We start from the raw sequence: 121,896 nt of genomic DNA on the forward strand, positions 1-121,896 counted from the left end.
CAAGTCTCACTGTTGCCACATGGCGCGCATAATTGGGCGCCGGAGAAGCGCCGGTGGGAGGAAAAATCGCACACTTGCTGAGGCGGTGGCGCCCTCTCTTGTGTTTAACTGAATTTAAAGACTGGCTGTAAATTGTCATCGTGTCACACGAGGCAGCATTCTAAGCAGTATGCTTTACAGAAAAAATACCTGGCATTTAAAACCAATTTTGAGACGGAATTTACCAAATTTCTGTTATTATTTCAAATAAATCCTGATTATTCTTGTATTTTAAATTATTTTAAGCTATGTTGATTCATTGTGAACCGGTTTTATTCATCATGAACTTGTTTTTGACTACCCTTTGACAACTTTATTTACCGTGACGACATGAGACAACGACAGGAGACGCGGACAACCCGAGCCCCCACGGTGCTTCGCCCCTAGAACCATCACAGTGCAAAATTACGCGTCGAGTTTATTAACTCCTGTCCAACTGAAGCGGTACGATGAGCCCGTAGTTTGCATGCTTTGTTCCACATTTCTGGGTTCACCAGGAGGATAAAGTGACGAGCGCCAGAAATTTCGATGCGGAAAATGTCGGCGGTCTTGAATTGCTTCACTATGGTTCTTTTAAAGCAAAGCTCTGCTACTTTCGTCCAGCGGTTTCGCGGAGGATTCAAGTTAACCTTTTGACGGGAGACACCCCCCCGGCGACACACCCCTCAAAGCGCATCGCGTGATTCGTAGCGCCGATCCGCTGATCGGCAGCCGACCATCCCCGCAGCCTCCCATGCATGCGGCGCTCGGTCGCCTAGATCTACGTGACTCGCTTCGTCGCGCCCGGCGGAGGGCAGTGGCGCGTTTGCCATGAATGAACGCCGCGTTCGCCAGGGCCTTCTTCTGTGAGTGTTGCACGGGACCGAACGGATTTGAGCCGTGGTCGTCAATACAGCTAGATCAAAGTTTAACCATGCGAAGGCAAGACTCAACCAGACTAAGTTTAGATTTTGCTTTGGACATCCAGGGTTAGCTGAGCAGAGCCGCAGCCATTTTTAAGTATTTTTATTGTGTTACCATTAACATAGATCGGAGGCATGGATGTTTTGATCAATCCCTCCCAAGGGGGTATGAGCCTCGGACAACAGTAAGACGACCGGCTATAAGAGTGCGCAGACAAATCAAAGAGAATCATAAATCGCCTGGACGTAATACCCCGACCATTGGGATTCTGTAACGCTGAATAAAGGAGGAATATAAAGGCTGGTCAGTGGAGCCAGGGGACCTCAGATAAAGGGAGCCAGGAGACATTAGTCGCGGGCACCCGAGGAGGAGCGAGCCAGGGAGGAACAGCGAGGTTCCCCGAATCGGAGACGCCACGCAGCACAGCCGGAAGAGCTCCGGCTGTGCTGCTCTTCGACGCACTGCCGACTGTGATTTTGGCAGCCGCAACAGCGGATTCTTCCGTCCTCGGCACAGCCTTCAGCGCTCGCAGCAACTACCGGGCCAGCTGCCACCGCTCCCGCTGCAAAGGGTCATCTACACCCGTTTGTGTTCGGGTGCATTGAACGTCAGCTTCACTGGAAATAAATAATTAGAGGTGGCATTCATCTCTCGTTTCCTCCCTCCAGTTTTTAACAAGTGTGGAGCATGCTACCTGATTTAGTGGTTTGGAAATGTTTCGACTCAATAAACGTCTTGTTCAAGAACTATATTATTGTTGGCAAGGCACCTGAATCGAGGGACAGACGGACAGACAGACATACATTTTGACCTTAAGTAGCCCAAGCAAGACTATTATAACCTTTAAAACACAAAGAAATTAAGTACAAGGCACCTGACCCCCTTGACTACGAGGAGAAGCCCACGTGGCAGGATGCGAGGGAGCGCCAGATGTAGTAGGAAGGGTAACCCTGCAGGATGTGCACGTGGGAAGAGTGCTTTGCGCCGAAGGGCATGTCGTGAGCTGCCTCCGGCATGCGCATTCCACTCCAGGGATATAAACTCTCGCATCCCCACGCATTAGTAGTATTCAGTGCACCTGCCGGATTTTCTAATGGTCTTATTGCAAGTTCCAGCCGTATTCAACTGTACTGCGTGCCCACGACTCTGTTTTAATTGGTGGTTTCTTTCGTTGGCCTCAGGCAGTTTCATCAAATTTGACCTCACGGCATAACAAGGGAAGTGCAAGAAACCAACGGGTGAGTTGCCACGTTTTCTTTTGTTTTTGTTTTGTTATGTAGCTTAATGAACTGCAGTGTGCGCTGAAATTGACCTGGTTGTCATGTCGTTGCGGCGATCTGTCGAATTAGGCGAAGGTAGATGTCGCTTTTGTACCTTGAATACACGAAATACCGACGAGGACAACAGAAAGAAGACGACGAAAGCATTTGTTGTTCCTTCTGTTGTTCTCGTCGGTAGTTCGTGCTTTCAAGCAGCAAATTGTACTACCAACCCCCTCAAGTAACAACCCATGAAACTTTCATATGTTGGTTGCACGGGTTATTTTACCCCTCACAGCTTATAACCGCCAGCGGACTGCAGCACACAAAAAAACACACCTATGCACACAAATTTCATGAGCATCAAAGTACTGGGTAACTGCCGCAGAAGACAACACTACTAAAAACAAATTCGGGCAGGCATAAAGAGCGCACGGGTGCATTACAGCAAAAATGTCAGTTTCAGACCAGTTTAGAAATGGGCATCGATACAAAACCGAATCAATATTTTTGTTGGAACTGAACCCGAACCGTGCTTATTTAAGCATGCCGTATTGGAACTAAACGGATAAAATTAAGGCAGTGTCTATTGTACTGGCAGTAAGGCGAATTTATAATAAGATTCTTCTACCGTGTAAACTTCGCCTGCCCTTAACCTGCCCTCACTCTCCGAGCACAAATCATCACGCTATCAAGACAACACATCAGGACTATATTGACGAGCTTCCGCACACTCAATAGTGCTACCGCTGCGGCCGATACCCCAGCAATGAACACACACTCTGGACATTTCAATCCCTGCCACAGAGTTCCCTTCTATTTGGGATGTATTGGTCGCCCCCTAAGGAGCTTGTAGAGCTCCATTGGATTACATTAGTGAATCACACCAAAACACGCCAAGATTAGACGAGTCCCTGTGACCCCACCAGCGGTCCTTTCGGTGCAGGCTCCAAATAAGCGCTCTCACTTGCTGTGCAGAAATCTTAAATAAAATTCCAAGGCATCAACTTCCTAACTACTACTAACTGGGACATGATTATTTCAGAGATTTCAAAGATTTTATTTCCTCACAAGCACGGGGAGGCAGGCTGAGACTGAAGGCTACAAAAGCCTGACAGAGGCCCTAGTCCCTTTCGGTACTGTGCAATGAATAAGCAGAATTTAAAAGGTGGAAAATCTAATGTTTCAGTAATCAAAAATGTAAGCACCACATAGAGCCCCAGACAATAAAGAACAATAAGGTTGAGTAACAATAAAGTGCATTAAAGTATATAAGAATAAACTAAAGTAAAGTACAATAAGACAATTAGAGTGGTACTACCACGATTGCGTTTTAAATATAGACACTAAGACGTTCTACCGGCGGTTCGGGTTCGGCTACCGCAATTAATTTCTCCTCGTCAAGGGAGCCGATAGGAGGCGACTGACGGAAAAAATCCGAATGCGTAGCATTCTTTGCCGAGTAACTCACAACTAGGCCTATGTAACGCCCTGTCTTCGAACTATAATGTAGAATTGGCGGAAGTAATACATTTAATCGTTACAAATGGAGATGGCTGATCGAACAGAATTTTGAGAAATGAAATAAGACAAATAAAGTGTAAAAATTCTGCGACAATTATCTCACGCGATCGCAAGGATGCACGTTATACATCTCCTCCAAAAGACGAAGAATAAACAAGAAAAGCCCAGAAAAGAACATTGAAAATACGAATTAAAAATAGCGAAAATGAACAAACCCTGTAATGCACTGAATTTACGAAAAAATGCATAATTGGAGGAAGTAACACATTAATTGTTATAATTGCGTAAATACAGATAATTGGTCGAATGAAAACCAAAAAAACAAGAAAGAAAATTTTTAGAAACATGATATGACGAAATCAACAAAAGCAACTTGCTTTTTCATTTTTCTTTGAAGCTGTCAAAAAGGTTCACCACGAGAGCTGCTAGTCTTCCCGCGGTATACATGCAGCGGCAACTTTCGCGTCCCTCAGTAGGAAATTGAAGTTTTTTTTCTTGCAAATGTCTGTGCTGGGAAATGTGATTCTGCGTTTCCACGATTTTCAATTGTTGCTCCCCATCGAACCCGAACTGAAAGTTTTATGGTGGTTTGGGAAGCTGGAAGAAATAAAATAGGGGATAAGGAGGCATGTTAACCAGGCTAGGGACGTTTACCAGGGACGTTAACCAGGCTAGCGACGTGTATCTAGGAAAAGGAGAGCAGGAATTAACCAGGCAAGAGACGTTTGCAGAAAGCTCGTATAGTTCCCCTCATTTTCATGCAACCCGGCTTTATAGCTGTGCATAGGTTGCTAATGTTCAAAAGGGCGTGTGTTTGAATATATGCAGGTACATTGAAATTGTTTGTGCAAAATTAACACAAGAAACAACTATTAAAACATTATTTTATGCCTCCAATGTTTTCCAATCTAGAGACACGTCGCCGACGTTCTGGATCACCTCCATAAAACGAAGAAATTTATCAGTGCTGTTTTGAGTACGGTTCTAGTACGTCGAATGTTTGTAAGGTGACGGCTCTTAAGGCAGGCATGCACATTTTAAAAAATATGTCCCCGAACTGATTTTTTTCTTCAAAATTCCCTAAATAACAGGAAATATCAATGGTCCCCCACCGCCATTTCTTACCTTGCTCCAACATATTATGACTACCAAGTAGCAGACAGGTCAGGTAAAAGAACGGATAAACTGGCTTCACTCGAAGATCTTCGAGCGCTGGGCCCGTCCGGACAGAGATAATCTTAGCACTTTCTGCTGTAATGTTTGCCTTCCCGTGCCTTGAGTACAGCCGCTGGGGACGGAAGGCGTGGCTCAGTAGTGTGGGTCAAATTTCATTCGGGGGGCATCTGAAAAATGTGCTCAACCAGGGTTGCCAAATCCATGGCTGGTGAAGAAATGCTGTTTGAGTCCCATGAAGTTTCACCAGTATGAATGCGCCTCTCTAGCATAGCCACCCTTGGTATCCGGTGATCTAATGACCAAACTATGCAGCAATTCAGACCTGGTAATGTAATGGAGCGCGGTACCTGAGCAACGCTCGAAGATATTCAGAATGCGTAACACCCTTCATAGATTCACACAGTTTCTGACATCTAGAAAACATCCCTTTCTGCAACTGAGCTTGCATATCTGGAGCGATCTCCGTAAGTCTTTGTATTGTCGACTCAAAGAGCATGTGTTCACTTCACGGAGAATTTCGTGCCTACAAATACCCCTGCAGGTGTATGGCGTGACCATGGCATGCACATTTGCCCGCTTCATCGGCCTACTAAAAATGGCCTAAATCAAGTGGCCTTTGAGTGGGGCAGACACGTGTAGGGATTCAGCTCCATCCGCCAACTGGTTTATTTTCCTTCCCATTCTTCACCTTTCCCCGCATGGGGCTTTATACCTAATGTATTCCTTCATTCATTTATTCTTTTTCCACGGCTTCGTTAGTTCGTTTCAATACTCCCTACCTTAGGACGTGTGGATCATTTTCATTTTTGTGTGCGGATTTTTTATGTAGTTACGCAAAAACAACGTGCTCTTGTCTGCGTGATCGCGGTTTCAACTGGAGCTATGCTGTGAGGGCGCTGCTCTCAGTGTCCACATTTACAAAGCAATGCAACTGCATGTTCCTCGATCGCTAGCACCCCATTATGGGATAACTGAAAACTCTGCTCTTCCCTGGCCCAGTTAACTTCCACCGGTAGTTGTGCTTTTTATGTAGAAGCTTTTAAAGACGACCTTCGTTATTGAGATATTTAAAGGCAAAAATTTTGGTCGGTCTGCCTGTCTCCGTTTCTCGATTTTGCGTTCCCGCCGAAAGATAGAATTCTTCGAAGAGACGTTTATATACACAAAACGTTTCCAAACTATAAACTTGTATACTTGCTTCATACTTGTCTACATTGTTTAGCCAAAGAAGACATTTCGTATATTTGATGAAACACATAAACACATAATTGCAGTACTACCACTGTTCTTTTATTTACAAACAGACGGTGCTGCATTGGAGAAGGCGTCCCCTACCGGGCTGTGTCGCCTCCGTCAAGTAGTGGTTGCGTGGTGGACGAGCGGCCAGCAGAAGTGCTGCTTTGGTGTTGACAACAACAGCCATCCTAATGAAGCTGATGCTGCGACCGAGCTTGGTGCTTCTGTGCTGCGTGTGCGTGGCACCCGCAGCGACAGGTCCATGCCGCTCGGCCTGGGCATCCGTGAAACCTGGAAGCCAGGAGATAATCATCACCGAGGGCGAACCACCCCATTCGGCGACTCGTGCTCATTCAGTTGGAAAAGCCGCCGTCGCCTGGGGTCATTTTCAAGACACCATTGAAGAAACTGGGTCAGTTCTCATTTGACGCTGTTATCTTCAGGAAGTGTTTATTTTTTTTCAGGCCCTGCACACTGCCGTGTTGTGAACAACGGGAACATTTGACTGTGTCCACAGTGCATTTTTGACAGCAGGCTCAACGAAACATGCATGTGAAAACTCCCGTCACCGCTATTGCTGTCCGGTCGGGTGCCGGAGTGCTGTGGGAGGTATCCCTCCTACGATATCGTTTGGCGCCTAGTCTTGTTGTCGGTATTTTAAAACATCTCAACGAAGATGTCTAGGCAAAAAGTTACTTGGTTTCAACCAACAAGCCCATCTATTGTGTAGAGTGCGCAAGAAAGCGACAAAAAATGAGATACTCAGGAGGTATATGCCTTAGTATGTTCCGTAACGTTCCCAGAGAAACTCACATGAAAATCAATCAGATAGTCCTAAACGTCGCCATTGTGTGTCAACTTATGGATGTGATAAATTCTAGAAAAAAGAGAGACATGATATTTACGAGGGTTTTAACGCTGCCGGTAGCTTGATATGGGAAATAAATGGGAGAGTGCTTCCACAATTCTTTTTTTTTATAAAAAGGCAAGCCTTCAGGGCTCCATTCTTCAAAAAGTCATCGTCCTCGTTGTTATTGTTGTTGTCCGGACAAAAAAATTGTCGGTGCTTTTAAGAGTAAATAAAAAAATCCCGGGACATCTCCACGAACGTGAGGAGAAGGAGCAGGAATCACTTTATTAAGCCTTAGGCTCGGACCTCTGGGTCCGAGCTGCCCAGCGCTCCCTTCCACTGCTCTTCATTAACTATTGGTGGAAAAGCCCCTTTAGGACAGGGCGACTCCTGCAGACGCACTCATTTGCCTGCCGAGCACTTCTGCACCGAATTCACCCTTCGCAATGCCCTCTCGACAAATTTCCCCTCTTGGGGGACCTAGCCACACTGGTCCACTCTATGCGGGCCTGTCCTCAAGATCCACTGACGTGAAACCTGGGGAGGGGCGAAGCATGTAGTGTATCAGTGTTTTCTTGGCGCCTTGACGTTTTAGGCCACGGAGATGAAACCGTTGGGGGGTTGAGGTGCACAGCTTTGCTGTAAAAGTCTTGTGTATTTAAAACACAAAGCATTCTATAGCGTGAGGCGTTGGAAAACGAGTGTCCCAATGTGTTCTTTTAGTGCACGCTACATTTTAGCGCGTGGCGTTAGAAAACGAGAGTCCCGATGTTTTAATACCATTGACACATCACATGACGATGACATGAGACGACGACAGCATGACACGCCGACCGCCCCAGCCCAGAAGGTGCTTCGCCCCTAAAACACAAGTGTAATTCGACAGAATCTGAACCTGGGTCGCCACAACAGCATCCCAATGGGCTATTATGCTACCTCTTATCAGCACAAAACAGGACACCTGAAGACAGATATCCTCGATCCATATATTTTTCTGCACCACGATGGCGTCAACTGAAAACAAGGGGGTGTCAGTTGACGCCATCACGCAAAAGGTCCTCTAGCGGAGAGAGAACGAAACCAAAACTGCTAGTTCTCTGGAAACTTGTTATTCGATGATGCCTGTTGCGATAACGCCACCGTTTAGGCGCTTTAGCGGGGATGCGCGGTACAAAGAAGAACCTTAGGTGAAGACAAAATTCCGACATTGAGGTTAAACAAACGGCGGTCCTAATTTTATTCCCAAGCTTGTAAATCTAAAAATTTCGTGCAATACGAATCTCATTTTTGTTTGTACGATTATGGGGTCGTATTGTATTTTATTGTATATTGTACGGGGTCGTATTGTATTATGGCGCCGGATCGAAAACATGCCAAAAAGACGTTCCTGCTCAATCTGAAATGTTTAAATGCCCGTTATCCTAAATAATTGCGTCATTAATAAATCAATTATTCCCTGCACTTCCATCTCTATTTCATTTTATGGCGACCTAAAATTAAGAAAATACACAGAAAACATTGTTTTGCCTGGTATAAGAAAATCAGAACTGAAAGGGTTAAAGTGATGTTTTATATGGCTTACCAATTCGTCTGTGAGCCCCCGAAACGCGCTGCAGGATAATCAACTGGTTCATAATGATGAAAAATCAAAACGTCTGGAGAAAATGATTCGCGTCCGCTCAGTTTTCCTTTACAGGGTCCATAATATAAAGCCCTTTTCTTAAAAACGTGGTTGAAAGCGCTGTTCTCTCCCATACAAACTGGATAAAAGTCGAAGCCAATGACCACGCAACGAACCCAAGAAATGCTGAGCAATGTTTTGGTTCTATTAGGTGATTTCATTGGGGTTTGAGAGGATTTGGTGGGAGAAAGGTTAACTTTCAACTACCTTTTTTGCAGAATGGGCTTCGATTTTCTTGTGCGGTCGCTTTGCAGTATACTGTCTACCCCCCTTTCCTCCATCCCAATTCTCTGCCGACATATCTGGGTGACGTTTAGTCAAGAAGACCAGACATATGCCTGTTTAGTCTGGCGGAGCCCATTTCCAGCGCTTCATTGCTGTCTGCCGTAATATGCTTCGACCACAAATGTACCCGAAGCACAACTTGGCCCGCAAAATTCTTTGGCTAGTATGAAAAAAGTGAAGTGAGAACCTTTCTCATGAGTTTAGGAAGAGCGTCCCCGCGACACCGCAGATATTACCGCATTCACAAACCCCGGTCGCAGACAGCTACTGTGCCCTTTTAATGCGTTCATTGATATATCATTGCAAACTTCCAATTGCGCTATACTGGTGTTTGCCGACAAAAATATTATTGAGACGTTTTTGTGGAGTTATGTGAAAGCGTTTTTGTTGTTTGTCTACTGCATGCGTGTGCCTATTGTAGGCGATACGACGCTGGCGGTGCACAAACCCGATTAGTGTTCTTTTCGTATGCTTGGCGGTAACGCTGAACTTTGTCCTTTGAAAGTCTTTATAACGATGCTTGTTTTTCTGGTGACAAAAATTATCAACAATACTATTGAATGCGTTTCTTTCTCTTTTTTTTTTTGCTGTCAAAAATTTCGTTTTACAGCCGCAAGAAAATACGGAATAAAGTTCATGAACAAAATTGCAACCCCGACAACTTCCGTGCTAACTGCGGAGACGCTTTTAATAAACTCGCCTTATGCGGCATTTCAATATTTCTTCCCAGCTAATGGCAGGGTAATCGACGTCTAGTCCAGAGTGGGTGTCCCATCACGAAACAGCTGATCGGGATGCCGCATGATTGAGCCGCCAATAACGCTTGAGTAACTAGCAAATATATCGGTTTCCCCATAGATGCGTCAACAAAAACGGAGTGTCCCACTTTGCTACGGTTCGCGAGTGCACCTTGAGTCTGCTGTTGTTCTTTCCTGTTCTCAGATGGGCGTTCCTTCAAGTCGGGTCAAATTCGAGAATAAAGGACGAGATACAAGCTTACGCTGCTGGCGCCATCGAGGGCTACCTGAGCCGTGAGCTGATGAACTACCACTGGGAGAATATGTTTGCCCACTACTGCGACGACCAAGTGGAATACTGCGCCATGCTTGACACTTTTATACAAATGAACCTAAAATATTCCCTCACCCAAGCAGAAAAATTGAAAAATACTGATCCTTACTGGCACATGGTAAGCCCTCAGCTCATAAATGGCATGGTTGTTACTTTGTTCGTGTTTATCTCAGTCTTAGTGGGTAAGACGCAAGTCTGAGCTATTTCCAAGAAGCCCATTCGCCTTCCCGTCTATAGTCTAGCTAGACATGGCAGGTAGGACCATGGCATGGTAATTGCGGGAGTGTGGATGGCTGATACTATAAATTATCTAAAAAACACAAAAAGTATGTTTTCAATAATTGGAATTCCAAGCATTACTGACAAATTTGCCTCCATCTTAAGAAGTTTCTAGCCATTTTTTCGAGAACACAAAACAAGGAGCATTGAGGTTCTCTCTGCCAATTGGACTACAGGAGCGACTTAATTCCCCTGCATTTTTGTTTTGTTTTAAGGGCAGTGTAAGTGTTTACAGCGTTGGGGGGGGCAGGGAGGGGACGGGAAGGGGGGGGGGATAGCCATAGCCGCTTCGGCAATTTCGGTGTTCAGTTCAGAATCAAACGAAGGACGATCCCTTCGCTCTTCGGGTTCGGTTCCCACCCGGTGAGCAAATGTGTCTTCATTTTATGCCTTATGTAGCATTCATAAGTTTCTGCTTTGACGCTGCCCTCAGTGGCGTTCTTCATTGTTGACGTAAGAGATCAGAGGCCTGTTGAACGAATATCGGAAGGAAACCCAGAAAGGGAAGCTCACTATAAAAGCACAGGGCGAGGAGTCTGTTTTTTTTTTTTCGAATTATAAGAACTGTTGTTTCAAAAGCTAGAAACAAAAGTGCAAACATGCACGTAGAAAGTGGAGATCAGACCTCACGGTTTTGTCCCAACCTTCTGATACAAGTGATACAGACATGAAACTAGATACGAACATGAAATACGAAACAAAAAGCGTTTTGGAGTTTAGCCTGCCCCTTCATCTCGATTTCTGTCAGGTGTGGTTTTTAATTTTCCCCTCTGCTTCCTTGCAGGTAAATCTTCAAATGGGGCAGCTGGCTGGCTTAAGTGACATTTTCGACGGAAACGAGCTAAATTATACGAGACGGGTGACGACATTCACTAAGGCATTGTAAGCCCCACAAACTGTTTTTTTTTCATGGTTGAACTAGCTGGTAGAAACCCCTTGACGATGTCTCACATTTTGATTCAGCCTTGATTTCATAACTTCTAATGTTTATCGGTCAGTTGCCAAAAGGTGTTCCCTGTACTTTTAGAAAAAATAAAGTTCAAATATTAAAATGTCCACTTCAACTTCCAAACAAAAAAACTTTCATCGTAATTATAGCCTCGTACGACTACGTGTAAGACGGCAAGGGGGGCGCTTCATTTTGCAAAAAAACTATGCCAATCCCCCCTTTAACAGATGAAAACCTTAACATTCATGCAGTATTCTTCGTATTTCCTATTAATACAATTTTTTGGCGAGTGTGCGCTCAGTTTCATCTTGTTGCAGCGTACGACTTAAAGCCCTCTGCAGTCACACGTGACATGCTTGTTGCGATAACATGCATATTTGCAATTTTACTAACCTAGCAGAAAAATGATAGGCCCCGGTATTTTCGACATTAGGTGCATGACGGCTAGCTGCGACTGGTCTTCATTATTAAAACGCAGATATTGGCCAGATACTAGAGCAACGCCTCGTCAAGCCAAGATTTGAGCTAATTTAGCAGATATATCTGTGAGATTCCCGCAGATGTCGGTGACTGGAGTCATCTTCAGGCTTATTTACAAACACGTCGCCTAACGAATAAACCATCCTGTATGTGTCTATTGCATGCCCCGATCGGCAGAGTTGTTAAACCACAAAATAAGGGTGCGGAAAGTTCAACTGAGAAGGTAATACTTTAAAGTTGATACGTATACGAGAATGTACTAATAATACTGTACAGTGAAATCAAGCATCCCTCAGCCTTATTTTTAGATAAAATGACTGGAACCATCCCAATAACCAGCTGTATATCTGCATATTTTACATTTCTTGGAAGTGCTGTCATAGTCTTCTGTGTTAACCATCGGGAAAAAACAAGTCCTGCACTTACCTCCCAGTGGCAAGAGTTTGATCTTTGATGCCCAGTTCTTATTACCTGTTATACCTCGGTGGAACGGGAAGGGTTTCAGTTCATGAGCCCGTTTAATAAAGTTCTTGCGTGTCACATCGCCGAAATGAGCTTACTTGATTAACTATTCAAAAGTGATTGTGCGTTTGGCGAAGTGCCTTTGAGAACTTAGGATTAAAAGACAATTTGCGGTGTGAACAACATCACGTCAAACACCTGTGTACATCATGTTTTAGAGCTGTGGAAGCCATCCAATGTAACATGTGGTGTGGTATGTTTTGACGAAGGGTACCCTTAAAATCTCCAGGGCTCTCAGGGGCTTTCGAACTGTGGTACTATGTCACATATAAGATGCAAAATGCGTGCAATCCCGTTTGGTAAGCGTGTCTGATATATATAACGCTGAAGTATCACTCTTTGTGCAAACATTCTGTGTACGAGACCGTCTAGTCTGCTATATACCGGAACAATTGTGCTTTCTTAAAATGTGCCCACTACCTTCGTTTATGGTGAAATTCAGACAATACCTGGAAAACTGTCATAACAGCACCGAGCCTCTCGTTGGCCGGTACATGTCATTGAGGCTAGTAAAATCGAAAGCCCTGATCACTTTAAGCCGAAACTGCTGTACCTTATTTTTTAAATAATTTCCCGCACTTCTAAGCTTTACCGGTGCTGTATGAGTCAAATTGCTACATTTTCTAACAGTAAAATCATATGGTTAACAAACCAAAACGACTCAATTTTATTTGTTGGTGTTTTACGTTTTATTTTGCTGTACCACTAAGCCTACATGATACTATTCTCCAAGGCATTTCAGCATCGTTGGAGATCTCATTGATTTAGAAGACGCTTTCACTCGAATATTCAATCACTATTCACTGAATCAAGTGCCGCCCTGCTCAGCATTTGTCAAGGTCATCGGAAAGTCAAAGGACATTTATATGAGTCACAATACGTGGTCTTTGTACGCGTCAATGCTTCGAATTAAGAAGACGTACGCTTTCCCGTGGCACTACAGGCCATCAGCGACTGGACAGCGTGAGTTTCTTTTTTATCCTGACATTCTATTCCCCTTGCGCAAGATTCGACTTGCTGGTGGATGCCCCAAGCATTTAGTGCCCGGTTAGCCGAACTCGAAACGTATGTTTGTAAAGTAATTAGCCTATTATCATTTCTGTCGAATGAAGTGTAGGGGTAGTAGACATGATCAGAGACAAGAGGAAGCCAGTCAAGAAAATAAAAACGCCTTTATTTCAATAGCCTTGTGGCAAATATGCTTCATTTCACCGAAAATAGCATGGTGAATCCCTTTGAATTAAGTGTTGTAATACCTTTGATTTTCAGAAGAGAACAGAACAGAACAAAGTAGTTTATTTCATAGAAAAACATCACAAAACATTTTGATAAGGCACCTGGATCCATAGCCTGTACGGCTAGTATTGGATCCATTACAGAAATATTTTCAAAAATACAATCCTGGGCAAAAATGGTTGATTGTTGCACACAAGTAAAATAATTGGCAGCAAGTTACATTGTTTAGTGTTCGTACAGTTTTATTTTTTACATTCAAGTTAACGATTCTGATTTATTGTACTTGAATTCTGAAGTAATGTTTTAGGGACGGCAACATATTTGGTATTGTTTTGATGTAGTTTGGTATACTATTCCATATTTTTACTCCCATGAAGGACAAGAGGCGCTGACCATATACATTATGTACTATTGGTAGGTTAAGATTTTTGTTATCAGCGTGCCTTGTATCTCGCTTGGGTATAATTAGCGTTGACGAGTGGTACGGATTGTTTGTGGTAAGCATTTTGTGGATAATAACAGCAGTATTATAGTCCCTGACTCTATCAAACGGTAATATGTTAAACTCGGCGAAGAGCGTAGCTGATGGCTGATTCCTCGGCTCTCCGGCCAATATTCTAATGGCTCTTTTTTGAATTACACACAGTGATTTGCAGTACGATGCGTACGTGAACCCCCATGACTCTATGCGATACGTCATATGGCTGTGAAACACGGCAAAGTAAATGAGGCGTAAAACGTGCGGAGAAAAATGTTTGCGTGCCGTAACCAGTGTGAAACAGCCAAATGCTAATTTCTTTGTTAGTTGTTCTATATGAGGGGCCCAGTGCAAAGCAACGCCTAAAAATATTCAAACCAAAATGAAGATACACGAAGGTTGGTTGATTGATTGGTTGGACTCTTAATTCATGCCGCATACCCACGCGCGGGATTGGCTATGAAGCTGCCTGTAATGATTAGGCTGTGACCCGGTTTATTTTAGAGAGAGAGAGAGAGAGAGAGAGAGAGAGAGAGAGAGAGAGAGAGAGAGAGAGAGAGGACTAGCGCTGTCTCGTTTCTTTTGTGTCTTTTTCTTCGCTGGTTTGAGATACAAAGCTGAACCAACACGGCCAACTACCCCTAATTTTGTTCTGGCCGACATTTACACAGTAAAACAACCATTAGTTGAAGTCTCCTTGCTCAGGAAGCCTCTAGGTTAAGATACTGTCTCTTATTCATTCCAGGAATGGTCATTCCTGGGCACACTATAACCATGTCCTCTTATCCAGGAAACTTGGACTCATGGGACCATTTCATCCTCACTTCGGCCGGCTTGGTTAGAAAAACGTTAAAACGCAGTGAATGGCGCCTAGAATTAAATATCGCCAATACTGAGCTTTTGATGATACGGTGTTTAATACTGCTCCATAATGGGAACCGAACCAGGCAGCACTCGAGATTTGGTTATGGTGTTGGTCGGCGATACCGTTTGTCACACCAGGGCTCCTTCTTTTATGTAGGCTTGCGATTCGGAAGTGACGTGAGGTAGGCCCGAAAATCGCCAAAAGGCATAAAAGGAAGGAAAAGAGCTAAAGCGGTTGCGTTTTCTAAGCTAATTAGCACCCCGTTTCAGCGCGAAGAAAGAAGTGGTTTCTCCACAAAAATTCTAGCATTATTACGACAGTATGGCATCACATTCACATTGTATCTGGAACTGTAGCTTCGAGCATGCGCAAAGGATGCTATGTTACCATTGCATTTGCCACATCAGGATGGTGCAGGGGTGCAATTTGAATTTTACTACCGGTCAAAAAATTTCCTTTATTTTGTAATATTCAGTTTACTATAGATTTTCGGAAGATCATCGTTATTATGGATTATGTATTTGTTTACGTACGATGCAAAGAGTATAATAATAATATATTATTATTAATATTATTATTTGTTGGGTATTTGCTCTGTATAAAAAGTTTGAACACGCGTTACTAATTTGTGTGTTCCCTAATATGCCCAGGTTTTGACGGACACATCGCTTCCAAATGACAACATAGCCCTCTGGTCTCAAGTGAACCCTGAGAACGCGCCACTCACTTGGGTGCGGTCAAATGTCGCAAACCGCCTCGCTACCAGCGCTTCAGAGTGGGCAAATGTGTTTTCCACTCGTAATAGTGGCACGTGAGTCTTGATTTTCCCTCAGTGCGTTGCTTGCGCAGACTTTTGCTTTATTTAGGGTGCGAGCGTCATTACAATAAATAAACTTAATACTGTACAGTCCACCTATATGCCTGCGAAAAATATTTCAACTGTAGCTTTGCCTTACTTCGGTGCGATGGCATTTGTATATCCCACTCCATGGATTGCTCTTTAAAGGTACACTAAGGAGTAAGAGCAAGTTGGCCTATATCCGTACGTTATTTTGTCGTGAAGAGAAATATACCCCGCTCAGCCCCAGCAGCAGTTGCTTATTAACGCAGAAAATTTCAGAAGCTTACAGAGAGTTATCGACTCCCTATACACTTTCTTGCACTACACTTTATGACATCGAAAATCGCGAATGAATGGGGAAACCACATTAGTGGAACTTGTCTAAACGTTTTTCTGAAACGAACCCTGAGGACCTAATGAGTCTTATTGGGAAGGAAAAAAGCGGGTTTCGGCGAATGAATGAAATTGGGTTGGTGCAAATATCTTAGTTTCAGAACTTACCTCTTTGAAGTGGAACTGTTTACGTAGTTTAAAATGTAAATGTTTAGTTTATTCATATCATCTGACGGAAATCTTGCCGAGCTATTTATGTCGGTGACCTCTATGTAACTTCTTGAACAAACGCTACTTCCTCCCCTTAGTGGTGCTATTTGCGACGTGCACAGCAACCCTGAAAATTCTCAGGGAATCGGAAATAGCTGAACATAGTTTTCTGTGATTGGCTGGCGACATACAAGAAAGCCAGCAACAATTCTTTTTGCAATGCCAGCTTCCTTCATGTGGCGGAACTGGAAGGCTTGTGGTGAAAGGACCCTAATATTGACTAATTAGGATGACCTCGAGCGGAGCATTCGCCGGCATATCCATCCAGGCTAACACCGCCTGATAGCACACAACAACCACCAGCACCCCCACCAATGTCATCGATCGTCCTGGATTGTTTTGTCATGTCGAAAATAACCCTCTAGAAGGTGCAAATACCGTATATGAATTTTGCAACCGAAATAGAAACCCGCTTTCCGCAGTAATTAAAAACCACACCGCCGCGTTTTTTTTTTTTTTTTGGCCAGGTACAACAACCAGTGGTTAATAGTGGATACGAAGCTCTTTAATCCTGGGCGGCCCATCGTGAACGACACCCTTTGGATTCTTGAACAAATGCCGTAAGCAGGAATTCTCTATTGTTAAATGTTATATTGTGCCTAATTTAGAGGGACCCTGCAGCCCTTTTTGCAACTTTTCTTGAAGTCTTAAATGCTTGCAGAACGTAGCCACCCAAGACACCCAGTACTTAGATTCGGGGGTCGCAAAGTAGCTCAGCCAAAAATTACTGCTCTATGCCCCTCAGATAACTGGTAAACTCGCTCAAAAGATTTTTCTTCCTTTACCGGTCTTGACGTTCTTCGACAGCTCGAATTACGTCACTGAGGCCATGTAGCGGCTGTCGGCCGGTTTTCCTTCACTTGCAGCAATGAACGATTTTCGATAGCAACATAAAAAAAAGCCACAAAAACAAAGCAGAAATGGAAGGCGTGTCTGGTGTGACGAGCAAATCACGCAGTGCCCCTCTGTGCTGGCGATAACTGTAGCTTACGCAGTGGTTCCAGATGCGAAGGAAACAGTAAAAGCGCTAATCAAAAGTGTTGCAGGGTCCCTTTAGGGTCGTTTTTACTGCCTACTTCAAGGTGTGTTTCTTCAAAACTACGACAGGGGCATCATCAGGTCTGAAGACATTAGTCACTTGCTGCGTGAAAATGAGTACTGGGCTGGTTTCAACGCCGCGTAAGTAGACACACATGCTTAAACTTACTCCAGCATAATGACGTAACCGTGCAGTTTCACATGTCGTTTACTTACGAGAAGAATGCCATAACTTCTGTTACAGGTTTTTTTTTTTTTTTTAATTTCTGCCACTACCCAAACGTTAGAGAAAGTTTTACATGAGTCGCATAGGCGATGAAAGACATTTATAGCAATACGAAATTGAACGTGTCTGTAAGACATAAAAAACTAAAAAAAAACAATGTAAAGAATAAAAAAATAAAGAGTAGTCAAGTGTTTGTATTTAAAATGATATGCAACAACATTTCTGCATCCAAATTTCCCGCGGTATTTTTCTGTGTTTAATGAACCACGGGAACTATCAACACAAATGACGACGTTCTATGAAGCGTAAGAAAATTTATAATTAGCGCAGCATTTATACTAGGTCCAACGGGTTTATTCTGTTCCAGCTCCACAGTGAGAGTTAACGCGAATCGGAGAGAAGGATACCTTCAATGTTTTTTTTTTTCGTCGTGGTTTGGCGCCCTGTTTGGTTTGGCGCCCTGTTTGGGGTTTTTAAATTTGTGTGCAAGTTTTTCGCCAAGATTTTCTGTTCTCTGTGGGAGACCTTTAGCTACAGTGAAAGCGAGCTTAATAAATCATAAAATTTCCACGCCAATTCTTGGATGCAGGTATTTCGTCTCTCATACTTCGTGAATATTATGTCTATTTAGACTTCTGTTAGTTTTAAATTATTTACCAACTTTTAAATTTTTGTTCCACAGCACAGAAGCTTGATTATCGCAAGAGACAGAACATTAAATTCCATACCACAAAGAATACTAACATTGCGGGCGCACATGTGCAATAGTTTTGTAACTTCGCGTGGAAGGGTTTTGTTAAAACGTTAAGTGACCACTAAAGCAGCCAGTTCTGAAAATTGTACGTCCAGTTGGTTAAATGCCACAGTTATACTTAAAATTCTATTTAAAAAGAGGCCGTTTGTGTCCTTTTTTGAAAATCTGAAAATCATTTAATTTGTTCTACTTCAAGATACAACAAAGACATCTTCAAGATCTCTGGCCAGCCTGCCATTGTAGAGAAGTATGGCGATTACTTCACATATGAGCGTAGTCCTCGAGCACGAATATTTCGTAGGGACCAGGGTAATGTTACGGACATGGAATCCTTGATGCATCTCATGAGGTACGTATGACATTCATTTAATCTCATGGAAAAATAAACGTCGAAAAAGCAGCACCATTCTGCATCATATAATGTAAGAAACGCTCTGTTACTGCTCTCTAATACACTGCAAGCTTTACCATCATTGCAAAAAGAGCGGCCCACATATAACCTTACAATATCAGATATGAATGAATCACTCAAAAGGAAACAGGACAGTTCTGTGGCCATATATGCTTGCCATATATCCCTAGAGAAGGCACGCGTGGCAGGGGGCGGCAGCACGTTAAATGGGCTGATGAAATCAAGACGTTTGCGGAGATAAATTGGTCGCAGTTAGCACAGGACCGGGATAAATGGAGATCCATGGGAGGGGCCTTTGCCCTGCAGTGTGCGTAAATAGGCTGATGATAATGATGAAGATGCTTGCTGTAAATTTTGAATGGACCTTAGCGCCTTTTTTTTCTGCGTATTTCTGGCTGAATCCGAGGACAGAGGCTTGGGGATGACGGAAAGTATGGTTGTCGCTGCATTTTTTCTCATGACTGAACGAATTACTCGTTTGTGTCGTTCTGTTCAACGGAAGTAAAAGCACTACAGAGCTAATAATGTACGTTTTAAGCACATCCGTCAAACTTCACCACAAAGACAATTATATCACAGGTGAGTGAGTGAGTATGAGAGGGAAAGAGGTTCCCAGCCTCCACCACATATGTATCGCAGGGAAAGAAAAGGAAGGGGAGGTGGTAGAAATATGGGTTGAGGTAGTGGTAGAAAGGTGGTTGGGGCAGGAAAAGGATGGGGCAATGGGGAAGAGAAGATAGATTTACCATCAGCGACCACCGCCCAGGAACGGGCAAAACTATCAGCGGGCTTTTTTTTTTCCAAGAAAAATTTTGTTGTTCGAAACGAAAAATCAGAAAACTCTACAAGTATTAAAAGAAAAATAACAAACACTAAACGTTAACAACACTTTTGTACTCAATTGAGCTATTTGAATTGCTGTTATGTAATGTTCAGTTTCTTGACTTCATGAAACGTAGATAAGGTTGAAAGAACTCGAGGTTGAAAGTGGGCCAATATAATTAATGACGGCGGGTAACACTCAGGGTCAGCTTATAAAACCGCCTATTTTTATTCCCGAGGCTTTACTGGGAGGACGTACGCAGCTTTTTTGATTCACCCTCACTTTTTGGAATTTCGGGACGCTAACAGCACTTCCGGCTCCCATATGGTCCACAAGCCTTCCTCAACCAGGGTCTAGGACCACTTCACGCTAATTCAGTCCCGCATTACTAATAGGCACTCTAACACTCTAACAAGCCTTTCCTTGCAACAGTCTCTGAAACGGAGGGTTTCTAGCGCATTCGGCAGATAATGCGGGCTGGCGTTGACGTGCTTCCTTTCACACGGGAAAACAATTACGTCACTTTTTATTGCTGCACGGTACCGGGATTGGTAGAACCGACAAGAGTCATGAAAAACTGTTCAGAGAATTTTTCTCTTTGGGAGCGGATTGCAACGCAGTGAACGCACTTTCCAGGTACAACGACTACGAAAACGACCCGCTCTCCCGGTGCAACGGCACGGCATCCCAGAACCCAGTCTGTACCATCGCTGCGCGCTACGACCTGCTGGACCCAGAAGGACATTACGGGATCCCGGATATCTTCTACCGGCCAGTCGGTGCCATAGACGTGAAGGTGAAAATTGAGCCTTTCAGCGAGTGTGCCTCGCTGTACCACCTAAGGGACTCTCACCCGTATCCTGGTTGTATCCCAACCACCTCCTTCCTAAGTCATACATCCTGATGCCATGATATTCGTGTCTCAGCGACGACGACAATAGCCACGGGTGCATTAGGTGTTCAAAAGCCGCTGAATGTTCATATGGGCCTGTTAATCTTGGCACCATCAGCTCGTGGGTGTTGGAATAGCGATCACTCTACGGGCTTCCGGATGTGGCCGTGGATAGTATACGGTGGCCAAGGGCTGGAATTCTCGAGTCTGAAACTATACGCTTCGATCAATATCCCTTACATGCTTCTGAAATGGCGTTCGGGGAGGGGAGGGGCGATTTGACGCATTGAGTCCTTCTGTGCACCGAAGCTGTGTTTCTTATCAGCTTGAATGCAAAATAAAGACGTGTCCACCAGACGTCAAGGTGCAATAAAGAAGGCCTAGTCAACAATATTGAGTCCGCTGTCATCCGCTACCATTCGCAAAATTACACCTCGTAGCGAAAGTGTGGAACGCTGAACTCGGGGTTGGATTTAATCTCTCCCTTGTAGTGCGAGTAGTCTAATACTCACAAAATCATAGTTCGTGTGCAGTGGTCCAAATGTCCAGCAGCTGCACGACAACCCGTTAAAATGCCGAATCGCAACGTTTATTGCACTTAGTTTTTCGTAACGTGCCACACTGCGTTCTAATCTCAAGAGATTCGGAGGAGGGGGAGAGGAATAACCTTATTGATCTACCAGTAAATCCAGGTTAGGCAACAAGTCCTTCTTTCACGTCTCCCCTAGCCGTTGGCTTGAACCCCTTAGGACCTCGTAGCAGCCAGAACTTGACTGCTCATGACTCTTTGGCTCTTGAGGTCCGGTTTGCGCAGCGAGACTACCCAGCATTCTATAATATTCTGCTTTCATACAAAGCAGAACATGTGTGCGCCATCTACACGATAGTTGTTAAATTTGAATCGGCTTGTCGTCCCAATGCGCAATGACGTTTCGCACCATGTACCTGCGAAATCATTCTTATAATAAATTGTAGAATCCTTCTACCGCCGACATCGAGATCTTCTAAACTGCTGGGAGGAAGAGTAGATACTCACAATGCGTTCTTTTCCCTGTTTCTGCAGTTTACAAATGCGAAGTTGACATCATCTATGGAGTTTATCGCCGTCAGCGGGCCCACCAACGACCAACAGCCTGTCTTCAAGTGGAGCACAAGCGGCTTTAATAATAGCCATCTCGGACAACCCGACACATTTAATTTCGGACCAATCCATGGCTGGGGCGCATGCCCAGACTTGTAGTGGAGATAAACTCCCTTTCCTAATCCAACGAACGGTGCGCTGGAACGGATTTCAATTTTTACCGCTGTATAATGGGACGTGCAGAGCCTGTTGAAGCCAGTAGCCACACATACGTATTTACATTTTACAGGCCAAACAAGAAATTACATTTACAGCATAAGGTTTTGACTCACCAGAGGTGCTCGTGATATTATGACTGTAGAACGCTGCCTCTGGTGGGCCAATTTACACTATAGAAAATATCTGCTATCTGCACGTGTGCTTATCAGGGCGTCATAAGTAGTTGTATAGAATCCTGCAACACGACATAGTAAGCTTAAAGAATTTACACCTTGACAAGTCGGGGGCTATCAGCAGCATATCTGCTACTTTCGTTGCAAATGTCGACGAAAGACGATAGTCGACTAGCGCTCCTGTCATGTAAACGCCTCCCTTCTTTTTACCGCTCAGCTTCCATGCTGTTCCTCTCCAGTCTCGTTCCTCCCAAGATAACACGCTAGAGGTTTGCTCAAATCTATCTTAATTTACCGCGTCCTACTGCTCCACCGGGTGTCCCGATGCCACTCTGCGGTACGGCGGAGACGCGCGTGATTCGAGGCACCCTATACTACAAGGGCGGGCCTTCAGCCCGTTGCCTGCCACCGCCATTAGGACTTCGATTCTACTCGAGACACTTCAACACAATATGGTTCCTCTCTCTCTCTCTCTCTCTCTCTCTCTACGAGGAGCACGCTCCCATTCGCGCGGCATTTTTTCCTGATATACTCTTTTCGAGCTCCTCACGTGGCGCAATCCCCCACGCAAGCATAGGTAGCGCCTGCGCTCCTCACGAGGCGCAAGCCCACGTGCGCTCAGCTGGGCTCAGTTTTCAAGTAACGGTCGACGGCGGAACCGCTAAAACCGCGCTGCCATTGAAATACTGCTGGTATACATGTTGAGCGCTGTTGAGGGAGCTCTACTACCCATTAAGGCAGACGGTTTATAGAGTATTCAACGGATATTGTGCTTAATGCGCTTAATGTTTAGGGCCAGAGCACCTTAGGGGCTCGTTCTTTCGGTGCCTCCTGTTGTCGTCTCGTGTAATCACGGTACAAAACAGCGGGTCACTCGTTTTCCAACGCCTCACGCTTGAATGTAATGCAGACTAAAACAACACACCGGGACACTAATTTTCCAACTCTTCGGGCCAGAACGTTTCATCTCCTTGGGCAAGAACGCATACTGAAAGAACCCACCGGACACTCGTTTTCCAACGCCTCGCGCTAGAACGCTTCGTGCTTCAAAGGCACGAGTCTTTTACAGCAAAGCTGTATACCCCTATCTGAACTCGGCACGATCTACGACTTGGTAGCGCAGGAACGTCATCAACACCAGGGGCATTAGGACGAGGAAGAATAGCCCAAGAAAAACATTATGCATATTGACTGGGATTAGATGCGCTATTGCTGATTGTATATAATAAATGAAGATATGCCAAAATCGTATTCTGCCAATCATTGCCCAATGGTAGCGATTTTGCTGTTGGAAACGCAGGCGCGCACTGCATGCTTTGCCACTCCTTACGTTCCACGTCAGTGGAGATGGTCCTGGATTTTTAAATCTGTTTCCTCGTTTGTTCACGCCAGCGAATCCGCAATAACTGATGTTTGCGACTTCTTTCGTGACTGCTTCGTGATTTTAGCATTGGCGCCATCCCGGTTTATTCCACAATGGCCGCAACAGAAGCGTTTAGCTGGGAAATGTCATCGGCAAATGAAAGCCCTAGCAATACGTGCACTGTTAACAAATATTATAGTTATATATCAGTCGTTTCGCGGGAAAGCAGTGGCTTAATGCACAATTACAATAACTAGAAACTACCGTTCAGGAATAAGACTAAGCACTCTGGCCTTAGGCCTCATTGGAAACTTAAGCTCGAACTTTAGCCTCGAGGCACCTGAAAGTCGCTCGCTGAGATTGAAGTCGACATCTCCAAATACACCTACTACGTCGAAGCCTATGCCCTCACCTTAACTTCCCCTCCGATAAGGTGAATTCCAGGTTGAGGAGGAGCTCCGTAGGTGCAAACTTCAAGAGATCGCCCAACACTGCATCGTTCAACTTACAGTCTGGCCTATGCATGTTTCAGCCGTGAAAACTCGACATGAACCTCCGTGCATCACTTCTTTTGTCCTCATGCTCTGCATTACTCCTAGAATGACTAAAAAGGTGTTATCGGTGAACTGAACAGGCGGACAGCGAAAATGAGCAGTGGTTATGCAGCCGGACAAAACCAAAAGGTAATAGACGGAGGAAACCGTGTTTTTTTATTTATCTTGTAGTAAAGTTTTAAGTGCTGAGCACTCTAGGGGCCTGGAAATCGTCAGTTCAATGTCGTGGGTGTAACGCTGGACAAATGACCTGTAACCACTTAGAATGACTGGCCAAGGAGAATTTGTTTTAGTTATGAAAAGCAATTAGGTACGACAAAATATGGCAGCTGGAGAAGACATTTAGTCGGTAAGTTCAAGAGAGACAAAAAAGAAGAGGAGTGGGAAAGCAAACAAAATGACAAAAGCCGTTTCACTCAATGTGAAAGCTGTCGGGCAGTGATTCGCCATAATGGGCTGCAGCGTTGCTATTTGCTCCCTGCTACCACCCCATGCAATTCCAAATTTCCCGCGTTCGCAGTGCTCGCGCGGTCCCTGCCTGACGCTACGCCAGCGGGAGTACTGTTCTTTGTGTGCTTGGTTTAATTTCGCGTGCTGGAGCTGTTCTGCGTCATTTCGAACACGTAATTTTTTATCCGTGGCTGGCGTCTTTCTGCGTCATTTCGAACGCCCCATTTTTTTCTTGGCCGGCTTGAGTCTTACTGGGGCATTCGGAACGCGCCTTTTTCTTCTTGCGCGTGGAGAGCCTTTCTGCGTCATTTCGAACGCGCCATTTTTTCCTTGCGAGGCCGCTTTTTTTGCTTGCTACCGTAAAAGCCAACCCGACGAGCGTTCCTATTTAAATGAACGCGGGCGCTGTTTCTTAATTACGTATATTTGTCCTCAATTGCACTTATAGTTTTTTTTGCGCTAAACAACGGGGAGACGTAGGACAAGCGCCAGCGGTTCACGAGTTTCGAACGCTTATGACTATATAAACCACTTGGCTTTAGAAGCCTATGGGGTACGACGCCACGACGACAGCCGCAACGACGGAACGCCGTGTGCCACCATTTGCGTCCAGCGAGCGAGCTACGACGACAAGACGAGGCCCTAAAGTGCTTTGCACTTAAATTTAAGGCTGTTCCACTCAACGTGAAACCTGTAAAGTGCGGAGCAGTGATTCCATAAAGGGGCAGCGAAGGCCTCTCCTGACTAGTTTTAGTATCAGCCTTGCATTGAGGCAAAAAGCAGTCAAAGGAGGGCATCGCAGCCCCTAACATGACCTATATAGGGCCACTGGAATGCGTTTTCCTTAATTTGTGGTAATTAAAGCGATAAATCATGATTTTTGTTATTTTGTATTATTGGGTACGTAGTTGCGGCCTAGCAACGGCAGCCTCCGTGCCAAGGCGCAGTGCAAATATAAGTCGCAACAATTTGCATTTGAGTATATATACGGTGCCTGCCTGTTGCAACGGGCTTGACATCGGATTTGTAACGCGAGGGATCCAGGGGCGGTATTCTCGTAACTGTCCCTTTTGAAAACGTCCATTTTGCGTCCCTTTCATCGTGACGTAACTTCCGGTTAAAAGGTGGACGTTGGCAGCATGGAGGAAGGCTGGCAGTAGGTTTGCCGCGCTTGCGTTACGTCACTTCCGGTTGTTGGCTTTTAGCCAATAAGGACTCGCCAAAGGGGATACTTTTGAAAGGGACGCAAAAGGGACAAAACTCGCGAATACCGCCCCAGGTTCAATCCCGGCCAGAGGGAGCGGTGACTTTTCGAAGCCTTTGTTTGGTTGCGTCACACCACGTTACTGTAACGAGGGCAAGATACCGCGACTCCAGACGAGCTACGACGACAACCGGGCCCCTGATCCAAAGTTGAGCTGATCGGAATAATCCTAGCAAAGCAGAGGACCCTCTCTGCAACAGATGAGTGGACGGCGCCACACATATCGCCATGGAAATGGCCCAGCGTCTTTGTGCCCCGGAAAATCAAAACCGTTAAAAACAATGGAAGTTTTAGGCGTCTCAGACGAGTCACCAGCGGCCTTCTCTGATTATTGTTGCTGCACCTCGCTTCCTGGCGGATAACCGTGTGCGATACTAGCGAGAAATTGGTCAATTTAAGTGGCGATTGCATCCAAGTTCATTAAAACAGATTAAGAAAACAGAAAAAAAGCAACATACACAAAACGAAAAGCAAAACACAGAAAAAGAAAGCAAAAGTACACGCAAAAAAATGCAAGGTACTCACTCCAGACACTGCTGAATTATTGCTGTGCATTTCCGACAACTTGCACATTGAGTATATATAGAACTGCATCCATTTGTTTTTATTTTGTATAATCCGGTCATGAAACCGGTGGATTCGTGCAGCAAGTGCGGTCTGCATTCTTTGGAACACATGACTGTGTTATTATTTCCTGCTATGCTATCGTTGCTGAGTTTATGACACATCCGCATCTTTCAGCCAAAACTTCGTCGTTTCAACTCATGCTGTTACTGCCTGCACATATCACTAGGATTACCAATTACTAGGTATTACTGGGAACAAGACAGTGCAAGGCTTTATTTTACTTGTAGAATCGTGCTGTTCATAGTTCACCACAGTTCTGTTCGGCAGAACAATTAATTCTGCGTCTCAATTGGCTGACCTCAAATTTCCCGCTTCCCCCATTCCAAAACAAGGTATTAAAAGAAAACTGACGTATGGGTGAGCTGCGGAAAGGGATACTCAGTACCTGAAGTATTCACCGACAGCAAGCTACCAATGAAATTTATATAGTCAATGGTGGCACAGCCAATAACCGTGTAATAGAACAGCCCTCCATTCCACATTTGCATAGAATGATAAAGCCGCTGGAATGGATACCTTGAGCCCACCTGACCTCTCCCCGCTGCTCTGAGAAAACAGTGGCCATTATTTGTAGGTTTTTCTTTCTTTGAAATGCTGTTGCAGAGTTACCGGGCTTACTTAGAAATGGCATAGGACTGCGGGTGCAGCCTCCTTTCATTGGGGCGCCATGAATACTTCCAGCATGTTTTGAATTGTGTCCTTTTTAAGGCTAAAGCCCTAAGCGTCCCGTTACGAGGAAAGGCAGCGTCGGCGTTGTTGTCGTATCTGTGCCCGATAGATGGTCGTAAAAAATACGTTATCGAGCAGGCGCCACGACTCAGAAATAAAACACATAGGAGCGCGCTTCTTCGTTTCAAGAAAATGCCTCGGCTAGAGCAGAGCCATGTGAAGGAGACGGCCGGCAAAGCTCGCCTGTTGAGCGAAAGTATTCTCAAATGAAAACCGTATGGGCCTCCAGAAATGAAACGCAAAGAACAAAAGTAGTGCAACGCACCTTATCTCTTCCCTCCTGGAAGAAGGCCACGTGGCAGGGTGCGAAGGAGCGCCAGATGTCGTGTGAGAGGGAGCGTTGCAGGCTTTGCATGCGTGCAGGAACGGTGCTCCGCGCTGGAAATGGTGTTCCACGCCAACGGACATGTGACGCGCTCGCTCCGGCATATGCACCTCAGGCGCCGGTGATACGCTCTCGCATTATAACAAGTACCCAGAATCCAGTCTCTCTGCCAAACTTCTTCATTGCATTATTTTAAATTCTAGCTGTAACGAGCTGTACTGCATGCACACAGATATGTTTTTATCCGTGAGTTCTTCCACTGGCCTCAGCCAATTCGGTCAAATTTGATCTCGCGGCATAACAGGGGAAGTGCACGAAACAAGCTCGCGAATTGTTGTGCTTTCTTTTGTTTTTTGTTTTATTATATAGTTTAATGAACTGCAAGTTGTGTCGGAAACGATATGATTGCCATGTCGGTCTGGCAGTCACCCGAGTGAGGCAAAGTTATATGTCATTGGAGCGGTTTAATTGACCCTGTCAGCTTATTAAAGCCGGCGTACTGAAGTAAATAGAAGAAAAAAAACACGACACACAAAAATGGAACCATTTTTTAAAGCGTTACAATGCACTGTAAATGCCGCAAAAAAATGCTAAGGTGTAAGGAGTAGCGCGGTTAAGCAGGAAGAACATTTCGCTTCCTATCCGATTTAAAAACAATAATACAAAACTAGAACCCACCCAGTATTTTCTCCCAGAAGGGAACCAAAACGGTCATTATGTAAAAACGCCGAGCCGGAACTAAACGGATAAAGTAAGTATTGGTTATCTCTTCACGAAGGAATGGTATGGGCATAGGTTGCTGAAGAAGCGCGGTCAGTGTGATTAGGCGGTTTTATAATTCACTTGCCGGCTTCACATAACTGCACACATCCTCCTTCCTGCCTCACTCATCGCCAGGATATAAACACTCAGTTCTCGGTTCCACCACGAGGAAAGGGACCCTGCTGTGCGTGTTGCAAGGCTGCACAAAAGAAACGACCCACTCCTTCGACCCTGCAGGCAGTACGAAATAATGCGCGAGTTTTAACGCGTTCAGCTTCGCAAGCAAGGAAATAGCCGGAGTTTTTTTTAATCATTAATTTTTTTTGTTCTACAGCACTGCCCCCGTTGAAACAAGGGCTTAGGCAGGAGTGGGCAGAACAGCAAGGTGATAATACATGTACGTGTGACGTGTGACAGGAAAACACAGGGCACATCTGGGCCCTAAAAAATCTTGGCTACAACTTGACTGCACCAAAACGAACGAAGTAAAACAGTAAAAAAAACCGTGGGACAGTCGCGTTGCACAAACGAAAACACACTGTTTGAAAGTACACAGGTAGCAAAAAAGAAGAAAAGCAATGCTACCAACTGTACCAGGCAATCGCACGCTATATACGGAAAATACTGTACCAGTCATATATAAACGTGTAGTTGCCCTACGCGTAAAAGGCCGCTCGCAACAACACAAAAAAAGCCAAACAACAGTATATGGTGCCCATGAACCCTGTCCACAAATGCGCCCCATATATGAGAAAGAAAACTAAAGCGTGCAGGCATGCCGAAGTTTCCTGCGCATAAAGGATGCAGTGGTAGGGCAGACTGTCAAACTGGCTGGTAATCGATTCCACTCGCTTATAGTCCGCGGAAAGGATGAATTTCGAGAGTCGTTAGTTTGACAACACATCTCAGCGATTTGTTTAGTGCGGAAAGCTCGGGTTGACCGTTTATTGACACGTTTTAAACATGTGTTGTTAGAAAGACACAGGCTGTTATAGTAGAGTAGATTTAAGTGTTTCAGGCGATCGCGGTAACGTCTTATTTGCAAGGTTTCAAGCTGGGTCAGATTTAGTAGCGCTGTAGGGGAAATATGCCAACCGTAAGACAGAACTGATCTATTTGTTTTTTGGACGGCTTTGAGCTTTGATGTATATTCTGGTCAGTATACGGGCCTCACGTGCTAAAAGCATATTCTAAAAGTGGTTTTATGAAACTTTTATATGACAGGAGTTTAATATCGTGGGGACAACATTGCAGTGATCGTCGAAGGTAACTGGGCTTGCGAATAGCTTTATTTGTGATATATAAAACATGTGCTTTCCACATAAGATCTGCTTAAATTGTAACCCCTAAATATTTACCCGCCGCGGTGGCTCAGTGGCTGAGGCGTTGCGCTGCTGAGCACGAGGACGCGGTTTCGTTTCCCTGCCGCGGCGGCCGCTCTTCTGATAGAGGCGACAAGCAAAAACGCCCGTGTGTACGAGATTTCGCCGCACGTTAAAGATCCCCAGGTGGTAAAAACTAATCCGGAGCCCTCCACTACGGCGCGCCTCATCGTCTGCGTTGCATTGACGCGTTAAACCCGACAATCAATCAACCTCTATAGATTTAAAATTATTAACACTGGAAATACATTGGCCTTTCATGAAATACAAACATTGCAACGGGTTACATTTCCTTGTTAGCTACATAGAAGCAGTTTTTTTAGGTGCGCAGTACCTTAGGACCGCACAATGTCCATCCGCGTCCGTGCGCATAGCATTTACAATCGCATAAAATCGCACAGCCACCGTCAGGATTCGAGCCTGTGTCTGGTAGACAAGACAGAGTTAGTGTCAGCCATCTTACCCATTGGGCTACTACCGTGAATAAGTCCCCAAAGTCAAACGGCTTGCTCCCTCGCCTGTAACGGTGCGGAGTACCTTAGGGCCTCCCATTGTCCGTCTGCGTCCATCCGTACGCACACCACCATCAAGGGAAATAAGGCGAAATTCGATTTGAGCCGTGAGCTGAAGCTTCATTTGGGGAATAATCAAGGTGCAACTCACGGCTCGATCGAATGACGGTTGGGGCGTAAATCGGGTGTCACTCGGGGTGCAACTTGGATGTCATTTCGAGTCCCCGTACTCCGCACCCTCGCCATCATCCACGGAGTGGAGATGCTGCCATTGTTTTGAACAGTTATAGTCATTTGCCAAGTGGAGCACCATTCGTCTATTTTTGTGAGAGCTTCATTTAGGAGCGTTTGGTCTGTATTATTGTGTGTTTCGTGATAAACAATGAAATCATTGGCGAACATTTTTTTCTTGACAGATAATTTTAAGAAGACGTCATTAACAAAGTTCAGAAAAGAGCAATGGTCGAAGTACCGAGCCCTTGGGAATGCCAGAATAAAATAGTGAATGTGTGGAGGACGTGTTTTACCTATTCTTACAGACTGGTACCATTTGTAGCACTTAATCCCAGCCCATGAGGATATTCTTTCCAAGGATTGACTTGAGTTTTATTAAGAGTTTGAGATGGGAGTTTAACGTATTGAGCTTCGAAAGCATAGAAGTAGCCCATAAACTCTTTCCCATCGGCTGGTTGTTTTTAAGCACGTGCGATGCTATTGTCCTTATTAGCCTGTGCCACATAAAACGCAGCGCTGCTGAGCAGATGCCGGTACTACTGCACCTGTTCATTTTTCTTCAAATCTATCAAAAAGGTCCGCCACGACAGCTGCTAATCCCCACGAGGCAAACAACATGCGCCCACCTTCCCGTCGCATAACAGGAAGTGCGTTGCTGCCCTGAATCCAAGGACGCTGCTTCCATCTCGCCCGCGGTTGCCGCTTTTTGATGACGGCTAAAAGCAAAAACGCGCGTATGTCGATATTTTTCGGGACGTTAAAGGTCCCCAGGTGATCGAAATTAATCCGGAGCCATCTAATACGGCGCGCCTCGTAGGCAAGGTGTAGCTTCGGCGGGTTAAACATGAAACATTCTATTTTTTTTTGTTTTGGTTGTCTGTGCCAGGCAATATATTGTAGTGTTCCGTGCTTTCCAGTTGATCACCGTCGAAGACTGAGCTGCAAGTTAAAACCCCAAATTTTAGGCAGAAGGCAGAAACGGGGTGCAATAACAGCACTGTTCTTAGCCAGGACGTTTATTGGAAGCTCGTGTATCTCCTGACTGGGGTATCGGTTTCTTCGTCTTCATACAAGCCGGCTTCCGTTATATGGCGGCTCAAATGAGGCTTATGTTCAAGATAATGTGCGGTTGAAACCTGTGCACGTATATTAACATTGTCTGCGCAAAGTCAAAGGCGAGAAGCCACGCTGTCAACATTTTCTTGGAATAAAATTGCGGACACTAAACAAACCTCATTCATACCTCTTAGCTATGCCCAGCAGTCCGTCGAGACCACATAGAAATAGATGCATAGCAAGATAAAACAATTAAGTTTGAGGATGGGAACCGCCGAACACAAACAGAAAAATAGGACGCTTCCGGGGAGCATGAACAACTCGGTGAATGTTGGTTGAGAGGGTTGTTTCAGCCTTCCAATATTTTCGAACGTATACGCTCGTTGCCGACATTTTGGATATTTTTATACAAGTGAAGAAATGTTTGAGTGCTTGTTTGAGTGCAAGTGCACATTTATTGTCTGTTAGTTACCACCCTTAAAACAGGAATCTAAAGTTTAAGATTAAATACGTTATATTAGAGAGCGTTTAGGTATTCTGACTTGATTAATTTTTTGTTGACAATATTGCACCTGTCCACAGTAAAAAAGAGAATTCTGCACATAAAAATTATGATGTTGAGACACGGCCAAAGACTGCAATGAAGTGATGTACTTCATTGTACTGCAATGATTAGGAACAGAGACAATAACTAATTTCATTGATTTGATTGTATACGGTTTAACGCGCCGACACAACACAGGCGATGAGTTGCGCCGTAGTGGAGGGCTCCGGAATAATTTTGACCCCCTGGGAATCTTTAACGTGAGCCCAAATCTCGTACACACGGGCGTTTTTGCTTATCGCCTCTATCAGAAAAGCGGCCGGCGCGGTCGAGAATCGAACCCGCGTTGCTCAGCAGCACAACGCTTTAGCCACTCCGCCACCACGACGAGTGTGACAATAACTGTAACAATGGCAATGTCACGCGTAAATCCTGGTCTCTAAATCTGTAAACGCATAATAGCACATTTGATGAAAGCAAAATGCATGCTATATTTATGGCTTTTACACACTGAAGCTACGTCGGGGCTGTCATGATGTCCACCGTAGTGCAGGGCTAGGGATTATTTTGGCCGTCGGGGACCTTTTATGCGCTCCGAAATATACACACGGATGTTTTCTTAGCTCGCCTCCATCTGGAGAATGATACCGCTGTCCTTTGGCTCGGCAGCGCAACGCGCTAAGTGGTTGAGCATGTGCGTCCGAGCAATTTGGTTTCTTACGTAGCGTAGCAAAATATCTTGCAGGCTGGATGTGCGCGGGGGCGGCCGATCTGTGGAGATTTATAGCAGCAAAATCGGTTCTCGGAGCGGGCGCACGTGCGTATACGCGTCCTTTTCCACTCGTGGGCTTCGCCCTCCCGCGGTGGGTAATGCTGAAAAAGAATATTTCGTGAATGAAAGGGTTAGGGCTTTCATGCCCCAAACGTGGAAAACGAATCACGTTATATGTATCCTGCGAGAGGATAGTCTCCCTAATTCAGCGTACCGGTTTTCGGCCTGTGTACAAACGAGTAAGCGCCTGCAAATTGTTACGTATCTCGAACACAACTCGTCTTGAGTGATTGTAAATATTGTGAGCAGTTAGTTGAGCGACACCACGACCGGCAAATTGAGCCCCACCACGGTTACTTCGTGGTATCTTATAAGCACTGCCCCGTACTTCCTGTGCTTCTCGCAGCCATCCTCATCAGTATCTTCCATGGCATGTGCACGTCCACTCCATCATCATCAGCTACTTATTTGGTGTTGCGACACGACTAGACCACCGAATGAACGTCTCAAGGCCCTTACACACAGACACACACACGCACGTACGTACATACATACATACTTACATACACACGCATGCATGCATGCATCCATCCATCCATCCATCCATCCATCCATCCATACATACATACATACATACATACATACATACATACATACATACATACATACATACATACATATATGCATGCATACATACATGCATACATACATACATACATACATACATACATACATACATACATACATACATACATACATACATACACATGGTGTCCCAACTATCTTACACCAAGGTTTTAAAAAAGAGCAATGGCATTACTTGATCAAAGCCTCATGCATAATGTTCGCAGTGCAATAGAGTAGCGGCCAGTAATTTCTTCGTTAATGGAATTTAATTAGGTAATTGTAAGTAATTATCGAACTCCAGAACTACTGCCGAATCATTAAGATGTAAATGAAGCACTTGTAGAGACCTATGAGAACCATCTAAGTGTAATATTTTCAGCGACGTATAATTCCGTACTCATTCTTTCTGACTGATGATGAAACCGCGCTGTATATGAAAAATATACGGCTGCAAACAGCGTCCTTGAACAGGCTCCCTACAAGTTATCCAGAATGAAATAAAGAAAAGACAGAAAGAAGAAATCGTAACAGGGTTTGTGTTTATTTTCAACATGCGCTTCGCGAAACTTGCTTCTGGTACTCCTTCCATGCCATTATTAAGGTGATGCGCTGTCTGTTCGAGTGTGTGACGGGGAAACCAGTAGCTTTCAAACAATTTGTTTGAGGGAGGTGCTTTATTATACGATAGCGAGAGCCTTCGCGTGGTACTTTAAATATTCTACGGCGTTTCTTCTTCAATAAAAAATGAGCACGCAATTAGTACGTCGCTTAAAATATCACAGATGTATCTCGTAGTTATCTATAACTGCCTCATTGACGCTATAATAATTTGATCAGTACTTCTCGAGTTAGATAATAAGTTACATTTACCTAATTAAATTTTATTAACGGCAAAATTACTGGCGACTACTCCGCTGTGCTGCAAACGTTAGGCGCTAGGCTTTCTTCGTTGGTTCGTAACATTTACGACACCCGCTGTATATTTCTGCACAAGAATGCAACGCACATTTAAAGCTTAACGTTCAAATGTGACCTATTTTGCTTGGTAAGAAAGAACGGTACTTTCACCAGCTTCTGTACACAAAACATTTACGTTTCACTCGAGAGGTATATTAGTATTTTGATTTCTTTGTGACTTATTACCTTTTGGCACGGACTAGAAGCTTCTGACGCAGATTATACACGCTGTTTGCACTTATACAGCGGCGATGCCACATTTTCGACGACTCCACAACGGTTTACATAGCCAGGTTACCCTTACACTTTGGAAGTTTACGTGATAGGGGACTAGCAATGAGAAAATGAAGCAGGATCCCGCTCAGTTCTGGCACTTCACACCGGAGCTTGTGAAGTAGGCGATGCTATCCTTCTCTGCAGCATCGAAGCAACCAACTGCGCTGCACCGCCAGAGGGACAGCCCCCTTAATTTCAGAATTTGTTTACGATAAAAGTAACGGAATAAGATATGCGCTGAGCAAATCAAACATCTACTGAGGGCCTAGAGCGAGCATCATGGCCTCGCCGGATGACAGCAGATGGAAAAGTGGCGAGGCCCTATGCTGACGTCACACCTACTACCGCGAGTGGTCCTGCTTACAGCCAGTCTAACAATACGCGCCAGTGATAGCAAAACTCAGCACTAAACGCAGCTCACTGTTAACAAATTATTTCCTTACAACCTGAAGGTAGTTTCTGGAAACAAGTTGAGGGCGCATACAGTAAAAGCAACAGGTGAAAAGAATGGGTTCCCCAAAACCAATTTTTTTTTGTTTTTCTTGCACCACAACTCGTGTTTATAACTCACCGCAACGGGATAACTTAAACGAGGAGGATAAACTAAGGTGCCGTGGTTGGAGGATGGTCGTTGCATAAGAAAAGCTATTGAGAAACAGGACATCTCAAAATTGCTTTCGCCCCTGTTATCAATGTTTTTGTCAGATGATCTGCAATAAGACCGTTATTTAATATCCGTTCGAGCAGGACCAACTGACAAGTTATGCATCTTTCTAGGAGAAGCTGGCAATCCAAGATATGTAACTTCAAGCAACAGTGTTCCTACGTACTTGTTTTTGTTTAACTTTTTTGAGTTTACTGAGGATCTGACTGCACGAAACATGAATGTCGTGCGAAAGCAACAAACAGTGCTCCATGTAAAGCATTGTCCGATGCCTCACAGCAGTCGCCGGCTACCGTGTTCGGATGCAACACTTCAGTAGTATTCAGAGTTGCACGAATGGTTTACATTACGAACCCAATTTTTCTCGTCAACGCTGCCAGTGCTTAAGCTCAATGCAAATGATTTCATTCATCTATCGCTTCGTGCATGCTCCAACATACACTCCCACTTATAAAGCGCTGCTTAATGCAACACTAACGGTGTGGTCCTATCTGTGGGCATGTGTCACCTTACTGAAACAACAGGAACGTGAGCCCTCAAAGCGTGGGGTTAGACCAAACGTCGGGCAGCAGCATATCTGCTTGGCTCCCGCTTTGTGCTGCGCTTCAACTTCTACGCAAGCGAGTTAAAAACAAGAAAAAACTGGAGGCTTCAGAGATTTCCTTAGATACTGGCAGAGAAAGAAGAATAGTGCTTTTGCACTAAAATCGCCCCCCTATGAAATGGTACGGCGGTGAGATGTCGTTAGTGCAGCAAGTACGAAATATTAACGAACGGGGTGAGAATTACTACGTGTACATGCCATGAATATGATCTCATAGAAACCATAGCGAACAATGCAAATTCAGAGCGAAAATTTGGTGAAACAAATAAAATAAATGACCTGGCCGGCAGTCGAAAGTAGGTCAATAAAATAATGACGACGGGTAACTCCGCGAGTAATCTTAGAGTAATCTTCGAGTAATCTGCGAGTAATTCTCGACTCATTACTCGGATGACGTAATTAGCTTGCTTGAGAATACGAGGTGCACAATTCAGTTTTACTTTTTTGAAACTAGTTAGCAGGCCGGCCGGCTAACAACACTCCAATGTGGTGCATAAACTGTCATCAACCGCGTTTTATGCCCACTTTGTGCTAATTAACTTCCAGATTGCGAATAGAGGTTCAAACAAGCTTTCGCGTACAACTGTGCTGTAAACAGTGTTTTATACACATCGCGTAGGCTCACATTGAGGTGATTTCTTTCATACGGGAATACAAAAGACGTCACTTTTATTTGTGGCGCGCTAATGGAACTGACTGAGTCCAAATGAGTCCGAATAAATAATTCAGTGCACTTTTCCCTTACGAAAACTGCCCACTTTCCCGATGCAAAGGCACGCCATCCCAGAACCCAGTCTACGCCATTGCTGCATGCTACGACCTACCGGACCCAGATGGAGATTACGGGATCCCAGACATCTTCTACCGGACGGTAGGTGCCATAGACGTGAAGGTGAACTTGCAGCATTTCACAGAGTGTGCCTCGCAGTACCGCCCCCTGAACTGTAAAACCCACCTCTCTTCTTAAGTACCCGAGCCTGATTCAATGATATTAACGCCTCTGCGGCAGCAAAAGCGACGCCGACAGATAGATGTTGAGAAGACGCTGAACATTAATCTGAATGGGTTCTGACCCTTAGGGGTAGGGGAAATAGCGATCAGACGGTGGGGCTCCGGATATGGCCGTGGATAGTACGCATACGGTGGGAAAGGGCTGGCGCACTGGATACCAATTACCAGACGTCGAAATGCATAAACCTCTTAAACAAGGAACATGCTGCCCAGATGTTATTCTTAGTAAAGCACCGGTATACAATGCGTAAGATCCCGGGTAACATTCCGGGCCGCCGAAGCTGTGTTTCTTCTCAGCTTGAATGCAAAAGCAGACGAGTGCAACCGACATGAGGATGTAAGAAAGAATACCTAGTAACCAATATTTCTTCCCTGGCAATCCGCTGCCATCCGCGAAATCACACCTCATAGTGAAAGTGCAACTATGGAACCCTGAACTGGGAGTTCGATTTGATTTCTACCCTGTAGTTTCAGCAACCGGTAAAGCTCAAGACGAGAGTTTTATGCAGTGGCCTGAATATCCACCAGGTGCGGAACAACACGCTTAAATTCCTTATGTCAACATTTATCGCTGCTACTTTTCGCAACGTACAGCACTGCATTCTGATCTCTAAGCTCAAATATTTGCGAAGCCTCTTCTTCACATTTTCGGGCCACGTTCTGCACGATGCCCAAGTCAGATAATTCTGATAACTAATTGTACAATTCTTTTGTGCCACCCTCGTCGAGATGTATTATACGCTTGCTAAACGGCGTGTTTCAACGACATTTTGTTGAAATACCATTCGAGTCCAAGGAGCACCACCAACAACCTTTGAGCTTCCCAAGGGCCTTTCAAACGCAAACGCTCGTACTCTCAGGCGCAGTGCCTGCATGCCATAATTACAAAAACTACTTACCATTCCCTTTAGGATTACAAAGTATCTCAGTGCTCTCAACAACGGCGGTGCGAGAAAAAAAACTGCCTCTTTTGGCCATGTTTGTGTGCGTTTCTAGGTTGTTATCGATTTTATCACCGATAATTATTTATTTTGGCTCATTCTAGCTATAAAATTAATTTTTCGTCGAAAACAAAACCGGGCAGGAGTGGTGTGTGTGCCTCCTCTTCTTGTCCTGCGTTCTGCTCGCTGGTTTCCCCTTTTCTGAATATTATGACCCTTAAACATGGCAGGTGAACGGGGAATCTATCAGCTCCCTTTGACAATTGCCGTGTAGATCGGTGGAACTCGTTCTAGTTCCAATGGCATTTGAAATATCGAAGGCCATTCGGCTGAAATGTCCTTTGAAACGCTCGTGTAGCACATAAATTAAACTCGTGAGAGGAACAGTTGATACTGACTACGCGTTTTATTCTTCTGTTTCGGCAGTTGACCCATGCAAGCTAGACGAGATCACTGGAGTTCATTGCGGTCAGCGGACCCACCAACGACCAACAGCCTGTATTCACGTGCAGCACAAGCGGCTTCAGTGATAGCCACCTCGGACAACCAGACACATTCAATGTCGAACCAATCCATAGCTGAGGCGCATGCCCCAACTTATCGTGGAGATAAAATGCCTTTCCTTATTGAATGAATAGTGCACTGAAACGGGTTCAGTTTTGCCGGCGTATGATATGCAGTCTCGTGAAGCCGGTATACACATACGTATTTACATTTTATAGACGAAACCGGAAATATTTACAGTATATTATTTCAGCTCATGATAGGCGCTCACTATATTATGACTGTAGAACACGGCCTCTGCTGGACAAATTCACATTAGAGCATTATTATTATGAGGACATGTTAAAGCCCCTCCGTACCCGTCCGAGGACGGGCTGGGGGAGCTCTAAGAGTCACATTAGAGCAAATGTGTACCGGCATCCACGTGCGCACATCAGGGCAAGGTAAGTCTTTGTAGGGAGTCCTGTAATGTGCCGTTAGTATGCTTGAAGAACTTGTACCTTGAGCAAGACGGAGCCTATTCAGGTCAAGTTTAAAATATATAAAACTAGAAAGCAGATAATTACAATGCAGTGGGCCATGAAGCGAACGTCATCTGCAGTGGTTTGCAGTCCGAAATTCATTTAAGAGCAGAGAAAATACATAGGAGATAAGTGGTGAACCATGCTGAAACGTTTCTGCTTGTCATCGTTCACTAGCACCGCAAAATGTTGCCTAAAAAGTAGATGATAAACAGCTCTTCAGTTTAATAAAGCAACGGTTAAAACGCACTAAATATGAAATTCAAAGTATTTCTGGCTATTAGGATAATGCTACCTCTGCGTAAAGCAGTCCGCTGTCTCTGTTCATATGGCTGAAAACGTTCACTTATTCACATGTGATTTTAATACGCCAATCAACGCACTGAAATAACAGTAAACGCTGTCCGCCAAAATTAACGTTACCAAAGTAAACTTAGGCAGCATTGCATGAAGCCTCCAGTATTGCCAGGTGAAATATTCACACTTCCCTGCTAACAATCCCCGCGGCACATAATGGGCGCCCGGTCCCTTCTCTGCCTCTTTGCGCAGTTTTCCGTTTAGCTAAAAGGATCTTGCAACAAAGTATTGTGCAGTAGCTTTGATATGTCAATATCGCCACCCTTTTGTAGTTGTGTCATTTCGGGAAATTCTGGCTTTCATTGCAGATATATGTATCCGGCGCTCATACACATATGTGTAGGTGAGCAGAAATTGGCTTATGTATGGCGGTCTCTCCACCATGTTCCTTTACAAGCGCAATGTCGGCAGTATATCAGTCTCCCGTGTCATATATCACAGCAGGTAGATCAGACATTTCCGTCTAGGGCGACTAAAAATACCCGGCAGCGGTGGTTCAGTGCATAGCGTGTGAGAACTTGTCCGTGGGTTCGATCGCTGATCACATCATTCGAAGGTGTCCTTTATGGGGCGTCAAACCAAACGTTACAAAAACCAAAGAAAGGCCAGATGCAAATGAAAGCATGCGAGCCGTGTATACGAGATCACTAATAATTACCAAAGGTAATTACTGAATTATCAGTGACTGCGTGTAATGATTGGTAAAGTAGATTACTGGAGATTTTAGGTGGCATACATTTAGTTAAGATGGTATCACATGAATTAAAAGGAAAAATGATTAATTAGTGACTGAGGGTAATGACTAGTAAGGTCGTAAAATGTGTTCAGTACGATTAATATGTGGGTTTCTGTTTACATGGGTACACGTGCATGTAAAACATACCCTCGAGAATAATACACTAAGCTTTCACCGTCAAAGCGTCCTTAAATCATCCAAAAAAATATTTTACAAGCAAAAAACGTTTGGCATCCCGCAAATGTAACGCAGACGTGTGAAATTAAAATTTAGACTTTCGAGATTCCAGACACGCAAAAAAATACGGAGGACGAACTATTGCAGAGCCGTTATGGGTGCGTAATCACAGGCACAATTTGCTTGTTATAGGGTTGCACTTTTTATAATTGTGCAATAATTACTATCTGTTCCGATGTTTTTGTCTTTGCTGCTGGCTACTGGGCTCTTCAAATTTTTTATTGCGTTAGGCTTTAAATTATTTTAAGCTGCCTACCATGGTTTCTGCATTGTCTTTTGTTTTTGCGCAACCTGATGGTAATAACGTCATTGGCAGGGCATGAGCTACAAATTATACGCCTCCTCAACATATAGGGTTAAAGAGTGGCTGAATAATAACTGATAACGCACAGTACCTTCCAGGCTCTTTTTTATGTCGCTTGTTCAGGCATGATGTATGAACGCGCCTTATACGAAAAACGTTTTGAAGCCAAATAAATAAGTTTGTGAGTTGTAAATTGGCTTTTGGCTGCATTTGTATGCTTCATATGGTTATGTAACGCTTGTTGTGCGGGAAGATGGTATATTTATTATCCCAAAAAAAGAATTAACGCCTTATTCATCTTTCCCCGCACATGTCCCACTGGAGAGATTGGTTAATTTATTCGTGGCTACAGACACACAAAAGAAATGGTACATTTACATTTGATGCCACGCACAGGTGTGAAACTGGACGGCATCCCAATGACAGATTACCTGTAGGACGTGTAGAATTTTGGTATTCTACGCTAGGAAAAAACTCCCGTTAATTCTTGGCTGAAAAACCAACAAGCAGTAATATCTGAAGCTCAGCTGGGCATACAAAGCCCTTAAGCCGATTTCTGTGCGAGGCGCTCGCTGAACGGAATAGCATCTTTAAATAACCGTTTTTCTAACAAAAAACGTACACCCAAGATCAGACGTTTACGGGCCACGAAAGCAAGAATTTTGAGTTATTTCTCTGCCGCACGGCAGCCCGGAGTACTATGTGAGATAGTTTTCATTAGTTCAGTACTTTTACGACACCTCGCATGCATTAGACAGTTTGTCGGGCTGCTATAGGAAGAGAAATAGCCTAAAATAGCCATTTCCCTGGTTCGTAAACTTTTGATCGTAGCTGTACGTTTGTAGAAGCACAGCATGACCAGCCAAAGTAAATCAGCAGTTTTGAGGCACAAGGGCGACTAACGAGATCAAGCATCCTAAAAACCCAGTAGACTGAACGGAGTTCCAAAAAAAACTTGAGCTCCAGCCCCCTGGAGTTCATCCCATCAACCCTATCGCATTGCAGAGCAAAAAACGTTCGAGCTTTTCCCACGCCGTCTTTAAACGAGCAATGGTAACACTTTAAAATGAAAACAATCGATTGATCGATTGTCGGGTTTAACGCGCCGACGCAACGCAGGCGATGAGGCGCGCCGCAGTGGAGGGCTCCGGATTACTTTTGACCCCCTGGGTATCTTTAACGTGCCCTGAAATTTCGTACACACGGGCGTTTTTTCTTTCCGCCTCCATCAGAAAAGCGGCCGCCGCGGCCGGGGATCGAACCCGCGTCCTTGCGTGCAGCAGCACAACGCCTTAGCCACTGAGACACCGCGGCGGGTTGAAATAAAAACACTCTGAGAAATCGAGAGGCGGGTGATTCGTGATTCGTGGAAATGGGATGACAAAGATACAATCACGCAGTAGCCATCGGTTTTGATTGTAACTGTTCCATTGTTGAAAAACGTCCGTTTGCAGATAAGGAGCTGTCCTCTGTAGTAATCTGAACCACGCTGCTTTCGCGCTCCTCCTCCCCACCAGGAGGCACCTCGTGCGTCTTTTAGTGCGAAGATAATATCTACAGCTGCTAAGGAAAGTATTGTGCCCACGTCAGCAGAAAACGCGAAGCCAAAGGAAAAAAATTACTGGCACCGTTAGTAGTCGAACCTGAGCCCGAATGGTGGAACGGAGTGACAGACTGTCGTCTTACTAGATTAGTAGAAACTTAGTAGTAATGAACACAGCGACGAGTGTACCATTGGCGCTCATTGCAAGCCCTCGTGTGAAGTGCGAACTCCATAATGTATGATGGCGTTCACGTGGTTTGGATTAGCGGCGAACGGAACAGCGTCTGGGCAGGGAGAGGGCGTTCCTTGGTGACGACGCATGAAACAAGAGTGAGGGGGAGGCCATGAGAGGGATTAAAACTCTCATCATCACCCTTCGCCAGATGCTCCACTTCGTTTTCTTTCTGCCGTCACTGCTGCGCTCGCTCACTCAGTCACGGGAACATAAACTGACGCTTCCCCCGCGCACCCAGGTAACGGCTGCCAGCCTCTGATTTCGCTCTTTATAGAGCCATGTGTGTGAATTTAAGTGACGCCGCATGGGTAATCGTTGCGGGTGTCGTTTACAGCTTCGCAGTCCAACGGCCTTCACAGCGTGGATTGTAGTCAGATTTTGTTCTTTGTATTTCTTCGTTGGCATACGCCATCGGACCTTACTCAAGGTGTAACACCTCCTCTGTTAAAAAAATTCAACACTATCAAGTGCACGCCAATTTATATTCAGCATGAATTTCGCATTGATGCCACATTCACCGAGCAAAATAAATTGCCCGTAACATCAGGGCATTTTCTATAGCCAGTAAATCCAACTACGATAACACCTTGAATATGGCCCATTAGGGCGGCCTGGGCAAGTTGGTTATTAGTGTTGACATAAAATCGCACTAATGACAAAGAAAACGTAACGCACGACACGGGTGCTTTCGTGTACTCCTTTTCGGTATTCATCCGCAGCGCTGTTTTATGTCAACACCTTAAATGTTCCGGTTACTGACGTGTGTTCTATTTGGCCGATAGAATTTAGCAAGATGAAATATGCCTATTCCATGGAGGTTATTATTATTGAGTTGTCTTGCATTGGTTCTTTTTTTTTTCCTTTGTCGTGTATTCAAAATATTCTTCCTCTAGGCAGTTCTTTCGGCTCCAGAGTAGTTTGCCTGGTACTGATAGTGCCCAAAAATGCGGTGTACTCACATCGAATTGGCTCTATAAGCTGTGTTACCAACCAACAACCACACTGCGCATCTGTATGACAAAAACATACTCCCTGCATGGCAGTTATTCTGGTTGTTTCCCTAATAAACAAATCCAACTTTAGATAAACACACAGTTGTCAGAGTGGGTTCAAAGCATCTGTGTGTTCCCGCTTCCTGGTGTATTTCAACAGCACTTTCGCAACAATGAAGTATTTTAACTAATGACTAGCAGACTGAAATTGGTTTAATATCTAATGATTCCTACCTTTAGCAGACCCGGGGCCAGCTAAATAAGCCAACCAAATACCTAATGGCGCATCTAGACTACTGTCTTTTACGAGGTCTAAGTGATTCTCTTTTTTATACTATTCCTCAACTGCAGCCTAGAAATGAAGGCAAAGTATTTAGGTAAACCCTTCAAATATTATTTGCCTTAACTGCGATGTCTGAGCACGGCCCCCAATATTTCTTCCCGTTTTGGATATTCCCAGTTCTTTTCACCTAACTCATTATAACGGCGCCAAATTAGGCTTCAGTTCAACTTACCCACAAGCGAAGGACCCGGGAGTAGCACCCAGCCAGCAAAAAACATAATTCAGCCGGACTCAAGGGGTGTGCCCTCGGATCCCCAGTAGTCTTTGATAACGTTCCTAAAAAGCACCAGCGTGCTGCCAGTCGTGCAGGCGTACAAAAATATCATCGCCATTAGAGGTACTGCCCCGAAGTAGCTGCGAGCGAGCACACCAGCACTCCAATCGTCAGATACTGCAACAGCATCATCTGGCTTCGCAACGCGCTTTCCCGGTCCTTGATCCAGCTATTGCCGACGTACCCCACAAGGTCCCCCACATTGATGACGTTCAAAATGGCCTAGCCGGTCACTTCCGGTATGCACTGGTTTATGGCATAGTCCGTGATGACACTAAGCATGGTGGTGTTGCAATAGCCAATCGCCAAGTTGGAAATTATGATGGCGTATAATATCGTCCGGCCAAACACGGGCGCGGTTTTTAGCACAAGAGACAACGCGAAGTTCCCACTTTTTAAGAGGGCGCCTTCAGCAGATTCTTGACAGCAGTTCGTGTCGACTTTTACGTCGACGTCAGTACGACCCTCCCCGCCGCTGGGATCTGGATTTCGCATGAGAAGAAGAAACAGGATTGCGTGCATCGGGATCCCGGAGAAGATTAGGAATGTGCCACCCAAACCATACTCCTTGTAGCAACAACCGAGTATGGTAATCAGGATGAACGAACCGATGGTTGGCTCATGGCCGTGGTAATGCCCTGGTCGAAAAAGATGGCCACCAGCGGACTGCTCAGCTTGTAGTGAAAACTGCAGCAAATGCCTGTAGGAAATGGAGTTGCATATTTGGGGATAACAGAAAGTGACTGGCAAATCACAGAAACTGCTGATTTGGTAAAAAGATTGGCGTTTCACTTCCTTATAGTTCAAGCAGAATAAACACAAAGGAACAAGAACACGATTACAAAGCGTTTATGGAATAAACCGCCGACTGCTGTTGTGTAACATTTTGTGCAAACCTGCGTGAATAGATGATACCTATAACCACGCATTTACCAATGCCTTTTTATTCATCACCACTTCCATCACCGCCAGTAGTTTAAAAGACTTCATAGAGCCACGAAATTCGATGAACCATTTTCACTCCGTTTCAATTGTTTCCACTCCTTTAGGGCTGGAGTAAACACTATGCAGATCCCCTCTACTCTGTAGGAAGATGACCAGCGAAAATGGGTTCAGTCCAAGGAGTGCACGAAACAAAACACGTTTGCTGGTAATTTGTGGTTGAGCATGTTTTTTTTAGCTAATTAGCTGAATGGAACTTGGAAGGGAGAGACTTCCGTTCTAGCGGGCAATTACGGGTCCTTCCGATTCCCTCCTGCGTCGTAGGCACCTTACAGGTGTTTGACACTTCGACCCACACCGCTCGACCACGGAGTTCAGCAGTCGGGTCGCATCTCCCCGTGAGATGTGCACCTGGAATTTCCAACCAGCACAACGGGCATGTTATCGGTGTTATCAGTGTTATCTAAACAGATAACGGCCAAGTTATCAGTGTAGATGATGATGATTATGATGATGATGCTGCTGTTGTTATTATTGTTGCTCTTGCTGTTGTTTACTGGTTAAAAAATGAGAACAGAAGGCTGAATTGCGGCCATCGCAGTATTCAGTCACAATTACACCTGCACACAATGTGGTGCGGAGGATTTGCATATGGGCGGAAAGAGGTTAAATGAAGTAGAAAGCGTGTCGGGTCACAGTAGTGGTAGTTAACTTTCCGGTGGGAGAGCGTAGCAAACACGCCGAAGCATAGAACAACTGAGCCGCACAGCACATGAAGCCCGGCCGCACGTGCACGCCATTCACCATTCATAATTCGCGATTCATTATTCGCGCTATCCCGAAATGTAGTGCAGTAAAGTGCGTTGCGCGGATACGTGTTTACACGTGTTTGGTATATTCTGCGTTAATAAGCGACCGCTGTTCTGCGGGTAGCGTATTGGTATTCACAACATTAAGCTTTTAGCTCAAAGAAGGCTCAAGCCATGTGACTCGCAACGCTCGTAAAATGTATCCCAGGCACCCTCATGTAGTGGCCACAATAAAAACCTTGGACTGAAATTGCCCGATGTCCCAAGAGGCTGCTGAATGATTTCATTCTATCCTCGCCGCACTTAGCACCGATTAAAACGAGAGCTTGGAGGCGAATTCACTTCATCTTTCTAGTGTTCGTTTCCTTGTCTAGTGTTCGTTATCGATTCTGCTAGTAAAAAAACCCGCAGGATCCCGATTCTCCGCCTGGTTTTGTGAATACACAAAGACGTGAATTTGCAAAACCAACCCCACATGTGCATGTAGACTCTCTTTTTCCGTCATCAGACTTCCAAGGTGATGCCGAAAAGGTCCCAGTCACGGGGCAGGGAAGTACATGCCCCCTTTGCCGTCAATACGGGACTTCACACAATGCCACCAGAAGCAGCTACGTTTAGCGTACTCTGAACACTCCTCGACAAAAATAAGAAGGGTAAGATCCCGTGAAAAGATGTGAACGCATTATTTCGGACATAATTATCAAATTCATGTTGATTGTTGTGTTTTCGTTTATTCAATAGCCCGAAGACTCAAAAGATATTAAGCGAGTCCGATCTATACCCAGAAAACTAGGTTAGCCTCCTGGATATAGTCCAACAAGGACCATGGAGCCACCAATAGCATCTTAGCGGTCTTTATTGTATTAAGTGCCGGTGTTATTTAAAGCAACCACAACAGACCCACGAGAGTGATGTCTCTCGAAAAAGTGTGGACGCATTCCTTCAGACATTGATAATAAAATTTTGCGTTAATCTAACGATCTCAATTGATGCCGTATATGTGAAGCACATTGAAACTGATCCAAAGAAGACGAGTTTATATGCTGTGTTGGGCTGTTTATACCGACACAAAAGCGGAAAACACGTTCCTTGCTATCCCCATGAAAAGACTGATGGCGTTCGGATGTCTTGATAATTACTGTGCATCGTCACTTGTGAAGATTTAACGCCCACACCACACTCAGGGATGTGCTAGGTAACTTCCTTTCAACCACAAACGCAGCTGCGCTAGGCAACGTGTCATACTTTTGAAACATTTATCGCTTGTTCGCAAATAGGTTTTACATAGCACGATAGCATTTATAATATTGTTGTATTTGTATAGAATCCCTTACTAGATTTCTACGATTTTATATTTTGTAATCAATTCGGCGTGGCTTCTTTTCAGCCTTTGTCGAAGTGTGGTTTAATTTCTTGCACAAGCTCTGGAACTTAAACCTGGCCGAAAATATTCGGGAACATTGCGTCTTCCTGCTAGTTTTCTGATTCTTACAGTTTATAATTTTATGACACTGCTGTTCACGTGTTTCAGTAAATGTCACTAATGGCCTGTAAGGAACACACCTGTTTTTAGTCGGATTACCTGGCGTTTTAAAGAAGCCACGAAGACAAAACGGAAGCTTGGTTCATTCGAATGATCGTCTCGCTAAAATAACAATGACAGACTTTAACGTAAACTTCACTAACTTAAGCTATATAATAAGGAAAACGGAGAATAAGCATGCGACCCATCAACTACTTTTCCTCAATAAGCTTAGGACTTATTATGGGCAGCTCATTGTAATTGGCTACGGCCCGAAAAATCCAACGGAAACTAAATACGGGCTATGACTCGTTATAGTCTCTGTTTAGGAATTAGTCATCTCCCTGTTTAGATGGTATCCCCGCAGAGTGCGGCAGCCGTGCTTAAAGCGAAGGTGAAGCTTTTTTAGAAGTAAAAGAAAAGTTGACCAGCAGCAAGCGCGCATTGAATAGTTCCCGTGTACGAAATATTTTCGCAATACATGCAATTGAAGCGATGCAATACGCAAACAAGAGTGGCCCGATGTCCCGCCCCCATCTCGGCGCGCGATTCCGGAAGACCGAAGAGCGGAGGCGAAAACCGACCGGAAAACGTCACACCTGAACTTCCGTCCGGATCGGCCGCCTCTGCCATGCTCTTTTCGCCGTCTTTCCTGTACATGCTCACCACAGGAAGAATGATACTTGCTGTTGTTGTTGTTATTGTTGTTCTTGTTGTTGTTGTTTATAGCACTCATCTGTACAATTTTCGTGTAAAAGTATGCACGAACGCCAAACGAGGCATGCGTTACCATGCCGTATTCCTAAGCAGGATAATACCACGCCGGGATGTTTTATAACATACGGAAGCGACAGCCGAGGTGGCTGTGCTTGATGACAGAGAATATACTACACAACGTTAGATACTTTGTAAAACGCTCCAATACGTTTTTCCATTTTTTTTTATGCGATGGACATGAATGTTCACATTAGATGATAGATTTAGGAAGGATGGTGAATACTGCTGTACTTTGGCCCGGGATGTCTCGTTCAGTTCCAGAAACAAAGTCACATTTGTATAGGAAACTTACCTGCTTCGTTAAACGCGTTGGTTTTCTTTCCCTGGTGTCCTTAGGACAGTGTTCAAAAACCCGATTTTTGGCGGAACTAAAACACGGTGCAAATCCTGATAGAAGTTGCCTCCTGGCTAATAGGTAAACAGTATTCCTAAAAAGTAAAAGAACCAAGACCACCCTATTACTTATTTTGCAAGTATACAAGCCACGAGAAGGTAATATTTTTCTGTAATGAAAAACCACCGCTTCGAAAAACCATCGTACCATAATTGACTACGGGGGCCTAATTCTTCGCCCCAGATTCCGTGTGTTTGCATATTATAACCTGGCAAGCACTTGTTGCCGCTGAACCTCATGTGTGCTCCAGCGATAGTCGTTTATATATATAACGACGAGACTAAACAAACTAGGAGAGAAGAGTAAATATACGGCCTTTATCCGACTAGCACGGTAAATGCTTACATCTAGAAATGCTGAAACAGGCCAACGATATATTATCACAAACGTTTGGTGATTGTTACCTAAAGTAACGTGACTACAACGTAACTGCCTTGTCCGACTGGTCTGTTAATTATAACGAGGTGGCCGTAATGTTGTAGCAGAATGCGCAAAGCACACGCGAAAATCAAGCCTTATTAGAGCCGATAATGCTTCGAAGGCACCAGTATGCTACAATGTTTTCAGAATAAATGCAAGTCAACCAGTAGGACGCCACTCATTCAAGTGCAGCTAGCGATCGCGAAGGCGCCTTGGCGCCACTGCCCAAATGGCGCGGGCGAGCGGGCGCGTGTGGGTGTGTGTGTATGGGGATGAGTAAGGGCGGTGGGTGGGCGACAACGACCCAAGGAAATTTGGAAGGAGAGTACGCTTGTTGGTTTACGCGTCTAACGGCAACATATATCTCGCATATACGTTTACAGCGCATGAACGCTATATTTTCCCGCAGTGCACGCACGTGCTTTTCGCTGGTACATTGTTTATAAAAGCCCGCTCCATCTTGGGCATATATACCCCCCGCGGTGGCTGAGTGGCTAAGGCGTTGCGCTGCTGAGCACGAGGTCGCGGGTTCGATTCCCGGCCGCGGCGGCCGCTTTTCTGATGGAGGCGAAAAGCAAAAACGCCCGTGTGTACGAGATTTCGGCGCACGTTAAAGATCCCCAGGAGGTCAAAATTAATCCGGAGCCCTCCACTACGGCGCGCCTCATGGCCTGCGTAGCGTCGGCGCGTTAAAACCTACAATCAATCAATCATATTGGGCATAAATGGTCTCATATATAGTAACAAACACTTCAGGCAGCACCTAATATTAACATAAGGAATAGAAACCCCCTATGCTGGTTGCCCAGTTCAGAAATATTTTGACGGAACCCTCTAGCCGACGCCACAGTCACTGCTTTGGGGTTCTCGGTCGCGTAAAGCAACTTCATGCTCTAAGATACTTGAACCAACAGCACGGGAAGTTGGAAAATAAAGTTGCAGTCATGTGCGAACAATAAAGTTCAAGCTAAATTGCCGAAAAGGCAAGCGCCGCTGCTGCGCGATCGTTCCAATGCTTCCGACAACCCGCGCGACCGACGGGCGTCCTCCCTTGACTTCATGACGGGCGCAACCAATCAGAGGCGTCAAAGACAAACAGCGCGTGTCTTCCAAACGGGCCAACGTGTTTTGCAAGATAAATACCCGTTGGACTCATTTACGATAAAATTCAATGTGCTATTCACAGTCAGCGCGCAAGAAACTATGTAAACGTGCCTCTAACTCAATTTTTTTAGAAAGCGTTTCAACTTCCCTTTAACCACTTTGCTCTTCCCCGATAGAATCGCCTGCATCGAATGATCATGCTCTGCAGACAGTTACGTGACCCTGATTTCAAGGGTCATCGTCCTTCTCCCGGAACACGTGGGGTGTGGCCTTCACGTCACCCTATCACACCGAGGATCTTGGGCTGAACGGGTGGCAATAGATCTAGGGTAGCTGAGGCGCAGCCAATGGGAGCATGCCATCTGTACCGGCGGCCTACGAAGCAAGCACTGGCTGTCAACGGGCGAAGTCAGATGAGCTTGGTAGTGAACTTGTTACTGTGTAAATTTCGTGCTCCGCACTGAACTGCCCCCGATTCATATTTGTGTTCTATTTTTGCCGGTCTTTAATTTCTTGCCATGTCAGAAAGTCGTGACTATCTATCCATAAAAAAGGATACGGAGATGCCGCCTGAGCCCAATGAGTTTTCGCCGCCGTATGAAGGGGATCAAGATGCTCCACCTCCGTTGCTTGAAAACCACGTTGAACAAATAAATGTTGTTTCTCTCTCTCCAGGAAGGTTTTACAAGTACAAGTTCGGTGGTTCTGGCCTGCAAATTTACTGAGCACTTTGTAATCTGTCGGCAACCTGTAATGTAATAACCTAAAGAAGAATATGTTCAAATCAGCCAAATCTTCTGACGATTCCGCATATATGCCAGCAGTCGATGAGGATGATTTATAGAGAGTTCTCCAGCGGATGTCTATTGCGAACTGCAAAGGTACTGCGAATTGGAATCATAAATTTGAAATACAAATTGAACAGCATGAAAACGCTGCTGTTGCACATTATCAACCAAATATTAGGAGATCCAAAGTAGCATAATCGGACCTTTATACAATCAAGGCCCGAGAGGCAGCTATAGCAACTATAGGCTAATCGCCATACTAAATTAATTAGCCTGTATTCTGGAAAAAATAATGCGAGGAAACATGTCTTCAATTTGCGCGAAATATAATTTCATCAGTGATGCCCAGTATGGATTTCGCAGCGGACAGAGACCTATTAACTTGCTTGAAGAATTTAGTGACTTTATTCGTCACGAAATTCACAGAAGTAACATTGCGCTCCCGCTGTTTGTTGCCCTAGAAAAGGCTTTGATACCATTGACCATTCGCTGCTTCTTGAAAAATGAGAAAATTTCGATTTCAGAGGTCCAGGTCCATACCTCACGTTATTTATAAACTATTTCTCCGACTGTGCACAGTAAAGTGGTGGTCTGTTTCAGAAAATCATTGACTGTAAAATGCGGGTTGCGCCATTTGTGCCCGGTCAGTGTATTCTGTTGATAAAAGGAAGCGAACTGTGCAATAATAGTCCCATTGAAAATTCGTGCCAGTACACCTTTAACCTCTATGTCAACCATACAACTAGTGTCGCATTTAATTGGGGCAATATATTTATTTGCTGACGATACTTCACTTGCTCTGTCGTGTTCGGAGTATAATGAAGGAGTAGGCATCTTTCAAAAGACATCATCATCATTAAGTCCCTATTCAGGTCCACTGCAGGACGAAGGCCTTTCTCGTTGACTTACAACCACTCCTGTCGTGCGGTGCGCGAGTCCACTTTTGGACTCAAATTTTCTTCTTTCATCCATTATGAACTTCATAGATAGCAGAATGCCCACGAGGCGCCGATTCCGCTTGCCAAATTTAATATTGCTCGTTCGATTTTTTTTTTTAGTTCTTTCCGACACCACTGCCCCACTGGTGCGGCATTTATGCCCCATTTTTCTGCTCTATAAGCGTTTGCTCGTCCCCTGCAGTCGTTGTTAACTCGTCTTTTTGTCAGTCCGTTGTGCTCAGTCTATTCCGATCCACCCGGGGCGACATTCACACCTTCTGTGGGATCGGCGGTGGGCTGAAATAAGAGTTTTAATGGGAAATTGTTAATTGCCTAGGATGGTGAAAGCACGCACCCGGCCGGCGTCCACGGAACGCGTGCACCCACCAGGATATCGTAAACAAAATGCTGTGCGCCGCTGCTAAGCTCTTGCTAACGCGTTCCATGAGATTTCGCACATTTAATAACGTCCGTACATCCGAGAGAAGGAAACAAAAATACTCAGCCCGTTTCGTCCTACAGCATGGAACAGAAAAACTGAACTCCATTGGAACGTGCATCAAAAGAAAAAGGAGAAGAGGAAAGGAAAAGAAAAGAAAAAGGAAAGGAAAGAAAAAGAAAAGGAAAAGAAAAAAGGCTCATGACGCATAGCACGAGTAGAACAAAAAAAAAGGAAAAGGTAGCGTGCATCAGAAATTTCCCGGGAAGTCTTGGTTGGCCTTCCGATTCTTTGGAGGCAGTGTAGAAGCAGCAGCCATAGTTATTTTAGGAAAAGTAGTTGCAGAGACTCTGATTGCAAGGTTGTAGGTTGTAGTCGGTCTAGTCAACAGGCTCGGTGGTAAAGCTAGCCCAAAGAAACGCGTTCGCGAAAGAATATGCTCATAGGTACTGCAATATTTATGCATCGTACTTTCAGTGAACATTTCCTACGCCATAGTATTTGTTGCATACAGCTGTGCAAGACCAGCAGGCATACGTTACAGGAAAGTTGTTTTTACCAGGTTTTGCTCTCTTCTGTACGGGGGTAGTGCCTCAAAAAAATATCCCGAAGATTATATGCGGTTCTCACCACAACAATTCACCTGGGACGGCTGCCATACCCAACTTTATTATTTGTATGGGTTGTAACCCATTCCGACGGAGCTCCTACAAACGTGTGGCTGCAGTTATGGTGAAAACACCGCTGCTATTGAAAAGGTGGCCGTCGACAGTGCTCCCTTCGCAGAAAAAATATTTTCCCGCAAGAATGGCGGCGCTTTTTAAGCACAGAATGACCTTGTTGGGGTGTTTGTACAACTTCGAGCCGACCCGCCGCGGTGGCTCAGTGGCTAAGCTGTTGTGCTGCTGAGCACGAGGTCGCGGGTTCGATTGCCGGCCGCGGCGGCCGCTTTTCTGATGGAGACGAAAAGCAAAAACGCCTGTGTGTACGAGATGTCAGCGCACGCTAAAGATCCCCAGGTGGTCAAAATGAATCCGGAGCCCTCCACTACGGCGCGCCTCATGCGTTGCGTCGGCGCATGAAACCCTGCAATCAATCAATCAATCAATCAATCAATCAATCAATCAATCAATCAATCAATCAATCAATCAATCAATCAATCAATCAATCAATCAATCAATCAATCAATCAACAAATTCGAGCCTCCCTGTAAACCTTTGCACGTGCATAGACGAGCTTCACGCCAATAGAAAGCACGTGGACGTAAAGCGAAAGTCGACAAAGGTTCCTCGTGTTTAAATGACCTAAAATGCTCTAAAATAAATAATTTTAGTAGGGAAGGCGCATATGGTAGCAGTGTGGTTTACTTGTGAACGTTAACGTTTGCATAGCTAAAAAATGGTTCTAGATTTTACCGTGAATTATCTTTGCTGGCCAGTTTTATAGGTAGTGATCAGTACAGCTGGCATTGATTGGTACGACCGCTACATTTCACGCGAGCATTTATAGGCCCCACTGCGAGCGAACCGAAGCTGGCGACTTTGGGGATTAAACTTAGCACCACCTTACGGAACGCGCCTTCCCTCCACGGCAATTGTTTGGCTAACTGGCTGCCATTTTCACAGGCTGCGATGGGCACGTCCCTATCTATAAAGCCGGTCGTGACTTCATCCCTTCATCGTCTTATTGCCCTTCCCCTTCTTCTAGACCGATCTCCTGGTGCTCACTGTGGTACCATAATTGTCCACCGGTCGTAGGTTCGTCTCACTGCATATAGCCAAAGCCCATTTCTTTTTCTTTATTTGGACTACGATATCGTCAACTCTAGTTTGTTCTCTGATCCAAATATCTTGTTTCCTGCCCCTGAGTGTTACTCCAAACATTACTCGTTCCATGGCCTGTTGAGCCGACCTAAGTTTGCTTTCTAGTTGTTTAGTAAGGGGCCAAGTTTCAGCTCGGTATGTCATCCCCGGCACTATGCACTTGCATATATTTCGTTTGAGTGACAGAGGTAGCTTAGTTTTCATTATTTTGGAGCGCTTGCCGAGGGTCCCACAGATCATACGTTTTCTGCGCCGGATATCTCTCTCGTGGCTGGAGTCACAGCTACGATCTGTTCGAGGTAGTTATGTTATTTTGCTTCTGGCGTTTCGTTTCCTAAGCTGAAGAAGGTGCTTTCGGCATGCTCATTCCTGATCACGTTAGATTTATTCATATCTATTTTAGTCCCACGGCTCTGATTGTAGTTCCCCAAGCATTTTTTCCCCAGATGTTCTGCACTGTCACTCAGCAAAACCATGTTGTCTGCAAAACCTCAAATGACTCAAGTATTCTCTGTATGTCCTTAATCCTGTGTTCTCCCAGACAAGCCTTCTGAATACCCTCTCCATAATGCTGTCAACAGTTTTGGCGAGATGGTATATCCCTGTCTTACTCCCTTTCGGATCGGAAATTTAATGGTTTCCTTGTGAAGGGTTATGCTGCCCGTACATCCCTTATATAGCTTGTTGTGAAGTCTTATGTAGTTCTCTTCTATACCCTGGTATTTTAATTCTAGGACGGCTACATTCTTTAGTGGTTGTATTGGTATGGCCGCAACAGAAATTTTATCAACAAGTCCAAGACAACTTTCATGTTTTTTACAGTCCTCACAAAACAATTCAGGCATCACATCCTGTTTACTTACACAATAGCAAATGCAAACCCTGCTCCTGACCTCTTCTTAAACTCGCAAGCACCACAAAATACCTTGGTTTTGAACGCTGATGATACCTTATCTTAGTGTTCCCGAACCGAATTTGTTGCAAAACTATTAAGGCTGGTTTGAGTTACCTGTATACCTTGAGGTCACTAACACATCTGTTAGAACAATGGTTTGGAAACGTTTAGCTGAATCTATAATAAAGTACGGAATAGCTACTTATTGTCAAGCGAATACGTAACAGACCCATTTCAGTATCAGCGAAGCATTGATACCGAAAGTAATCTAACGAGGAGGCCGCAGCCCCAAAAATGGCGTGTAAGGAGATACTGGATTAAGTGTCCCCTAATTTGCGTAACTAATGCAGTATTCATGATTTTTATTCTGTATTATTGTGCACTTACTTGCGACCTAGCAACAGCAGCCTCCAGGGCAACAGCGCAGCGGAAAGATCACCCTCAACACTTTGTATATGAGTATCGTGTACGTTCTTGGCGCAATGAGATTGACATCGGCTTCGTAACGCGAGAGACCCCGGTTCGATCCCTGACAGGGGAAGTGGTGAACCTTTCGAAGTCTCTGTTTGGGTACCTGACGCCACGTTACTGTAACGGGGCAAGATTCCGTGACGCCAGAAAAGCTAAGACGACAGGCCGGGCCCCTAATCTGAAGTCGGTCTGACCCTAATAATCCTAGCACAGCAGACGACCCGTCCCTGCAACGAATTTGTGGGCGGCGTCACATATATCGCCATGGCAGTGGCCCAGCTCCTATGTGCCCCCGAAAGACAAATGTACTGGAGAGACAACGGCAGTTCTAGGCGTCGCAGGCGAGACTTTGGCAACCTTCTCTGATGACTGTTGTTGTTCCACGCTTGGCGGAGGATACCCATGTTGAATACTGGCGAGAAATTAAGCAGTTAAGTGAGTGCTTCAGACCCTTTGCAAGATGGCCCGCACTCTAGCGGGGGCGCAGTAGGCCATTCCTGCAACTCTGTGCTGCGCCATCATGAAGGAAGCGAAAACAGCGAAAAGGCTGCAAACGCAGAGCAACTAACGTCCGCCGCGTCGTAATAATACAATGCGCTTCTCGTAATGTTTTTTTTTCCCAGAACAGGGTGGGAAAACAACCTTGCTGCTCTTCGTTTGTTTGAAGAATAGCATATTCTGGAATTTCATTCGAGAAGCTCGTCGACTGACTGACCCTACGAGATCCGACAATTTGAGCGTGGAATACCGTCTTCTGGGATGAGGAACAGCAGCAAACGATTACAGTATTTGTTGCTAACAACGAATAGCATTACTGCTGCCTGCTTGCATAGTCGTCCAGTTTAAATTGTGTTTATTCGATGCGTCCTTGCCCGGTCGTAGTGGCGGTTGGCAGCTATGAACGGACTGTGAGAGGTTCGTTTTTTGCTGAACGCTCACTTTGCGACTATTCAAGCTTTCTAAACCATTCACGGAACGTACGCAAGCATACATAAAGGCACTGCTCTTGCCTCCATGAAATATTCCGAACGAACTTTCGTTGCATCGCAAAGAGTAAAATATTGTCTCTCACATCTCTTGATTGCTGCGATGTCTTTTTTTCATTGTCTGTCAGTTGAGAACTAGGGATAGGGCACATGCAAATAAGTTATACGAGTTGTAAACACTTGATGTATCTTCCACCTGTAGCACAGTACAACTCGTGCATTGCGTCAGGGGGTTTGTACTTACTAAGATTCATAGAAAAGAAGGATTTTAATTGAGTTCGAGTACGGCGTGGTCATTGCACGGTATGCGCCGTTAACACCACGAGGGAACGGAATTCTCATAATGTAAAGAGAAGAAATAAAGCCGTAGACCGCATTCCCGATCTACTGCCGTTGAAATTTCAAAATCCGCAGACAGAAACATGCCTGCACGCTCCAATTTTTGGCTGCACCGACTCTCCTGCCTGAATGTTCGCGTTAAAACTTCGGCCGTCATGATTCGCTCGTGAAACTGCACCACAAAACATCCCTCAAAAAAAAGGAAGACGAGCGTGTTTTCGGGTCACAGATGTTGAAACACCGATCAGCGCGGGCTGATCAAAGTGCGAATGCAGGCTCGAATTCACCTGCACTGAAACAACTCTGCTGTCTAAATGTTCGGCGCTAAAACGGCGGAAGTTGTGGCTGGCACGTGTAACGCAGCTCTCAACACAGTGTATAAAAAAGACGCCTGGCCATGGAGATTGCCAAATTTAAACGGTAGACGCTAAAGGTGCGCGTCGTACCTACGTTCGCCTAGCATCACTGCGCGTGAACATACTGCTTGCAAAGAGGTACGCCGCAGTGCGTGGACATCGCCCTCATAATGCTACAAGAGCACTAGTAGCGCACAAAAAATAACCATAAAAATAGCATTATGAGGCTGGAGAATGGTGAAGGGATGGGCCAAAACGCGTAACCGCAACGGCGTTTCTGCGCGACGCTTCCTTTATCATGGCGCCGTCGCGTTAACCACCAGTGTTGGCACCGCTGAATGTACAGTGTTGCCCGCCTTTTTGCAGCGGGTCTATTGCACCCGAGTTGATCAAAAGAAATGAAAGCAAAACACAGAAAAATAAAACCGAAACAGAGAAAAAGAAAAGCAACCCAGGCTTAAAGAAAAGGAAAACACCGAAAAGGAGAGAAACCCACAAAAAACAAAAGCAAGGTACACACTACAATAACACAAGGGAAAACCTGGCGAATTCGTCCTGCGAACTTTCCACAGCCGGTGCACACGTGTAACAGCTCTGGTCTGCATTCGTTAGAACGCATAACTGCGTCTTTATTTCCGGTTATATTTGCCGAGTTTATGACGTTTCCGTATGGTTCTGCCAAAACATCGCCGTTTGAACCCACGCCACCAAAGCCTGCCCATATCACAAGGACCACACATTACGAGGCCTTACTGGGAACAACAAGACAGCCTACACCTTTGCTTTACTCGGAATATCGGGTTGCTCATACTTCACCACATTTCGGTTCGACGAGAAACATTTCTGCCATGGCGGAACAATGCTGGGTGTAGATTGGCGGACCTCAAATTTCCTGTTTCTGCCATTCCAGAAGTGCCTATTAAAGAAACTGTGACGTACTGGTGAGCTACGGAAAGCAATAGTGAGTACGTCGAGTCTGCACCTACAGCAAGGCCCAGACCTGCCGAAAGTGGAAATAGGTGCTGCAGATGAAACTTGTAGAGTGAAAGGCGGCATGAGGAATAACCGTGTAGTAGAACTGCCCTAAATTCCACACTTGCATCCAACGATGCAGTTGCTGAAATGAATAACTTGAGCTCACCCAACCCTCCCCTCTCCTCTAAGAAAACAGTAGCCATGATTCGGCGATATTTCTTTGTAGGAAATCTGGTTGCACAGTTTCAGGGCTTACTTAGAAATGGGACTGGGTCGTGGGTGCAGCCTCGTTTCATTAGGGAGCCATGAATACTTTCGGCTAGGAAACGGCTAGGACAGCGCAGAGCCATGTGAAGGAGGCGACCAGCGAAACTCGCCTGTTGAGCGAAAGTATACTGAAATTAAAAGCAGGTGGGCCTCGAAAAATGAGGCACAGAGAACTAAACTAGAGCAACGCAGATAATCTCTTCACTCCCGGGTGAAGAGCACGTGGCAGGGTGCGAGGGAGTGCCAGATGTCGTGTAAGAGGGAGAGGCATTGGACGCGTGCGGGAGGAGGCTGGGTGCACGCGGACATGTGATGCACTCGCTCCGGCATATGCATCCCAATCACTTGCGATACGCTCTGGATTTCTAACACGTAAGCAGTATTCAGTATCTCGGCCGAGTTTCATCATTGCCTGATTGTGCATTCCAGCCGCACTGAACTGTACTGCATGCCACAATTCTGCTTTAATTTGTGGGTTCCTTCGTAGGCCTCAAACAATTTGGTCAAATTTCACCTCGCGGCATAACAGATGAAGTGCAAGAATTAAGTTGGTGAGTTGCCGTGAATTCTTTTTTTTTTTGTTTTTTTTTTTATCGAGTTCAATGAACTGCAAGTTGGGACGGAAACGATATGATTGTTTTGTCGGTGTGGCAGTCTCTCGAGTTATTCAAAGTTATATGTCGTTCGCGCGGTTCTCTTGAGCCTGTCACAGCTCATCAGAGCACGCGGACTCAGATAAACAGAAAAAAAAACGACACAAAAAATTCAAGCCTTTCAAGCTGAAGAAAACAGCGGCCTCATGCCGGCGTTCCAACCGGCCAAGTTGCTCCTCGACCGGGCGGGATTTGAGCTACTCGGCGATGTGGAATTTGAGACGACAACGGCGGCGGCTGCATGCTCGGCAGCGGCGGCGTTCGATCCTTTATAAGCCCATGCGTGCTTCTGTTGACGCTCCACAATCTCCTGATAAGGGCGCTATCGCCATTGTCAGCTGATTGAGCAACTTGTGAAAGAGACATCGGTGGTAGCGAGGACACTACAAGTTGTGAAAGAGGGATCGGCGGCGGCGAGAAGGAGCCCCGGAGCGGCGCACAGTAAAACGGCTTCACCGGAATGAAAACTGGGGGGAGGGGAGGGGGAGGGGAGGTTAGACACTGCTCCACAGTAAAAAGGATCGGTGGTTGTAAAAGTTGTAAAAGGGGGCTCGACTGTGGCCAGGAGTAGACCAGGAGTGGAGCTGAGTAAATCGGCCTCACCGGAACGAAAACTGGGGGTGTTAGACATATACTGTTTCGCAGTAAGAAGCTTAGCAAAAATACATGGTGTCCATGAACCATGTGCACAAATACGAATCATATATGAGCAAGAAAACATTAGCGTGTGCGCATGTCGAAGTTTCCTTAAAGGAGCCATGAAGAGAAAATACAACTTCGTTTAATTTGAAAGAAATATGATTCAGTATCTCACTCCGCTCCATTACAGCCACAAAAGATGTTTTTTAACGAAAAAGAAGCAATAATAATTTAAAAACTTTCAAATTTTGCGCCACAGTGACGTGTATGAGCAAGAATGACGTCATACGGGCCAACAATAAAACATAATTTTCAGTGCGTTAACTGCACGTTAGCATTCAAGTGATGCGGTCAAATGGAACCAGAGGCCCCATTACAGACGCCCAGTGATGTGTCGTCGCGACAGGTGAGTTAGGCGGGCGCCAATAGCACAAGGTTCCGTGACGTCATGAAAAGTGGCGGGAAATTGGCTAGGGGGTCGCGACTGCTTCACACGTTTTCTTTAATATCTCCGTTATTTGTTCGAAGATTGCGATGATATTGGTATCATTGTTATCGGGACTACGCAGTCTTTCTAATAAATATCAGTTTTATTTTGTCTTCATGGCTCCTTTACGCATGCGCATAAAGTACGCAGTGGTAAGGCAGTCTATCACGCTGGCTAGTAATCGGTTCCATTCGCTTATAGTCCGCGTAAAGAATGAATTTTAAAAGACGTTAGTTCAACAATAAATATCGGGTGGTTTTTAGTGTGGAAGGCTCGCGTCGAGCACTTTTTAACTCGGGTTAAGTATTCGTTGCTAGCAAGACACAGGTTTTTATAGTAAAGTAGATATAAGGGTTTCATGCGATCACGGTAACGTCTTATTTGCAACGTTTTAAGCTCGGATAGATTTTAAAGCGCTGTAAAGGAAGATTGCCTACTGTAAGCATTGTAGACACATCTGATTAATTTTCTTTGGACGCCTTCGAACTTGTGAGTATATGAGTCCCACACGATAGAAGCGTATTCTAAAAGGGGTCTAATGAAAGGTCTATATGCCAGGAGTTTAATATCTGGGAGACAACTTCGAAGTGATCATCGAAGTTAAGCAAGCTTGAGAAAGGTTTATAGTTATGTACAAAACCGGTGCATTCCCCCTGAGATCTGCTGAAGTTGTGACCCCTAAATATTTCGTAGTATTAACACTAAATGCATTGGCATTTGATAAAATGCAAGGATTGCAAAGGGTTACGTTTTCTTGTTAGCGAAATAGATACAGCTTTTTTAATAATTATAGTCATCTGCCACGTGGAGCACCATTCGTCCATTTTTGTGAGAACTTCCTTTAAGACCATTTGGTCTGCATTATTGCGCATTTCGCGATAAAGGATGCAATCATCGGTGAACATTTTAGTTTGACAGGTGCCTTGGAGAAGCCATCCTTAACGAAGATCAGAAAAGGCAACCGTCCAAGAACCCGGCCTTACGGAATTCCAGAATGAACTAGTGAAGGTGTCGAAGACGTGTTACCTATACTTACACACTGGTACCGAACGTTAAGGTAATATTTAATCCAGGCCATGAGAATATCGTTTTTAAGGATGGGTTTGAGTTTTAATAAGAGTTTGCGGTGGTATTTTAATGCATTGAGCGTCACAAGCATGGAAATAGCCGACAGACTCTTTCCAATCGACAGGTTGTTCCTAAGCCCGTGCGATATTGTTGTCCTTGTTAGCCTGTGCCACATAAAATGCAGCGCGGCTGAACAGATGCCTGTACTACTGCACCTGTTCATTTTTTTTTAATGCTATAAAAAATATCCGCCATGACAGGTGCTAATCCCACGAGGCAAACAACCATCACCCACCTTCCCGTCGTATAGCAGGAAGTGTGATGTTGCGCTGAGCCCCAGGACTCAGGTTTCATCCCGACCGCGGTTGCCGCTGTTAAAATGGCGGCAAAAAGCAAACTTCCGTATGTCAACAATTCTCCGGTGGTTAGAGATCCCCCCTGGTGGTCCAAACTAATCCGGCGTCCTCAAATACTGCGCGTCTCGTATATCAGGTGTAACTTCCGCGGAATAAACGTAAAAGAATCTATAGCTTTCTTTTGTTTTCTGTCTGTGCCAGACAATATATTGTAGCGTTCCACGCTTTTCAGTTGTTCACCATCGAAGACTCAGCTGTGAGATCAAACCACAAGTTTCGAGCAGGAGAGAGAAATTGGGGAGGAGAAAAACAGTAATGATAACAAAACTAGACACGTTTATTGGAAGCTGGTATAACCCCTGACTGGGGTGTCGGTTCCTGCGTTTTCATACAAGCCTACTTCCGTTATCTGGCCCCTCAGATGTGGCTTCTGTTCAAGATAGTGTGTGGTTGCAGTCTGTAAACGTACATTACACGGACGCTGAAGTAATTTGTAAACATTGCGGGATTACTAGCGCAAATTGTAGTCCGGAGTCCAACCACTCTGAGCGCGTTTATGCGAATTTATTTAGTAAATTCGAAAATGCTGCCCTCCTTTCTGCACCCTCGCCTATTTTCTGTGGCGTTTTCGTGTGACGTCAGGAGGAGATGACTTGGCAATTGGCTGCGCTACTGCACGGCTCGCCGACCTTCCGAAAGAGTCAGTCGGCCCAGCGTTTAGTCCGCCGGCCACCGACGGGTCGCCTCAATTCACTTGCTCAGTTGAAACTAAGCCACAACACGTTTTTGAATGGAAGAATGTGCCTTTCTTTACTTTGTTAGTTTGCACACTGTATCAAGCTCCGTGTCCGGGTCGCTCCACACAAGCGCTGCACAAGTGCACATGCGACGCTTCGCTGACTTGTACGCTCTACAGCAGAAAAATTTAAGGCCACTTGAAGGCGGGAAAAAAGTCATCGAAGTCAATATAGGTACTAAGGGAATAAAATCAACAGAAACTTTTACCGTACAGCGCAAAACTAGAGAGCAGGAAGCACTTTTTTGTGCTGGGTGAGCAAGCACAGCGGTCAGCAGCACGACCACACATTTGCGTACGCTTTTCCGTCTAAGAAATGCAATTGCTAGACGTGAGATATTGTGAATGTTTGGGGGACACTTACTGCACGAGCGCTATACAAATAGTCACGTAAGATACCTCAAATGCTAAAACTAAATAAAAATGTAAACTGATTGTACATTATATATCTTATATATCCAACCTCGGCAGCGCTGGCTCGCGGCGGAGTGGTCTGAAGCGCTAGGATTATTGTATTGCAACTCGCAAGTTCGAATCCCCGAGGGTACATGCTTTTTTTGTACGTTGGTTTTTTTCGTTTGCGGCCAATGTTTTCTCAACTGAGTTCACCATTTTTGGGCCGTAACGTTCACTGCTCCACGAGTGCGTTCGCAGAAGGCGAGCAGACTGACACTGACGCGCTAGCGAGTTCTCGTTGGCGCGCTGTTGCCACAAGCACCGACTACACTCTAAAAAAAAGAGAGTCCAAAGAGAGTCGCTGCTGCCACGACTCTCTTTGAAGCCTCCATGACCCTCTTTGATGCTTTATGACTCTCTTTGAAATAAAAAGCGGGTCACACAATAGAATCAACGCACAGTGTGGTTCGGTCCAGTCTGTACGTCTCCTCAATGGGGGTGATGTGTCTGCGGCATCTTGCACGTATTTCCCTTCGACTTCATTTTCCATGCCATGCAACGGCTAATAATTTGTGAATATGTTGTTTCACAAAATTGCCAGGAGCATGTGCATGCCAGACTGATACAGGCATAACATTGTATTACAGCGACGCTGTATATGGCTAAAATCCAATAGATTACCTCTGGAGGCGGAGCATGTAGACCAACAATCTTGAATGCAGAGAAAAAGACTATTAAAAAATAAAACAGGTCATATACCCTGCATTTTTTATGACACAGCCGATATTGCCCCTGGAAGGATGTACTCCGCACAATGCACACGTGTTTCGAGATGAAGCGACCTAACTAGGATCCATGCTGGTTGGGTCTGTGTAGGCTGGCTTTCACACAATGTGTGTTGCACAGTGAAGCATGACCACCCATCTACAGAGACAGTATGGTTTCAGCCCCTATCATGCTTTCCACCACTGCCGCCTCTTCCCCCTCACCACGAGACACGACGCACAAGTGGTGTCTCTCTCTCTCTCTACCCCACCCCTACAAGGCGAAATGCCGCGCGCCCATTGGTAGCCACCTGGGCAGCGCACTAGTCTGCCCCAGTGCAGACTCTAGTACGCTGCACCGATCACATGATTGGCGTAGCCGCACTATAATAAAACGTAATCGTCTGTGCCCACCAGTCACGTGTCCTTAGCCTGTGATGTAGAGATTGTGCCGCTGTTCAACTTAGCAAATCCCAAAAATTGACAAATCTCGACATAACAAATTACACTAGAGTGCCTGCTTCACTGAACTTCTCTCTTTTTTATTCCTAAAATCGTCCATAAAACAAAGTACACAATGGAAATATTAGGTGAACAGAAATACTAAGACTAGTGCATAAAAACACTAGTATACCATGGCACAGAAACACCACGTAACAATAAAGACCTTGAGATAGCGGATTATTATATGCAGATAAGAATGGCAAGCACTTGAGGTCAAAGAAGAAGATTTAAAATTCTTACTAAAATCAAAATGCTTGTCCATCAAGTGCTTGTATGCATGACATTGCATCCAAATGGTAATTAAATATATTGCCCGTTCGTATATTAGGAAAATCACACTAGGAGTTACCTGTACAAGCAAGCTCATGCACGAAATAAGGGCATGAGTAAGAAAGACGTGTAGGCACAAACGTGCGCTCCTTGTGTCACACAACTATACATATGGTACTGGTTCTTAAACATAAATGTATCGCACACTCCTCATGGGCTTCTGATGAGCCCCACAGCAACCGAGAGAAAAGATATTAATGCATCATGTTCTCATAACAATTTGCATTTGAACAAAAATTATTCATCCGTTACTCCTGCTTTATGCACATTGTCTGTGTTGCTTACTTTTTTGCAAAGCTTTGTTGTTGTGCAACAGAGCCAACTTAACAAGCTACATATTACAGAATACCAAGACATGCCTGTCTCACTGGTAACAAAGTAAACCTGTTCCACAAAAACCAACGTTACACAGAAAAGAAAAAAGGGGTTTTACATGACAAATTTGTGCACATCTAATTATTAGTGCAGAATTCATGCAGAAATTGACATGTTCATTGATAAAGATTAGTTCCTCTTGGATCATACAGCTAAGTGCAGAGAGAGAGAGAGAGAGACAACCTTTAATAGAAAAGGATGACCACTGGTCACGATGGGGAAAGGAATGCGGAGGGAGGGTAAGAGAAAATAAACAAATTAATGCTGGTCGTTCTCAGTAGTCAATAACTGGGCCAGTTCTTGGAACCTGCAATTCATGGGCCAGTTCATGGTGATCGCAATAAGGTGAGCCTTACGTGCTTTTGCAGCAAAGTAAATATGCCTGTCTCGGGGAGGGAAGCAGTTAGTGATGTTCATTTGCTTGGGCAAGTAGAAACTATGTGTCCAGTGTCGATGTCATCTGAAGTCAGAGAATACGCAATGTTTACGCCAGTGAGAACGACGGTCTTGGTGTAATTTTTGCCTTTTTGTGATGAGCATGTTCCAAACTTAATGTTATTCAAGCATGAATACTGCTCTAGATGCGCGAAACAAGCTGAAACCCAGTTATTGGATACCGGCAGATGTTTATTTCACACAAAAAGTTTGCTTCCTTTCTTGCATGATCCTGAGTGTTCAAGAAATTTGTCGATTCATTTCTAGGTGATTCACTGGGCTCTTTCAGCATCAGTGCAATCCGTGCAGTATTCAAACGTCCAGTAAGCTCTTAGAAGATTTTTTCTTCCCTAATGATTTGATACTCTCAAACTCACTAAAAAGGGTTGCGATGGTATGGGTAATGATGGACTGAGCAATCCAACAGCTGTACAACCAAATGAAAAACCCTGAAGTGGGGGCGATACCTGAACAGGGGAAAATTCTTGATTAGAGCATTGAGGGGTGAGCCGGTGTTGGATCCCTTCTCAGTCAGTGAAGGCTGTCGAGGCATGATGGTAGGTCTGAAGTCCGGCCGGCGACTCAAGAGTTGCCGTGTGTCCTAGGAAGGAAGGTCACGGCTTGGGAAATGAGCTGCGCGGCGCACCAGGCAATTTAGCGACGAGCCACAGCCGAATCAGGGGACCCTTAGCCTGGCGCGAACACGCTTTTTACGATACAGGCATGAGCGAGGCAAGCTCCGAATATGCGGGAAAAGTGCATGGCATTTGAGCGTCTGCGGTGACGCAGAGGGCAATTCATCCACTGCATCGGCCTCGGCTAGTCGTTGCTACGATTCCAAGCCGTCCTGGGAGACTTATCTTGACGTTTTACAGCCGACAACATGGCAGAAGCGCGGTATGGCGATTATTGAGATATCGAGAATGCCCACCCAACGATAACGTCGGATGTCAAGCACGTTGTTTTACAGAACCGAAACCGAAACTTGTTTGAATGCTTGTCTTCGACATCGTCCAATCACGGTGCATCTCTTCCTGACGTCACAGCCTTTAGTTGGCGCAGCCGCCGCACGCCGCGCATGGTAGTTTTTCTTCTTTCGGGCTTTATAAAATAATAACTGACTTATCAGCCGGATAAACGATGAAAACCGCGTCAATTTGGGACAGTCTGCGCAGTGCAAGCAAAAACGGGAGCTTTACAAATTCACTTCAGTATCCCTTTAAGATCATCTGCGCAAATGCAACGTGAGAAACCACGCCGGAAAGATTTTCTTGTAATCATAGTGCGTACACTAAACAAACCTCATTCATATTTCCCAGTATACCCAGCGGTCCGTTCCGACGTAGCCATACATTTCAGAAAATAATTGCATAGCAAGATGAAAACAATTATTTTAAGAACGGGAACTCGCGAATACTCAACCGGGAAATAGGACGCCTCCTGGAAACATGATTAATACCCCCAAACCCATGCATTAATCCGTGAATGAAGGTTCAGATGCTTGTTTTAGTCCTCCAATATTTTCAAACGTATACCCTCGTTGCCGACATTTAGGATATTTTCATAGACAGGAAGAAATATTTTATTGCTCTTTTAGTACAATTGAACTGCATTTAATATCTGTTAGCCGGCAGCTCTTAAAGCAGGAATGCAAATTTTAAGAAATATACTTAATAAGACACTGTTTTAGTATTTTGATTGATTACACACTTTTGTTGACCAGATTCAACCCTTAACGAGAAAAATGGGAATTCTCCATATAGAAAATATTATGGCGAGACACGGCCAGAAGCTGCAATGAAGTGATGCGCATTAGCTGTACTGCAACTATTAGCAACAGAGACAATAACTGTCGCGCGTAAATCCTGCTTTGTCGCGCGATTATGTCGCACGTAAATCCTGGTTTGTACCCCGAAATAGCAGCGATGCTAATAGCGATGAGCATGCCGTATTTGTAGCTTTTACGCGCTGAAGCAACGTCTGGGCTATTATGATGCCAGTTTCGGCGCACGTTAAAGATTCCCAGGTGGTCAAAATTATTCCGGAGGCCTCCACTATGGCGCGCGTTATCGCGTTAGTAGCGTCGGTTCGTTAAAGGTCGTAATCAATCAATCAATCATTATTATGCCCGCGATATTTCAGGGCTCTGAAAGTAAACGCTCTGAAAAATCATAAGCTGCCGTGGTAGGGGGGTAGTCGTTGCATAAGAAAAGCTATAGGGAAATAAGACGAGCATTCGAAAAACTTTGCACCTTTGTTCTCCATGGCTTGTTCAGATGATTTGCAATAATATCGTTACGTAACATAATTTCGGGCAGGACGAACTCAAAAATTATGCATTTTTCTGGACGAAGAGGGCAGAGCAAGTTTCGATGAGTGCCCCAAGCAACCGTGTTTTTTCATACTTGTTGTTGTTTAAATTTTTAGTGTTTACAGACGATTTGACTGCGCCCGACACGGAATGTCGTCGAAAAGCAACAAACGCTCGTGCTTATAAAGCCTTTTCCGATACCTCAAAACATTCACTTGCTACTGTGTTCGGGTATAACACGTCATTAGTTTTCCCAGTTCCATAAATGATTTAGATTACGAAAACTTGTTTTTCGTCGTCGACACTCTTAATGCTTCACTCAAAGCAAATGTTATGATTCATCTACTGCTTAGTGCACGCTACAAGATACATTCCTGCTTATAAAGCGTTGCTCAATGCAACCCTACGGATGTGTCTCAATCTGTGGACATGTGTCACCTTGCTAAAACAACAACATCAACGTGAGACCTCGAAGCGTGGCGTTAGACCCAACGTCAGGCTGCAGCTTAACCCCGTCGCTCCCTTCCTGTGCTGAAGTTCAACCTCTGCACAAGCGAGTTAAAAAGAGGAAAATACGGGAAGCTTCACCGATTTCCGCTGGTACTGGCATAGAAAGACAAATAGTGCTTGCGCAGTAAAATCGCCCCCCCCCCCCTATCCTACGGCGCTTCTGTGAGATATCGTTAGTGAATGCGCGCAAGCTCAAAATATTAACGAACAGGGCGAGGGTTAATATGTGTACATGCCATGAATATGATCTCATAGAAACCATAGAGAACAACGCAAATTCAAACGACGATCGCGGTTATACCGCAGAACAAGCAAAATCAAGTGTACACAGAAGGCTCATTTCACACATTGGACTTAGAAGCGAGCGAATGTATTTATACTTGATTGCGCACTGAGGAGTTCGGTACTTGCCTCAAGTACAAAACGTTTCTGCCTTACTTCGCACCATAACGTTAAGAAATCCATGTGGTAAGGAAACCATTGGAATACTCTGGAAGGGCTTAAAAAAATTGTTATTCATATCGCTGCCTCTTTCGCAGCGCGTACAAGCGAGGGGAAAGGTGCCATCATGGTGGAGCTGATGCTGCAACCGAGCTTGGTGCTTCTGTGCTGCGTGTGCGCGGCACGCGCAGCGACACCTCCATGCCGCTCGGCGTGGGCGTCCGTGAAAGCTGGATCCCAAGAGATAGTCATCACTGAGGGCGAACCACCTGATTCGACGACTCGTGCTCAGCCAGAAATAGAAGCTGCCGCCGCCTGGGGTCGTTTCGAAGACGCCATTACCGAAACCGGGTCAGTGGTCAATTGACGCTGCTATCTTCAGGAACCATTTTATTTCTTTCGCAGCCACTGCATTTTGCTGCGTTGTGAACAACGTGAATGTGTGGCTGTGTCGATACTGCATTTCTGATAACAGCCCAAAAGAGACGCGGACACCTGAAAGGTGTACGTGCACGGCGTAGACTCCCTTCTCCACCCCTGGTCTCTCTTCACGTTGGCAAGTTGTTCCGCCAGCGGTGTTCCGCCAGCGATATAACTTGATTCATAACCTCCGGGTCCTTACTGAAACGCCCTGAGAAAGATGTCCCGGTAAAGAATCAATTCATTGGCGCTTCTCCCTGTCTTAAGGGGGCTGCAGATGCTTGTTGCTGGAACTTGTCGCCGGGTGCGCAGCCACGCTTTGTCTCAGCCGACATAGCGCTGTCGCATCCAGGCGACTCGCTGAAAAGAAAAAAAGGGGGGGGGGGGAGGGGGAGGGGGTGCCGAGGAAGTAACAGAACATAATGCTGGACTCCCCATGGTGCGCTCGAAGGGCCGGTTGACGTAGCAACTGGGGGAGCAGCCACCAGGTAAGAAAGCTACGTGGATAAGGGAGAGTTCCGCTCGTTAAAACGGTTTGATTTCCGCATGTGGCGTGCCGAGCTCCACACGCCGACCTCTTTTGCTCCTCTCGCGCAGGGGTGCTGCAGTCAACACTGGTCCTGGAAACCCCACGTCGTTCAACTTGACATTCAGTAACATTCGAATGAAGAAAATTCCTCTGGTCACTCAAGTCTCCTTACGTGCTTTGAGGGTGAATGCGTGGCGATACTTATTAACAACTTTCTTGCGGTGACGTCGTGTTTGCGTCTCCCTCCTCTCTTTTGTTTCTTCGTCCTCTGGAGGCAATTTCTTGGGCGCCTCTTTTTAGCATACAGCTTGTTTGGGTTTCTTTTTGCTCCTTCGTTTCTTTGCCATTTGGCACGAACTACTTTAACGTGCAGACTTGGTACGTACCACCGCGCATATTTCGCAGAATTGGAGCTATTGGAGCTCTGCATGGCTGAGGGGTACCTTCAATTCTAGTCACGTCCCGTCACGTTCATTTTTTATGTGACACGCACTTGCTTAACTTTTGTTCCAGCGCTGGGAATGTGTGAAGATAGGGCAGTGTTTTTTTAACGTGTAGGGATCCTACCTTGGTACCCAGGATCAAATCCTATGCGAACCCTCATATGTTCATTATTTACTCTTTTCCGCAGCGCGAAGTTTCAGTGGCGGACCCAAATGTTCTTACCCGCTTTGAAGGCGACCGCATGGCGATACTTATTAACAACTTCCTTGCGGCAACCTCTCATTTGCGTCTCCTTCGTCGCTTTAGTTTCTTCGCCCTCTGGCGGAAATTTTTCGGGCACCCCTTCTTTGCTTACGCCTTGTTGGAATTTCTTTCTTCTCTTTCGCTCCTTTGTCTTTTGGCATGAACTATTTTAACGCGCGGATAGAGTACACACCGCACATCTTCCACAGTATTGGAGTTAAGCGCTTCAATCCTTGTCACTGGCCGTCACGTTCACATTTTACGTGACACGCACTTGCTTAACATTTGTTCAAGCGTGGGCAAGATGTGGAGATAGGGCAGTGTTTTTTTAACGTGCACGGCTCCTACGGTGCTACCCGGGTTCAATTCCTGTGCGAACCCTGATATGTTCGTTACTTACTCTCTTCAGCAGCGGGAATTTTTTTTTGTAGCGGATGAAAACTGCACCAGGAAAGGCTGTTTTTATCACATCTCGCACTTAATTATGCTTCCGCATTGGCAACTTATAAGGAGGGCTTAAGTGAATTCGGAGTTCTTCCTTTTTTTCCTTCGGGGCGCACTTATTTTCGAAGGGACTCCCGCAGATTTAAGTAACTTTCCGCAAAGCTCTTAGCGCAACCTACTGTTGCAGAAATCAGTACGAGTGTCCCTTTATTTTCGCTTTTCTGCGGTGCGCTACCGAATATCAACTCCCGGCGCTCAAGTATACAGCCTAAGTAGGTGCCCTTAACCGGAGGGCTTCGCAAAGGTGTAAATCAGACCATATATGAGAAGGAGTGTTGCAATTGTGAAACAGGTGGTGCTCGGCTTGGAAATCACTTCTACGCAGCGTAGTGCTAGGATGGGGTGATAAACGAATACCTGCGCAGCTTGCATTATGGACAGGATCTCGGAAGGGCGTTTTTTGGAAGGCGAGAGTAGGCACCAACCACAGAATAGAGAACGGCAAAAAAACTCAGCAAGGAATCCTTGTGCACAACCGTCAGCGTATACGTAATCAAGAGACACAAGCTTCAGATTTTAGACATGTGTATGTGCTTCTGATCTCACCCCTCCTGCTCCCAATTTCTCTGATCTCAATGAAGATCATCCACACGGTCTCTTCCAATGTACTGTCGCATTGGAAACCAGTGTTTATCTCCCCCCCCCCCCCTTATTCCTAGTGTTCTGGGATACCTGGCTCAGTCCTGGTAAAGGACAGCTCGGACCAGTTTAGTAGGCGGTGCCCATATTAAGTACTTCGTTGTTATCTGTAACAAAGTGTATCTACTACTAATATACCCAGAGCATAACTTGGCCTTAAATCGTTCAGATAGCATGGAAAGACCCAGTAGTACCAACGGCTTGTCAAAATTTTATTAAGACCGTCCCCAGGACCGTTAAAATACTATCGCACTCCAAAGCTTCGGTAGCAGACAAGCGCTGTGACTTTTAGCGGGTTCGTTGATATACCTTTGCACATGTCTGATTAACATTACAAGTGCTCACTGACAAAACTAATATTAAGACAAATTTGCAGAGTTTTGTGAAAGTGGTTTCTTTTTTGGCCGCCGCAGTTTGTAAATGGTAGGCGGTAGAATGCCGGTGGTGCGCAAACCAGACCTGTATTCTTTAAGTATACTCACTTTTTAAGCTGAACTTTGTCCTGTAAAATGTGCTATAACTATATTTGTTTTCCTCGCGACAAACGTCTACTATGCTACTGTATGCCGCTCTTTCTCTTTTTCTTAGCTGTCAAAAGTTTGGTTTGCTGCAGCAGCAGGAAAATTGGGATTAAAGTTAAGGGGAACAAGTGCAATTCCCACAACTACTGTGTAACTGCAGGAGGTTCTGGATAAAGCTTCCCATGATGCATCGCAATATTTATTCCCAGCTTATCGCATTTCCACCTCTGGTCCAGACTGGATGTCCCATCATGCAAAGCTGGTTCGGGTGTCTCACGATTGAGCCGCCACTAATGCTGCTTGCGAAGATGTCGATCTAACCAGAGTCCAATTTGAGCCTGCTGTTTTCCCCTTTTTTCCCAGATGGGCATTCCTCCAAGTCGGGTCGAATTCGCAAATACCGGACGAGATACAAGCTTATGCTGCTGGTGCCATCGAAGCCTACCTGAGCCGGGACCTCATGACGTATCACTGGCAAAACATGTTTGCCCGCTACTGCGACAACAATACGAAATATTGCGCTAGAGTTGAGACGTTTATACGAAAGAACCTTGAATATTCCCTCAGGCAGGAGGAAAAGTTTGGCAGCACCGACACTTTCTGGAACATGGTAAGCCTTCCCCTCATAGGTGGCATTGTAAATAGTGGTAGTTAAACGTTTATTGAATATAAAAAAGGGGAAAAAAGAAAAACAGAAACAGTAGTCAGGTTGGGGCTTCAGTCTAGGGCTCCATAGGCAACAGCCGCCGCTGTATGCGTGATCGATCAGTCGTAGCAAATCAGAGGCCGATGTGCACGTGGGCTACTCAGCTCAGGTTTGGTATGTTGGGACGGCGAGGAGGAGGGAGGAAAGGGTTATGTAGTCTGCGTGGGTTATGCGTGGTCTGCAGAAAAGGAACAGAAACTATGAGGCACATAGTGTTAGAATGTGAGGGTATCCATCCAAATCTACATGAAGGGAATATTGGGCTTCCAGAAGCCCAAGGATTTAAGGGTATCACAGGGGAAGTTAACTTCAAGGCTGTCGAGGGGACGAAAAGAAGATTAGAATGCTGGTGGACGAAAAGCAGACAGGGGAATATTGCCTAGGACAGTTACCACCTGTAACAGGGGAAAAAAGTATTTCATGCCTAATAAGCTTTAGTGCCTGCCCTAAGCAGCGCTAGTATTAAACCAAGAGTGTAAAACATGGTTACATTAGTCCTTTTTGGTAAGATGACATGTCATCACCCCGCTTCAAAGGGGAAACCAATAGCAATCATCATCAATCATCATCGGCAACGCCATACACAGTGCAGAAGGCTTGGAGTGTCTCCGTAAAAGCGGGTCTGGGGGTGGCTGAGACTATAAAATCAATAAAGCAACGCCAATTCTGACTCTTCAGTATTTTATCGTAAAGCTTTCTTTGCGAATTCGCCGTGTTTCGGGGGTGTTTGAACCATTTTTGCGATTATCTAAGAAAGGAGCACCGAGGTTCCCTCTACCAGTGGGACTACAGGAGCGACTGCATTCCCCTCTTTTTTGTTCTGTACATATGCGCATCTAAGCATTTCCTGCGTTCAGGATCGGTAGCAGAGCCCCTCTGACGGTTTAGGTGGGAAGTTAAGAATAAAATAGAAGTAAATTCACTCGCTCCTGCAGCAGCATCGGACGCTTTATCCAAATGTTGCTTGTCGGATCCCTCATTGTGTGGAATTCTTTTTTTATTCATTCTATCCCTTTAGTGGAAATCCTGAGTTAGAATTTTTCACGCGCAAAGTACTTCCCCTATGTCCTCACCGGCGTTCTTGACTGGTGACACAAGGAGGGAGGAGCTCATTGCAGCAATATAAAAAGTAAAGCCAGAAGTCTATTCCGGTATGGAAAGCATAGAATAAACTTGGTTTTACAGTTTTTTGTATGAAGATAAGCCTTTTTGAAGGTTAGAAACTGAACAAAAACACGAACCCGGAAGAGCTGCGAAACCCCCCAGTTCAGTTCCGAACCTGTGATACAAGAGATGCAGACGGGAAATAAACATGATGCAAACAAGAAATAAAGAACGGTTTAACATTTCCCCCGCACACCTCCATCTTGATTTCTGCCGTGTATAGTTGCAAAATTTATCCTCTACTTTCTTACAGGTTAAGCTTCAAATGCGGCAGCTAGCTGGCTTAAGCGACGTTTTCGACGGGAAAGAGCTGAATTACACAAGGCGGGTGAAGACGCTCACGAAGGCACTGTAAGCCTCTCAAACATTTTTTTTTTTTTCGGCTGGTAACAAACTCTTCAATATGTGCGACGTATTGGATCAGCCTTGATTTTATTACTTCAAAAAGTTTATAAGAGAGTTGCAAAAATGTTCCCTGTACAAATAGGAACAAGTGGAGAGAACAGATTAAAATCTCAACTTCAATGCCCACTCGAGAAAATTATCTGTTGTGATATATGATAACTATAGCCTCCTACACATACTTGGAGGATGGGCAGCGGCAGAGTCTCATTGTTGCAAAGTAACTACGCTGTTATCGTCTTGTAGATGAAAGCCTTGAATGCAGTAAGCTTATCATTCAGTAAGCCTCGCGTGGGGCTTGATTCACGCTGGGTATAGGGGTCCTGTTCTAGACATTACATCGGTCGGCATCCTCTAAAAACCCTGGTCTTGCAACCCGAAGACTGAAAACCAATAAAACGAGTATTTTTATCGCCAGCTTAGTGGTATATAACTCAACTAGTTCGGGGCGCTATGTACCATGTTTTGTGACGTCCTGAATACACGGAAGGGAAATAGAAATCTGAAATGCCAGCTTAATTAATTTATAAGAAAACAGTGAAAATGTGGCCGCCTAGCGAGTGCTGAGAGAGCTACGAAAGATACAGTCTTTCAGTTAAATCACCATATCATTTAGCCTTTAGTGCCCCTGTAACATCCTATGGAAGCTTTTCGTTCGGGAGTATAAACTTTAAAGCCAAGTGTAACCAAATGTTGACCACATCGAATTATTTTCTCGACTGATAGCTCAAAGCTAACTGGGAATTTCGCGAAGTGTTTTCGCAAACTTAGTAGCAAAAGTACAAGTTTCAAGTTTTTATGGGGGAAATATCAGATCCTGTACATGTTTCCCCCATATTTTAAGTGATGAAAGCCATCAGATGTAACCTTATGGGCAATATGTGTTGAGAAAGAATAACTAAAAAAAAGCGCCGTTATGTGTCCTCTCTTCTCTCATCCCCGTCTTCAAGCGCTGTTTAAGATTTTATTTCAAAGACCTAATGGGCTTTGAGGCGTTTTCGAGCGGTGATACAATTCACCATATACAGTGAAACCCGATTGTAACGAACCCGGATAGAGCGAATTACGCTATATATCAAACAAAAGTAAATCTGTTACGAAAATGCATGCGAAGCATATTCCTTACAACGAAGTTCACATCGGATGTATCGAAGTCGGCGTGCCTACAGTTGCCACCGAAATGCGAGTCGTTCTCGGAGCGGCGATTGAGATGCTGATTGGCCACGATTGCGATGTTGAGCCTCGCATGTACCGACGTGACGCCCGACACCTCCCGTACTGTTTGCGACGCACGGGATTCACGACGGAGCCCATCCAGCCAGCGAGTGCGGACCAAGACGGCATCATCGGCGGACTGCGCGAAGAGCTCGCCAACGTTCCAGATGCTGTGCCTAAAGGAGCATCATCAGAGAATTTTCTGAGTGCTGACGACGATGTTGCCGTCACTTTGAGCGCCTGAAGCGCACACCCCGCCGCCGATGCCATGGCAGCTGATGCTGCTGCATGCACTGAAGAGACTGAGGATGTCACAACGTAAAGCCATCCGACGTTTTATGAAGCGCTTTTGCCACTCGATGTTCTCCGCCAATATTGCTTCGATATTGCAGGACACGGACTTGAACTGGTGCAAACGATGTCCCGTGTAGAGAATGCGATGCTAGTCGGTGCCGCCAAAATGTAAGGGAACACAAAAATCACCCCTTTCTTGCGAAGCACGCAGTTAACGCGGAAAGTCTTGAATGCAAGAAATGGATTGTTTTATGTAAGGTAATAACATACTTTATGTGTTCGTTTCGTTATGTGGGAATGACAGGTAGGGGGGGGGTCCCGTGTATTGCGAACTCGTAACAAAAAAATTCGTTATAGACGGGTTCGGCTATATCGAATTATTGGATATATCGAACTAATCGCGGCGCATATTGCAGTTCGCTATAACCGGGTTTGACTGTAAGCTTCCCGCATACGAAGTATGACGTTTGGTAAATATTTCTTCTACATGCGTATAAAGGGATATCCATTTGTGCCAAATTTTGGGGTATGAGACTGTCTAACCTCCCGGACACTGGGACAAAAGTGTTTTGTTGAGAAGGTGCGTACGTACGTTCTGGGAGAAATCGAGTCAATGTGTGAGAAAATGTTATATAGCTGCACTGACCCTAGTTGGCCGGCCCTCGTCATTGGGAATCAGCTACTCAAGCAGGAAAGTCTGATCACATAAAGCAGAAAGTGCATTACCCTTTATTTCTGGAACATTTTCTGCGCCTTGATGTTTCATCGAGGCTATATGTGTCCACCTAAGACATTGTCCACCCTAGTAACATAATATGGTTTGTAACCCAAAAAAAGGAATTTCTATTTATTGATGCTTTTGTTGTATATTCTGCAAAATCAAACGCTAAGCCTCAATGACATTGTGTTTCAAGGTATTTCAGCGTCCTGGGAGATTTGATGGATTTGGAAGACGTTTTCAATCGAGCATCTGACCAAAATTCACTGAATCTAGTACCGCCCTGCTCTGCCATTGTCAAAGTCATCGGGAAATCGAAGGACATTTATATCAGTCACACTGCGTGGTCTTTGTACCGGTCAATGCTCCGAATTAAGAAGAAGTACTCCCTTCCGTGGCACTACAAGCCGTCAGGGACTGGACAGCGTAAGTTTTTTTCATTCCACTAAAATGAGCATGGTCAATCGCCTTGAACTAAGGCTTGTACTCATGTTGATTTTAAACCTATGCTTAAAAACACCCAAAAAAAGTGAAGATACATGCAGGACGGTGTATCGATCCTTTCGTCTGTCTTTTTCTACGCTGAGTTGAGATTCGAACCAGAACCAACTCCCCCAACTGGCCTTAATTTTATTCTTCTTGCCGATTTTTAAACAATGAAAGAATCATTATTGCTTCGCCCCTTGCTCATAGTGTTCTGGGCTGAGATACTCTTTTTTGTTTATTCCAGGAACGGTCATCCCTGGACACACTATAACCATGTCCTCTTATCCAGGAAACTTGGACTCGTGGGATCACTTCGTGCTCACTTCGGCCGGCTTGGTTAGAAAAAGTTAACAAGGCAGTGAATGGCGCCTGGAATTCAATATCGCCAATAGCGATCTTTTAATTTCACGGGGTTTTTACTGCCTCTAAGTGGGAACCGGACCGGGCTGCTCTCAAAACTAGGTGTGGTGTCAGTTTTATGTTGCAGAACAGCTCCTGACACCAACGCCCTTCTCTTATATCTGGGCGTGGGACTAGAAAGGGATGTTGGGCAGGTAGAGTAATCCCTGAATGTAATTAGCTGGAGAGTTAAAGTAATTTTATCTGAGGTAATTAGCGCACAATATCCGCGTGAAGGAACGGTCGGTTTCACTAGAAGAATAAAAGCATATATTTGATAGTGTGACGTCACATTATATACAACCGTTGAGCTACCAGTATGCGTAATGGATGCTACCTTACCATCCCATTCGCCGCAACAGTGAGTCAAAAGGGCGCAATTTTGTTTCTCCAGCGCTAGTAAATAAATTCGATTAGTTTGGTAATATCTGATTTATTCCACATTTCGGTAAAAAAATCATTATTTGTTTTGTACTTGTTCTGCATGAAAAGCTTGATACGAAGTACTAATTCGCTTGTTCTCTAATATGTCCAGGTTATCATGGATACATTGATTCCTAACCACAACAGAGCCCTATGGTCGAAAGTGCGCCCTGACAACGCACCGCTCACTTGGGTGCGATCAAATGTCGCAAATCGCCTCGCTACAACTGCTTCTGAATGGACGAATGTTTTTTCCACACTTAACAGTGGCACGTGAGTTCAGAATTCGGATCGGCGTGTTGCTTGCGCAGATCTTTCGCATTTGTTAAGATGGCGATCTTCGTTACTTTAAATAGGTTATGAAACTGCGTCATCAGTCTACTATGTGCCTGCGATAAATATTTCAACGGTTGTTTTAGGGTGAAAGCCTGAAGTGTCCCATTCTGCGAAAAGCACTGTTGTTGTTGTTGTCGTCGTTGTTGTTGTTGTTGTTGTTGTTGTTCGTGGTGGTGGTGGTGATGGTGTTTTTGTTTTTGTTGTCGTCCGGTCAACAAAATGGCCACCGCAGTAAAAGTAAATAAATAAATAATCCATGCGGGATTCCGTGGATGGGTTTGCACTGTCACAGCTTGCTGCTGTACCAGCTGTGCTACGTCCGCTCGTCTGCAGCGTAGCACAAAAGTTGTCGTTGTTGCTGTTCCTTTCTTTGTGCCACATACGAATTTGGCGTACTGGCCGCTAATCTGTTGCTTTGACGGCCAATGTGCCCGCTTCGAAAAATTAACAAAACTGGGAATTTGAAACATAAATATAGAATAGTTTGTCCTCGTAACACGTGAACCCGACGGCACATGAGTAAAACAGGTGCGTACCATACCCAGAGAACCATGATTCTAGGGAAGCTGTGGCATGCGCTGGTTTGCTTGCTGGCGTAATTCGCGCCGTAAGACGAAAAAACGAAAGCGAAGAAAAACACGCAGATATGGTGTAGCGGAAAGGAAGGCTGTTAAAAAATTTTAAGTGCGAATGCACTTTATAAGCGAGCCCAAACCATCCACCGCCGGCGGCGGCGGCGGCGGCGGCGTCCGCAGTGCTCCTCTATATTTAAAAAAGAAACAGCATCCGGCGCCAGGTTTCGATCCGAGGACTTTGCGGCCGCAGCGCGACGCTCTACCGACCAAGCTACGGACGCGACGGTGATATCAGTGTTAGCGACGCGCCTTATATCTTTAACGCATTCAAACTACGTCGTCAGCGGCGTGCGTTGGCGACTCAGCGGCGTTATAGCGGCTTGATAACTGCGTGGTGCACACGCGATACTACAAACCCGATGGAAGAGATGGAAGAGAAGGCGGCGAGGCGGTGGGCTGCGGGGGCCGAGCGCAAGCGCCGCAAGCGGGCCGACAACCGTGCATTCGCACTTTCACATTCTCCCCCTCGGGGAAATGCGGGGGAATTTTTTTACCAAAGAACAAAGAAACGAAAGCGAAATAAGCTATGCAAATTCGCTGTTGCAGCAAAGGGGTTGTTCCGCCAGGCATCAGGCTTTGAAGCACATCATGGGATTTAAGTGCCCTGAGAAATTTTTCGACTTACTTCGGTGCGACGAGATTTGCATGTACCACTCCTGTGATTTCCTTTAAAAGGCCGACTGCACCATAATTGCACCTCGGCCAAGCTTACTTTGAACGTACAGTACCTACCACCAAGCGAACTGGGACGTGACTGGTAGCCCCGTAAAATGCGTTGTAAATAGTTAGAAACGTTTAAAATATATCTCTGTCGCAGGCGACGCTGCACCTGCAGGCGGGTCACGCAAACAGCCATGAAACGGAAGTGGCATTACGGCCGGCACTGCGTTTTTTCTACCGCCAGCCAGAAGAACTGGTCGAGCGCCGCAGAGCGTGCTTCTGCTAGTGCTGCGGCGACGGCGAAGGGTTGTGCGGAAGTTTGTTCCGGCCGGCCGGCTGCGTGCGGCCGCTCGCTCGCCGGCTGGGGCGGCTGGACTGTCGCTTCGGTCTGGTGTTACTGTACGCGCTAATGGCGATTTCGGTTTCGAAATCTGCGATTTTTCATGGTCGTTTGCGCCGCAGATACGCGTGTTTCAGCTGTAGTAATTTGTGTCTTGCAGTCTTCTTAGGCAAACTATCTCGAAATAACGGTTTCAAGAGGTTGAAATTTAGAGTGCAGTTGCCTTGTAACGGGTGTAGACATTCATTCCCAGAGAACGAACCGTTCTAGTCAGGGCGTAGCGCAGCCGGGCTACACCTGGGCAACCAGGCACCCAGGACGTTTCATGTTGAGCTGCCTCTTCTGTAGAAAGACCGCCGGAGTCTGAGGGAGGAGAGAAGAGGGAATTGCCGAAGGGAGAAAAATAGGTCGGAGCAATTATTATTTCTTCTCAGAACTTACACTGAGAAGTCGAACTGGTTACTTAGATACATTGTTAAAGTTTTTGTTGTTTTAGATCCTTTGACGAAAATCGTGGCCAAGCTATTTATGCCGGTGACCCTTATGAAGTATACCTTTCCCTGTGACCTCGTGGTCATACTTTCGACGAGCACAGGAATGCTGAAAATTCTAGTGAGATGAAAGTGATTGAAAATAGCGATTGAAAAAGCCTGAAATCTTTGTTTTAGGCACGCGCGTTGTGAGGTTCAGAAAATAGGTGGCCCCAAAAAAGTTCGCCCGTTTTCGCACTTGAGGTACGAAGAGTGAGGAAACAGTGAAGCTGGTCGTCTTAACTAGGTTTAACTTGGCTTTTCTTAGGTCTGCCTATCTTACCGGCAGATCGGATACTGATACCGCTGAGCACACGCCGTGCCTCTCAACTAGGAGAACAGCTGCACGTCAGAACTCCCGTCATTACTAGGTGCAGGCAATCCCCGACGCGCGCCTCCCGTCAGCACAGCCAAAGTCCGAAGACAACGCCCGTGCAAAAAACGCAAAGGCGATGCTAAGCGCCCTAAAAGCGATAATAGCGCAAACGAATAGAGCCGGTTTTGTAACGCGAGCTCCCCTAGGTTCGATTCCGGCCACCGGAAGCGTTTTTATCTTCAGGTGAGCACTCCCCACACCTGCTCGTCGGCTCCTTGCCTCCTCGCCACTTTCCCTCACAGTTAGCAAAGTCGGACACCATATCCCTTCCATTATTCAGGATGGCCGCCACTAGGGCTCTCCGCAAACTTGCCCGGGAGACCACGGTAACCAAATGGACTACCCAAGAGTTCACGAGCTCTCGTATTCATGCACTGGACCCGAATCGTTCGCGTCGTCTTCCATTAGGCCTCCCACGGACTAATGCAACCGTTCTTTGCCGTCTCTGGCTTGGAGTCGCCTTCACAAATGCTTACTGCCATTTGATTGGAATGGCAGAAAGTGAGCCGTGAGAAGCCTGTGACACACCGGAAACCATACGCCATCCTTTATGCGAACGTCCATGTTTTTCATAGGCAAGAAGGCAACTCTCCTCAACTTTACGGAAGATCGATTCTCGGCCGCCGTTCTCTGAGGAGAAAATCCTGGGCCACTGGCCTTCACCGTCATCTACGCACAAGGCGACATAAGCGCTCCTGTGCTTCCTAAAAACAACAAACTTGCCGAGAAGACTGTAGCACAAAAGACTACTCTCTATGAAGTCAATGAACTCTATCGTCTACAGTGTCGTAACGCTGGCCACACCCCTTTACGCTCTGTCCTTACCTTTCCCTTCTTTTACTGTTTTCTTCTTTTTTCCCATTGTTCCCCTTATCCTCGTGTAGGGTAGCAAACCAGGCCACAGCCTGGTCGACATTCCTGCCTTTCATTTACCTTTATTCTTTCCTTCCTCCTTGGCGTACAATTTTAGTCCTCTCCCCTTTGCTGCTCTGAGTTTTGAGTGACTTTAAACAGCTGCGTTGATAAAAAAAAGTTCCAATTAGGCGAACCAGGGAGCGTGAGCCGGGATCATGCGCCAAAAAGAGGAAACACTGCTGCGGGAAGGTCTGTGAGTCTCTGAAAAAGGTTGACTCAGGGCACGCTGTGAAAGAGGCTAGCGAGTAGAACAAACTTCGGAAGGGGCTGTCTGGAAGGCTTGTCAAGAGGTGACGGGCGCGATGGCAACGTTTTACAGAAAATTCGATTGTAGATCTACACCAGGCTCCTGGCGATGACGAGCGAGTGGAACGAGGTTCAAAAGTCGCTGCTCAAGAGGCTGGTGAAATGGTGGCGCACGCGGCCCTAATTTTGTTCAGAAATTGCAACAGTAGATCAACACAAATTCGAACTAGGCTTTCGCCCTCACATTCTTAACAATGCCTAAGAACACGTAAACTTTTTTTGTGATTAGCTGCTGAAAAACAAGAACAATCATTAATTATTTTTAATGGTATCGAAAGCGGCAGCAGCGTTCGCCATGTCGTAAATAGCGCTCCAGATGATGAAAATATCTCCTAGGTATTCAAAGACGAACACGCCTTAGAAGGTAAACAATCCCGCCGGTGCTTATTTTTGTGCAGGTGCAACGTTCAGTGGTTGGTAGTGGATAACAAGCGTTTTGCTTCTGGGAAGCCCATCCAGAACGGAACCCTTTGGATTCTTGAACAAATGCCGTAAGAAGGAAATCTACACCGTTATTAGTTATGCTGTGCCTTATTTCTTTCTGGATGGTTTCATTACTTTCTTCAAACTTCGTCCCTTAAAATATTGGCAGAGGCATGGTCAGGGCTGAAGACGTCAGTCATTTGCTGCGTGACAACGAGTACTGGGCCGGTTACAACGTCGCGTAAGTATACAGGCTCACACATTTAAACCTACAGCGTTATAATAACTTAGCCATGCAATTTTGCACGTCGTTTTTCAATACGTTTTCAAATATCCAGGACACTTTGGTAATTTCATGGTTTCTGCTCTATGTTTTTTTTTAATTTCTACTTAATAACCAGCAGTTATGGAAAGTTCCCACAAAGACGCATGGGCGGCATGAAGACATTAATAATAGCGGGAAGTTGAGCCTTTCAGCAGGAAGTCAAAAACAGAAAAAATAGCTAAGTTAAAATAGGCCAAATACGGAGTAGTGAAGTGCAGGTATTTAAAATGATTTGCACCAACATTTCACACCGAACTACCTGGCGGAAGCTTTCTGTGTTCAATGAATCCCAGGAATTTATGGGACATGGCAACCTAGCATCTTGAACTATGACGTTGTCTAAAGCAGGAACAAATTTGGTAATTAACGCAGCACTCCTTTGAGACCCGTGGTTTTCTTGCTGCGTCAGCTGAACAATGGAGTTGAAGAGTATGAAACGTTCGAATATTTTTCGGTGGTGTTAACTAGGACCATATGGTCTATTTTCCCATCTAGGGATTTTTATTTTGGTGCAAACATTTTTCAGCTATAATTTCCGTACCCTGTGAGAGTTGTTTACTTACACGGCAAGCAAGACTAACAAATTCTTATAAGATTTTTGCGAAAACTCTGAAGAGCAGGTATTTCGTCTTTCAGAATTAGTGCATGTTTTCTCTGTTTACCCTTCTATCGGTTTATCATGATGATGAGATATTTTAATTCGTTATTGAAACAGACCATGAACTCTGGCCTGCCAAAGCCACGTAGCGCCTCGATGGCAGAGCCTGGCAGTCACAGAAAGCAATGACCTTCAGAAAACACATGGCGGAAGAAAAGTAAATAAGATAAGAACTCATTTGTGCAATTGACGTCTACATAAACCTGCAATTCTGATTTACACATATTCTTTCTGCCGCATATAACCGTAGGTACCACGAGCCAAACATCATTATACGACACGCCTACAACGAAAACTGGGTTATTGAGTGCAGAAGTGCGGCAGTATTGCACATGCGCATGGGTAGGTTATTGTAAAAAGGATAATGGACACAACGCCAGACCAATCGTACGTTGCACCGATGGAAGGAGCCGCTCTTTTCTAAACTCGTCTGCAAAAACTGGCGTGTTGTGTTTTTTTCTTCAAAGCACTTACAATCTGTTTCTTTGTTTTAAGCTATAACAAAGACATCTTCGAGATCTCCGGCCAGCCTGCTGACGTGGAGAAGTACGGAGACCACTGCTTGTTCGAGCGTAGTCCTCGAGCCCGAATATTCCGAAGGGACCAGGGAAATGTAAACGACATGAAGTCGCTGATGCGGCTCATGAGGTATGTAGGAAATTCATTTTATTTCAGAAGCGGAAAGGTTCGAATACCGCCCCATTCTGTATCATATTATGTAAGAGATGTTAGATTTTTTGCCTCCTATACAGCAAGCTACACAGCCTAAGAGTCCTGGTATAGGAATGGTGGCTCACAGAGGTTAGCAAACAAAGCAGCATTTGAAAACATGGGAATTTTGCTGTCATACGTGCTATCAATTTAGAATGTTTTTAATTGTCTATTTATACGTATTTTTGGCTCAATGCTGGGATAGGTGGTTTGGAACAACCGAAACTATACTGGCGGCTGCTTTTTTTCTCCTAACTGAATAAATCTATCGTTTGTGCCGTTTGGGATCCCCAAGTGAAAAAACGCTGAAGCGCTATGAATGTAAGAGTTTAAAGTTCAACCATCAAAGCTTACAACCAAAACGATATAATTACAGGTGTCTTTGTGTGGGCTGTTTATTAACGTTAGGCTGAAGCTTTAGTTTGTTCACACATTCATATCGCAAATTTGGTGAAACAGAAATAAGAATAAATGATATGGCCGGTCGTTGAAAGTGGGCCAAAATAACAACGGCGGCGGGTAACTCCTCGGCAAGCTTAGGAAACCGCCTATTTTTATTATAGAGTCATTACTCAGATGACGTAGGCAGCTTGTTCGAAAATAGGAGGTGCACAATTAATGCTTACTTTTTCGAATCCCGGGCATCTAACAACGCTCCAATCCGGTGCATAAGCCTTCCACAAAAACGTTTAATGGGCACGTTGCGCTAATTCACTCCCATTTTAAGAATAGATCTTCAAACAAGCTTTCTTGTGTAACTGTGCTAGAAACACAGCATTTCGACCCCAGTCGGCCGATCGCATAGGCTAACGTTCAGGTGCTTTTTTCATACGTGAAAAAAAATGACGTCACTTCTGTTTGCGGATCGGTAATGGGATTAGTTAAATCGAAAAGACTACAAATAAACAGTCCAAGGCATTCTTCTCCCTTTAAGCAGGTTGCATGCGGCAGGTGACTTATTTTTCAGGTACAACGACTACGAAAACGACCCGCTCTCCCGATGCAACGGCACGCCATCCCAGAACCCAGTTTACGCCATCGCTGCACGCTACGACCTGCTGGACCCAGAGGGAGATTACGGGATTCCCGCCATCTTCTACCGGCCGATGGGTGCAGTAGACGTGAAGGTGAGCATGCAGCCTTTCACCGGGAGCGCCTCGCTATACCACATCCGGGACTCTAAAATCCACCTCCCTTCTTAAATAGCCGGGTCTGGTGCTATAATATTAACGCGTGTGCGATAGCGACATATAGGTTTTCAGAGAGCGCTGAACGTTGATCTGGGTGGTGTTGCGAGCGAGTGGGGGCACCCGATCCGAGCTCCGTGGCCTCCGACATATGAGTGGTAGGGTGTATTATGCGAGCGGCCAGCCGCTGTTGCAGCCGTGAAGAAGTCCAAAAGCCGTAGGCTAACGTAACTGTTTACTTCATAGCAAGAGGTGAGCCGAAGCCAAAGGACAATGCCCCGACGGGCGAGGTTACAATACAGGACTCGAGCAGAGCGACAGCATCGATTCGCTGCTCTAACAGGAATGGTTTACAACGCTTGTGGGGGTCTATTTATACCCAAAAGCGCTAACGGTCAAAGCGCCAACAAGTAGCAACACGCCCCGAACGTCACAGACACACACAACGCTCTTTCCAGACTTCGTAGCCTCGGCGCACGTTGAGTGCGAGAGAGGGGAGAGAGGAGGACTCCGCTGAGTTCGCGGGGCCTCTGTGTCCTTGAAGAGCATTGAGACGAGCCTCGCCGGCAGCCGCCGAAGTTTTGAAATGCGCCGAAAGCGAAGCGTCTGTCTCGGCTTGTCAAAACTTGTCACCGACCTGGTGGTGCCTGTTTTCAAAGGCGCACGCAGTGGCTTCGCCGCACAGCCGAGGAGTAATGCAAGAAAGTACGGCGGCGCTGGCCGATTTGTAACAGCTTCTCCGCCGGGGGTCCGAGATCCTGATGGATAAGGGTCTCCAACCGTTGTCCGGAGGGATGCTGTCGAAGGGAAGTGCCCGGCAGACGCTCGACTCCAGGCCTGGGCTGTACGACACCGTGCTGGAGCTTCACCGGGCCGGTGACGGGACGAGTAGTGGCTCCCCAAGAACATCTCTGGCTTGGTCAGGCAAGGAAACAGAACAACACAGGAAGACACGACCGCACCGCCGGCAAGTGCGAAGACAAATCCACACTGAAGATCTACCAGGCTTTTAGTTGCAAAAAAATACGCTAATAACTAACTAGACTAGTTATATTTTAGCCCAGCAGTACTTTAGACAAGTGCACAAACTTTAAAGGTGACATTTCGCGTGATTGGAAATGTCCCACACACAAAAAATGCAATCGTCAAGGGCGAAACCTGCTCCAGGAAAAACAATGAAATTGAGAAAGTCAGGCGTCTACATGCCACTTCTCGCGCTGAGAGCCGCGATTTGAGCTCTCGTCATTGCTCCGAGCTTTCCCCAATTTGTACCGCACTTTAGGTGCGACCGTTCTCTGAACGCTGCTGCGACCGCGTGAGAGGGCACCGGCCGTTCTTTTCGACAACAGTCGAGCGCGCGGAGGAGCGAGCGGGATTTTCCACCGTTCATACGTTAGGCGCGCACTCCTTCTTGGAGGCGGCGTTCCCTTGGCGCGATGCGAGCTCACGGCTTTACCCCTTGGCGTGCCCGTACTGAAACACGCGCCGCAAGTACCCGCGGAAGTTTTTGCTATCTCCCCGTTGCTCGCCTTTTTACGAACGCGTTCGGCAAGCAAACGCCGGAACGCGTTTACGTTCTCTCCTCTAGGCTGGTCGGTTCCCGACTTCGGCTCAGCCGCAGGCGACCCCGGAACCTCAACTAGCTCAGCCGATGTTGGCCTATCATCGGGAGCATCAGCTGGGAGTGAAACGGGCACGACGAGCTCTTTAGACACCTTGTAGTTTCCAACAGTCACTACCTCGTCGTCCCTCGCGCTTTCAGCGACAGCCTCGGCACGCGAAGACCGAAGCATGTTCCCGTTCCCTCACTGTCAGAACTACACTACAACCAAGCTGCCCTGTCTCAAAAGACGGCTCAGCCGCCCCAGACACCTAAATCTCTACGAGCTCGGCTGGCCGTTGCTCGAGGTCAGTTACCTGAGCTAGTGGCAGGACGGAATCGGCTTGCTCAGTGGCGAGATCGTCATGACTCCCAGCTGAACCGTGCAAACCGTTCGCTGCCTCGGCTGCAGGCTTTCCCACCACGTCGCTCGTTTCTGCACTACCGTCCGAAGGAACAACCTCCGTTTCAGCGGACTCGTGCGGCCTCTCGGTAACCTCATGGTTTACGCACTCCAGAGAAACCTCGCTATCTAGCGAAATGTTCATGTTCAGACCGGTAGCCGCTCTCAAGGCCTCCTCTTGAACCATCTAAACACCCTGCCGAGATCTCCGAAACAAACGCAGACATATTATCGCACTCAGTGGACACGCACTGCCCTATGTCATGAGCCTCCCGAAATGCGCTATCTTCGCTTTCCCTGTTAGCCACCTCGCCGCGCCGCTGGGCCGCAACCGTCACTTCTGGCCCGCGCTCCCGAGCGTCTGCTACTGGCAGCGCTGGCACGGTGCTTTCCCCGACAACGAGGTCTTTTTCGAGCAAAATTTCTAACTCAGGCTTCGCTTCTTCTCGCTTGAGTTGAATCACCTGCTCTATTTTCTTGATCTCCCGTTGGAGTCTCTCTCCCTCGAGCTCCTTTCTTCCCTTTTCAAGGTGCTCGAGCTCGAGGTCGTACCATCGCATCTTTTCCTCGTGCTGTAGTTCTCTTTCCTCGCGTTCCTGCTGTCGTTTCTGCCTCTCGAGCTCCTGTACTCGCTTTCTTTCCTCGCGTTCCTGCTCTCGTTTCTGCCTCTCGAACTCCTCACGCTGGCGCTCAGCCTCTGCCTCGGCGGCCTGACGTTTCGCGGTCTCCCTGACATTGATCAGCTCAATGCATTCTGACAGCTCCTCATCGTCAGCCCCGACAGCGAGTATAGCCTGTATCAGATCTGGCTTTCTCAGCGCGTCCATAACATCCAAGCGCAACTCTTTTGCAAGCTCCAACAACTGCGGTTTTTTCAACGCCTTCAAATTCATGGCCGGTCTAGAGTACTGCTTTCCCACTGCTCCAAAATGTTTTGCGCGAATACCCCACGCGGCACAAACACACGCCCTACCAGCTATCCTCAGAACCCTGGTAAAACTCAGTGAAGAAAAGTACCGCACTCACCATTGACCGCCGTGAATTCTGCGAAGTCCGAAGCCGCCTTGACGTCCGTTGTGTTGGGTCTCGCACCGCTGGCTCCAGGTGTTACGAAGTTGCCATCCGACCGCTGCCAACCAGTTGTTGCGACAGGGAAGGCCGACTGCAGCCGGGAAGAGTTCCAGAGCTGACAGGCCAACGTAACTGTTTTCTTCATAGCGAGAGGTGAGCCGAAGCCAAAGAACAATGCCCCGACGGGCGAGGTTACAATACAGGACTCGAGCAGAGCGTCAGCATCGATTCGCTGCTCTAACAGGAATGGTTTATAACGCTTGCGGGGGTCTATTTATACCCAAAAGCGGTAACCGTCAAAACGCCAACAAGTAGCAACACGCCACGAACGTCACAGACTCACACAACGCTCTTTCCAGAGTTCGTAGCCTCGGCGCACGTTGAGTCCGAGAGAGGGGAGAGAGGAGGACTCCGCTGAGTTCGCGGGGCCTCTGTGTCCTTGAAGAGCGTTGAGACGATCCTCGCCGGCAGCCGCCGAAGTTTTGAAATGCGCCGAAAGCGAAGCGTCTGTCTCGGCTTGTCGAAACTTGTCACCGACCTGGTGGCGCCTGTTTTCAAAGGCGCACGCAGTGGCTTCGCCGCACAGCCGAGCAGTGATGCGGGAAAGTACGGCGGTGCTGGCCGATTCGTAACAGTGGACTCTGACCTTGGGGGGAGCGGGGATAGCGATTAGTTGGCGGGGCTCCGTATATGGTCGTCGATTGTACGCATAATGTGGGAAAGACCAAAGACCAGACGCTGAGATACATAGGTCCTTAAACATGCAGGATGCTGCCCAGATGGCATTCTGAGTAAGGCACCGTGGTGGCACGCGTAAGACCCCGGGTAACATTCTGGGCCATCGAAGTTGTGTTTCATGTCAGCTTGAATGCAAATGCGGGCGACTCCACCAGACCTCAGGACGGAATAAAGAATACCTAGAGACCAATATTTAATCCTTTTCAATTCTCTGCCGTCAGCGAAGTCACACCTCTTAGCGAAAGGGCAACTTCTGAACTCTGAACTGTAAGTTCGATTTTATTTTCTACCTTGTAGTGTCAGCAATTGCTAACGCTCAAGGCCGTTGTTTCAGGCAGGGGTCTCAATTACCAGCAGCTGCGCGACAACACGCCTAAATGCCTGATGTCAGCTTTTAAGGCAGTTCCTTTTTCGTAACGTACAGCACTGCATTCCGATCTCAAAGCTCAAATATATGTGTTGCCTCGTCATCACAATTAGCAGCCAAGTTGTGCACCATGTTTGTGTCAAATCATTTTGACGATTGATTGTGCAATGCTTTTCTGACATCCACGTCAAGATGAGTTAAACTTCTCAGCGGAAAAGTTGATACGGACCCCGCAATTTTTTTTTTCGGTTGCTGCAGTTCACCAATGCGGCTATGGCGACATCACTGGATTTCGTTGCGGTCAACGGGCCTACGAACGACCAGCAGCCTGTATTCAAGTGGAGCACCAGTGGCTTCAAGGATAGCCACCTCGGCCAACCAGACACGTTTAATTTCGGACCAATCTATGGCTGGGGCGAATGACGTAACTCATAGGGGAGATTAAATGCCTGTCCTTATTCAACGACTGGGGCACTGGAACGGATTCAGTTTTACCGGTGTATAATATGGCGCGTTGACCCTTTCGAAGCCAGCATGCATATGCGTATTTCCATTTTATAGACGAAAGCAGAAATATTTGCAGAGTACTGTTTCGGCTCATTAAAAGTGCTCACGATAGCGTGACTATAGACCAGTGCCTGTGGTGGACAAATTCCCATTTGATGAGATGTGTACGGGCATCCACGTGCGCACATCAGGGCAAAATACGGTACGTTCGTGCATAGAGTCCTGTAATACGTCCTTAGTATGCTTAAAAAACTTGCACCGTGAGCAAGACGGAGGATATCCAAGTCGATTTTAAAGTATACAGAACTAAAGAACAAATAATCACAATGCATTGCAGATCATGAGCCATGCAGATAACGTCATCTGTAAATGTTTGAAGTCAGAAATCTATTCAAGAGCATACATAATATAGATAGGAAATAAGTGGTGACATATGCTGAAAATGCTAGGCGTACCATCGTTGATTAGTACTCCAAAATATCGCATAACAAGGCAATGACAAACGGCTCCTCAGTGTACTAAGGCAATGGTTCAAACGCACTAAGTACGAAATTGAAAGTATTTCTAATTATTATGATAATTGTATCTCCGCCGAAAGCCTTCAGCGTTCCATCTTCATATAGCTTAAAACCTTCACATATTCGCATGTGGTCTTGACACGCCAATCTACATTCTGAGACAGCAGAAAACGCTGCCCTTCAAAATTCATGTTACCGAAGTTTAAAGGAGTACTGACACGAAATTTCTCGCTTTCAGTTTTTATGCTGCGAAGAATACCTATTGGCCCAGTAATTACGCAAATCGAACCGAAAGCCATCAGCCGCCAACACAGAATTAATTATAGCCCGTTTATTGCCACCAGTTTCAAATTTGGTCGCCGCGCGGGAAAATGGCCGGTCGAAGGCCAGCCTGCAAGCGGGCCAGCCTTACGTCACGGTATCACCCGTGACGTCACGGATGTTCGCCGCATCGTCTGCTACGATTCCACATGGTCCGCACTCGCCCGCGCAGTCGACAAGTCGTCTGATTCGTCAGACTCGGATGAGGCGCTGCCACCCGACAGACAGAACAACTTTATTTGGCCAGGCGATTAGGCCGGCGATGTCTTCGCCATGGTCCGTTTTTTAATATCACTGCGGCTCGAACCGGCGTACACCGTGATAGCAACAGCTTGTCGCCACTCTTCTAATCAATCTGATCGTGAAAAAGAAGTTCCACATGCGAGAAAGTATATGTTATTGTGTTGAAAAATTGTGCTAGGGGTTGTTATCAGCGATGAATTTAAAAGTGGCGTTCAGATATTTGCCGCGATGATAAGCCTACGCTGACCGGCAGCGGAGGTTCGGCGCTCCGACCCAGCACTGCAGGCACCGCGGTGCGGCGAGCGGCCGAAAGATGGCGCCACCTGCGCGCTAGAATCAAAACAGGCCGCGGCAGATGTTTCGGTCACCGATCGCTGAAACGGAAATTATCGCCAAAATAAAGCTCAGTATGCGAAAAAATGGGATGATAGTGTAATGAAAAGTTGTGTAAGGGATGGTCATTCGCAGCTGTACAGATACCAGCGATCAAATAGTCGCCACAATACTAAGCCTAAAGTTCCCAACACCCAAGGTGACCCGAGCAACCCCGAGCCCGCTGGTTTGGGCGACAGCTCTTGCGGCCGCCGCTACGCACGAACTCAGTCCACGTTTAACGCTGCATGTCGTCGCGCGGAAAATAATGCATCTTGGCGTCGTCGTCGATTTGCTCGGACAGGCTTCCACAAGCAGTACTTCGCATTCCGCGAGCTTGCCATAGCACAACTTGGGCGAGCTCGGCGACGCGCACCGCCGCGTCGCCGCGGTGCCCGTCGACATCACGCACCGCGCGGTGCCGGCACCGCGCAGTTTTCGGCACCAGTGCAAGGGAACACCATGCGCCGGCCACGAACTGAAGAGCAAAGTCGTCGAACACGCAAAGATTACAAGCATTGCTCACACAGCTACGCCCACGTCTCCTGCCCAAACGAATACCACCGACAACAGCAGCGCAGGATATCGTTTCCGGTTCCGAAAACGACTACATGACGTCACCCTGAACCAGCCAGACACGCAGGCCGATGTTTCGTCACGCCGAAAGCGATTTCGCTAGTGCTGCCGATTTGTGGAAGCTCGCGGCCGGGACAATAAAAATCGATTTTAGTTGTGATTCCGGCCTCGGATCGCTGCAAAAATTTCTGTGAGGCATCTGTACAAACTACTGAAGCCAATTGTATCATTTTTTAGGCGTCAAAATTTGGTGTCAGTACTGTTGGGCACCGTTGCATGAAGTCTCCAACTCAGCCATTCGAATACTGCCTCTTCTATTTTCGTCATCACCACAGCGCATAATGCGAGCACTGCCCTTTCTGTGCATTTTAACAGCAGAGCGGTTTAGGCCGACACAAATCCGTCTGTCGCACCAAAAATCTCAAAGCGTCAAGAAACAAAATGCGTCAGGGAACACTAACATTCGGGAAAAAAAAAACTGGAGAAATTCAGAGAATTGTCTACTAATGCGTAGCATGGTTATGCCTTGTGTCTAAAGTGCGAGTTTTTGCTGCCAACGTTTCGGTTTTTCTAAAGCCTGTTCGACCAATTGTCTCCATTTACGCTATTATAACGATTAGAGCTGTTACTTGCGCCAAATATGCATTTCTGTGTAATTCGAGGGCGGTGCAGGGTTCGCAAAGTTCGCTCTGGTTTTTGTATTTTTTTTTACTTTTTAGTTTTTCGAAATTCTGTCCGACCGATCTCCATTTACGGGGAACTTCCGCAAAATCTGCATTTTCGTGGAAATGCAGGGCGTTGCACGGTTCGCCATTTTCCCTATTTATTCTCTTTTTTTTCCAAATTCTGTACGACGCATTATCTGCGTTACGGTATTATAACAATTAAAGGGGAACTGCAACGAAATCTGCAGTTTTGTGGAAATGCAGATTTCCAAGAAATTTTCACAGTGCTTTCTGTATTTTTCTTAATTGTTGGATTTTCTCAATTCAGTACGACCAGTTATCTCCGTTTGCGCTATTATACCAAATAAAGTGGGACTTCCGCGATATCTGATTTTTTTTGTGGAAATGCAGGCGGTTACACAGTTCGCCAGCTTCACTATTTTAACCGCGGAGCTGTTGTTGTTCGCAGCAGTGTGTGCGCCGTCATCAGAAAACCCTGGGTCAAAGTTTCTCACGCCGTTTACTGAGCAACGGAGCCCGCGCTACCACGAAGAGCGCCCGGCGTCGTCCAGGCTTGCGCGTGGTTCTCGCACAAAATACCGAAAAAACCGTTCACGTGCTTCCGCGCCTCAAGGGGGGAGCACAAGACAGCTGGCGCTACAGACGCCCAGTTCGCGAAGCCGGTTGCCGCGGGTTCTAGCGTGTGTTGACGCATTCCACTTTGGGAGAAATGTGAAAGACAGCGGACAAAACGATCCGGGCCCTCCAAAGGTCGATGAGAGAGGCCTTTGTCCTGCAGTGAACCTAGTCGGCTGTTGATGGTGCAACAGCTGAGTCTCCGATGAAGGGGGAGAGAGAGAGAGAGAGATAAAACTTTATTTGTCATCTTTGCTGAGCGTAACCACCCGAGAGGGAGGTTCCGGGTGGGCGCTTCGTCAGACGGCGGCCAGGAGCCCATGGACCCTGGCGGCGTCTTCCGCCAGCTGGATGACCGCAGCTTGTACTTCGGGAATGCAGCTGAGCAGCGCGGCCTCCCACTGCTCGGAATTGCTGATGAGGAATCCGGGGTTAGCGGACTGGGGTTTAAGATGGCAGGCCCAAACCATGTGGGTCAGTGAAGCAGCTGGCAGTCCACACCATTTGCATGTGCCCTGGTACCTTTCTGGGTACTGTCGATGGCATAGGGCGGGGTGGGGGAAAGTGAATGTCTGCAGCCTACGCCACGCTACTGATTGTCCTCTTGTGAGGGATCTGTGAGCTGCCGGAAGTTTCAGGCGACTCAGCCTATAGTGCTGGGTAATTTCCTGATATGTCCAGAGCCGATCCCTCCCCCACGTGTCGGACGGCACCTCTTCGGACTCGGAGTCAGCCTGGTTGCAGAATCCTCGGGCTGCCTCGTGTGCCATCTCGTTCCCCGGGAGGGACGAGTGCGCTGGTGTCCAAACCAGACGGACTTGTCTTGATGTGTTCTCAGAGCGGGTCCGTAGTATATGCGCCGCTTCCGTAGAAACTATCCCTCTTGCGTAATTGCGCATGGCGGTTTTGGAATCGGATATGATTACGCTGGCCCGTGTACCCGTGATGGCGAGGGCGATGGCCACTTCTTCTCCCGTATCTGTGCGGGACGTGTTGACTGAGCACGAGGATACTGCATTACCTTGGTGGTCAACCACCACTGCCGTTACCGCGCTTCGGCCAGGGTAGCTTGCCGTGTCGACGTAGCAGACCTCTGGGTTAGAGTGGTACTGCTTGTGCAGTGCCATGGCCCTTGCTTGTCGGCGCTCCTGGTGGTGTGATGGATGCATGTTGCGGGGGATCGGTGCCACACTGATGTGCTCCCGGATTTCCCGATGTAAGGTGGTCTTGTGTCCATGTTGATGGGCGTAAGGAATGCGCAAGGATTCTAGGATGGTTCTTCCGGTGGTGGTAGCTGCTAAACGATTGTATTGGGCCGTGCGTTGGGCTTCAATGAGCTCGTCCAAGGTGTTATGGATGCCCATCTCTAGCAGCCGGTCTGTGGCGGCGCTGATAGGGACGCCGACTGCTGCCTTGGTGGCTTTTCGAATAATTCGATTAATTTTTTCTATTTCTGCTTTCCTGAGCTTGAGATATGGGGCGACGTACGTAATTCTACTGATTATAAAGGTCTGTACAAGGCGGAGGAGGTTGGGCTCCTTGAGGCCATGCTGTTTGTTTGCGATTCTTGTTATTAATCTGCTAATCTGGGCAGCTGCATTGTGCAATGCTTGAATGGTTGCTGTGTTGGTGCCTTTCTCGTGAATCCGCAGACCCAGAATGCGAATGCAGTCAGTTTTGGGGATGGCGTTCCCTTGGAGGAATACTTGAATGTCTGGAGCAGATGATGGGCGCCTGCCTGGCCTTGTGGGGTTGTACAGAAGGATCTCTGATTTCTTTGGGGAACAGGCCAAACCTCTATCGTGTACGTATGTATGTACAACATCAGCGGCTGCTTGCAGGCGTTCCTGTATCTCCGCATCACTACCACCTACTGTCCACACCGTAATGTCATCGGCGTACAAGCTATGGCGAATGTTGGGGATCTGGTCCAGCAAAGGAGGCAGCCCAAGCATGGCCACATTGAAAAGGAAGGGGGAAAGCACGGAGCCTTGTGGTGTCCCCCTGCTGCCCAGGCTTATGGAGTCCGATTTGAGACCCTGGATGTTCAGTTGAGTGGTTCGTTGCGAAAGGAAGTCCGCAATGTAGGTATATGTCTTGACACCAACGTTGAGGTTGTTGAGATTATTAAGTATGGCCGCATGGCTCACGCAATCAAAAGCCTTCGTAAGATCCAACCCCATGATTACCCGCGCGTCGAGGGAGGATGCTTCAGGGTTGTCAATTATCTCATGTTGCAGCTGCAGCATCACATCCTGAGTAGATAAGCCGGGCCTAAATCCTACCATGGTGTGAGGAAATAACTGTCGTTCTTCCATGTGCTGGTGCAGTCGACTGAGAACTACATGCTCCAGTAGCTTACCAAGGCATGATGTTAGTGAGATGGGCCTGAGATTTTCCAATTTCAGCTCCTTGCCCGTCTTCGGGATGAGGGTGACCAAGGCATGTTTCCATACAGAAGGGAGCTTACCCCTATCCCACACCCTATTCATGTAGTCGGTGAGCGCGGCTATGGATGAGTCATCGAGGTTTGCGATGACCTTATTAGTGATGCCATCGGGCCCGGGCGCGGATCGTGTGTTTAGTTTGGTGATGGCCGCATACACCTCAGCTCTACTTATGGGACTGTCCAGCGCTGAGTTTGGTTCCCCCGTGTAGGGTCGTGGCGGTTCTTCTGAACTTTGGGGTATGTACAGGTGCTGTAGTTTTTCCAGCAGCGTTTGCGAATCAGATTTTTCGGAATGCAGCAAGGTTAGCATATTGTTGCGTTGAACGATGCGCTTTCCTTCGGGATTTAGCAGGCTTCGGATCGTGTGCCACGTGCGTGGTGTGCTTATTTGTCTCTCCATGAGATCACACACGGCATTCCAGTGCTGATTGCTTAAATAGGCGGCATGCTTTTCTATATCCTTGTTTAGACGAGCCAACCTTCGCCGCAGGGGGCGGTTGTGTCTGTTTCTGTGAAGGCGTTTCTGTATGCTTTCCTTCGCCTCCCACATATGAACCAGCCGCGAGTCTACTTGTTCGAGATTTGCTTCTTCAGGAACGATTTTAGTGGCCAAGTCGACGTGCTCATGTACGATTTTCACCCACTCCTCGACATCTTCGATATTAGGGCAGTCTTGCGTTTGTCGGATTTTCCGGAAGAGGTCCCAGTCAATTACTGTGTGCTTGCGCCCCACTGATTTCGTCGGCCCGGCTACGAGGAGTGTTTCCACGATATAATGATCGCTGCCTAGGTCGATAAGCGTGTTTCTCCATTGTGCGCTGTTCACGTTCTTTACAATACTCAGATCCGGCGTGGTATTGCGCTGGACGCTGTTGCCCTGTCTGGTTGGGTGCGCCGGATCCGTTAAGACGCTGAGATTCAGCTGTTGCAGGGTATCAAATACCTGCTGACCCTTTTTTGTGGGTCGAGGGTATCCCCAAGCTGGGTGGGGCGCATTAAAATCCCCAACGATAACCAAAGAATGACCATTGGACACCCGGTGAGCCATCTGGAGTAAGTACCCGACATTGCGGTATAGTCTTGGGGCGCTGTATACATTGAGGACGTACAACTTTTGCTTCTTCTTGGCGGTAGCGGGCAGGATTTCAAGAAAAACATATTCCGGCCCCTGACATTGAAGCGATATTTGCTTTGCTGGAATATTTCGATGCACAAGGGTAGTGACCCCTCTTGGGGAGGGTGCACCGGCATCTGTAGGAACGTAGTGGTAACCCGTGTATCCCGAGAGTTTAGCTGGGACCTCTGTCTCCTGTAACGCTATGATATCTGGTGCACTCTGGTGGTTTTGCCGTATGTGGTTGATATGCTGTTGTAGGAGCCCTCGTTTGGACCTGTATCCTCTACAGTTCCACTGCCAGGTGCAGTAAGAGTGGTTATCATTGTGTTTGCCTGGTTCTTGCGCCATGGTGATCAGAGGCTGTTTGAACGGCAGGCAATTGTACGGCTTCGGCGTAGGGGGGTGCACCATGTCCCCTTGGGAAAAGAGAGGAGCGAATAGGACCGACTTGCGGGGGTGGTGTTGGCGACGATGTACACGCCGAAGGGAGTTGAGCTACCTTAAATTCGAGAGCGGTGACCTTGAGGTCAATAGTCTCCCTGAAATTCGCCAATGCAGTGGCTAGAGAATTCACTGCGCATTGAAGCTCCTCAAATCCCTGCTTGAAGCGCTGCTCCAGTTGTTCCATCTGATGGCTTTCTTGCGATGGGCTATCAGCCGCCTCCTCAGCCCGTCTTTTGCTACGAGGAGGGTTTTCCTCAAAAGAGTGTGAGGCTGGTGTTCCGGCTGACGATGTTGCCGGGGTACAGCTACGTTTGATCTGCGCGAGCTCGGCTTTGAGGTGCCTATTCTCGGCTAGAACCTGGTCCAGTATAGCCCTAATGCTCTGCAACTCTTCCTGTTCGTTATCTTGTTTTGCACGGATGTGGATGCCGTGTGTTTGTGCCCCTGCTCTAGCAGTTTGGGAGGCCTTTGCTGACCAGCTCACCTGCGTGGCGCAGTCTGGTGTTCCGGTGCTGCAGGGCTGCCGTAGTGGGGCTGCCTCGGCTGAATCAGGGTTCCGGTTCTTGGACTTGGAGCGGGAGTGTCGTTGAGGCTTGCTGGACTTCTCGTTGTTATACTTCTGAGACGACGAATCCACCGGAGGTAGCCGTGGGAATGAAACCGAACGGTCCCTCCGCCGTCTGGAAGAGTCTCGTTTCTGGCTGCGGGATCGTTGGCGGCGCCATTGTCGCTGCTTGAGGACGAAGGGGGTGCGATAGCGCTGTTTGCACTGCTTGTCTCCGGTTGGGTGGTCCTTTCCGCACAGGGCGCATTTTACCACGCATTCGTGCTCTTCTTCCATGGGGTTAGCGACGCCACACACGCTGCAAAATGCGTCTTCTGGCCAAGGGCACACGTCCTTCCGATGCCCCAACTTACCGCAGGCAGAGCACACCTCATGCTTTTTCTTATGTATGTAGCAGCGGTACTCCGCTCCGCGGTAATATACGAAGTAGGGCACCTTGCTCCCAGAGAAGGCTATAATGGCCGAGTTTGTCTGTCCCATCCTTCTGGCGTGGAGGGCTGTGGGGTTTCTGGAATACACAACACTTCTTGCTATGTCTTCAGGTGAGTCGTAAGGGGGAATGTTGTGGATGACCCCCTTTACAGAATATTCTGGAGGAGTCACGTAGGCTCGGGTAGCGTACGTTTTTTCGCCGATCTTGATTTGTTCAATGCGAGAGTATCTCACCGCTCTATCGAGAAGCGCTGTGCTGATAATCACAATGTTTTGAGTCTGGTTCGCTCGGAAAATGTCAGTTGAGGCCAGTTCTTGCTCTAGGCCGGCAGCCCGTAGGATGCTGTCTCTCAAGGTAGCTTCGCTGATGCGCGCAACATTGAGACCGTCCCGCGGCCGAATCACGACTTTGATGTCGTCCTTGGGTAGGCGTGGGAATCGCGGGCGTTGAATGGGGCGATTTTGGTGCTGTGCCTTTGACTCGTGGCTTGGTTGCGTAGCGGAGTGTGCGCTTCTGTGATCGGCGGACGGCGCGTCCGATGCATCCATGGGATGACGTGGTGAGGTGCGGCCATGCTTGCGCCCGTAACATTGGAGCCAGCCCGTGTTGTCTTCATATTCTTCTTGTGAGATGGATTCACCGGTGACCGTTGTTACCAGCCTTAGAGCTGCGCCGATGACTTGCTGCGACGTGGAAGCATCGCCCGGCGTGCTGGCCACCACTGCCGATGTGGCTTCCGCGCCGCCATGGTCCCCTGCTGCAGCTGCTGGCGCACGTGCTTGCTCCGGCATGCCGAAGCCGGCATCGGCACCGCCTCGCTTAGGCTCAGCGAAGCGGCGGTGTGGAACCCACCTTGTGCGGCCGGTAACAAGGTTTGATGGTGTCCAGATACTTGTTTCTGGTCTCCCCGAGTTCCTTGTCACGTTGGGAAGGTGATTCCTTGGTTGACGAGGTCGGGTTACGGAAGTATTTGTCACTAGGACGGAAAAAAAGCGGAGCCAGTGTGAGGTGTTACTGTTCCGCGCGGCCCCCTAGCGGCGAAAAACTCGATGAAGGGGGAAGGCCCGGGGGCGCGGGGAAGGCCCGGGGGCGCTGCGAACTCTGCTGTTTCTTCAGCCTTGCACCACTATCGCAAAAACCAACCCAACGATCGTTCCGAAGTAAATAAACGCGGGCGCTGCCAGTTAATTACAGATATTTTGCGTCAAATGTAGCTGCAGTTTTTTTTTCTCCGCTAAACAACGGGGAGATGTATGACAAGCGCGAGGGTTTCACGAGTTTCGCACCGTTATGACGATTTAAACCGCTTGGTTTTCGAAGAAGCCTCTGCGGGATGTCCTACAACAGAACGTCTGGCTGCTCTACTTAGGTCTGTTATCTCGCGGCACCGCCTGATTCCGGCAGTCGTTTGACATCTACCGTTACAGCGAGCTACGACGACAAGGCGAGCTCCTAAAGTCATCTGCACTTAAAAGAAATCACCGGGAACCGGTTGTTATAGACCCTCTGTCCGGTAGATCAACGGAGTCACAGTCAGTCGTGTCACCCACTCAGATGCGACAGTGAGTTAGTACCCGAGAGTCAAACGGCTTACTCACTCGGCTGTGACTGTGGAAGAGGAATCATGCCATCTGTTGGACACATAACATGTGATAGTGTACACATTGCACCTCCGGATGCCAAGTTTAAGTGTGTGCGTACCGTTCGTTCGTTACGCTTCTTCGATTTGCTTGATTTCCGCCGTTACGTAAATTATGTCGAAAAAGATGGAGTAAACGTCGTTGCGGCAGCGAAGAAGCAAATGACTGGAATCGTGGACTCAAACCGTCGTGATGGTCGTGAAGGTTGCTTGAAGTTTCACTACCTTCAATTTCTACGCGTTAGTGTGAGCTTCCTTCATTTTTCTACGTAGTTTCTCGCTTGGGGATCTTGTAACAAGGCATTCTGCGGTGGCTTTAACTTGTCAATATCGCCGCCCTCCTGCGGTTGCTTCGTTCGGAAAATGTCGGCGCTCACTCGAATGGCCGTATGTAGGGAGACGGACACATATACAGGAGAGCACCAATTGGATTACGTATTAATGTCTCTTGGAACAACCTGTGCCTCTACAAGCGCAAACCTCCATTATATCAATGTAACGTGACATTATCACAGCAGATAAATTAGTCATTGTCGCTTAAGGTAACTAAAAAACGTGGCAGCGGTGGCTCAGTGGATAGCGTGTGAGAATTAGTATGCGGGTTGAATCGCTGCTCTCAACATTTGAAGGTATCCTTAAATGACGCCGGCGTCGGCATGACAGTAGAAACGTCCAAGAAAGGCCTGAAGCAAATTAAAGCTTGACAGTCATATATAACAGAGGAATTATGATTACCAAAGTCAATCATTGATTTATCAGTGTGCTAGTAATAATTAATAAAGTATAATACGCGTGATTTAAGGTGGAATAAATTTCATTAGGGTGGTATAAGATAAACTAAAATGAAAATGATTCATTTGTGATTGATGGTAATGACTACTAAGGGCGTATTAACGCGGATTAAGGCGTATTAATATGTAATACTAAGTATGGGGGAATATCGTGGCGGCTGTTGAGATTGCTGGAAGTGTTTGTAAAAGGTACCCGTGCCAGTAGTATACCCAGCTTTTGCCTTCAAAATATGTAAAGAAAGTCCCTAAATGCTCCGAGAAACTTCATGGTAGAAGCGAAAAAAAAAAAACTGTTTCGCAGCCCGTCAAATGTAATGCAGACGCGTGAAATTAAACATTCGACTTTCAAGATTAAAGGCACGCAAAGAATCGAAGGACCAACTGTTGCAGAGCCGTTACCAGTGCGTGAGCACGGACACAATTTCCTTGTTACATGGCTGCATTTTTATACTTGTGGAATAATTACTCTATTAATGTATCTGCTCGGATGTTTTAGTCCCTGGTGCTGGCCACTGTGTTCCTCAATTTTTTTTTCATCAGACGTTAAATTGTCTTAAGCTGACTACCATGCTTCCAGCATTGTCATTTCTTCTTGCGCAACGGGATGACATTAACGTCATTGGCAGGACATTACCTATAAAGCATACTCCTGCCGCAGCATATATGCTTAAGGGGTGTCTCATTTATAATAACTGATAACGCAGAGTACCTTCCACGCTCCTTTTTACGCCGCTTGTTCAGGCATGATGTATGAACGCGTCGAATACGAGAAACGCCTTTGAAGCATTATAAATAAGTTTGTGAGTTGTAAATTAGGTTGTGCCTGCATTTTTACATTTATGTGTTATGTAAAGCTTGTTGTGCGGGCAGCGGATGCATTTTTTATGCCAAAAAGGAATAACGTATTATTCGCCTTGCTCCGCCCGTGGTCGACTGGAGTGATTGGTTGATTCGTTTGAGCCTACACACACAAAAAAAGCAATTGTATATTTACATTCGATGCCACGCACAGGGGTGTAACTGGACGGGCTCCCAATAACAGATAGTCTTTAGCACCTTTGGAATTTCCATATTCTACGCTAGAGAAAAACTAACGTTAGTTCTTGGCTGAAAAACTAGCAAGCGCTAATAACTGAAGCTGTGCTGGGTAGACCAAGCACACCAGCGGATTTCATTGCGAGGCCCTCGCTGAACTGAAATAGCACTTCTATAGAAACGTTTTCTAAGAAAAAAATGTACGTTTGTACAAGCACATCATGATCAGCCAATGTAAATCAGCAGTTATGAGGCGCAAGGCTGACTAACGCGATCAAGCATCCTAAAAACACCGTAGATTGAACGGAGTTAAAAAGAAAAGAAGAAAAAACATTGGCCCCTCCCCCCGAAGTTCATCGCATCACCCTAAATTGCATTGCAGAACAGAAAACTTCTTCCCTTTCCCGTGCGACTTTTCAACGAGAAAAGATCGCTGCTGCCTCACTTACATAAAGCAGACGGCAGAAAACGTTTTGAGAAATTGAAAGATGGGTTTTATTACAAATGTTGGTCGTGTAAAGGAGATGACAAGGATAAAATCACCCAGTAGCCATAGGTTTTGATTGTAACTGTTCCACCGTTGAAAAATGTCCGTTTGCACATAATAACGTTACGTCGACTTGACCTAAGGCGTCTCTTGTCTGCTGCTCCTTGCTTCGTCGCACGGCAGTCCAATACTCCTGTGCGGCCACTATGGCCCACATTGCCGCACATGAGAAACACGACAGGCCTATGAAAATGAACATCGGGACGTAGGAGCCGATGTTGTCCCGAAAGTAACCTGGAATTAAAAAAAAAAAGATTTTTTAGCGTTCCAACAAAATAAACAGACCTCCGCTGTTATCTGACGTGCCCTGCTTTCGCGCTCTTCCTCCTCACCAGGAGACACCGCGTGCGTCTTTTTGTCGTTGTATTTTTTCTGCATACGCCACCGGACCTAAATAAAGCTTAAACAGCTCCTCTGTTCTAATTTCAACACTACCACGTGCACTAGAATTTTATGTTGAGCATTAATGTCACATTCACCGAGCAAGATAAATTGCAGATAACATCAGGGTATTTTCTATCACATGCTTTTGGAACAGCCCATCCAAAAACAAAACCGTACATACAACTGCGATAACACCTGGATTATATCCCATGAGGGTAGCCTGGGCAACGTGGTTATTCATGTTGACATAAAACAGCGCTTAGGACGAAGAAAAGAAAGGAATCACGACAAAGGGGATCACGACATGGGGGCTTCCGCGTACTCCATTTTTGTATTCACCCTCTGGGTTGTTTAATGTCAACACCTGAAATGTTTCTGTAGTTACGTGCTTGCTATATGGCTGATAGAATTAAGCAAGATGAAATATGGCCCGCTCTATTCTGCAATTTCCTAGTTAGTCTGAATGAAGTTTAGCCATCATTAAGGTGCCTTGCATTGTTTCTTTTTTTACCTTTGTCCTGTACTCAGAATATTATTCCTTTTATACAGTTCTTTACCCTCTAAAGTAGTCGAACTGTTATTAATATTTCCCTGAAATGGGAGTAGCCGCATCGTAATGTCTCCATATGCTTTGCGACCAGCCAACGACCGCACTTCCCATCTGTATGACACTAAACGTACTGCCCGCATCGCAGTTATTTACGCTTGCTAATAATATTATCACTATAGAAGATAGCAGTTTAGTTTCTCAGAAAATCTCCACAAGGAAAGGATAGCACATGTTTCAGAAGATCTATTGAAACGTAACTTGGCTTTGAGGCACTCCGACGCCACCCTGAATAGTCGCAAAGGTACAAACCAATGCCTCGGTGATTAAAAAAACACTTATTCGCCAATCGGAAGCCATTCTGTTGTACGAGCTGCGAAGCTTGCAAAAAAAAATTAAGGAAGGTGACACTAACACGCAAGATTTGAAGGTAGCGAGCTGTACGCAACCTTCACGACCATAACGACGGCTTCTGGCCGCGACTTCAGCCGATTTGCTTATTGTTCGCTGCCGCCACAACCTTTACTCCATCATTGTTGGTGTTAGTGTGAGCTTCTTTCACTTTTCGGGGACTTGGTAATCATTGGACATCCCGTTGGAGGGGCGTATGCTATGACTTCTCTTTCTCGTTACGAGCAAGTGTTTCCACGATTGCGGCGAACGCTGAAGTTTTTTTTGGCAAATCTTGGCCAATCTCCATAAGTGCTATACGTGACTTGACAAACTTGCGCCTGGGATGCTGAGCGGTCGCCGGCTTTTTTAACTGTCGGGTGGTCTCCAAAATCTTTGCCAATCTCTCTAAGTGAATTGCTTGGCTTCCAAAAAGAGCTCAGGGGACGCCGGGCGGTTGTCGCGACCATGCACACAGCAGCGCTGGTAATTTTCTTCGTTTTATTAACGGCAGGGCGGCGCCGCGAGAACCGTGTTCACGTGCCCGAGGTAACGTGCGTGAGCTCAACAATTTCTTGGTATTTTTAACTGCACACGAAAAATGGCGATTTGCGAAATAGCTTCACTATTGCAAAAGGCTTCAGAGTGAAAAGATTTAAACACAGCGTGTCTAGTCAATCGTACGCTCAGGATAAGAAAGTAAAGCGCAAATAGTTAGATTTTATTCGTGTCTTCGAGTTGCTGGCACAAACAGTTTGAGAACGTCTACTGCGTACCCGCCGCGGTGGCTCAGTGGCTAAGGCGTTGCGCTGCTGAGCACGAGGTCGCTGGTTCGATTCCCGGCCGCAGCGGCCGCTTTTCTGATGGAGGCGCAAAGCAAAAACGCCCGTGTGTACGAGATTTCGGCGCACGTTAAAGATCCCCTGGTGGTCAAAATTAATCCGGAGCCCTCCACAACGGCGCGCCTCATCGCCTGCGTTGCGTTGGCGCGTTAAACCCTACAATCAATCAATCAACGTCTACTGCGTAATTCTTGAAAGAACCAAGATTAATACCCTCTGTGGAAATACCTATCGGTCAAAAGTGAAGCCTTGGTACCCCCGTGCGCCCGCAATAGAAGCAGTAAAATATTACAAGATAAAGCTACACGTAGTACGAACTTGTCGAAGCCCTGATATATAAGGGAACAATGAGTAGCTGTGCCTAGCTAGACTACACGCAACAAATTTGTGGGCGAGGAGAAACCTTTATCAGAACACAACAGTACGCGTCATAGATTCAAAGATCTCCTGGGCCAGACCCACCAAAGCTAACTGGTTCATAGGTTCCCAGATTGCAACTGAAGGCTGAGGTCCCGCACGTGCCTTCGCCGCACCAAAACACACAAAACTGTGAGCAACCTTGGCATAGCTAGAGCTCTAAAACAGATGCGTGCGATTCTCTTCTTTTGCTGCCATTCAGCGTGCGGGTCTACCTTGGTGTGCTGGTATGTATGCGCACGGCCACTCCTTTATGTCTGTCTGTGTGTAGCTCGGTTCAGTGCTAGTAGGCCAACAAGTAACCACAACTTTTGACAAATACAGCCAGTTGTCAGACTGGGTTCAAAGCATCCGTGTGTTTCCTCTTCCTGGTGTATTTCAGCAGCAATTTCTCAACAATGAAATATTGCAACTAATAACTAGCAGACTGAATTTGGCTTAATATAAAATGCTTCGTTCCTTTCGCATATTCGAGGCTAGATTCACAAAGCAGCTTAATACCAAATGGCGCCTCCTGGTCTAGGGTCGTTAAAGATGTCTAAGTAACTATCTCTTCCTCAAGTGCAGCCTAGAAATGAAGCAGAGTATATAGATAACCCCTCCAAATATTATTTTCCTTAACTGCGACGTGTGAACAAGCCCCCAGAATGTTTTCCCGTTTTGGATACTTCTCTTTTTTTTAACTATCTCATTTAATGGCGCCACATTAGGGTCCAGTTCAACTTACCCACAAGTGAAGGACCCGTGAGTAGCGTCCAGCCTCCAAAAAACATCATCCACCCGGACGCAAGGGGCATCCACTCGGATCCCAAGTAGTCTTTGATCACGTTCGTAAAAAGCACCAGCGTGCTGCCAGTCGTGCACGCGTACAAAAACATCATGGCCATCAGAGGCACCACCCCGCAAGCAGCCGCAAGCGAGCACACCAGCACTCCAAGCGTCACGTACTCGAACAGCATCATCTGGCTTCGGGACACGATTCCGCGGTCCGTGATCCAGCCAGAGCCGACGCGCCCCACAAGGTCCCCCACGTTGACGACGTTCAAAATTGCCATGGCTGTGACTTCTGGTACGCCCTGGTCTATGGCGTAGTCCATGATGACACTGAGCACGGTGGTGTTGCAATAGCCAATCGCCACGTTAGAAATTGTGATGACGTAGAAGATCGGCCGGCGAAACACGTGCGTGGCTTTTGCCACAAGAGACAACGCGAGGTTCTCACTTTCCAAGAGCGAGCTGTCAGTGGATTCTTGACAGCAGTTCGCATCGACCTTCACCTCGACGTCAGTACGGCCCTCGCGGCCGGTGGGAGCCGGATTGTGCATGAGAAGGAGAAACGGGATTGCGTGCATCGTGATTCCGGAGAAGATGAGGAATGTCCCACGCAAACCATACTCCTTGTAGCACCAACCGAACAGGGGAATCATGATGAAGGAACCGATGGCTGGTCCCATGTAAAGGATGCCCATGGCCGTAGTAATGTGCTGGTCGAAAAAGCTGGCCACCAGGGGACTGGTCAACGTGTAGTGGAAACTGCAGCACATCCCTAAACAAAAACAAGTTGTATATTGTGAGATTGAAAACAGTTACTTCTAAATCACACAAAGTGCTGGATTGGACAAAGCTCCCGTTGGTAACGCACAACAAGCATATCCTTCAACCCTCCGGTATGGACGTGTCAGGTACAAAGACAGTAGCTAGGACCACGTGAGGGGTAGTATTCAAAATGCAAAAGCGTCGAAATTTTCAGTTCTTTTAACAAACATACGCAATCTCATTTCCAAAAGAGATAATTTGTGTGCGCCAATCAATGATACTAACTGTTATATTATTGCACTAACTGAAACTTGGCTCCCGAGTAAAGAGAAAATTTCGGAGTTGTTTCACACTGACAAACAGTGTGTTGTCTTTCGTAAAGACCGTGCTGAAAGAAGTGGAGGTGGTGTTCTACTTGCTACTAATCAGTGTATCGACCGTTCGTTTTTCCGCCAGTTGTCTCTGATTTGGAATCGGCATGGTCTTGTTTAAATGACAACCTAAAAAAATCGTTGTTGGCGTGTGTCATCGATTCCCATCAAGTCCAACATCTTTTTTTGATTAGCTGCATGATTGTTTGAAGCAGGTCACTGTACGATACCCTGGAGCAACGATTATTCTTTAAGGGGATTTCAATTTTCCTTGCATAAACTGGTCGTACGGATCTTCACTTACTTTCTCCTCACCCACATAATCTAGTCATTTCGTTACACCTTGTGCCGACTTTGGTTTGTCGCAAGCTGTGAGTTCGCCTACGCGAGTCACAAAGCAATAGTCATCTATTTTAGACTGAGTTCTTACGTCATCCCCACATATTACGTAAAGAATTTTACCCGGTCTTAGCGATCATGGCGTATTACATTTCGAGCTGACCCTACCGAAATATCATTTCGCAAACGTTTTAAAACAAGTAGCGACTACAGTAAGAGTAATTATGAAATAATAAATACCGAACTTTCCTTGTTTCTTGACAGTTTTCTGCCTCATTACCTTGAAAGAACGGTCGACGATAACTGGTTGATGTTCAAAAATAGGCTACTAGATCTTATGAACAAATTTATACCTTTACGACGAGTTTTCTTTAATGCAATGCCCCTAGTATAACTGCTACATTAGACAACTTGCTAACGGAAAGAAACTGCTCTTTAGAAGAGGAAAACGATACCTTAATCCTACACACTCGTCGGCATATAAAACCACCACCTCGAGATGTTTGTCCCCCTTAGGTCGACTGAGCTCACGTTTTTTAACGCCACTCTGCCTACAGTACTACAAAGTAAGCTGAAGCAATTTTGAAATATTATTAGGACACAGAGTACGAGCAATATTGCATTAACTACCTATAAAGGTGAAGCTATTCCGACCCGTCTCTTCGCATCGTTGTTAAACGACACATTTGTTACCGAGTTTTGACCTTCACGAACCCTGCCTGGGTCTTCTGAACTTCGGTCAAAGAATTACTTTGCGATGGATCAAATTATTTTCAACGCATCTGAGATTTCAGCCATGACAAAAAAATTGAAACCAAAATACTCGTGCGGTGTGGACGAAATCAGTTCAACAATTCTAAAAAAGTCTTGTTAATATTTCTCAATGATACTGGAATGCACATTTTCGCCATCTTACCACGTCCCTGCGTTGCCACAAAATTGGATAACAGACAAAGTAACACCAGTATTTAAATCAGGAGATTCTCAGAAACCCTCTAACTGTAGGCCAATGTCTCTTAGTCATCTGTGCTGCAAAACCGTGCAGCATATTATTTTCCCACACCTCAGAAAATTTCTAGAAGATAATAGTTTTTTTCACTCCCGCGCAGCACGGGTTCAGAAATTTTTTTTTTTTTGAAACTCAACTTTTTTCAATTACTAGCAATCTGCACAATAGTCTAGATACTGCCTTTGCAACTGATTGCTTATTCCTTGACATTGCTAAAGCGTTCGACAAGGTTTACAATTCCTTAATTTTACATAAAATGTGTGTTCGTAACACAGATACGTTAACACTGGACTGGATACATGTTTTTTAACCGCATGTGTTAATTTTTTCTGCGCTAATTGCTCAAACTCTCCTACAGCACCCCTTAGTTCCGGTGTTCCGCAAAGGTCAGTTTTAGGACCTCTCTTATGCCTAATGTATATAAATGATTATCTAACTAATATCGCAACTAAAATATCTTCTTTTGCAGATGAATGCGTAATTTATCGGAAAATAACGAACGACACTGACATTATGCAGCTTCAAACTGACTTGCATAATTTCTCCGCTTCGTGTCAAACATGGCATATGCAGTTAAAGGTAAGAAAATGCAGGTCAATGCGAATATTCGGAATAATCAGACACCACCCGCTTACACTCTTAATGATTCTCCTTTACTGACCACGTGCTATTTCAAGTATCTTGACATTATTACTACTAACACCCTTTCGTAGAACCTACATATCGAAAGCATAACATCCAAGGCTACCCAAACTCTAGGCTACTTCCGTAGAAATTTTTTTCGCACCTTTGCCATTAAATTTCTTTTTTACGCTACGTACGTTTCCCGTCAATTAGAGCATGCTTCTTCTATTTGGGATCCGCCTTCCATGACATTAATAATTCAGTCGAGATGGTGCAAAATCTCGCAGCCCGTTTTATTCTGTATAATTATCACAGAACAGCTAGCGTCACCCAAATGAAAAAAACTTTAGGCATTCCGAACCTCATCGACTCGCCGAAAACACTCACGGGTTTCCCTCTTTCATACAATTTCTCACCATAACTTCACGCTGCACAATTGATGGATTCGTCCTGCGCGTTACGTGTGAGCTCGCCGATATGACTCACAGAAAGTCGCTCTCCCTTATTCGAATACGGTCACATATTCCACATCATTTTCAAAAACGTGCGAGGACTGGAACGGCCTACCGAGCTCACTAAAAGTATTAAAAACCCGATCAATTTAAGGATGTTTTAAATAACTCTGAATAAATGCCCACTCAGTGCCCGAATCGTATACCTAATAGTGCTTTGCATGGTTGCTCTGTTATTGACTAAGACCACATTTATTTTATAGATGCTTTAAATATTGCACATGAATTCGTCACTGTGCCCCTGAATTGTATTTTTCTTACTCCTTTATAAGAGGCTCTATTGTTGCTGTTTAATTACAAACAGCGCATCTGTCATCAATTTGTTTGTTGTTGTAACCCATCCCCTCTATAATGTATCAAACCCTGAGGGTAAAATAAATGAAATTAAATAAAATGAAATTGGCAGAAAACAACTCGAGCACGAGTTCAAAGTATCGAAGAAATAAACCGAGCGCTGCTTGCCTAATTTATTCAATCTGGTGTAAGCTTGCATGGATAGAAAAGAAAATATAAACCTGCGTTTATCAGTGTTTTCCATCTAGACCAGTCACAGTCACTGACCATGTACTTTCAAAGAGGACCCTGTAAAGGGATGAAGACATCGACAGTTATCGAAACTTTATAAGCGAAGTTGCTTTAATAGCGCTTCCTAGCGAAAAATTCTGCCAGCGGGTCTTCACACAGTTTCTATAGACATAACTGAGTAAAGGTTCTCGCCGTAAACTTCGCTAGTAATTTTAAGTAATAACTCGATGTCATCGGTAATTTTAATTACGTAAATATGCTGATACTTTACTTTTATTAACCGGGCGAAATGAGCTATTCTATTCACCTTGATTTTATTTATTTATTCACTTAAATTACATTCAGCCCCATAGTAATAACGTTTAACCTGTGTCTATTTATTTATATATTTATTTATTTTTTTTTATCTTTATTTATTTATAATACGTCTTCCCTGATATATATTCGCAAATACCATTAGTAATCTGTAACTAAGGAAAATAAAAATATCAATATTTACTTGTCATACTAAAATGCTTCGGGGCATGGCCTACTTCTTCAAAGACCATCATGTTTGACCCACTTATAACTTCCGCCGGAGAAGAACGCAAGTTCTTACCTTGAACCACACCTAGCCATATAGAGATTTCCAGGATGCTGCATGTGAAGCTGCTCATGATAACCGACACTGCCGCTCCCACAGTCGCCAGTAGGCAGAGTTTTTGCATTGACACATGATGAGCTAGTAGGCCTGCAATGGGTCCTGCAAGAAAACGGGCGCTGACTATTACGAGAGTTGGTACGAAAGTACACTCTAAGAACTCCGCCCGTAGGCTGTCTTCAACACAATGCTCAAGAATAACCCATCGAAGAGCGTTGTTCAGTGTGAATAAGGCCCCCGCAGGTGGGGGGGGGGGGGGGGGGGGGGCGGAACGTTTTTGTTTCTGTAAACATTCATGGTCGGAGTGAGTTTTTAAACGTTGACATGTGTTTTCCCGACCAGACGGGGTTCCGTCCAGCTCTTGGTTTCTACACCTATGAATGGCAGTGATGGCGTCTTTATTGTACGGAACTTTCCTACCACTCGTCTATATTTCTAAGTTTGAAAAAGATGAAAGCAGACTGAAAAAAGACAGAAGAATATAAGGAAGAAGTAACCAGTTAAAATTAAAATTCATGCAATTCTGCGAGTGCAAGCGTCTATTTGGGGGATGGTGCGTTGTCTTGGTGAAAAAGCGCTTTTTGTTGTGCTATACTTGAACTGTATTCCTTCAGTTCTTCTTTTACCTGCTGTTGTGCTCAGCGCACAGCGTGCTTCGTCTTGACGTCATATAGCCCGGGTTTAAATACGCTCATCCTAAACTTAACCGTTTTAGCGTCGGTGCATATTCTATGTGAACGTCTTCTAAATCGGCCTTGACTTGCGCAGCCGATCAATCTTTACCACATGTTTTATACTAGTAGTTGGAACTCCTTCCATTTTTCCGAAAAAAGGTGGGACATGTTTGCTTCGAGCACATATTGCACGTGAAAAACTCATTTGCTCTCGATGACATTTGGCCTGAGCTAAAACAAATTGTCGTTATTGCCACCCACGGACACCACGTACATGACGGCGACATCTTATAAAGACTTACGAAATTTATCCAACGATCGTAGTACAATACAGACAGACAGACAGACAGACAGACAGACAGACAGACAGACAGACAGGCAGACAGACAGACAGACAGACAGACAGACAGACAGACAGACAGACAGACAGACAGACAGACAGACAGACAGACAGACAGACAGACCAATATTTCCGTGTTTAACATAGTACAATAGGGACACAATACGGCGGTGTTAAGCAAGGCTGCCGATTTCAGCCGCGATGTTGATGTGAGCCCGAGTGCATCACAGAATTCACAACCCACGGTTAAACAAGTTTCAGGGAACATCCAGTGGGTGCCTTATTTTGTGGCCAGTTTGTCTCTCTTCTTCAACGTGAATTCCTGATGCTTTGAAACCTTGTCGTGCGTTTGTGAAAAGCTATTCTCAAGGCTTTAATTTTGGTGAGTTGAATTTCTCTTTCCAACGGGCAAGTCGCTACAAATATGAACCCCTCTTCTTCTGGCTAATACAGCGTATTTAATGCCCTTAGGCAGCGTCAGAAAAAGTACCTGTGAGACACGATGCGATGCTGAAGAGAGCCAGCGGCCAGGCAGCCTGTTTCCGCGTCATGTGGAAGTCGTGCAGGAAGGCCACGTACATCACACCCGAGCACCGAAACGTCCACGAAATGCAGCTCATGACAGCGCAGCCTGCCACGGCCGCCACCCAGGGTCGGGCGCGGCAACGCAAGCCTTCGGACTTCCACAACAGCATCATGCTGCCTGGCTGAAGGGAGGAAAGGCGGCTGCATGAAGGACAAATTCACACCTTTTCTAACATTCTCACTGATGGTTTTTAGGAAGATCGGCCTCATCAAACGTTATGCTACACTACTCTCATTCTAAATTTTGGTTCACCGGTTCCGTTTAAAAGCAAACGAAGCCTACAAACGGCCTCCCAATTGTTTTATATTTCAGTTTAAACTGAAAAAGATTTATTACGGAGGGCATCGTCAAGCATACCTTTTTTGCTCATTTGTATAGGACAGGCGTCTCGTCTTCACCTTACGTCATTACGAACATGTTTCGTTATATTGGGACTCTCCGCGTCGCGCTGATATTGTTGGTCGACATGAGTACGCATGGCGTTAGCATCCTTCAGGTTGGCGACATTGGGAGAAATATTTTGTTTACTTTTTCTCAGGCTAGGTAAAAGGACGTCGACCCCTGCTTTTAATGACACATCTGCCAATCTCTTCCTTACTGTAATTTTTCGCTTGTGTTTCAGAAATGCTGCAGATATCTAAACCATCGACTTCTTTTCTCGACCCTGGTATTTCATTTATGATACGCCACATGGTCTACCATTTTTACATGCGTAAAAAACATCACTGCGTCGCCATTCCTATTTCGGTGCAACGATTCTTAAGAAACCTAAACGAATAATATACAAAACACTGAGCCAAACGTTCGCAAACTTATTCACCGAACCTTTAATAAGTTTTGCTTATAAAGTTTCTTCTGAAAGATATAAAAGTAGTGCAATAATATTTTAGAAGGAGAAAAGGACCCCAAAACTCGGGTATACTAATTATAGTTCTCAAGCAGTCAACGAAAAGTTTGACCATCGTTCCAGAAAGGCTATACGTATTTTGTGTGCGCGTGCTTTTTCTCATTTCTGCCGTCACTTTTTGTTTATCTAACTATTTGTGGTTTGCCTAATTATTTATCATAGTGTTTGCCATATTAGTTGTTATAGTTTTTATCCCCAGTCAAGACCACACATTTCAGTAAATATATTTCGCCGTGACAGCCGCGCCGCTGTTCTCGTTACAGCCGCTGTGTCAACTTTTATCCCCAACCTCCTTACACCCATGGTGTGAATATTCCAGGTTACGGCATTCACACTCACGCGTGAAATTGGAAGTCGTTTCCGTGAGTCAAATGTGAGCGGTAGCTCCCGAGCTGAAGAAGTCCCGTTTCGCCATGTGCGGTACCAGACGACGCGCTGCTACCGTTGTCTGCTACTGCGGTAGCAGACGACCCCACACCGGCTATCCTGTGTGTTGCCTCGGAACGAGTTCCCTTGATCGCGCGGCATGCTTCCCTCTGTAACCTTCATTCAAAGTCTTCGCAACCCAAAAGAGCGGCATTTTCAAACAAAGTTCCTTCTTCAAAGTGGGGCCATATACGCACACCCTTAAACAATATCATATACACCGTGTTTATTGCGGTCGTATGACTCTGTCTACTATCTCTGAAATCACCCGCCGCCCTTACTGACCCTCAAATTGGGGGTGCCCGTTCACTTACTAGAGTCACTGGGCCATTGAGAGGTGATGTCTCCGTGAGGCTCTGTTTAGGAAAACAAGCTCGAAGATATTTAGTTTTGTACTACTGCTCCCGCCATTTTCAGCTTAGTCGGGTTTCTGTGACTCCCGGGTAGCCCTTGTGTAGTAGCGCCAAACACTGAGGCTTTCGCCGCGTGGGGTCCATGTCGCTTTAGGCAGCTGCCTGGGTCTGCAAAACAAAAAAAAAACATTGCTCAAAATTTCGCGCACCAAACCGGAACTAGCACGTTAAGGCTATGAGTACACATTTGGCGTCATACACATTTGAAAATGAAAAAGAATCGCCGCAGCATGCATTTCTTCTTGGTTCTACAATACCTGTAAGAAGACTTATTACAGGAGAAAAAATCGCGAGTTAATGAGCAGCTTGCAATTTGGAAATAAGGTATTAAAGATTACGCGTCCAGGTGTTGAAATGCCGAGCGCTCGTTTGTGCATGCCACGCGGCGACCGCCCAGCGTCCCCGGCGCACGTTTCTCAAGCCAAACATTGCTGCAGCGTTCGCCGCGCCTCCACCCCCACCAACACCACAGGCAATAGAAGTGGTCACTGAGGGAGAAGAAGAGTTAGTTGAAGTCTTTAATGGAGATGAGCAGTACTCAACTACACTCGGAGATGACCAATAAACGCACCTCTTACTCAATGGTGTCAACGTGGTGAAACATGCTAATTCACACACAACGTTTAATGTCCAATGATTATAACTTAAAAGAACTGAATGAACCTCACACTTCTAGCCACAAAGATGAAGTAAAAGTCGTTGCAGAAGCGAAGAACAGGCCAATTGGCTGCAATCGTGGACTTGAACTGTCGTGATGGTAGTAAAGGTTGCGTACAGTTTCGATACCTTGACGTCTTCTGTGTTAGTGTGAGCTTCCTGATCCTATGTTTTTGTTAACCGCGTGAGGCACTGGATTAGTTACATTATCATGATTTCGTTAATTAGTCTCGTGCGTTTTTTTTCCTCAAATGCACGTGTGAGGTCATGATGATTTTGATGGCTTGTCTGAAATCATGTCCTCTTGATCAACGCTTCTGACCTATTTTTGCAACAAAGGCTTCCATGCACATTTTAGTTAAAACAACACTGTGAGCGTCGCTTATGCATTTGTGTGGTCACTAAATTGGCTCAAAGGCGCCCTGTGCGCAATGGGTGTTCACTTGTGTGAACCTTGCGCCTTGTGGTACTAGTTTAGAAAGGTATTGCCTATTTACACTCGTCTTTGGGCTTGCTGTTACAGAAGGCGCATAGATGGCGCCATCGGTTGTCGGACCACGAGTACTTCGCTTTAAAAAGATATAGAAGTGATTCCGTTACAAGGCTCAAAATATTGCCACTTGAATTGTCAAGCACGATGGATCAGTACAGAATTTTAATATTTCCAGACCCTATTTTAAGCCGACAGTCCTGAATATTGACAAAAGGCCTCAGTATACAGCTAAAGAAGGGCCTCATCCAGGCCACCGTCGTGCTGTCACCAAGCCTGCCTATCGTGTCTAAGCATGAAATTTAGAAAGCATCGATAAAAAACGTATGCGTCAAGCCTTTCGGTGGCTTTATGCAGTGCTAGCGTACTTATTCACTACGAGATGTAAACAAGAGTGTCGTTTTCAGTGTGTTCTTATGCCTTCATTTGACGGGCGTCAGACGTAAGTGCACAGCTAAGGAGCAGCACCCCAAGGAGCTGCCGCCCATGCGAAGGCGGTGCCCTGAGGGCGCACTCGAGATAAAGGTCATTGCTTCCGCCGAAGCAGCGTGGACAACCGGATCAGGTCAATCCCCTGCTTTCACTCAACGGCTTCAATGGTCACCCCATGTGACTCTTTTCCACCTGATAACAGCTTGTTTTGTAGATTCCGGGAGACTTGTGAACTGATGTCTACAGTGCTGCTAATGCGAGTCAGGATCGACAAGCCTTCGCACATCCCGGCCATATCATTACTCAGCATCCATTTAACACGAGTATACTCAGGTAAACAAGACTGAGGATAAGTTCGTGTTAGCGCTTCTTGAACAATTTTAAAAAGAAGGCTACATAAAATACCTTTCGGGTGAAAGAGTGGTTGGAAGGATGCGGCAAGAACGCTGAGTGATAACAAAAGCCCAAATACCTTGGGACAACAATACATTGGCCCAAAATTTTTATTACACTGGGACCATTGAGCCAAACTGTTTTCAACGGGATGTTATGCACGACAGCCATGACTTTACCTACCCACAGCAAAAATTGTAACACTAATCGTATTCTGACTCACATATTAAAAGACAAAGAAATAGAAAAGAGCATAAAAAAGGAGCAGGCTCATGGAAAGTAGACTATTAATAAATAATTTTAATGGCCCTTAATATCACGAAAACACCCAATAAATCCTTCAATGCAAACGCACTCAAGTTTGCCATGCATGTTTTGTCTCACGTTCCGTTAGAACAGCTGAGTAAACAAGCAGTCACCAATCATAGACAATTTGACCGATATTCGTCTATGTGATAAAGCATGCCTTATTTGCTTTATGTGCTTCACAAAGTTCTCCCAAATTATCCTTGCTTGTTGCCTTAACGTGTGTTCATCCGAATGTTTTCTTTCTGCACGTATTGTCCTTTTTCTCTATCAGCACGGTGTTTCTTCCTTTTCTCGAGCTGTTGCTGATCGCGGAGGCCGTTCACACGCATGCACATGAACACCCGTGGGCCGAGCCACGCACCGGACCGTCTCCAGCTCCCCAGTGCGCATACGCGGCGCGTGCTAACGTCACGCGTCCTCTTTGTTCTCCGCAGTACCATCTTTCATTATTCTAGCACAGGCACAGGTTTTAGAGCATTAACAATTGTTTGTTTGTTTTGTTGTAGCCAGATTGTTTTGTTGTCGCCCGTTCTAAAGCTTCCGCACTAAAATTTATTTCTATCGATGGCATTATCATCGTGGAGACCAGCCCAGCATAGTCAGAGCAAACATTGAGGTGTCGTTAGCGTTAGGGATACGATCACCAAGCTTTGCAACGTCGCCGTGAACTTCCAACAGCCCGTGCGCTACCTGCAGAAATGGTGCTTCGATCGGAAGTGCTACCCGCTTCAGAATTTTGCAGGACTTCTTAACAGCGTACGCGAGGTTGGGAACGTGTGGTTCACCCACATATTTCGAAAAATAAAAACCCTTGTACTCCAGGTTGCGTAACTTTTGCCTACACGGCGAAGCATTATTCCCAGCCCGCAAACATCCTACAGAACCGTCCTAATTACATGTGGCGTGCTCTTGACGAATATGATTGCTGTGTTGGCCAAATACACCCCTATATTCAAAAAGCACATGCAGAAAAAGACGCTTGTATGCAAGGATGAGCTAAGGGGGCTAATAAAATTCTGTCAAAAGGTACTGCGACAACAAGAAGAACCCAGTTTTACCAGCACACAGCTTTATTACCTTGCTCTGTGCTTCCTTCGATGTCTATCAGCTGCGGGTGACAGCTAGCTCATATTTATTTGTTGTTGACAAAAGGCTGTCACAGCGGGCGACATTGCTCTTTGTTATGTGGCAAAAAAAAAACTAACCATGAGCAAGTGATAGCTGCACGGCCAGCCTTCCTTTGCCGTATGGCATATAACTGAAAAAAAACAGATAACCTGAGAAAAGAGGCGAAAGTACACGCGTAGACTAGAGAAAAAGACGTTCCCTTCGCAAGAACAGTAAACAGCGTATAAGACAGAAATGTATGTTGAATAAACATTTGCTTTAAAATTCACATTTGCTGCTAGGAAAGCCCAAGCACCATGGGTTTACTACATAGAAACGTAGTCGCTGAACGGTTCGCAACGCTCCACGTTTGTATGGCTCTTAGCTAAGCAGATAACGTTGTGCCCGGTTGTTTTTCTTTTAATTTCCCGCAGCTGAAATCATTCTCGCTGCCAGTGAAATCGGCGGTTTCACGCTATGGCACAATACTGCCCTCTAAGACCCCCATGGGAGATGTTGCTTCGCATTTTATATCTTCCTTTCTTCCAACAATTTTGTCAAGAAGAAGAAAGATGTGCTTTCTAACAGGAGGTTCATCCAAAAGCAAATTTTTTGTCTTTTTCTTTCAACGCATAAATTTCGGTTACTATGACTGCTCCGTAAATGTTCACCTCTCAACTGAATTTGCTGCCCGCATATATGTTGCTTAAACTGCTGGCATACTCGCAAGTTCTATGAATAATCATAAGCCTTCAGTCAAATACAACTTGCGTCTGAAGTTGGCTACCATAAAGGCATTGAAATAGCTTGTCACTCTCATACGATCTGATAGTTTCTCGTTCAGAATGTGCGTGGCGAAACGAAATCAACGAGTATAGAGTTCCTAAGAGTCTGATGAGTAGTTGTTAATTTGGAGAGAATATAGCCAGGAACGCCGGAAGACAGATGTTTAGCACTACTTTAACTACAGAGCTGTTTAAGCCGAGACAAATCCGTCCACTCACCAAAAAACCTCGAAGCCTCGAGAAAAAAAAAGGGGGTCAATGAAGTACCGCGAATCCAACCCGGGACCTCTACGTCGTGAAACGGGCCACCTAACCACTGGGCCACCCTTACTAAGGTACGAGGGGTACGGAGATAGCAGCGGCGGGGAGCAATAACATGTGCACCCAAATGTTGTTGTTGTTGTTGTTGTTGTTGTTGAAAACGTTTATTAAGAAAAGAAAAAAAAACGATCCTCGTTGTCGGAACTGAACCTGGGCCCCTCGCGTTTTTAAACCGGCGTCTATTCCATTAAACTATTACCGCAATCCGGGCGCACAGCATTTCCTTTGACGCCCGTGTGTACGAGATTTCGGCGCACGTTAAAGATCCCCAGGCGGTCAAAATTAATCCGGAGCCCTCCACTACGGCGCGCCTCATCGCCTGCGTTGCGTCGGCGCGTTAAACCCTACAATCAATCAATCAGCATTTCCTTTGGGTTCGTAGAGCAGGCGTTGGCTCTGAACTTGGCCGTGGTTTCTAGCACGTGCTAACGCTGTCTACCTTGGCAGAGATGTGAAAGCCTGCGGACGAAACGATCCGGGCCTGCCAGTCATGGAGAAGTTTCAGCGGCAAGTTCGCAAATAAATGCGAGGTGCAACATCCGGGTCTCCAACGGAAGGAGAGGGGCCGCCAGCTCCGCTGTTCCTCCAGCCTTGCACCACTAATGCAACTGCACCAATTTTCTTATTTTCTTTGCATCGTGTTTTCGCCCGAAAATTCCAGCACTTCGTGTCGGACCTCTAGAAGAAGGATAGCGACCCACAAAATGGTACATTTTAGTTTCTATCAATTTTATGATTTTTGCATGAACCCCATTTCGAGGAGCAAATTTTTTTACGTGGAGATCCTCGGACTATTTGCCAGCTCTCTATCATTCGCTTGCTTATCTCAGAAAAAGAGTGTCCCATTCTTTCGACGAGGACACTAATGATTATGACCGACGTAGGTATGATATAACCATATAATTTAGTAGCTCCAGTTATCTCGAAGAGTTGCAGCACCATCGTCTCAACACAGTGTGTCTAATTGGCGACGTACCAAAACGAGCTCATGTGGAGCTTCCGGTAAATTTCGTATATATAGTTCGTTGAGCCACTGTCGCCATCCTTAATCGTTATCCTCGTAAGCTTGACATGGTTTTCTAATTGAAGCACCACTTAGCCGTAGCAGAACCCTTGGCCGCTAATAAATTGAAATATCCGAACAGCTAATTTTACTGATATTAGTTAAATTCGATTCTTACGGAGCTAACACTGTTTTAAATTAAACTAAATGGTGTCTGATAGCGGCTCTCATGTTCATGACACGGCATTTCAGTTCGCTAGCATCATGAGCGTCGGCAGGGGGGAGCGTGCAAAATAGGCACTTGCCCCTTCACCCCCCCCCACCTCTAGCCGCTCAAGAACAATTGCCCCGCCCACTCGCTGTCTCGCTCTTTCACCTCAATACAATCGGTTTGCCCCATTCAAGGCAAAATCCTACCGACGCCCATGGCTACCACTGAATCTTCCTGCAACAGTTATGGCTCGCAATCGAGCACAAATATCACTTAACCGGTCTGCGTGCATAGAAATCACACTGCATTTTTAACGTAAAATTTGTGATTGCTTCTCGTCGTTGGGGGAGCCCTACATTATTTTGGCAAAAAGTAATAATTCCGACAGCGAATTGGCCTATATTTAAATGTGAATGTTTCCTAATCACACCCAAAATACAACACGCCAAAGATATTTTCTATTTTTTTCTGTTCGCTCCTTCGTTTGCATGGTACAGATGGCTATCTTGAACGAATCACAACTACTCACCCGGTCCTGTTCGAAGACGACACGGAACGTCTTGTTCGTTTCCATGCCTCTGCGCGGCTATGCCACCAAGGAGCTTTCTCCACCTTCCCTCATCAGCGCACACCTTCCTGCAACTGATACGGCTATCGTGCCTTTCTCGCGTCCACAGTCCAGCCCAGCAGCTCCCGTCACGGCAGCACGCCCGGCACGTAATCTGGCCGCCTCTCGAAAGCCAACCTCCGCTGTCGTAAGGACGCGGGACATGCCCGGCTGCCGTCACGAACACTCGGCACACGACGCGGCTGATTGCGACGCGCGCGCGCTGCAGCCGTCCTCGCTTTTCGTCGTCAGCGGTGTTGTGCTGTTGCACGCGTGTTGTTGGTTGCCCCGAGAATTGACGACGCGGAAGCGGCTGATAACGCGAGCTTGACGTATCCGGCCAAGTAAAGCTGCGTGTGGTTGTGCACAGCTTGTTTTGCCGAAACACAGGCACGCGAGTCGCTGCGCTGCGCTTGATACTACGAGCGCCGACTTGGCAGAGCCTTGGAGGAAGTGAGCTCTTTGCTTATCAATTCTGCAGCCTCCTCGATTTACAGGGCTTCCTCGGGGACGGTAACTGATAAACTTCTATGCTACGTATACGAGCACCGGATGTGCGCCCTGGGCTTTCCCACGATGATTGCTGAACGGATTGTAAGAAAAACTTCTGCGGTTTTGGTTAACGTGGCGGACGATTTTGGCTGACGTGAATACGCCACTGCTGTCGAGGTGATGCTCTCGTCCCTAGCACGACGTGAGTGCTGCATATTTGAAATGTGCTCCCGCATAACAGGATTGTATGTGCAACCAATCAAACCGAGCTCACTCATGTATGCATACCGCACCATTTCAGTGAAAGATATTATGGCTGGCTGGAGTTGTCATTAACCTGACCGTGATCGCAAACCTGGCCCGTGTAGAACACGGGCGACTAAATTCGGGAAGCTGCTGGCTTTTATATGAATATTCCAGAGTTCATCATCCTCACCATCGACAACAGCATCATAGTCATAGCTCTATATGCAGTGCAGCACTATGTCATCTTCCATACACGTGCAAACACTCCTTTCTTGCTCTAGCACCCTCCTCTCTTTGCGGAGTTCTCTGGCGTCCCTGCTTCTACTGCCATCTCTGGATAGCCCGTCTGCTACACTGATGGCCCCGGGTTGTCAGTTCTCCGCGCAAGGTGCCAGGCTCAACTGACTCTCTTAGTTTCAGCTAGAATGTGTTCCATCCGTGTATGGTCTCTACTCCATGACGGCCGTTTCGTATCGCAAAGCATTCCAAACACATGTAGCAGCTGTCACAACAATCCATTCGAGTGATACTGCAGTGTATCGACGTCACTTCGCCGTAAAACCCTGCTGACCACACTATATTCTCCCAATTACTTCAGTAGCAGTTTCAAAACCTACAGCTCAACGTCCCTGCTTGAACGAAAATGCAGGATGTTTTACTTATATAGCAACCTGTGGTGCAATTTATTTAGGTTTACAGCCTTCACAATTCTTTAGTTCGACCATTTGACTGTCGATGGTTCGGTTTAAGTGCTGTTTTGATTGTTTAAAGTTCGTACCTCTTGGAAGGCCCAGTAATTCATTCGCTCTGGATAAGCCCTGGATAAACTATTATTCGCTCTGGATAAACTATTATACTTGAAAGTTGTTATCCTTTTGTTCTGTCGGCATACTTGCATAAATAAAACCATCAGAACAGCTCGTGCTTATTTTTCCTCTTTTCCCAAGAACTGCATGATTTTGTGGGGCATTTTTTTCTCGATCTCACCTTACCAATGGCCCCATCCAAACGGCGATTGTAGGCGCATGTCAAGCACCGCAGGTCGTAATACAGTGATAGTACACAATCTGACGACACCGGCAACCTGTTAACACTTACCTTTTTTATCGGTCCATGTTATGAACAGTGTTTCAGAACAGTGAAGTGCACTTAATGCGGAGGAGAAGATATAAAGCTATGTAGGAGCAGCAACGCCGAGCCGCCTTCCTGCCATGCAGCGCATGCAACGAACTCAATTGCAAGCAATTGCGGCTTTCACGAACACTTTACGCCCTCAGAAAGATGTGTATCACTCCGTGCGCCATTCCAGGACAATTGGTCTACAGCTGCGCACATTACGACATTCGCCCTTTTCGAGATGCTGTGGTATCTGATTGTGTAGCTCTGTTTTCCTTTCCATCGGTTGTTTGCACACCTGGGTGCAAAAGGATGCGTAAGACGATGTAGAAGCACATATACAACCCCTGAAAATCGCTCCATGCTGCTTGCGGGCCAGTAAGGATAGTTATTCTTCCTTGACAAGTTGTTGCTGGCGCCACTTCTGGTGCCTCTTCTGCCGTGTTGCTCAGTGTAAATGTTGCTGCGCTGAATACCATGCGTGAGTAAGCACTGACCTTAGCAAAGATAACATCGAATTTTTCTTGCTGCTTGACTTGAACGAAACATTTATTCATTTTGCTACAAATGCAAGCTTGTGGAACGCTTTGTTAAAAGGGTTCACGATCGAACGGTTGCTGCCGCTTTTTTGCGTTTTAATGATGTTGCATTTTTGATCTCTTCATGTAGGTTTTGGTCTGTGGATGTATGTAAGGCGATGTCGATGGTAAGACAAATTATGCCTAACCGTTTTTTAACTGTTTTTTCGGTTAGAGCATCAATTTGACCTTCAAACCGAGGGAGAGGTGGTGAGA

At 46.0% G+C, this 121,896-nt stretch overlaps 3 protein-coding genes across 7 annotated transcripts; 2 read left to right on the forward strand and 1 right to left on the reverse strand.

The window, feature by feature from the left end:
• The first annotated feature begins 6,328 nt into the window (after nucleotides 1-6,328).
• Nucleotides 6,329-20,434, forward strand: LOC144146274 (putative phospholipase B-like 2). Its single transcript, XM_077678235.1, has 10 exons — nucleotides 6,329-6,549; nucleotides 9,896-10,142; nucleotides 11,088-11,185; nucleotides 12,997-13,217; nucleotides 14,714-14,805; nucleotides 15,484-15,644; nucleotides 16,745-16,837; nucleotides 17,385-17,456; nucleotides 18,492-18,644; nucleotides 20,167-20,434. The coding sequence occupies exons 1-10, from the start codon at nucleotides 6,329-6,331 to the stop codon at nucleotides 20,432-20,434; spliced, it is 1,626 nt and encodes a 541-aa protein (XP_077534361.1).
• Nucleotides 20,435-58,106: 37,672 nt separating this feature from the next.
• LOC144145401 (putative phospholipase B-like 2) lies at nucleotides 58,107-89,059 on the forward strand. 2 transcript variants are annotated; one of them, XM_077676995.1, is made up of 12 exons: nucleotides 58,107-58,212; nucleotides 68,004-68,256; nucleotides 71,569-71,815; nucleotides 73,329-73,426; nucleotides 75,901-76,130; nucleotides 76,435-76,526; nucleotides 77,125-77,285; nucleotides 81,509-81,601; nucleotides 81,703-81,774; nucleotides 83,012-83,164; nucleotides 84,195-84,354; nucleotides 88,852-89,059. In XM_077676995.1, exons 2-12 carry the CDS (start codon nucleotides 68,033-68,035, stop codon nucleotides 89,014-89,016), a joined length of 1,695 nt encoding a protein of 564 aa, XP_077533121.1. In that variant the 5' UTR covers nucleotides 58,107-58,212; nucleotides 68,004-68,032; the 3' UTR covers nucleotides 89,017-89,059. The 2 variants fall into 2 exon arrangements, with proteins under 2 accessions (XP_077533121.1, XP_077533120.1); XM_077676994.1 differs by having other exon boundaries at nucleotides 58,177-58,391.
• Nucleotides 89,060-101,364: 12,305 nt separating this feature from the next.
• Nucleotides 101,365-121,187, reverse strand: LOC144145403 (monocarboxylate transporter 12-like). Of its 4 annotated transcripts, none has more exons than XM_077676999.1 (6): nucleotides 121,085-121,187; nucleotides 112,835-113,041; nucleotides 111,092-111,308; nucleotides 109,546-109,689; nucleotides 104,759-105,577; nucleotides 101,365-101,685 (listed from the first exon to the last, which is right to left on the reverse strand). In XM_077676999.1, the coding sequence occupies exons 3-6, from the start codon at nucleotides 111,297-111,299 to the stop codon at nucleotides 101,444-101,446; spliced, it is 1,413 nt and encodes a 470-aa protein (XP_077533125.1). In that variant the 5' UTR covers nucleotides 111,300-111,308; nucleotides 112,835-113,041; nucleotides 121,085-121,187; the 3' UTR covers nucleotides 101,365-101,443. The 4 variants fall into 4 exon arrangements, with proteins under 4 accessions (XP_077533125.1, XP_077533124.1, XP_077533123.1 ...); XM_077676998.1 differs by lacking the exon at nucleotides 121,085-121,187 and adding an exon at nucleotides 119,171-119,668 and having other exon boundaries at nucleotides 111,092-111,304; XM_077676997.1 differs by lacking the exon at nucleotides 121,085-121,187 and adding an exon at nucleotides 119,171-119,668 and having other exon boundaries at nucleotides 111,092-111,327.
• Between the last annotated feature and the right edge of the window lie 709 nt (nucleotides 121,188-121,896).

Source organism: Haemaphysalis longicornis, unplaced genomic scaffold (assembly GCF_048455015.1).
Source record: "Haemaphysalis longicornis isolate Haplotype H1 unplaced genomic scaffold, Haemaphysalis longicornis Haplotype H1 scaffold_7, whole genome shotgun sequence".
NCBI lineage: Eukaryota > Metazoa > Arthropoda > Arachnida > Ixodida > Ixodidae > Haemaphysalis > Haemaphysalis longicornis.

Excerpts from the sequence above, each read along its gene's own strand:
- LOC144145401 (XM_077676995.1), top strand. The coding sequence starts at position 68,033 with ATGGTGGAGCTGATGCTGCAACCGAGCTTGGTGCTTCTGTGCTGCGTG. Across the intron at positions 76,131-76,434 it reads GCCGTCAGGGACTGGACAGC|GAACGGTCATCCCTGGACAC; the intron begins GTAAGTTTTTTT and ends TGTTTATTCCAG. Across the intron at positions 76,527-77,124 it reads TGCTCACTTCGGCCGGCTTG|GTTATCATGGATACATTGAT; the intron begins GTTAGAAAAAGT and ends TAATATGTCCAG.
- LOC144145403 (XM_077676999.1), bottom strand. The coding sequence starts at position 111,299 with ATGATGCTGTTGTGGAAGTCCGAAGGCTTGCGTTGCCGCGCCCGACCC. Across the intron at positions 109,690-111,091 it reads CATCGCATCGTGTCTCACAG|GACCCATTGCAGGCCTACTA; the intron begins GTACTTTTTCTG and ends GTTTTCTTGCAG. Across the intron at positions 101,686-104,758 it reads CACGGGTCCTTCACTTGTGG|GTTACTTTCGGGACAACATC; the intron begins GTAAGTTGAACT and ends TTTTAATTCCAG.
- LOC144146274 (XM_077678235.1), top strand. The coding sequence starts at position 6,329 with ATGAAGCTGATGCTGCGACCGAGCTTGGTGCTTCTGTGCTGCGTGTGC. Across the intron at positions 10,143-11,087 it reads CTGATCCTTACTGGCACATG|GTAAATCTTCAAATGGGGCA; the intron begins GTAAGCCCTCAG and ends GCTTCCTTGCAG. Across the intron at positions 17,457-18,491 it reads TGGGCTGGTTTCAACGCCGC|ATACAACAAAGACATCTTCA; the intron begins GTAAGTAGACAC and ends TTCTACTTCAAG.